Source organism: Octopus bimaculoides, unplaced genomic scaffold (genome assembly GCF_046866305.1).
Source record: "Octopus bimaculoides isolate indiv1 unplaced genomic scaffold, ASM4686630v1 contig119, whole genome shotgun sequence".
Taxonomy (NCBI): domain Eukaryota; kingdom Metazoa; phylum Mollusca; class Cephalopoda; order Octopoda; family Octopodidae; genus Octopus; species Octopus bimaculoides.
The window spans coordinates 1-104000 of record NW_028315369.1 but is presented as its reverse complement, the minus strand read 5'-3'; the positions used below and the strand labels follow the sequence as shown (position 1 = coordinate 104000).

The 104000-nt window shown below is 36.9% G+C and overlaps 1 protein-coding gene and 2 long non-coding RNA genes across 28 annotated transcripts; 2 read left to right on the top strand and 1 right to left on the bottom strand.

The window, feature by feature from the left end:
• The first annotated feature begins 21545 nt into the window (after positions 1 to 21545).
• LOC149129201 (uncharacterized) lies at positions 21546 to 40619 on the top strand. 2 transcript variants are annotated; one of them, XR_016240295.1, is made up of 2 exons: positions 21546 to 22514; positions 34338 to 40619. It is a non-coding gene; the product is annotated as an uncharacterized LOC149129201 (long non-coding RNA). The 2 variants fall into 2 exon arrangements; XR_016240294.1 differs by lacking the exon at positions 21546 to 22514 and adding an exon at positions 30084 to 31052.
• LOC149129199 (uncharacterized) lies at positions 34997 to 70605 on the bottom strand. 25 transcript variants are annotated; one of them, XR_016240272.1, is made up of 6 exons: positions 70464 to 70605; positions 65535 to 65553; positions 44531 to 44698; positions 39437 to 42187; positions 37894 to 38320; positions 34997 to 37388 (listed from the first exon to the last, which is right to left on the bottom strand). XR_016240272.1 is itself a non-coding variant. In XM_089346726.1 (6 exons), the coding sequence occupies exons 4-6, from the start codon at positions 41135 to 41137 to the stop codon at positions 35095 to 35097; spliced, it is 333 nt and encodes a 110-aa protein (XP_089202852.1). In that variant the 5' UTR covers positions 41138 to 42187; positions 44531 to 44698; positions 65535 to 65553; positions 70464 to 70591; the 3' UTR covers positions 34997 to 35094. The 25 variants fall into 25 exon arrangements, 3 of the variants coding, with proteins under 3 accessions (XP_089202852.1, XP_089202851.1, XP_089202850.1); XM_089346726.1 differs by lacking the exon at positions 37894 to 38320 and having other exon boundaries at positions 34997 to 35327; positions 37295 to 37388; positions 41132 to 42187; positions 70464 to 70591; XR_016240273.1 differs by lacking the exon at positions 65535 to 65553 and having other exon boundaries at positions 70464 to 70598.
• LOC149129200 (uncharacterized) lies at positions 61698 to 64895 on the top strand. The gene is made up of 2 exons (XR_016240296.1): positions 61698 to 61916; positions 64545 to 64895. It is a non-coding gene; the product is annotated as an uncharacterized LOC149129200 (long non-coding RNA).
• Positions 70606 to 104000: the final 33395 nt, after the last annotated feature.

Genomic DNA, 104000 nt, shown 5'->3' with positions numbered 1-104000 from the left:
ACACCAGTTATCAAGCAGTGATGGGAGACAGACACACAGACATGAGGAGACACACACACACATATATATATTCGATGGGCTTCTTTCAGTTTCCATCCACCAAAACCACTCACAAGGCTTTGGTCGGCTTGAGACTATAGCAGAAGACACTTGCTCAAGGTGGCACGCAGTGAGACTGAACCCAGAACCATGTGGTTGGGAAGCAAGCCTCTTACTACACATAATATATGACAAAGATGGTGGGATAGGCTGGAAGTATAAGGTAAGTGATGACGTATGAACGGTCAAGGGGCCTTGCAAGTAAGACAGACATGTGAGCAGAAGGACAACTAGTGCGTATGACTTTTGCTTTCGGGCTTTCGCTTGGGACAGACATGGTGACCCCGCAAGAGTTCAGGGAAATTGGCGTTAGGTTCTGGCCAGAGGTTAGGTCGGTGTATCCTAAGTGGACAGTATAAATGTTGCGAGAGGACCCATGTGACAGATGAACCAAGCTTTTTAGCCCATTTCACACACCTGCTTATACCCACTGATCCACTGACCTGTACGAGTTAAGGCAGCTGGTGTATATATATATATATACAAACATATATGCTGTGTGTAGCATCGTGTGAAAGAGGGAGGCTATTATATATTAAAAAAAACAAACTTTAAGGCGCTGCTCCAGCATGGCCGCAGTCTAATGAATGAAACAAGTAAAAGAAAGAAAGGAACATGAGAAAAAAACCCATACATTTCGTACGTATACCTGCGGCTAAAGACACGCAGCTAGCTTTACTGATTGAGTGTGACAAGGGACGGATTGATGTCTAGCAAGATATATTTAAACGAAGTCTATGAAAAGCATTCGACAATCCAGAATTGACCCACCCTCTCTGATCGAAGTAACCAAGTCTCGAAGGTAAATTCTTCCATTTATTGTGAGATGATGGGGGGGTGGATTGGTTCGCAAAAGTTTTGCTTCGTCTCGACGTTTCCATGGAACCTTTGATTTCTTTGTAGGATGCCAAGAAGATTCCGTCCAGATTCTCTGTTGTCGGCTGAATTCCTGATTGTTGTTTCTAAGTTATTTGGGGATGTAAGAGAGGTGCAATTGTATCCCCTAGACCGTCCCTGGTTTGTGTTCGATAAGCTTGGGTTCATTTCTGTGTATGTTTTTGCTTTATTTTCCTTCAGCAAGGGCTTATCCGATGCCTATTCTACGATGAACTGTGTTTCGTAGTTAATAAACAAATTGCTTTGTCTTTGCCAGCCTTGTAGCGAGTTTGTTTCTTCAGCTTCACAAGTTGTTTGCCACAGTTTAAAGACACTTTCCAAGCGTTGACCATCTCAATGTTTCTTTAATTCGTTGTAGATTTCCTCATCTATGTTCTTCAATTTTTCTTCATTGCTCAACGCTCTAAGCTTAAGCAGTTCTATTTCTGTCTTCATGTTTTCCAAGTGTTAGTTTCTCCCATAATTGTCTTTGTTGGTCCTGTTCGTTTGGAATACGTTTAATTTGGAGTTTATGAGGCAGAATTTAACCAGTGTTCATAAATTTCTGCCTTGTGCTTGTTTTTGATCATGTTCCAGAAAGTAACCTTTCTGGCTTTAAGTTTTTCATTCTATATGTGTATAATGCGGTTTTTAGTTGCTAGTGGAGGGGGATGGGCTTCTATCTTGTGTATCATCTTTAGGTGGATTTTCATTTAAGCAATTATTATGTGGTAAAGAATGAAGAGTGGTGCATAATTTGGACAAATGTTGATTGAGCTGTTGCAGGGATTGTTCTTTCTCTTCTTTTCCTCTTGTGTGGAGCGAGTGAGTTCATCAGTGTTGCTAATCAAAAGTCTCAAATTCGTGTTCATCTCTCTCAGTTCCTTAAGAGTCTCTTCATTCCTTAAGAGTCTCTTCATTCCTTAAGAGTCTCTTAATTCCTTAAGAGTCTCTGCGTCTCAAGAAGATTAAGTTTGTCCAAAGACACCTGGAAAAGGTTTAGTTTTTGAAAGCATTATATTTCGGTTGCCTAGTTCCATGAGAGTTACCTTGTCTGTTGGAATACATTTTTAGATTACTGGCGTGTACAATACATGCTCACACATGTATGTATGTATGTATATATATATATATATATATATATATATATATATATATATATATATACATACATATGTATACATACATATATATACATACATATATATATATATATATATATATATATATATATATATATATATATATATATATATAGGTAAGTGGTAGGTTTGCCTCGATCCTTCAGGGGTAGTCTGAAGCATCCAAGCAACCAGGGGATGTTTAAATCCGGAGGCACTCCTGGGGATCACCTGTATGGGTACCGTCATGGGAAGAGGGCGTCCAGAGGCAGGTAATATGTTGCTTAAACCGTAGTTTATGCATTTACTTGGAGGACAATCAGTAAGTTGTCATAATAGTGTTTGGAGTGTGGATATGTGTATACATATGAGTACGTACATGCACATATATGTTTGTGTGTGTATGCCCATATACATGTTTGTGTGAGTGTGTATGTATGTAGACATTATGAACACAGGAGGTGTTTCTTTCTTTTTTTTATAAATCTCCTTTTACAAAACCACTATATTATAGGGATGTCAAAAAACCGACACCGGCCCCTAAGTGATGGCCTTGAAAAATTCTGTTTTAGTCGAATGAATCGAATCCAGCACTTATTTTGGTCTGCTTTGCTGAACTGCTAGGTTATAGGAGCATAAACACCAACACCAGTTATCAAGCAGTGATGGGAGACAGACACACAGACATGAGGAGACACACACACATATATATTCGATGGGCTTCTTTCAGTTTCCATCCACCAAAACCACTCACAAGGCTTTGGTCGGCTTGAGACTATAGCAGAAGACACTTGCTCAAGGTGGCACGCAGTGAGACTGAACCCAGAACCATGTGGTTGGGAAGCAAGCCTCTTACTACACATAATATATGACAAAGATGGTGGGATAGGCTGGAAGTATAAGGTAAGTGATGACGTATGAACGGTCAAGGGGCCTTGCAAGTAAGACAGACATGTGAGCAGAAGGACAACTAGTGCGTATGACTTTTGCTTTCGGGCTTTCGCTTGGGACAGACATGGTGACCCCGCAAGAGTTCAGGGAAATTGGCGTTAGGTTCTGGCCAGAGGTTAGGTCGGTGTATCCTAAGTGGACAGTATAAATGTTGCGAGAGGACCCATGTGACAGATGAACCAAGCTTTTTAGCCCATTTCACACACCTGCTTATACCCACTGATCCACTGACTTGTACGAGTTAAGGCAGCTGGTGTATATATATATATACAAACATATATGCTGTGTGTAGCATCGTGTGAAAGAGGGAGGCTATTATATATTAAAAAAAAACAACTTTAAGGCGCTGCTCCAGCATGGCCGCAGTCTAATGAATGAAACAAGTAAAAGAAAGAAAGGAACATGAGAAAAAAACCCATACATTTCGTACGTATACCTGCGGCTAAAGACACGCAGCTAGCTTTACTGATTGAGTGTGACAAGGGACGGATTGATGTCTAGCAAGATATATTTAAACGAAGTCTATGAAAAGCATTCGACAATCCAGAATCGACCCACCCTCTCTGATCGAAGTAACCAAGTCTCGAAGGTAAATTCTTCCATTTATTGTGAGATGATGGGGGGGTGGATTGGTTCGCAAAAGTTTTGCTTCGTCTCGACGTTTCCATGGAACCTTTGATTTCTTTGTAGGATGCCAAGAAGATTCCGTCCAGATTCTCTGTTGTCGGCTGAATTCCTGATTGTTGTTTCTAAGTTATTTGGGGATGTAAGAGAGGTGCAATTGTATCCCCTAGACCATCCCTGGTTTGTTTTCGATAAGCTTGGGTTCATTTCTGTGTATGTTTTTGGTTTATTTTCCTTCAGCAAGGGCTTATCCGATGCCTATTCTACGATGAACTGTGTTTCGTAGTTAATAAACAAATTGCTTTGTCTTTGCCAGCCTTGTAGCGAGTTTGTTTCTTCAGCTTCACAAGTTGTTTGCCACAGTTTAAAGACACTTTCCAAGCGTTGACCATCTCAATGTTTCTTTAATTCGTTGTAGATTTCCTCATCTATGTTCTTCAATTTTTCTTCATTGCTCAGCGCTCTAAGCTTAAGCAGTTCTATTTCTGTCTTCATGTTTTCCAAGTGTTAGTTTCTCCCATAATTGTCTTTGTTGGTCCTGTTCGTTTGGAATACGTTTAATTTGGAGTTTATGAGGCAGAATTTAACCAGTGTTCATAAATTTCTGCCTTGTGCTTGTTTTTGATCATGTTCCAGAAAGTAACCTTTCTGGCTTTAAGTTTTTCATTCTATATGTGTATAATGCGGTTTTTAGTTGCTAGTGGAGGGGGATGGGCTTCTATCTTGTGTATCATCTTTAGGTGGATTTTCATTTAAGCAATTATTATGTGGTAAAGAATGAAGAGTGGTGCATAATTTGGACAAATGTTGATTGAGCTGTTGCAGGGATTGTTCTTTCTCTTCTTTTCCTCTTCTTTTCCTCTTGTGTGGAGCGAGTGAGTTCATCAGTGTTGCTAATCAAAAGTCTCAAATTCGTGTTCATCTCTCTCAGTTCCTTAAGAGTCTCTTCATTCCTTAAGAGTCTCTTCATTCCTTAAGAGTCTCTTAATTCCTTAAGAGTCTCTGCGTCTCAAGAAGATTAAGTTTGTCCAAAGACACCTGGAAAAGGTTTAGTTTTTGAAAGCATTATATTTCGGTTGCCTAGTTCCATGAGAGTTACCTTGTCTGTTGGAATACATTTTTAGATTACTGGCGTGTACAATACATGCTCACACATGTATGTATGTATGTATATATATATATATATATATATATATATATATATATATATACATACATATGTATACATACATATATATACATACATATATATATATATATATATATATATATATATATATATATATATATAGGTAAGTGGTAGGTTTGCCTCGATCCTTCAGGGGTAGTCTGAAGCATCCAAGCAACCAGGGGATGTTTAAATCCGGAGGCACTCCTGGGGATCACCTGTATGGGTACCGTCATGGGAAGAGGGCGTCCAGAGGCAGGTAATATGTTGCTTAAACCGTAGTTTATGCATTTACTTGGAGGACAATCAGTAAGTTGTCATAATAGTGTTTGGAGTGTGGATATGTGTATACATATGAGTACGTACATGCACATATATGTTTGTGTGTGTATGCCCATATACATGTTTGTGTGAGTGTGTATGTATGTAGACATTATGAACACAGGAGGTGTTTCTTTCTTTTTTTTATAAATCTCCTTTTACAAAACCACTATATTATAGGGATGTCAAAAAACCGACACCGGCCCCTAAGTGATGGCCTTGAAAAATTCTGTTTTAGTCGAATGAATCGAATCCAGCACTTATTTTGGTCTGCTTTGCTGAACTGCTAGGTTATAGGAGCATAAACACCAACACCAGTTATCAAGCAGTGATGGGAGACAGACACACAGACATGAGGAGACACACACACATATATATTCGATGGGCTTCTTTCAGTTTCCATCCACCAAAACCACTCACAAGGCTTTGGTCGGCTTGAGACTATAGCAGAAGACACTTGCTCAAGGTGGCACGCAGTGAGACTGAACCCAGAACCATGTGGTTGGGAAGCAAGCCTCTTACTACACATAATATATGACAAAGATGGTGGGATAGGCTGGAAGTATAAGGTAAGTGATGACGTATGAACGGTCAAGGGGCCTTGCAAGTAAGACAGACATGTGAGCAGAAGGACAACTAGTGCGTATGACTTTTGCTTTCGGGCTTTCGCTTGGGACAGACATGGTGACCCCGCAAGAGTTCAGGGAAATTGGCGTTAGGTTCTGGCCAGAGGTTAGGTCGGTGTATCCTAAGTGGACAGTATAAATGTTGCGAGAGGACCCATGTGACAGATGAACCAAGCTTTTTAGCCCATTTCACACACCTGCTTATACCCACTGATCCACTGACTTGTACGAGTTAAGGCAGCTGGTGTATATATATATATACAAACATATATGCTGTGTGTAGCATCGTGTGAAAGAGGGAGGCTATTATATATTAAAAAAAAAAAACTTTAAGGCGCTGCTCCAGCATGGCCGCAGTCTAATGAATGAAACAAGTAAAAGAAAGAAAGGAACATGAGAAAAAAACCCATACATTTCGTACGTATACCTGCGGCTAAAGACACGCAGCTAGCTTTACTGATTGAGTGTGACAAGGGACGGATTGATGTCTAGCAAGATATATTTAAACGAAGTCTATGAAAAGCATTCGACAATCCAGAATCGACCCACCCTCTCTGATCGAAGTAACCAAGTCTCGAAGGTAAATTCTTCCATTTATTGTGAGATGATGGGGGGGTGGATTGGTTCGCAAAAGTTTTGCTTCGTCTCGACGTTTCCATGGAACCTTTGATTTCTTTGTAGGATGCCAAGAAGATTCCGTCCAGATTCTCTGTTGTCGGCTGAATTCCTGATTGTTGTTTCTAAGTTATTTGGGGATGTAAGAGAGGTGCAATTGTATCCCCTAGACCGTCCCTGGTTTGTTTTCGATAAGCTTGGGTTCATTTCTGTGTATGTTTTTGGTTTATTTTCCTTCAGCAAGGGCTTATCCGATGCCTATTCTACGATGAACTGTGTTTCGTAGTTAATAAACAAATTGCTTTGTCTTTGCCAGCCTTGTAGCGAGTTTGTTTCTTCAGCTTCACAAGTTGTTTGCCACAGTTTAAAGACACTTTCCAAGCGTTGACCATCTCAATGTTTCTTTAATTCGTTGTAGATTTCCTCATCTATGTTCTTCAATTTTTCTTCATTGCTCAGCGCTCTAAGCTTAAGCAGTTCTATTTCTGTCTTCATGTTTTCCAAGTGTTAGTTTCTCCCATAATTGTCTTTGTTGGTCCTGTTCGTTTGGAATACGTTTAATTTGGAGTTTATGAGGCAGAATTTAACCAGTGTTCATAAATTTCTGCCTTGTGCTTGTTTTTGATCATGTTCCAGAAAGTAACCTTTCTGGCTTTAAGTTTTTCATTCTATATGTGTATAATGCGGTTTTTAGTTGCTAGTGGAGGGGGATGGGCTTCTATCTTGTGTATCATCTTTAGGTGGATTTTCATTTAAGCAATTATTATGTGGTAAAGAATGAAGAGTGGTGCATAATTTGGACAAATGTTGATTGAGCTGTTGCAGGGATTGTTCTTTCTCTTCTTTTCCTCTTGTGTGGAGCGAGTGAGTTCATCAGTGTTGCTAATCAAAAGTCTCAAATTCGTGTTCATCTCTCTCAGTTCCTTAAGAGTCTCTTCATTCCTTAAGAGTCTCTTAATTCCTTAAGAGTCTCTGCGTCTCAAGAAGATTAAGTTTGTCCAAAGACACCTGGAAAAGGTTTAGTTTTTGAAAGCATTATATTTCGGTTGCCTAGTTCCATGAGAGTTACCTTGTCTGTTGGAATACATTTTTAGATTACTGGCGTGTACAATACATGCTCACACATGTATGTATGTATGTATATATATATATATATATATAAGATTTTTAAACTTTTAAATTTTCATATTCAAAAGAGACAGAGACTTCAAATTCGATATATCGATTTATTCACCACTCTATGTTAACATTTCTGTGCCAAACTTATCCAGTGACTGGTCCATTGGATTTAGACGTTTGGCACTTCTTCAGGAGTGGTTACCTTTCGAATAAAACACGAAAAAACACATACATAACTATTATTGGGTCTTTAGGACATCGTTAGCTTTCGTGTTTGTTATTATAGGGGAGATAACTCCTTAATTTTCTATTTTTATTGCTCTCGCTAACAATAGGGCATTTAATAATGAAGCTAATTTCTATAATGCAGCACTAAATAAGGCAGGATATAAAGAAAGGGTCTCCTATATTGAAAATGGTAGCAAAGGAATTGAAACAACTGACAACAACAACAACAACAACAATAATAATAATAATAATAATAATAATAATAATAATAATAATAATAATAGGAATAAACACAAAGTAAATAAACTAAATAAATCAAAGTACCCTCATAAAAACAACATAGGTAACTTAAAATTCTTTAAAAGCAATATTAATAACCATGAGGATAATAATAAGGATAATAAAATCTGGCTCATAATCCCATTTGGGAGAAATATCAAGAGTAATCTGATAGCTAAGTTTAGAGAAGTGATAGGTAGACACTTCCCAAGGAGCTCACACTATGGTAAGATTATCAACACACATATAATCAGATTTGGATTTTCAAATACTAGGAACATAGCACAGATAATAGCAGCACATAACATTAAAATACTTGAGTCTAGGGAAACAGGTATGAATGAGAATTTGAATAATAATATAAATGGCAGTAATAATAATAATAATAATAATAATAATAATAATAGTGAGAATGATAACAATGATGGTAATAATAATAATAATAATAATGATAATAATGGTGATAATGATAGCAGTAGTAATAATAATAATAATAATAATAATGGAGGTTCATTTATTAATAATAGGAGTAAGAGCATAATCACAGTAAAAGAGGTAAACCCTAGGAGAATAAAATTTGAAGGACCTAATGCGAAAGTCAAAAATATAATATATCAATGCAAAGTAAAGACTCAAACAGATACCATGGCATACTTGGGGTGCACTTCAGGACAGGTATGCCGTAGAATTTCTAACCATTTCTCATGCTTTAGAGATAGGAAGAAAATGGCTAGCACTAGTCTTAGCAAATACATCTGGGGTCTTAAGGAAAGTAATAAACAGTATTCATTAGAATGGTCTATAATAGCTAGATCAATGCCATATGAGAGAGGAAGAAAGTATTGTTCGCTCTGTACGGTGGAACTGTACCACATACTCTTCTCTAAGGATAAATTGATTAATAAAGTAAAGAATAATGCTCTGAAATGTACGCATATCATAAGAGGTACATTTCGTTGGTATAAATGATCTCAAGATGTGATGAAGTACAGCATGATGTCTCATGTATGTGCAATTATGCATATATGGATGAGTGCATAAAAGAGAGTGTGTGTGTGTGTGGGTGTGTGTATATATATGTATGTATGTATATATGTATATATATATATATATATATATATGTGTATATATATCTGTGTGTGTATATGTATGTATGTATATATATATATGTGTGTGCGTATATGTGTGTGTGCATGTGTATGTATATATGTATGTGTGTTGTATTTGTATGTATGTGTGTATATATGTATGGGTATATATATGTGTGTATATGTATGTATATATATATATATATATATATATATATATATATATATGTGTATATATATGTATGTATGTGTGTGTGCATGTGTATGTATGCATATATATACGGGTAATATAGTATAGTAAAGAGAAATAAACAAAATAATTAATCTAGTGGAAATCCACAGGAGAGCAATAAAAATAGAAAATTAAGGAGTTATCTCCCCTATAATAACAAACACGAAAGCTAACGATGTCCTAAAGACCTAATAATAGTTATGTATGTGTTTTTTCGTGTTTTATTCGAAAGGTAACCACTCCTGAAGAAGTGCCAAACGTCTAAATCCAATGGACCAGTCACTGGATAAGTTTGGCACAGAAATGTTAACATAGAGTGGTGAATAAATCGATATATCGAATTTGAAGTCTCTGTCTCTTTTGAATATGAAAATTTAAAAGTTTAAAAATCTTATGATATAAATATAAACTGTGAGAACGACCCTTAAGGAATCTAATTAATGATCTCCTAAGGTAAGTTCTTATGCTATATTGGTAACGGTTGCTACATCCTCGGAAAAAAATTATTATATATATATATATATATATATATATATATACATACATATGTATACATACATATATATACATACATATATATATATATATATATATATATATATATATATATATATAGGTAAGTGGTAGGTTTGCCTCGATCCTTCAGGGGTAGTCTGAAGCATCCAAGCAACCAGGGGATGTTTAAATCCGGAGGCACTCCTGGGGATCACCTGTATGGGTACCGTCATGGGAAGAGGGCGTCCAGAGGCAGGTAATATGTTGCTTAAACCGTAGTTTATGCATTTACTTGGAGGACAATCAGTAAGTTGTCATAATAGTGTTTGGAGTGTGGATATGTGTATACATATGAGTACGTACATGCACATATATGTTTGTGTGTGTATGCCCATATACATGTTTGTGTGAGTGTGTATGTATGTAGACATTATGAACACAGGAGGTGTTTCTTTCTTTTTTTTATAAATCTCCTTTTACAAAACCACTATATTATAGGGATGTCAAAAAACCGACACCGGCCCCTAAGTGATGGCCTTGAAAAATTCTGTTTTAGTCGAATGAATCGAATCCAGCACTTATTTTGGTCTGCTTTGCTGAACTGCTAGGTTATAGGAGCATAAACACCAACACCAGTTATCAAGCAGTGATGGGAGACAGACACACAGACATGAGGAGACACACACACATATATATTCGATGGGCTTCTTTCAGTTTCCATCCACCAAAACCACTCACAAGGCTTTGGTCGGCTTGAGACTATAGCAGAAGACACTTGCTCAAGGTGGCACGCAGTGAGACTGAACCCAGAACCATGTGGTTGGGAAGCAAGCCTCTTACTACACATAATATATGACAAAGATGGTGGGATAGGCTGGAAGTATAAGGTAAGTGATGACGTATGAACGGTCAAGGGGCCTTGCAAGTAAGACAGACATGTGAGCAGAAGGACAACTAGTGCGTATGACTTTTGCTTTCGGGCTTTCGCTTGGGACAGACATGGTGACCCCGCAAGAGTTCAGGGAAATTGGCGTTAGGTTCTGGCCAGAGGTTAGGTCGGTGTATCCTAAGTGGACAGTATAAATGTTGCGAGAGGACCCATGTGACAGATGAACCAAGCTTTTTAGCCCATTTCACACACCTGCTTATACCCACTGATCCACTGACTTGTACGAGTTAAGGCAGCTGGTGTATACAAACATATATGCTGTGTGTAGCATCGTGTGAAAGAGGGAGGCTAGTATATATTATATAAAAAAAACTTTAAGGCGCTGCTCCAGCATCGCCGCAGTCTAATGAATGAAACAAGTAAAAGAAAGAAAGGAACATGAGAAAAAAAACCCCATACATTTCGTACATATACCTGCGGCTAAAGACACGCAGCTAGCTATACTGATTGTGTGTGACAAGGGACGGATTGATGTCTAGCAAGATATATTTAAACGAAGTCTATGAAAAGCATTCGACAATCCAGAATCGACCCACCCTCTCCGATCGAAGTAACCAAGTCTCGGAGGTAAATTTTTCCATTTATTGTGAGATGATGGGGGGTGGATTGGTTCGCAAAAGTTTTGCTTCGTCTCGACGTTTCCATGGAACCTTTGATTTCTTTGTAGGATGCCAAGAAGATTCCGTCCAGATTCTCTGTTGTCGGCTGAATTCCTGATTGTTGTTTCTAAGTTATTTGGGGATGTAAGAGAGGTGCAATTGTATCCCCTTGTCCGTCCCTGGTTTGTTTTCGATAAGCTTGGGTTCATTTCTGTGTATGTTTTTGGTTTATTTTCCTTCAGCAAGGGCTTATCCGATGCCTATTCTACGATGAACTGTGTTTCGTAGTTAATAAACAAATTGCTTTGTCTTTGCCAGCCTTGTAGCGAGTTTGTTTCTTCAGCTTCACAAGTTGTTTGCCACAGTTTAAAGACACTTTCCAAGCGTTGACCATCTCAATGTTTCTTTAATTCGTTGTAGATTTCCTCATCTATGTTCTTCAATTTTTCTTCATTGCTCAGCGCTCTAAGCTTAAGCAGTTCTATTTCTGTCTTCATGTTTTCCAAGTGTTAGTTTCTCCCATAATTGTCTTTGTTGGTCCTGTTCGTTTGGAATACGTTTAATTTGGAGTTTATGAGGCAGAATTTAACCAGTGTTCATAAATTTCTGCCTTGTGCTTGTTTTTGATCATGTTCCAGAAAGTAACCTTTCTGGCTTTAAGTTTTTCATTCTATATGTGTATAATGCGGTTTTTAGTTGCTAGTGGAGGGGGATGGGCTTCTATCTTGTGTATCATCTTTAGGTGGATTTTCATTTAAGCAATTATTATGTGGTAAAGAATGAAGAGTGGTGCATAATTTGGACAAATGTTGATTGAGCTGTTGCAGGGATTGTTCTTTCTCTTCTTTTCCTCTTGTGTGGAGCGAGTGAGTTCATCAGTGTTGCTAATCAAAAGTCTCAAATTCGTGTTCATCTCTCTCAGTTCCTTAAGAGTCTCTTCATTCCTTAAGAGTCTCTTCGTCTCAAGAAGATTAAGTTTGTCCAAAGACACCTGGAAAAGGTTTAGTTTTTGAAAGCATTATATTTCGGTTGCCTACTTCCATGAGAGTTACCTTGTCTGTTGGAATACATTTTTAGATTACTGGCGTGTACAATACATGCTCACACATGTATGTATGTGTATATATATATATATATATATATATATATATATATATATATATATATATATATATGTATATATATATATAGGTAAGTGGTAGGTTTGCCTCGATCCTTCAGGGGTAGTCTGAAGCATCCAAGCAACCAGGGGATGTTTAAATCCGGAGGCACTCCTGGGGATCACCTGTATGGGTACCGTCATGGGAAGAGGGCGTCCAGAGGCAGGTAATATGTTGCTTAAACCGTAGTTTATGCATTTACTTGGAGGACAATCAGTAAGTTGTCATAATAGTGTTTGGAGTGTGGATATGTGTATACATATGAGTACGTACATGCACATATATGTTTGTGTGTGTATGCCCATATACATGTTTGTGTGAGTGTGTATGTATGTAGACATTATGAACACAGGAGGTGTTTCTTTCATTTTTTTATAAATCTCCTTTTACAAAACCACTACATTATAGGGATGTCAAAAAACCGACACCAGCCCCTAAGTGATGGCCTTGTAAAATTCTGTTTTAGTCGAATGAATCGAATCCAGCACTTATTTTGGTCTGCTTTGCTGAACTGCTAGGTTATAGGAGCATAAACACCAACACCAGTTATCAAGCAGTGATGGGAGACAGACACACAGACATGAGGAGACACACACACACATATATATATTCGATGGGCTTCTTTCAGTTTCCATCCACCAAAACCACTCACAAGGCTTTGGTCGGCTTGAGACTATAGCAGAAGACACTTGCTCAAGGTGGCACGCAGTGAGACTGAACCCAGAACCATGTGGTTGGGAAGCAAGCCTCTTACTACACATAATATATGACAAAGATGGTGGGATAGGCTGGAAGTATAAGGTAAGTGATGACGTATGAACGGTCAAGGGGCCTTGCAAGTAAGACAGACATGTGAGCAGAAGGACAACTAGTGCGTATGACTTTTGCTTTCGGGCTTTCGCTTGGGACAGACATGGTGACCCCGCAAGAGTTCAGGGAAATTGGCGTTAGGTTCTGGCCAGAGGTTAGGTCGGTGTATCCTAAGTGGACAGTATAAATGTTGCGAGAGGACCCATGTGACAGATGAACCAAGCTTTTTAGCCCATTTCACACACCTGCTTATACCCACTGATCCACTGACCTGTACGAGTTAAGGCAGCTGGTGTATATATATATATACAAACATATATGCTGTGTGTAGCATCGTGTGAAAGAGGGAGGCTAGTATATATTATATAAAAAAAACTTTAAGGCGCTGCTCCAGCATGGCCGCAGTCTAATGAATGAAACAAGTAAAAGAAAGAAAGGAACATGAGAAAAAAAAACCCATACATTTCGTACGTATACCTGCAGCTAAAGACACGCAGCTAGCTTTACTGATTGAGTGTGACAAGGGACGGATTGATGTCTAGCAAGATATATTTAAACGAAGTCTATGAAAAGCATTCGACAATCCAGAATCGACCCACCCTCTCTGATCGAAGTAACCAAGTCTCAAAGGTAAATTCTTCCATTTATTGTGAGATGATGGGGGGTGGATTGGTTCGCAAAAGTTTTGCTTCGTCTCGACGTTTCCATGGAACCTTTGATTTCTTTGTAGGATGCCAAGAAGATTCCGTCCAGATTCTCTGTTGTCGGCTGAATTCCTGATTGTTGTTTCTAAGTTATTTGGGGATGTAAGAGAGGTGCAATTGTATCCCCTTGTCCGTCCCTGGTTTGTTTTCGATAAGCTTGGGTTCATTTCTGTGTATGTTTTTGGTTTATTTTCCTTCAGCAAGGGCTTATCCGATGCCTATTCTACGATGAACTGTGTTTCGTAGTTAATAAACAAATTGCTTTGTCTTTGCCAGCCTTGTAGCGAGTTTGTTTCTTCAGCTTCACAAGTTGTTTGCCACAGTTTAAAGACACTTTCCAAGCGTTGACCATCTCAATGTTTCTTTAATTCGTTGTAGATTTCCTCATCTATGTTCTTCAATTTTTCTTCATTGCTCAACGCTCTAAGCTTAAGCAGTTCTATTTCTGTCTTCATGTTTTCCAAGTGTTAGTTTCTCCCATAATTGTCTTTGTTGGTCCTGTTCGTTTGGAATACGTTTAATTTGGAGTTTATGAGGCAGAATTTAACCAGTGTTCATAAATTTCTGCCTTGTGCTTGTTTTTGATCATGTTCCAGAAAGTAACCTTTCTGGCTTTAAGTTTTTCATTCTATATGTGTATAATGCGGTTTTTAGTTGCTAGTGGAGGGGGATGGGCTTCTATCTTGTGTATCATCTTTAGGTGGATTTTCATTTAAGCAATTATTATGTGGTAAAGAATGAAGAGTGGTGCATAATTTGGACAAATGTTGATTGAGCTGTTGCAGGGATTGTTCTTTCTCTTCTTTTCCTCTTGTGTGGAGCGAGTGAGTTCATCAGTGTTGCTAATCAAAAGTCTCAAATTCGTGTTCATCTCTCTCAGTTCCTTAAGAGTCTCTTCATTCCTTAAGAGTCTCTTCATTCCTTAAGAGTCTCTGCGTCTCAAGAAGATTAAGTTTGTCCAAAGACACCTGGAAAAGGTTTAGTTTTTGAAAGCATTATATTTCGGTTGCCTAGTTCCATGAGAGTTACCTTGTCTGTTGGAATACATTTTTAGATTACTGGCGTGTACAATACATGCTCACACATGTATGTATGTATGTATATATATATATATATATATATATATATATACATACATATGTATACATACATATATATACATACATATATATATATATATATATATATATATATATATATATATATGTACTTAAGATCAGACTAGTGCTTCATCATAGATTAGCTACTGTCATCTCAGCCTATGCACCTCAACCTGGGCTACCAGATGGTCTGAAAGACCAATTCTATGACACCCTCTTGCAAACTACCTCGTCGACGAGTGACAGGGACCTTCTCTTTGTGGCTGGAGACTTCAACGGTCATGTCGGACGTCGTGCTGGGGGCTTCCATGGCATACATGGAGGCTATGGCTTCGGTTCCCGCAACGAGGAGGGAACCAGACTGCTGGAGTTCTGTGATGCAACCAATCTTATGGTCTGCAATACCAACTTCAGGAAACCTGCCAGTCACCTAGTCACCTACCGCTCCGGCAGACACTCTAGCCAAATCGACTACATCCTCGCCAGAAATAGGGAAAGAGGGCGGCTTATAAATGCCAAAACCTACCCTGGCGAAGAATGTACCCCACAACATAGATTAGTAGTTAGCGACTTTGGGATCAAGGCAAAATGGGTGCCCAGAATTAGACAGGCTTGGAGAAGAAGGGTGTGGAAGCTTAAAGACCCTGCAAACGGACAGAGACTTAGAGACAAGTTACTTGAAGCATTTAACGAAATAGAAGGGGATATAGCATCATACAACGTGGAAGACAATTGGAGATTTCTGCGGGACAACCTGTTGAAAGCCACCGACCAGATTTGTGGGGGGTGTAAGGTCCCCTCCCAACCCAGAGTAACGTGGTGGTGGAACAAGGAGGTAGACAGGGCTATTAGACAAAAGAAACAAGCTTGGAAGGACTGGAAGAACGGTGGTAGCAGGGAATTGTACCAATGTGCCAGAAGGGAGGCTAGGCGACAGGTTTATTTAGCCAGAGGGGAAGCAGATAAGGAAAGATTTGCCAATGTTCTGCGCCGTGAGGACCAAAGACTCGAGGTATTTCGTGTTGCAAGACAGTGTAGGAGAGAGAATAGTGATGTTGTAGGAGAGAAATATGTTCGCATGGATGATGGTACGCTTGCATTAAATGAGGATGCAAAGAAAGAGGTCTGGAGATGCCACTACGATAGATTGCTTAATAAAGAGAATGAATGGGAGAAAGAGAGCCTGCCTTATGTCGACCCAATAGAGGGACCAGCTATCCGAGTTGATAGTACCAGGGTAGATAAAGCAATTAAGAGTATGAAGACCGGGAAAGCCCCCGGCCCATCAGGAATCACTGCAGAGATGCTCAAAATATCTGGCAGTGTTGGCTATAGCCTAGTCACCCGTATTACGAACCAGGTGATACACGAAGGAGTCATACCCTATGACTGGTGTAGCAGCATCATAGTCAACTGCTACAAAGGTAAAGGGGACTCTTTAGATACAAATAATTACAGAGGCATCAAGCTGTTAGATCAGGTTATGAAAGTTACAGAGAGGGTCATAGCCCAACTAATTAGGGAGCGAATCAATTTAGATGAGATGCAGTTTGGGTTCGTGCCAGGTAAAAGCACTACTGATGCCTTATTTCTAGTGAGACAGTTGCAAGAGAAATACCTAGCTAAGGATAAACCTCTGTACCTGGCTTTCGTTGACATGGAGAAAGCCTTTGACAGGGTCCCCCGATCCCTTATCTGGTGGTCAATGAGGAAACTTGGGATAGAAGAATGGCTAGTGAGAGCTGTGCGAGCCATGTACAGAGATGCTGCCAGTAAGGTGAGGGTTGGAAATGAGTACAGCAATGAATTCCGGGTAGAGGTAGGGGTCCACCAAGGTTCCGTCCTCAGCCCCCTATTATTTACCATAGTCCTCCAGGCAATCACAGAGGAGTTCAAGACAGGTTGCCCCTGGGAGCTCCTCTATGCTGATGACCTTGCCCTAATTGCGGAGTCACTATCAGAACTAGAGAAGTTTCAGGTGTGGAAGCAAGGTCTAGAATTGAAGGGCCTTAGAGTAAACCTAGCTAAAACCAAAATCCTAATAAGTAGGAAGGTAGATAAAACACAAACCCCTTCAGGTAGATGGCCCTGCTCAGTATGTAGAAAAGGAGTAGGTAGTAACTCTATAAGATGTACCCGGTGCAAGCTATGGACACATAAGAGGTGCAGCAACATCAAAGGCAGGTTAACTAGCAAGTTAGTTTTTGTTTGTGGCAGATGTTCAGGTGCAATAAAGACTGCAAACAAACAGGAAACAACTTCTATCTCATTCCAGGGTGAAAAACTAGAGGTAGTCGATAGCTTCCGCTATCTGGGCGACCAAGTTAGTAGTGGGGGTGGGTGCGCTGAAAGTGTAGCTGCTAGAATAAGAATAGCCTGGGCAAAGTTTAGAGAGCTCTTACCCCTGCTGGCGACAAAGGGACTCTCACTCAGAGTAAAAGGCAGACTGTATGACGCATGCGTACGAACAACCATGCTACATGGCAGTGAAACATGGGCTGTAACTGCTGAGGACATACGTAAGCTCGCAAGGAATGAAGCCAGTATGCTCCGTTGGATGTGTAATGTCAATGTGAATACCCGTCAGAGTGTAAATATCTTGAGAGAAAAGCTGAACATTAGAAGCATCAGTTGTGGCGTGCAAGAGAGACGATTGCGCTGGTATGGACATGTGGTGAGAATGGAGGAGGATAGCTGCGTGAAAAAGTGCCACACCCTAACAGTTGAGGGAACCCGTGGAAGAGGTAGGCCCAGGAAGACCTGGGCTGAGGTGGTGAGGCAAGACCTTCGTACATTGGGCCTCACCGAGGCGATGACTACGGACCGAGACCTTTGGAAATGGGCTGTGCGTGAGAAGACCCGGCAAGCCAAGTAAGATCGTTGCCAGTGCCCCTGGACTGGTTCTTGTGCGGGTGGCACATGAGATGCACCATTTTGAGCGTGGCCGTTGCCAGTACCGCCTGACTGGCTCCTGTAGGATTTTCGAGCGAGATCGTTGCCAGTGCCCCTGGACTGGCTTGTGCGGGTGGCACATAAAAGACACCATTTCGAGCGTGGCCGTTTTCGTGCTGGTGACACGTAAAAGCACCCACTACACTCTCTGAGTGGTTGGCGTTAGGAAGGGCATCCAGCTGTAGAAACTCTGCCAAATCAGACTGGAGCCTGGTGTTGCCATCCGGTTTCACCAGTCCTCAGTCAAATCGTCCAACCCATGCTAGCATGGAAAGCGGACGTTAAACGATGATGATGATGATGATGATGATGATATATATATATATATATATATATATATATATATATATATATATATAGGTAAGTGGTAGGTTTGCCTCGATCCTTCAGGGGTAGTCTGAAGCATCCAAGCAACCAGGGGATGTTTAAATCCGGAGGCACTCCTGGGGATCACCTGTATGGGTACCGTCATGGGAAGAGGGCGTCCAGAGGCAGGTAATATGTTGCTTAAACCGTAGTTTATGCATTTACTTGGAGGACAATCAGTAAGTTGTCATAATAGTGTTTGGAGTGTGGATATGTGTATACATATGAGTACGTACATGCACATATATGTTTGTGTGTGTATGCCCATATACATGTTTGTGTGAGTGTGTATGTATGTAGACATTATGAACACAGGAGGTGTTTCTTTCTTTTTTTTATAAATCTCCTTTTACAAAACCACTATATTATAGGGATGTCAAAAAACCGACACCGGCCCCTAAGTGATGGCCTTGAAAAATTCTGTTTTAGTCGAATGAATCGAATCCAGCACTTATTTTGGTCTGCTTTGCTGAACTGCTAGGTTATAGGAGCATAAACACCAACACCAGTTATCAAGCAGTGATGGGAGACAGACACACAAACATGAGGAGACACACACACATATATATTCGATGGGCTTCTTTCAGTTTCCATCCACCAAAACCACTCACAAGGCTTTGGTCGGCTTGAGACTATAGCAGAAGACACTTGCTCAAGGTGGCACGCAGTGAGACTGAACCCAGAACCATGTGGTTGGGAAGCAAGCCTCTTACTACACATAATATATGACAAAGATGGTGGGATAGGCTGGAAGTATAAGGTAAGTGATGACGTATGAACGGTCAAGGGGCCTTGCAAGTAAGACAGACATGTGAGCAGAAGGACAACTAGTGCGTATGACTTTTGCTTTCGGGCTTTCGCTTGGGACAGACATGGTGACCCCGCAAGAGTTCAGGGAAATTGGCGTTAGGTTCTGGCCAGAGGTTAGGTCGGTGTATCCTAAGTGGACAGTATAAATGTTGCGAGAGGACCCATGTGACAGATGAACCAAGCTTTTTAGCCCATTTCACACACCTGCTTATACCCACTGATCCACTGACTTGTACGAGTTAAGGCAGCTGGTGTATATATATATATACAAACATATATGCTGTGTGTAGCATCGTGTGAAAGAGGGAGGCTATTATATATTAAAAAAAACAAACTTTAAGGCGCTGCTCCAGCATGGCCGCAGTCTAATGAATGAAACAAGTAAAAGAAAGAAAGGAACATGAGAAAAAAACCCATACATTTCGTACGTATACCTGCGGCTAAAGACACGCAGCTAGCTTTACTGATTGAGTGTGACAAGGGACGGATTGATGTCTAGCAAGATATATTTAAACGAAGTCTATGAAAAGCATTCGACAATCCAGAATTGACCCACCCTCTCTGATCGAAGTAACCAAGTCTCGAAGGTAAATTCTTCCATTTATTGTGAGATGATGGGGGGGTGGATTGGTTCGCAAAAGTTTTGCTTCGTCTCGACGTTTCCATGGAACCTTTGATTTCTTTGTAGGATGCCAAGAAGATTCCGTCCAGATTCTCTGTTGTCGGCTGAATTCCTGATTGTTGTTTCTAAGTTATTTGGGGATGTAAGAGAGGTGCAATTGTATCCCCTAGACCGTCCCTGGTTTTTTTTCGATAAGCTTGGGTTCATTTCTGTGTATGTTTTTGGTTTATTTTCCTTCAGCAAGGGCTTATCCGATGCCTATTCTACGATGAACTGTGTTTCGTAGTTAATAAACAAATTGCTTTGTCTTTGCCAGCCTTGTAGCGAGTTTGTTTCTTCAGCTTCACAAGTTGTTTGCCACAGTTTAAAGACACTTTCCACGCGTTGACCATCTCAATGTTTCTTTAATTCGTTGTAGATTTCCTCATCTATGTTCTTCAATTTTTCTTCATTGCTCAGCGCTGTAAGCTTAAGCAGTTCTATTTCTGTCTTCATGTTTTCCAAGTGTTAGTTTCTCCCATAATTGTCTTTGTTGGTCCTGTTCGTTTGGAATACGTTTAATTTGGAGTTTATGAGGCAGAATTTAACCAGTGTTCATAAATTTCTGCCTTGTGCTTGTTTTTGATCATGTTCCAGAAAGTAACCTTTCTGGCTTTAAGTTTTTCATTCTATATGTGTATAATGCGGTTTTTAGTTGCTAGTGGAGGGGGATGGGCTTCTATCTTGTGTATCATCTTTAGGTGGATTTTCATTTAAGCAATTATTATGTGGTAAAGAATGAAGAGTGGTGCATAATTTGGACAAATGTTGATTGAGCTGTTGCAGAGATTGTTCTTTCTCTTCTTTTCCTCTTGTGTGGAGCGAGTGAGTTCATCAGTGTTGCTAATCAAAAGTCTCAAATTCGTGTTCATCTCTCTCAGTTCCTTAAGAGTCTCTTCATTCCTTAAGAGTCTCTTCGTCTCAAGAAGATTAAGTTTGTCCAAAGACACCTGGAAAAGGTTTAGTTTTTGAAAGCATTATATTTCGGTTGCCTACTTCCATGAGAGTTACCTTGTCTGTTGGAATACATTTTTAGATTACTGGCGTGTACAATACATGCTCACACATGTATGTATGTGTATATATATATATATATATATATATACATATATATATATATATATATGCATATATATATATGTATATATATATATAGGTAAGTGGTAGGTTTGCCTCGATCCTTCAGGGGTAGTCTGAAGCATCCAAGCAACCAGGGGATGTTTAAATCCGGAGGCACTCCTGGGGATCACCTGTATGGGTACCGTCATGGGAAGAGGGCGTCCAGAGGCAGGTAATATGTTGCTTAAACCGTAGTTTATGCATTTACTTGGAGGACAATCAGTAAGTTGTCATAATAGTGTTTGGAGTGTGGATATGTGTATACATATGAGTACGTACATGCACATATATGTTTGTGTGTGTATGCCCATATACATGTTTGTGTGAGTGTGTATGTATGTAGACATTATGAACACAGGAGGTGTTTCTTTCTTTTTTTTATAAATCTCCTTTTACAAAACCACTACATTATAGGGATGTCAAAAAACCGACACCAGCCCCTAAGTGATGGCCTTGAAAAATTCTGTTTTAGTCGAATGAATCGAATCCAGCACTTATTTTGGTCTGCTTTGCTGAACTGCTAGGTTATAGGAGCATAAACACCAACACCAGTTATCAAGCAGTGATGGGAGACAGACACACAGACATGAGGAGACATACACACATATATATTCGATGGGCTTCTTTCAGTTTCCATCCACCAAAACCACTCACAAGGCTTTGGTCGGCTTGAGACTATAGCAGAAGACACTTGCTCAAGGTGGCACGCAGTGAGACTGAACCCAGAACCATGTGGTTGGGAAGCAAGCCTCTTACTACACATAATATATGACAAAGATGGTGGGATAGGCTGGAAGTATAAGGTAAGTGATGACGTATGAACGGTCAAGGGGCCTTGCAAGTAAGACAGACATGTGAGCAGAAGGACAACTAGTGCGTATGACTTTTGCTTTCGGGCTTTCGCTTGGGACAGACATGGTGACCCCGCAAGAGTTCAGGGAAATTGGCGTTAGGTTCTGGCCAGAGGTTAGGTCGGTGTATCCTAAGTGGACAGTATAAATGTTGCGAGAGGACCCATGTGACAGATGAACCAAGCTTTTTAGCCCATTTCACACACCTGCTTATACCCACTGATCCACTGACCTGTACGAGTTAAGGCAGCTGGTGTATATATATATATACAAACATATATGCTGTGTGTAGCATCGTGTGAAAGAGGGAGGCTAGTATATATTATATAAAAAAAACTTTAAGGCGCTGCTCCAGCATGGCCGCAGTCTAATGAATGAAACAAGTAAAAGAAAGAAAGGAACATGAGAAAAAAAAACCCATACATTTCGTACGTATACCTGCAGCTAAAGACACGCAGCTAGCTTTACTGATTGAGTGTGACAAGGGACGGATTGATGTCTAGCAAGATATATTTAAACGAAGTCTATGAAAAGCATTCGACAATCCAGAATCGACCCACCCTCTCTGATCGAAGTAACCAAGTCTCAAAGGTAAATTCTTCCATTTATTGTGAGATGATGGGGGGTGGATTGGTTCGCAAAAGTTTTGCTTCGTCTCGACGTTTCCATGGAACCTTTGATTTCTTTGTAGGATGCCAAGAAGATTCCGTCCAGATTCTCTGTTGTCGGCTGAATTCCTGATTGTTGTTTCTAAGTTATTTGGGGATGTAAGAGAGGTGCAATTGTATCCCCTTGTCCGTCCCTGGTTTGTTTTCGATAAGCTTGGGTTCATTTCTGTGTATGTTTTTGGTTTATTTTCCTTCAGCAAGGGCTTATCCGATGCCTATTCTACGATGAACTGTGTTTCGTAGTTAATAAACAAATTGCTTTGTCTTTGCCAGCCTTGTAGCGAGTTTGTTTCTTCAGCTTCACAAGTTGTTTGCCACAGTTTAAAGACACTTTCCAAGCGTTGACCATCTCAATGTTTCTTTAATTCGTTGTAGATTTCCTCATCTATGTTCTTCAATTTTTCTTCATTGCTCAACGCTCTAAGCTTAAGCAGTTCTATTTCTGTCTTCATGTTTTCCAAGTGTTAGTTTCTCCCATAATTGTCTTTGTTGGTCCTGTTCGTTTGGAATACGTTTAATTTGGAGTTTATGAGGCAGAATTTAACCAGTGTTCATAAATTTCTGCCTTGTGCTTGTTTTTGATCATGTTCCAGAAAGTAACCTTTCTGGCTTTAAGTTTTTCATTCTATATGTGTATAATGCGGTTTTTAGTTGCTAGTGGAGGGGGATGGGCTTCTATCTTGTGTATCATCTTTAGGTGGATTTTCATTTAAGCAATTATTATGTGGTAAAGAATGAAGAGTGGTGCATAATTTGGACAAATGTTGATTGAGCTGTTGCAGGGATTGTTCTTTCTCTTCTTTTCCTCTTGTGTGGAGCGAGTGAGTTCATCAGTGTTGCTAATCAAAAGTCTCAAATTCGTGTTCATCTCTCTCAGTTCCTTAAGAGTCTCTTCATTCCTTAAGAGTCTCTTCATTCCTTAAGAGTCTCTGCGTCTCAAGAAGATTAAGTTTGTCCAAAGACACCTGGAAAAGGTTTAGTTTTTGAAAGCATTATATTTCGGTTGCCTAGTTCCATGAGAGTTACCTTGTCTGTTGGAATACATTTTTAGATTACTGGCGTGTACAATACATGCTCACACATGTATGTATGTATGTATATATATATATATATATATATATATATATACATACATATGTATACATACATATATATACATACATATATATATATATATATATATATATATATATATATATATATGTACTTAAGATCAGACTAGTGCTTCATCATAGATTAGCTACTGTCATCTCAGCCTATGCACCTCAACCTGGGCTACCAGATGGTCTGAAAGACCAATTCTATGACACCCTCTTGCAAACTACCTCGTCGACGAGTGACAGGGACCTTCTCTTTGTGGCTGGAGACTTCAACGGTCATGTCGGACGTCGTGCTGGGGGCTTCCATGGCATACATGGAGGCTATGGCTTCGGTTCCCGCAACGAGGAGGGAACCAGACTGCTGGAGTTCTGTGATGCAACCAATCTTATGGTCTGCAATACCAACTTCAGGAAACCTGCCAGTCACCTAGTCACCTACCGCTCCGGCAGACACTCTAGCCAAATCGACTACATCCTCGCCAGAAATAGGGAAAGAGGGCGGCTTATAAATGCCAAAACCTACCCTGGCGAAGAATGTACCCCACAACATAGATTAGTAGTTAGCGACTTTGGGATCAAGGCAAAATGGGTGCCCAGAATTAGACAGGCTTGGAGAAGAAGGGTGTGGAAGCTTAAAGACCCTGCAAACGGACAGAGACTTAGAGACAAGTTACTTGAAGCATTTAACGAAATAGAAGGGGATATAGCATCATACAACGTGGAAGACAATTGGAGATTTCTGCGGGACAACCTGTTGAAAGCCACCGACCAGATTTGTGGGGGGTGTAAGGTCCCCTCCCAACCCAGAGTAACGTGGTGGTGGAACAAGGAGGTAGACAGGGCTATTAGACAAAAGAAACAAGCTTGGAAGGACTGGAAGAACGGTGGTAGCAGGGAATTGTACCAATGTGCCAGAAGGGAGGCTAGGCGACAGGTTTATTTAGCCAGAGGGGAAGCAGATAAGGAAAGATTTGCCAATGTTCTGCGCCGTGAGGACCAAAGACTCGAGGTATTTCGTGTTGCAAGACAGTGTAGGAGAGAGAATAGTGATGTTGTAGGAGAGAAATATGTTCGCATGGATGATGGTACGCTTGCATTAAATGAGGATGCAAAGAAAGAGGTCTGGAGATGCCACTACGATAGATTGCTTAATAAAGAGAATGAATGGGAGAAAGAGAGCCTGCCTTATGTCGACCCAATAGAGGGACCAGCTATCCGAGTTGATAGTACCAGGGTAGATAAAGCAATTAAGAGTATGAAGACCGGGAAAGCCCCCGGCCCATCAGGAATCACTGCAGAGATGCTCAAAATATCTGGCAGTGTTGGCTATAGCCTAGTCACCCGTATTACGAACCAGGTGATACACGAAGGAGTCATACCCTATGACTGGTGTAGCAGCATCATAGTCAACTGCTACAAAGGTAAAGGGGACTCTTTAGATACAAATAATTACAGAGGCATCAAGCTGTTAGATCAGGTTATGAAAGTTACAGAGAGGGTCATAGCCCAACTAATTAGGGAGCGAATCAATTTAGATGAGATGCAGTTTGGGTTCGTGCCAGGTAAAAGCACTACTGATGCCTTATTTCTAGTGAGACAGTTGCAAGAGAAATACCTAGCTAAGGATAAACCTCTGTACCTGGCTTTCGTTGACATGGAGAAAGCCTTTGACAGGGTCCCCCGATCCCTTATCTGGTGGTCAATGAGGAAACTTGGGATAGAAGAATGGCTAGTGAGAGCTGTGCGAGCCATGTACAGAGATGCTGCCAGTAAGGTGAGGGTTGGAAATGAGTACAGCAATGAATTCCGGGTAGAGGTAGGGGTCCACCAAGGTTCCGTCCTCAGCCCCCTATTATTTACCATAGTCCTCCAGGCAATCACAGAGGAGTTCAAGACAGGTTGCCCCTGGGAGCTCCTCTATGCTGATGACCTTGCCCTAATTGCGGAGTCACTATCAGAACTAGAGAAGTTTCAGGTGTGGAAGCAAGGTCTAGAATTGAAGGGCCTTAGAGTAAACCTAGCTAAAACCAAAATCCTAATAAGTAGGAAGGTAGATAAAACACAAACCCCTTCAGGTAGATGGCCCTGCTCAGTATGTAGAAAAGGAGTAGGTAGTAACTCTATAAGATGTACCCGGTGCAAGCTATGGACACATAAGAGGTGCAGCAACATCAAAGGCAGGTTAACTAGCAAGTTAGTTTTTGTTTGTGGCAGATGTTCAGGTGCAATAAAGACTGCAAACAAACAGGAAACAACTTCTATCTCATTCCAGGGTGAAAAACTAGAGGTAGTCGATAGCTTCCGCTATCTGGGCGACCAAGTTAGTAGTGGGGGTGGGTGCGCTGAAAGTGTAGCTGCTAGAATAAGAATAGCCTGGGCAAAGTTTAGAGAGCTCTTACCCCTGCTGGCGACAAAGGGACTCTCACTCAGAGTAAAAGGCAGACTGTATGACGCATGCGTACGAACAACCATGCTACATGGCAGTGAAACATGGGCTGTAACTGCTGAGGACATACGTAAGCTCGCAAGGAATGAAGCCAGTATGCTCCGTTGGATGTGTAATGTCAATGTGAATACCCGTCAGAGTGTAAATATCTTGAGAGAAAAGCTGAACATTAGAAGCATCAGTTGTGGCGTGCAAGAGAGACGATTGCGCTGGTATGGACATGTGGTGAGAATGGAGGAGGATAGCTGCGTGAAAAAGTGCCACACCCTAACAGTTGAGGGAACCCGTGGAAGAGGTAGGCCCAGGAAGACCTGGGCTGAGGTGGTGAGGCAAGACCTTCGTACATTGGGCCTCACCGAGGCGATGACTACGGACCGAGACCTTTGGAAATGGGCTGTGCGTGAGAAGACCCGGCAAGCCAAGTAAGATCGTTGCCAGTGCCCCTGGACTGGTTCTTGTGCGGGTGGCACATGAGATGCACCATTTTGAGCGTGGCCGTTGCCAGTACCGCCTGACTGGCTCCTGTAGGATTTTCGAGCGAGATCGTTGCCAGTGCCCCTGGACTGGCTTGTGCGGGTGGCACATAAAAGACACCATTTCGAGCGTGGCCGTTTTCGTGCTGGTGACACGTAAAAGCACCCACTACACTCTCTGAGTGGTTGGCGTTAGGAAGGGCATCCAGCTGTAGAAACTCTGCCAAATCAGACTGGAGCCTGGTGTTGCCATCCGGTTTCACCAGTCCTCAGTCAAATCGTCCAACCCATGCTAGCATGGAAAGCGGACGTTAAACGATGATGATGATGATGATGATGATGATATATATATATATATATATATATATATATATATATATATATATATATATATATATATATAGGTAAGTGGTAGGTTTGCCTCGATCCTTCAGGGGTAGTCTGAAGCATCCAAGCAACCAGGGGATGTTTAAATCCGGAGGCACTCCTGGGGATCACCTGTATGGGTACCGTCATGGGAAGAGGGCGTCCAGAGGCAGGTAATATGTTGCTTAAACCGTAGTTTATGCATTTACTTGGAGGACAATCAGTAAGTTGTCATAATAGTGTTTGGAGTGTGGATATGTGTATACATATGAGTACGTACATGCACATATATGTTTGTGTGTGTATGCCCATATACATGTTTGTGTGAGTGTGTATGTATGTAGACATTATGAACACAGGAGGTGTTTCTTTCTTTTTTTTATAAATCTCCTTTTACAAAACCACTATATTATAGGGATGTCAAAAAACCGACACCGGCCCCTAAGTGATGGCCTTGAAAAATTCTGTTTTAGTCGAATGAATCGAATCCAGCACTTATTTTGGTCTGCTTTGCTGAACTGCTAGGTTATAGGAGCATAAACACCAACACCAGTTATCAAGCAGTGATGGGAGACAGACACACAAACATGAGGAGACACACACACATATATATTCGATGGGCTTCTTTCAGTTTCCATCCACCAAAACCACTCACAAGGCTTTGGTCGGCTTGAGACTATAGCAGAAGACACTTGCTCAAGGTGGCACGCAGTGAGACTGAACCCAGAACCATGTGGTTGGGAAGCAAGCCTCTTACTACACATAATATATGACAAAGATGGTGGGATAGGCTGGAAGTATAAGGTAAGTGATGACGTATGAACGGTCAAGGGGCCTTGCAAGTAAGACAGACATGTGAGCAGAAGGACAACTAGTGCGTATGACTTTTGCTTTCGGGCTTTCGCTTGGGACAGACATGGTGACCCCGCAAGAGTTCAGGGAAATTGGCGTTAGGTTCTGGCCAGAGGTTAGGTCGGTGTATCCTAAGTGGACAGTATAAATGTTGCGAGAGGACCCATGTGACAGATGAACCAAGCTTTTTAGCCCATTTCACACACCTGCTTATACCCACTGATCCACTGACTTGTACGAGTTAAGGCAGCTGGTGTATATATATATATACAAACATATATGCTGTGTGTAGCATCGTGTGAAAGAGGGAGGCTATTATATATTAAAAAAAACAAACTTTAAGGCGCTGCTCCAGCATGGCCGCAGTCTAATGAATGAAACAAGTAAAAGAAAGAAAGGAACATGAGAAAAAAACCCATACATTTCGTACGTATACCTGCGGCTAAAGACACGCAGCTAGCTTTACTGATTGAGTGTGACAAGGGACGGATTGATGTCTAGCAAGATATATTTAAACGAAGTCTATGAAAAGCATTCGACAATCCAGAATTGACCCACCCTCTCTGATCGAAGTAACCAAGTCTCGAAGGTAAATTCTTCCATTTATTGTGAGATGATGGGGGGGTGGATTGGTTCGCAAAAGTTTTGCTTCGTCTCGACGTTTCCATGGAACCTTTGATTTCTTTGTAGGATGCCAAGAAGATTCCGTCCAGATTCTCTGTTGTCGGCTGAATTCCTGATTGTTGTTTCTAAGTTATTTGGGGATGTAAGAGAGGTGCAATTGTATCCCCTAGACCGTCCCTGGTTTTTTTTCGATAAGCTTGGGTTCATTTCTGTGTATGTTTTTGGTTTATTTTCCTTCAGCAAGGGCTTATCCGATGCCTATTCTACGATGAACTGTGTTTCGTAGTTAATAAACAAATTGCTTTGTCTTTGCCAGCCTTGTAGCGAGTTTGTTTCTTCAGCTTCACAAGTTGTTTGCCACAGTTTAAAGACACTTTCCACGCGTTGACCATCTCAATGTTTCTTTAATTCGTTGTAGATTTCCTCATCTATGTTCTTCAATTTTTCTTCATTGCTCAGCGCTGTAAGCTTAAGCAGTTCTATTTCTGTCTTCATGTTTTCCAAGTGTTAGTTTCTCCCATAATTGTCTTTGTTGGTCCTGTTCGTTTGGAATACGTTTAATTTGGAGTTTATGAGGCAGAATTTAACCAGTGTTCATAAATTTCTGCCTTGTGCTTGTTTTTGATCATGTTCCAGAAAGTAACCTTTCTGGCTTTAAGTTTTTCATTCTATATGTGTATAATGCGGTTTTTAGTTGCTAGTGGAGGGGGATGGGCTTCTATCTTGTGTATCATCTTTAGGTGGATTTTCATTTAAGCAATTATTATGTGGTAAAGAATGAAGAGTGGTGCATAATTTGGACAAATGTTGATTGAGCTGTTGCAGAGATTGTTCTTTCTCTTCTTTTCCTCTTGTGTGGAGCGAGTGAGTTCATCAGTGTTGCTAATCAAAAGTCTCAAATTCGTGTTCATCTCTCTCAGTTCCTTAAGAGTCTCTTCATTCCTTAAGAGTCTCTTCGTCTCAAGAAGATTAAGTTTGTCCAAAGACACCTGGAAAAGGTTTAGTTTTTGAAAGCATTATATTTCGGTTGCCTACTTCCATGAGAGTTACCTTGTCTGTTGGAATACATTTTTAGATTACTGGCGTGTACAATACATGCTCACACATGTATGTATGTGTATATATATATATATATATATATATACATATATATATATATATATATGCATATATATATATGTATATATATATATAGGTAAGTGGTAGGTTTGCCTCGATCCTTCAGGGGTAGTCTGAAGCATCCAAGCAACCAGGGGATGTTTAAATCCGGAGGCACTCCTGGGGATCACCTGTATGGGTACCGTCATGGGAAGAGGGCGTCCAGAGGCAGGTAATATGTTGCTTAAACCGTAGTTTATGCATTTACTTGGAGGACAATCAGTAAGTTGTCATAATAGTGTTTGGAGTGTGGATATGTGTATACATATGAGTACGTACATGCACATATATGTTTGTGTGTGTATGCCCATATACATGTTTGTGTGAGTGTGTATGTATGTAGACATTATGAACACAGGAGGTGTTTCTTTCTTTTTTTTATAAATCTCCTTTTACAAAACCACTACATTATAGGGATGTCAAAAAACCGACACCAGCCCCTAAGTGATGGCCTTGAAAAATTCTGTTTTAGTCGAATGAATCGAATCCAGCACTTATTTTGGTCTGCTTTGCTGAACTGCTAGGTTATAGGAGCATAAACACCAACACCAGTTATCAAGCAGTGATGGGAGACAGACACACAGACATGAGGAGACATACACACATATATATTCGATGGGCTTCTTTCAGTTTCCATCCACCAAAACCACTCACAAGGCTTTGGTCGGCTTGAGACTGTAGCAGAAGACACTTGCTCAAGGTGGCACGCAGTGAGACTGAACCCAGAACCATGTGGTTGGGAAGCAAGCCTCTTACTACACATAATATATGACAAAGATGGTGGGATAGGCTGGAAGTATAAGGTAAGTGATGACGTATGAACGGTCAAGGGGCCTTGCAAGTAAGACAGACATGTGAGCAGAAGGACAACTAGTGCGTATGACTTTTGCTTTCGGGCTTTCGCTTGGGACAGACATGGTGACCCCGCAAGAGTTCAGGGAAATTGGCGTTAGGTTCTGGCCAGAGGTTAGGTCGGTGTATCCTAAGTGGACAGTATAAATGTTGCGAGAGGACCCATGTGACAGATGAACCAAGCTTTTTAGCCCATTTCACACACCTGCTTATACCCACTGATCCACTGACTTGTACGAGTTAAGGCAGCTGGTGTATATATATATATACAAACATATATGCTGTGTGTAGCATCGTGTGAAAGAGGGAAACTAGTATATATTATATAAAAAAAACTTTAAGGCGCTGCTCCAGCATGGCCGCAGTCTAATGAATGAAACAAGTAAAAGAAAGAAAGGAACATGAGAAAAAAAACCCCATACATTTCGTACGTATACCTGCGGCTAAAGACACGCAGCTAGCTTTACTGATTGAGTGTGACAAGGGACGGATTGATGTCTAGCAAGATATATTTAAACGAAGTCTATGAAAAGCATTCGACAATCCAGAATCGACCCACCCTCTCTGATCGAAGTAACCAAGTCTCGAAGGTAAATTCTTCCATTTATTGTGAGATGATGGGGGGTGGATTGGTTCGCAAAAGTTTTGCTTCGTCTCGACGTTTCCATGGAACCTTTGATTTCTTTGTAGGATGCCAAGAAGATTCCGTCCAGATTCTCTGTTGTCGGCTGAATTCCTGATTGTTGTTTCTAAGTTATTTGGGGATGTAAGGTCGGTGGAGTTGCCTCCCCTTGTCCGTCTCTGGTTTGTGTTCGATAAGCTTGGGTTCATTTCTGTGTATGTTTTTGGTTTATTTTCCTTCAGCAAGGGCTTATCCGATGCCTATTCTACGATGAACTGTGTTTCGTAGTTAATAAACAAATTGCTTTGTCTTTGCCAGCCTTGTAGCGAGTTTGTTTCTTCAGCTTCACAAGTTGTTTGCCACAGTTTAAAGACACTTTCCAAGCGTTGACCATCTCAATGTTTCTTTAATTCGTTGTAGATTTCCTCATCTATGTTCTTCAATTTTTCTTCATTGCTCAACGCTCTAAGCTTAAGCAGTTCTATTTCTGTCTTCATGTTTTCCAAGTGTTAGTTTCTCCCATAATTGTCTTTGTTGGTCCTGTTCGTTTGGAATACGTTTAATTTGGAGTTTATGAGGCAGAATTTAACCAGTGTTCATAAATTTCTGCCTTGTGCTTGTTTTTGATCATGTTCCAGAAAGTAACCTTTCTGGCTTTAAGTTTTTCATTCTATATGTGTATAATGCGGTTTTTAGTTGCTAGTGGAGGGGGATGGGCTTCTATCTTGTGTATCATCTTTAGGTGGATTTTCATTTAAGCAATTATTATGTGGTAAAGAATGAAGAGTGGTGCATAATTTGGACAAATGTTGATTGAGCTGTTGCAGGGATTGTTCTTTCTCTTCTTTTCCTCTTGTGTGGAGCGAGTGAGTTCATCAGTGTTGCTAATCAAAAGTCTCAAATTCGTGTTCATCTCTCTCAGTTCCTTAAGAGTCTCTTCATTCCTTAAGAGTCTCTTCGTCTCAAGAAGATTAAGTTTGTCCAAAGACACCTGGAAAAGGTTTAGTTTTTGAAAGCATTATATTTCGGTTGCCTACTTCCATGAGAGTTACCTTGTCTGTTGGAATACATTTTTAGATTACTGGCGTGTACAATACATGCTCACACATGTATGTATGTATATATATATATATATATATATATATATATATATATATATATATATATGTATATATATATATAGGTAAGTGGTAGGTTTGCCTCGATCCTTCAGGGGTAGTCTGAAGCATCCAAGCAACCAGGGGATGTTTAAATCCGGAGGCACTCCTGGGGATCACCTGTATGGGTACCGTCATGGGAAGAGGGCGTCCAGAGGCAGGTAATATGTTGCTTAAACCGTAGTTTATGCATTTACTTGGAGGACAATCAGTAAGTTGTCATAATAGTGTTTGGAGTGTGGATATGTGTATACATATGAGTACGTACATGCACATATATGTTTGTGTGTGTATGCCCATATACATGTTTGTGTGAGTGTGTATGTATGTAGACATTATGAACACAGGAGGTGTTTCTTTCTTTTTTTTATAAATCTCCTTTTACAAAACCACTACATTATAGGGATGTCAAAAAACCGACACCGGCCCCTAAGTGATGGCCTTGAAAAATTCTGTTTTAGTCGAATGAATCGAATCCAGCACTTATTTTGGTCTGCTTTGCTGAACTGCTAGGTTATAGGAGCATAAACACCAACACCAGTTATCAAGCAGTGATGGGAGACAGACACACAGACATGAGGAGACACACACACACATATATATATATTCGATGGGCTTCTTTCAGTTTCCATCCACCAAAACCACTCACAAGGCTTTGGTCGGCTTGAGACTATAGCAGAAGACACTTGCTCAAGGTGGCACGCAGTGAGACTGAACCCAGAACCATGTGGTTGGGAAGCAAGCCTCTTACTACACATAATATATGACAAAGATGGTGGGATAGGCTGGAAGTATAAGGTAAGTGATGACGTATGAACGGTCAAGGGGCCTTGCAAGTAAGACGGACATGTGAGCAGAAGGACAACTAGTGCGTATGACTTTTGCTTTCGGGCTTTCGCTTGGGACAGACATGGTGACCCCGCAAGAGTTCAGGGAAATTGGCGTTAGGTTCTGGCCAGAGGTTAGGTCGGTATATCCTAAGTGGACAGTATAAATGTTGCGAGAGGACCCATGTGACAGATGAACCAAGCTTTTTAGCCCATTTCACACACCTGCTGTAAAGCGGTTGGCATTTGGAAGGGCATCCAGCTGTAGAAACCTTGCCAAATCAATTTGAGCGTGGTGCAGCCTCTTAGCTTGCCAGTCCTCAGTCAAACCGTCCATGGGAAGCAGAATTAAATGATGATGCTTTATTCACAATTTTATAGACTTCTCTCTCACGCTTCCCCTCTTTTTCTCTCTTGTTCTTCACTTTTCCCTTCAACCAATCACATGAAGAAGGCATTACAGTCAGACGAAATAACTAAGGAATAAGACTGAGTTAAAAAGAATTCCACGTTTCACTCGCAGCCTCCCTGACTTCAGCCAATCACATGACAGCCTCACGAATGGGCTGAGTAATGGAGGAAGAAGCAGAATTATTATAAGATTGAATTTTCGTTACCAACCCGGCTGAAACTGGCTCTGGCTCCAACTACAAATGTTGTGTTGTTTTCAGAAGTTCTCAATTAAAATCTCCCACCATACCTTAGTCACGTTCTGTTCCTAAAACTGGCTGAATGATAACTGAGTTATTCAACACAGAGCATCTCGAAATAAATGCACCACTGGGAATGATGTATATTGGCTAATACTGGGTTGGGTACACAAGAAAGTTTTAATATAGAGTTGCACGTATTAGTGGATGATCAGTTTGTAATTCTGGATCATTTCCTTGTATCCAGAATAATGTGGCTCCTGGCCTTGCCCGGTTCCATGGTGGTAATGTAAAAAGCATCCTGAACACTATTTATTTATTTACTTATATATTTATTCATTTATTTATTTATGTATTTATTAATTTATATATATATATATTTTATTTATTTATATATATATATATATATATATATATATATATATATTTATTTATATGGTGTGGCTCCTGGCCTTGCCCAGTTGCTCCCAAGATGTCCAGCCGATGCCAGCAGACAAAATGGATGGTAAATGAGGATAGAATTTATCTATTTTGTATTGTTATTTTGTCTTTTTCGGGATTTGTGGTCTTATTGTCTAATCTTTTTTTCTTTTTTGTTTTTTTTTCTTTGTCTTTGCAGCTTTTCCACATAGATGTTGGTATATATAACATTATACATTACATAAATGTGTATGTGCGTGTGTGTGTACAACATGTCCATATACGCATGCATATATACACAGACTGAGAGAAGAAGAAGAGGAGAAGGGGAGTTAGCTGCCTGCTTATATTTGTACTGATGATGTTATTGAAATTACAATAATTATTATTCTTATTAATCTCCCTTCCAACATTCTTGCCTCCTGTTTTCATTTCTTCCTTATTCCTCCTCTTCCTCCCCATCATACCACAACCTCTGACCCCTTGCTGCTTCTCCTTAACCATTTATATACACGCTCGTGCACATAGACATCATCTGCCAAATTTCTTTTCTGCTGTGGTGGCGGCAGTGCTGGTGTTGTCCTTTTCTCTCACTATCAGCTTGGTGTAATAATATTTTTCCTTCATAAATGGTAGCTGACCGCACCATACAGTAAGGTTTTAGCAAAGTTGTATTGGAATAATGGGGCTGGGGAGCGGGACATCTTTAAAAATGTGTGTGTGCATGCGTCTTTCTGTAAAAATATATACAAGTTGGGGGGGCCAAAGGTCATGTGCCAAGATTAAGACTCTAATATCTCTATTGCACATTTCAAAAACAACCCATTTATATTTAATTAGAAAGCAAAACAAATTAGCAAATGTCTGTAGCTTTTATTCTTCGTTGCATTGTTGTGTGAGGAATATCAACTCCCTGTGACAATGTGTGCACGAATTTCTTTGGACTTTTTTTCTTTTTAAAGCCTCTTTCTGACAGAGACATCTCGGTGGTGAGGGGTCCACTTTGCTATGTGTTGGGCACACCGTATTGCATGAACTTCTCGGACAAATTGACCGGCCGTTGTATGCGATGTTGCTTTTGGTTGGAGATGTCCACAACTGTTCTGTTCTGTTTTGTTGCACCATCGCAACCAGACTGAAAAACAAGTCCAATGTGCTCCGGAATTGTCAAAGACGTGTTTCAGTTTTTCTAAAATGGAGTGAAATAAAATAATAATAGTAATAATAATAATAATAATGATTTCTTGTTACTCTTATCAAACTCATTGGGTCCCAGGTTAAGCTAAACTCTCCTTATTCTCCCCACCAAAGTGAGGGAGTTTGTGTGTGCTCAATGTTTTCCCATTAGATAGTCTGGTAGGTCTGTTGTCCCTTCATTTAGTTCCTTAGCCATCATAACTGCCCCCGTTTCTCTCTCTCTCTCTCTCTCTGCCTCTTCAGTATGTATGTGTTGGGGGAGTCTGTAATGTCGTCATGGTTACTGGGTTTTTTTTTCGTTTGTTCGTTTGCTTTTTCACCACCACAGCTTTACTATTAACAATATTTCAGTCGCATTTTTAAATCTGATAATTTCAGGGCAGGAAACTCATGATTGTCACCTCATCCCTCCCTCCCTCCTTATTTCTAATATCTTTCTAAATTCTGTTGCTACAACTACTTTGACGACGACGACCACCACCCACAAGTACTGCTACTACTACTACTACTGTCATGTCTCTGAATCGGCAGAGCGTCAGACAAAAGGTGCTTTATGGGTAGGTAAGTCTGTTTCCCTTGCTAGCTTTGAATCTGTCAAAATACAGGATGGGCCCAAAGTCACACACTGAGACCCCCCCTCTCCCCCATATTTCAAAAACAGCACTTTATGGTTAATTACAACACAAAACTAATTAGGAAATGTCAACATCCTGATTATAAGGGTTCGAAACATTCACCATTTGCAGATTTTTTTATTGTTTGTTGTACAAGGAACAGAATTTCCTGCAGAGATCTTTGCACTGGTTTCTTTGGACTTTTCTTTAGCACAGGTAGGGGAGGGGGCAACCATTGGTATTTGTCCTGCACACTGCATGTTGCATGGACTCTTTGCACTAATCAGGCGCAGGCTGTGTGGTAAAGAAGCTTGCTTTCCAACCACATGGTTCCTGGTTCAGTCCCACTGTGTGGCACTTTAAATAAGTGTCCACTAAGCCTCGGGCCAACCAAAGCCTTGCGAGTGGTTTTGGTTGACAGAAACTGAAAGAAGCCCGTCGTGTGTATATATATATATATATATGTGTGTATGTACATGTGAGTGTATCTGTCTGTCCCTGCCACCATTGTTTGATAGCCGATGGTGTGTTTACGTCCCCCGTAACTTAGCAGTTTGGCAAAAGAGATAGAATAAGTACTAGGCTTAGAAAAAATAATTCCTAGAGTCAATTTGTTCGACTGAGAGGCAGTGCTCCAGCATGGCTGCAGTCATGTGACTGAAACAAACAAAATAATAATGATGATTAATAGTAGTATAAGATGTTATATTTTCGTGTGTGACTTTTGGCCCACCCTGTACCCAGAAATATGACCACCACCACAAAAAATAATAATTTTTTTTGCTATTGAAGTATCGAACGGGGTAGACAACTCTAGATATGTTTTGCTCTTATTTGACCTCCGTGAATTACAGCTTGTTTTTGCCAGATGGTAAGATGCATCTGTATACACACACATGTACATACATGCTGCTGCATACAGATAGAGAGATTTGAGTGCACACGGAATTACATTGTGTGTGCATGGTGCGAGATATATAAATTCTGTGCACACATACTTCATTGCACATGTATATCTCTAGTCTTTAAACATATTTAAAGCTGTGGTCATGCTGGGGCACCACCGTTGCCTGTGCTACACTATTATTTGGAACCTCCTCTGATAGGTGGCATTTGGTCAATGAGAGAGTCTGATCACTGCTGCTCTCACCTGCCGTGAAGTAGTCTCATCTGGAACCCTTGGCAGGAAGAGACCCCGTTTTGTGTGTATATATATAAATCTTGTGTGATCTTAGTTATTGTCTGGTTGCTTGAGGAGGTCAATAACACTGAAACCTATCCAAGGTTGTCCCCCCACTATTGCAATTTATTTTAATTTCTAAACCTTTTTTCTCATTTAATTTACCTTTGTTGGGTTCGTTCTCTTCAAATGAACCTTCATACTTAATTACTTCTTTTCTCGTTATGGATGTAACTTTTAATTGAAATCTCTTGTTTCTCTGTAATAAAAGTCAGTGGTAGTTTTAGCTCTGGGGCAGTGTTCCAACCATGGCCATCTCGTCTTAGAGGGGAATATCTAGCATTTTAATGTATTGTTTTTTTTTTCATTCTTTATTCAAAGCAATTAGAACGGAAGGGTTGATTGGTCACTATATCTAGCGAGGGAGAGGTTAGTAGTTGTGGTGGGAGTAGTGTGAAGCACAGCAGAAGCTGTTGTAACCATTAACAACTTGGATCATTACCATAGTAACTGGTTGTGGTGGTAGTAACAGCAGTTTGGGTTAGTGGATGTCTAAGTGCACCTTAGTAAGTGGTTGATGGAAGGTGACAGCAGAAGCAACTAGTGGTCAAGGGTCCTTTTTCTTCTTCCTCCCATCCACTCCATGCCAATCACTCCCCCCTTCTATCATGTATACATACCTCTTCCTTCTACCTTCATCATTTCAATTTCAACTCTATTTTGAGAGGGAAAAAAAAAAAAAGTATTGACCCTCTCCCACTTACAGTGTTTGTCTTTTTTATTTGACTGGTGGGTCCACCTGCTGTGTGGTCCTGATCCCTTTCGCCTTTGGACAAAAGGATTCTAGCTGTAGTGAATTATTTTGACTATGGCCATGTTGGAGCAAATCAACCCTGGGACTTCTGAAGCCTAGTACTTATTATTCTATTGGTCTCTTGTGAAACTGCTAAGTTATGGGGGACGTAAACACACCAACATTGGTTGTCAAGCGATGGGAAAGTGTCTTCTACTTATAGCCTCAGGCGAATTAAGGCCTGGAGGAAGCCTGTCGTATCTATGTGTATGTTTGTCTCTCCACCATCGCTTGGCAACCAATGTTGGTATGTTTAGCAAAAAGAGACGGTACTAGACTTACAAAGTGTATGTCCTGGGGTCGAATTGGTTTGACTGAGCATGGCTGCAGTCAATTGACTGAAAACAAATAAAAGAATGTCTACATAGTCTTTTTTATCATCGAAAATATGTTTTTCTCGAATAAAAAAAAAAATTTAAAGATGTTTTTTGTTGAATAAATAAAATAAAAACCACAAAAATTATGCAAAGAAGAAGAATCGACTGCAACAGGAAGAAGAAAACACGTCTTAATCCAGAAAATCCCATCGTGGGACGCGCGGAAGGTAATAATGTCAAATCGATAATGTTTATAGTATAACCAATAGGTGAAGAGTAGCTAAAAACAAAAAAAAACGACGCCATTATAAGGCCCCCCCCCTTAAAAATTTTCCCGGGTTTTGACACTTTAGCGACATCAAATCTTCTGGAGAAAATCTGGGGAACCGATGTCGCTAAAGTGTCAAAACTTAGAAAATTTTGACACTTTAGCGACATCGGTTCCCCAGATTTTCTCCAGAAGATTTTCGAGATTTGATGTCGCTAGAGTGTCAAAACCCGGAAAAATTTTTAAAGGGGGGGGGCCTTATAATGGCGTCGTTTTTTTTGTTTTTAGCTACTCCTCACCTATTGGTTATACTATAAACATTATCGATTTGACATTATTACCTTCCGCGCGTCCCACGATGGGATTTTCTGGATTAAGACGTGTTTTCTTCTTCCTGTTGCAGTCGATTCTTCTTCTTTGCATAATTTTTGTGGTTTTTATTTTATTTATTCAACAAAAAACATCTTTAAATGATTTTTTTTTATTCGAGAAAAACATATTTTCGATGATAAAAAAGACTATGTAGACATTCTTTTATTTGTTTTCAGTCAATTGACTGCAGCCATGCTCAGTCAAACCAATTCGACCCCAGGACATACACTTTGTAAGTCTAGTACCGTCTCTTTTTGCTAAACATACCAACATTGGTTGCCAAGCGATGGTGGAGAGACAAACATACACATAGATACGACAGGCTTCCTCCAGGCCTTAAGTCGTTTTTTTTGTTTTTTAAACATACTCCTCCCGTATTTTTCGATTTTCTGGTTATCGGAAAGACACCGGGTTTCCTACACATTTTTTATTATTTTTATTTTTATTTCCAGGTAATTAAATAATATTTTTAATTAAGATAATTAAATAAATATTACATTTTGGAAATGCTTCGCTTAGGGAACAATTGGATCTTGTCGCGTTGGTTTCAAGGGAGGTAACTCTCTGCAATTTCCATTCTGTTTGGTGGTCAAGAGATAAATAAAATAAAACTATATCTACTTTGTGATTTCGAATCCTGGCTTTGTCAGCTTTATTTTTCAAGTTTCTACAACATTTAAGTATGATAATTTAGTGTCTACAATGTCTAGTAATGTATGTGTATATATTATGAATAGCGTAATATATGTGTATATATTATGAATCGAGTAATGTGTGTGTGTATATATTATGAACCTAGTGATCTATGTGTGTGTATATATTATGAATCTAGTAAGGTGTGTGTACATATTATGAATCGAGTAACGTGTGTGCATATATTATGAATCGAGTTATGTATGTATATATTATGAATCTAGTAATGTATGTGTATATATTATGAATCGAATAATGTGTGTATATATTATGAATCAAGTAATGTGTCTGTGTATATATTATGAATCGAGTAATGTATGTATATTATGAACCTAGTAATGTATGTGTATATATTATGAATTGAGTAATGTATATGCTTGTGTGTATATATTATGAATCTAGTAATGTGTGTGTGTGTGTATATATTATGAATCGAGTAATGTATATGCTTGTGTGTATATATTATAAATCTAGTAGTGAGAGTGTGTGTGTATATATTATGAATCTAGTAGTGTATGTATATTATGAATCTAGTAAGGTGTGTGTGTATTATGAATGGAGTAATGTGTGTGTGTATATATTATGAATCGAGTAATGTATGTATGTGTATATATTATGAATCTAGTAATGTGTGTGTGTGTGTGTGTATATATATTATGAATCGAGTAATGTATGTATGTGTATATATTATGAATCTAGTAATGTATGTGCTTGTATGTATATATTATGAATCTAGTAATGTATGTGCTTGTGTGTATATATTATGAATCTATTAATGTATGTGTATATATTTGTCAGCTTTATTTTTCAAGGTCAATAAAACAGTATGAAGCGAAAGTGACATATCGATTACAATTCAATCAACAGAAAATTAGCATGCAAGTGGCTCAGTACTCCGCAGACACGTCTTCTTCACGTAATTTACAAAGAAATACAATGTGACAAGGCCGGTCCCTTTGAATTACAGGTGTAAGTGATTTTTGCCAGGTAAGTGGACTGGGGCACGGTGAAATTAATGTTTAAGTGGCTGTGTATTCCACAGACGTGTTCCCTGTGAACGGTTTTCGTCGAACGAATCAAACTTAATAAATTATCGAAAAGAAAATAAAATGTCTGGTCCTGGGGTTGTAAACAAGTGATGGCGGATACAAATACTGACTGAAACCGGTCAAAGAAATAAGACAGAGAAAGAAATAAAGACCGTAAGGAGTGGATTTGGTAGGCGGAAACTGAAAGAAGCCCGTTGTATATATGTATGTGTGTGTATATGTTTGTGTGTCCGTTTGTCCCCACCTCCCAACATCGCTTGACAACCGATGCTGGTGTGTTTACGTCAACGTAAATTAGCGGTTTCGGCAAAAGAGACCGATAGAATAAGTACCAGACTTACAAAGAGTAAGTCCTGCGGTCGATTTGACCGACTATAAAGGCGGTGCTCCAGCTTGGACGCAGTCAAAAGGACTGAAACAAGGAAAAGAGTAATTTTAACGAGTTCCTACCGCCATTGCTATGACAAACCAACAACAAACACCAGCGCCATCTATCTGTAACGTCTCTATTTTACTCTGGCTTCTCCGAGTTACTTCCCTTTGTTTCTCTGCGATCAGAATCTTTATTTCGCTGGACGAATGTGTTTTAGCTTCTAAGATCCTTCTGGGACCGATTATTAATTAAAAGACGAACATTGAGGGGTCAATGTAATTAACTACCCCCGCCCATGCGTATAATTGAAAGGATTACGAACATTATTATTATTTTTAAAGGCAGAATCGTTAGCACGCCGGAGAAAGTGCTTAACGGTGTTCAGTCCGTCTTTACGTTCTGAGTTCAAATTCCGCCGATGTCGACTGTTCCTTTCAACCTATAAGGGTTAGGGTAATTAAAACGCTAGGGGGTCAACATAATCGACTAGTCCCCTCCCTCAAAATATGTAGGTGTGTTTGTGTGTCTGTGTTTGTCCCCCCACCATCGCTTGACAATCGATGCTGGTGTGTTTACGTCCCCGTAACTTAGTGGTTTCGGCAAAAGAGAATAAGTATTAGGCTTACAAAGAATAAGTCCTGGGGTTGGTTTACTCGACTATAAAGGCGGTGCTCCAGCATGGCCGCAGTCAAATGAGTGAAACAAGCAAAGGGAGCTGGCTGAGTCGTTAGCACGTGTGGGCGAAATGTTTGGCAGCCGTTCGTTTGTCTTTATGTTTCGAGTTCAATTTCCAGAGGCCTCTCGTTCTTTCGGGGGTCGATAAAATAGGTGCCAGTTGACCACTGGAGTCCATGTAACCAACTAGTCCAACATTTTAGGCGTTCTACCCCCACAAGCCACATTCCTAGCGCTCCCCACCCCCATCTAACCATTACAAACATGCATACAATTCGTATAAATTAATTAAAGAAACTGTCCCTGTCAGATGACCGCACAGACCTATTATGGGGCCAACTGACCCCATAATGGTTTCTGTCAAATGATGTAAGATTAAAAGAAAAAATTCCTGAGGTTGATTCATTTGGTTGTAGAATTCTTCAAGGTGGTACTCCAGCATGGCCACGGGCTCGTGCCTAAAACAAGTGAAAGATAAAAGAAATATAGATTTCTAAGTGTCCGGAGATGCCTGTTCGTGGAATTGCAGTCTTACTTTCGGCTAATTACTCTTAATTGATTTAATTAAAATATATGTTCAGTAATTTCCTTAATTAAGATTTAAACAAACATTAAATAATTTAATGAGTAACAATATTATTATTATAGGTTGTGTGTGAGTAAAAGATGGGATGGTCACAACTGGAACGTCTGACTGGATCAGGAGTGACCTGGGGCTAAAGAACGACTACAGCCACTAATACTAACTGCTACGCTGTACATTAGATAATGTAGTTCTAGATACACTATGCCTGAATATAAGGTGGGGTGGTCACGACTGGAACATGTTTAATCGTAGGTCTGCCTGGATCAGGACTGACCTGGGGTGAAATAACAATAATTAATTAAAGAATACAATTAATTAATGAAATGAATCTTTCTGTTTCATCACTGTGTACTTTAAATTAATTAAAATGTTTCCGTTAATTATAATTACAGTAATCTTCACCATTTGGCCTCAGTTCAGTGACCTGGCAACATTTCTAGCACCCTGGACAAAATGCTTGGCTGCAGCCATGCTGGAGCACCACATTCAAAGGTTGAACCATTCAAGTCAAACCTGGCAGTGTTTTATTTTTAAAGTTCAGTTCTTATTCTATCAGTTTTCTTCTGCCAAACCACTAAGTGATGGGGCCATAAACACACCAACACCGGCTGTGAAGTGGTGGCGGAGGACAAACACAGATGCAAAGAGAATCTGGAACTCGACTGAGGAAAGAAAACTCCGAATGACCCATCCTTGATTTCTTTGTATCATCTCTCTGGATGTTTTGCGTTCTTGTCCCTTTTTTGTATTTTACATATATATATATAATAATACAAAGGATATATATGCATGTATACACACATATATGTACATACTCACATTTACATGTGTATAGAGATGCATATCAGGGTACAGGACGTTAGAACAATGAACTACAGACAACGGAACGAACACATAAGAAAACAGAAAGCCACTTGGAATTATTCCTTCGTCAGCTGCCTCTATTCTAACTAGACGTTTCGAAGATATGGAGCCTGGTGTAGCCATCTGGTTTCACCAGTCCTCAGTCAAATCGTCCAACCCATGCTAGCATGGAAAGCGGACGTTAAACGACGATGATGGTGATTCACAAAAAGTATGGGGGTTTAGTTTACAGGTGATTTAAATGATTAGGTACACTAGATAAGTACTGTAACGGATTACTAGGGCTCCAGGGGTTATAGCCGGGACGGTATTTATGGACTCATTGCAGATTTCCAATGCATCGGATACATAACTTTTAAACCGGACACTAAACATTAAGGCAAGGCAAACATTTCAAGACATATACAATATTATTATTACAGGAAGAAATTCAAAATCTATATAAGATACAAATAAGGAAATAATTTTATTCTCAAATGCAGGATAAACGCTCGGCAATAGAGAAAGACTTTGACGTTTCGAGCCTACGCTCTTCAACTAAAATTAAAAAAAAAATATATATATATATATATATATATATATATATACACATACAAACTCCACAGGCTTTTTTCAGTGTCCGTCAACCAAATCCACTCACCAGGCTTTGGTTGGCCGAGGGCTATAGTAGAAGACACTTGCCCAAGGTGGCATGCAGTGGGACTGAACCCAGGACCATGTGGTTGGTCAGCAGGCTAAGTACCACACAGCCACTCCTGCACCTATACATATGTATGTAGTTTATAGATTAGAGACAGGTAGTCTCAACATAGAATACACTTCATAGTGTTCAAGAGATTTCAACTTGAGCAGGAAGAGGAGTAAATGTAAGGAGAAGCACGTTAGACATGTTGGTATACAAAAAATATACACATGTATGCAGATAAAAAGGTCCGACTTACACAGAATATAAATGGTATCAGGAATTAAAGGGGTTGACTAAGAGCTTTGAGAATCCAGCAGTTGTTTGTGGAGGAGGGGCTTGGTGGTCCAAAATAATGATTGTAACTTGATTCCATCATTGGGTAACACCAGCCTCTGTCTTCAGGGAAGAATTTTACATTTGGGGTGTTGACAGAATGCACTGTGCTTTTTTATTAACCACAAGGGGCCACAAAGAGGGGACAAACAAAGTATGTGGGGACATATAACATATGAAAAATGAATTTATACAAATGAGGATGAGACGTCCACCCTGGCCCCACTGCAGGGTGGTTATGTCTTTACAATTAATTTCATCGTTTATTGTCTATTTACAATTATATCCATTTTTTTTTCAAACAATTTTTTTCTCAATAAATTTTTGACTTACCATTTGATTGTCATGTTGTATTTCATCGTATTCTGGGGGGACGAGGTTCATTTTTCTCCTCTGGCCCCAATGGGGTTTACTTCCAATGGAAACGATTCTTCATCTGATGATGATGATGACGACTGAGGAGACAACCCATCAAGGAGTGGGGCGACTCCTTTACTGAAACTGAAAAGAAAAATGAGAAGCAAAAAAAAAAAAAAACCCCCAAAAAGTACTTTTTACAAATAAATAAAAGTGACAGGTGGTGGTGGGAATAAGGGACAGCAGGGGAGACCCTAATATGTCTCCCTTCCCCTGTCTGGAAAAATTTGCCAGAAGAGAAATTCATCATAAGACAATTCATTGTGACCATATTATCTTTTATTTGTTTTGGTTCATTAGACTGTGGCCCTGCTGGAGCAGCGCCTTTAGTTGAACGAAGCGACCCCAGGACTTATTCTTTGTAAGCCTAGTACTTGTTCTATCAGTCTCTTTTGCCGAAACGCTAAGTTACGGGGATGCAAACACACCAGCATCGGTTGTCAAGCGATGGTGGAGGGACAAACAGACACGCATATATATATATATATATATATACATACACAACAGGCTTCATTCAGTTTCCATCAACCAAATCCACTCACAAAGGCTTTGGTCGGCTTAAGGCTATAGCAGAAGACTCATGCCCAAGGTGCCATGCAGTGGGACTGAACCTGGAAGCATGAGGTTGGAAAGCAAGCTTCTTACCACACAGCCACTCCTATATGATATATATATATATATACATCATTTAAGTATGATAATTTAGTTTCTACAACATTCAAGTATGATAATTTAGTGTCTACAATGTTTAGATATGATTACTTTCTATATATTTAGTTTGTACAACATTTAAGTATGATAATTTAGTGTCTACAATGTTTAGATATGATTACATTCTATATATTTAGTTTGTACAACATTTAAGTATGATAATTTAGTGTCTACAATGTTTAAATATGATTACATTCTATATATTTAGTTTGTACAACATTTAAGTATGATAATTTAGTGTCTACAATGTTTAAATATGATTACATTCTATATATTTAGTTTGTACAACATTTAAGTATGATAATTTAGTGTCTACAATGTTTAAATATGATTACATTCTATATATTTAGTTTGTACAACATTCAAGTATGATAATTTAGTGTCTACAATGTTTAAATATGATTACATTCTATATATTTAGTTTCTACAACATTCAAGTATGATAATTTAGTGTTTACAATGTTTAAATATGATTACATTCTATATATTTAGTTTCTACAACATTCAAGTATGATAATTTAGTGTCTACAATGTTTAAATATGATTACATTCTATATATTTAGTTTCTACAACATTCAAGTATGATAATTTAGTGTCTACAATGTTTAAATATGATTACATTCTATATATTTAGTTTCTACAACATTCAAGTATGATAATTTAGTGTCTACAATGTTTAAATATGATTACATTCTATATATTTAGTTTCTACAACATTCAAGTATGATAATTTAGTGTCTACAATGTTTAAATATGATTACATTCTATATATTTAGTTTCTACAACATTCAAGTATGATAATTTAGTGTCTACAATGTTTAAATATGATTACATTCTATATATTTAGTTTCTACAACATTCAAGTATGATAATTTAGTGTCTACAATGTTTAAATATGATTACATTCTATATATTTAGTTTCTACAACATTCAAGTATGATAATTTAGTGTCTACAATGTTTAAATATGATTACATTCTATATATTTAGTTTCTACAACATTCAAGTATGATAATTTAATGTCTACAATGTTTAAATATGATTACATTCTATATATTTAGTTTCTACAACATTCAAGTATGATAATTTAGTGTCTACAATGTTTAAATATGATTACATTCTATATATTTAGTTTCTACAACATTCAAGTATGATAATTTAGTGTCTACAATGTTTAAATATGATTACATTCTATATATTTAGTTTCTACAACATTCAAGTATGATAATTTAGTGTCTACAATGTATAAATATGATTACATTCTATATATTTAGTTTCTACAACATTCAAGTATGATAATTTAGTGTCTACAATGTTTAAATATGATTACATTCTATATATTTAGTTTCTACAACATTCAAGTATGATAATTTAGTGTCTACAATGTTTAAATATGATTACATTCTATATATTAAGTTTGTACAACATTCAAGTATGATAATTTAGTGTCTACAATGTTTAAATATGATTACATTCTATATATTTAGTTTCTACAACATTCAAGTATGATAATTTAGTGTCTACAATGTTTAAATATGATTACATTCTATATATTTAGTTTCTACAACATTCAAGTATGATAATTTAGTGTCTACAATGTTTAAATATGATTACATTCTATATATTTAGTTTCTACAACATTCAAGTATGATAATTTAGTGTCTACAATGTTTAAATATGATTACATTTATTATATTTAGTTTCTACAACATTCAAGTATGATAACTTAGTGTCTACAATGTTTAAATATGATTACATTCTATATATTTAGTTTCTACAACATTCAAGTATGATAATTTAGTGTCTACAATGTTTAAATATGATTACATTCTATATATTTAGTTTCTACAACATTCAAGTATGATAATTTAGTGTCTACAATGTTTAAATATGATTACATTCTATATATTTAGTTTCTACAACATTCAAGTATGATAATTTAGTGTCTACAATGTTTAAATATGATTACATTCTATATATTTAGTTTGTACAACATTCAAGTATGATAATTTAGTGTCTACAATGTTTAAATATGATTACATTCTATATATTTAGTTTCTACAACATTCAAGTATGATAATTTAGTGTCTACAATGTTTAAATATGATTACATTCTATATATTTAGTTTCTACAACATTCAAGTATGATAATTTAGTGTCTACAATGTTTAAATATGATTACATTCTATATATTTAGTTTGTACAACATTCAAGTATGATAATTTAGTGTCTACAATGTTTAAATATGATTACATTCTATATATTAAGTTTGTACAACATTCAAGTATGATAATTTAGTGTCTACAATGTTTAAATATGATTACATTCTATATATTTAGTTTCTACAACATTCAAGTATGATAATTTAGTGTCTACAATGTTTAAATATGATTACATTCTATATATTTAGTTTGTACAACATTCAAGTATGATAATTTAGTGTCTACAATGTTTAAATATGATTACATTCTATATATTTAGTTTCTACAACATTCAAGTATGATAATTTAGTGTTTACAATGTTTAAATATGATTACATTCTATATATTTAGTTTCTACAACATTCAAGTATGATAATTTAGTGTCTACAATGTTTAAATATGATTACATTCTATATATTTAGTTTCTACAACATTCAAGTATGATAATTTAGTGTCTACAATGTTTAAATATGATTACATTCTATATATTTAGTTTCTACAACATTCAAGTATGATAATTTAGTGTCTACAATGTTTAAATATGATTACATTCTATATATTTAGTTTCTACAACATTCAAGTATGATAATTTAGTGTCTACAATGTTTAAATATGATTACATTCTATATATTTAGTTTCTACAACATTCAAGTATGATAATTTAGTGTCTACAATGTTTAAATATGATTACATTCTATATATTTAGTTTCTACAACATTCAAGTATGATAATTTAGTGTCTACAATGTTTAAATATGATTACATTCTATATATTTAGTTTCTACAACATTCAAGTATGATAATTTAGTGTCTACAATGTTTAAATATGATTACATTCTATATATTTAGTTTCTACAACATTCAAGTATGATAATTTAATGTCTACAATGTTTAAATATGATTACATTCTATATATTTAGTTTCTACAACATTCAAGTATGATAATTTAGTGTCTACAATGTTTAAATATGATTACATTCTATATATTTAGTTTGTACAACATTCAAGTATGATAATTTAGTGTCTACAATGTTTAAATATGATTACATTCTATATATTTAGTTTCTACAACATTCAAGTATGATAATTTAGTGTCTACAATGTATAAATATGATTACATTCTATATATTTAGTTTCTACAACATTCAAGTATGATAATTTAGTGTCTACAATGTTTAAATATGATTACATTCTATATATTTAGTTTCTACAACATTCAAGTATGATAATTTAGTGTCTACAATGTTTAAATATGATTACATTCTATATATTAAGTTTGTACAACATTCAAGTATGATAATTTAGTGTCTACAATGTTTAAATATGATTACATTCTATATATTTAGTTTCTACAACATTCAAGTATGATAATTTAGTGTCTACAATGTTTAAATATGATTACATTCTATATATTTAGTTTCTACAACATTCAAGTATGATAATTTAGTGTCTACAATGTTTAAATATGATTACATTCTATATATTTAGTTTCTACAACATTCAAGTATGATAATTTAGTGTCTACAATGTTTAAATATGATTACATTTATTATATTTAGTTTCTACAACATTCAAGTATGATAACTTAGTGTCTACAATGTTTAAATATGATTACATTCTATATATTTAGTTTCTACAACATTCAAGTATGATAATTTAGTGTCTACAATGTTTAAATATGATTACATTCTATATATTTAGTTTCTACAACATTCAAGTATGATAATTTAGTGTCTACAATGTTTAAATATGATTACATTCTATATATTTAGTTTCTACAACATTCAAGTATGATAATTTAGTGTCTACAATGTTTAAATATGATTACATTCTATATATTTAGTTTGTACAACATTCAAGTATGATAATTTAGTGTCTACAATGTTTAAATATGATTACATTCTATATATTTAGTTTCTACAACATTCAAGTATGATAATTTAGTGTCTACAATGTTTAAATATGATTACATTCTATATATTTAGTTTCTACAACATTCAAGTATGATAATTTAGTGTCTACAATGTTTAAATATGATTACATTCTATATATTTAGTTTGTACAACATTCAAGTATGATAATTTAGTGTCTACAATGTTTAAATATGATTACATTCTATATATTAAGTTTGTACAACATTCAAGTATGATAATTTAGTGTCTACAATGTTTAAATATGATTACATTCTATATATTTAGTTTCTACAACATTCAAGTATGATAATTTAGTGTCTACAAAGTTTAAATATGATTACATTCTATATATTTAGTTTCTACAACATTCAAGTATGATAATTTAGTGTCTACAATGTTTAAATATGATTACATTCTATATATTTAGTTTCTACAACATTCAAGTATGATAATTTAGTGTCTACAATGTTTAAATATGATTACATTCTATATATTTAGTTTCTACAACATTCAAGTATGATAATTTAGTGTCTACAATGTTTAAATATGATTACATTCTATATATTTAGTTTGTACAACATTCAAGTATGATAATTTAGTGTCTACAATGTTTAAATATGATTACATTCTATATATTTAGTTTGTACAACATTCAAGTATGATAATTTAGTGTCTACAATGTTTAAATATGATTACATTCTATATATTTAGTTTGTACAACATTCAAGTATGATAATTTAGTGTCTACAATGTTTAAATATGATTACATTCTATATATTTAGTTTGTACAACATTCAAGTATGATAATTTAGTGTCTACAATGTATAAATATGATTACATTCTATATATTTAGTTTCTACAACATTCAAGTATGATAATTTAGTGTCTACAATGTTTAAATATGATTACATTCTATATATTTAGTTTGTACAACATTCAAGTATGATAATTTAGTGTCTACAATGTTTAAATATGATTACATTCTATATATTTAGTTTCTACAACATTCAAGTATGATAATTTAGTGTCTACAATGTTTAAATATGATTACATTCTATATATTTAGTTTGTACAACATTCAAGTATGATAATTTAGTGTCTACAATGTTTAAATATGATTACATTCTATATATTTAGTTTCTACAACATTCAAGTATGATAATTTAGTGTCTACAATGTTTAAATATGATTACATTCTATATATTTAGTTTCTACAACATTCAAGTATGATAATTTAGTGTCTACAATGTTTAAATATGATTACATTCTATATATTTAGTTTCTACAACATTCAAGTATGATAATTTAGTGTCTACAATGTTTAAATATGATTACATTCTATATATTTAGTTTCTACAACATTCAAGTATGATAATTTAGTGTCTACAATGTTTAAATATGATTACATTCTATATATTTAGTTTCTACAACATTCAAGTATGATAATTTAGTGTCTACAATGTTTAAATATGATTACATTCTATATATTTAGTTTCTACAACATTCAAGTATGATAATTTAGTGTCTACAATGTTTAAATATGATTACATTCTATATATTTAGTTTCTACAACATTCAAGTATGATAATTTAGTGTCTACAATGTTTAAATATGATTACATTCTATATATTTAGTTTCTACAACATTCAAGTATGATAATTTAGTGTCTACAATGTTTAAATATGATTACATTCTATATATTTAGTTTCTACAACATTCAAGTATGATAATTTAGTGTCTACAATGTTTAAATATGATTACATTCTATATATTTAGTTTCTACAACATTCAAGTATGATAATTTAGTGTCTACAATGTTTAAATATGATTACATTCTATATATTTAGTTTCTACAACATTCAAGTATGATAATTTAGTGTCTACAATGTTTAAATATGATTACATTCTATATATTTAGTTTCTACAACATTCAAGTATGATAATTTAGTGTCTACAATGTTTAAATATGATTACATTCTATATATTTAGTTTGTACAACATTCAAGTATGATAATTTAGTGTCTACAATGTTTAAATATGATTACATTCTATATATTTAGTTTCTACAACATTCAAGTATGATAATTTAGTGTCTACAATGTTTAAATATGATTACATTCTATATATTTAGTTTCTACAACATTCAAGTATGATAATTTAGTGTCTACAATGTTTAAATATGATTACATTCTATATATTTAGTTTCTACAACATTCAAGTATGATAATTTAGTGTCTACAATGTTTAAATATGATTACATTCTATATATTTAGTTTCTACAACATTCAAGTATGATAATTTAGTGTCTACAATGTTTAAATATGATTACATTCTATATATTTAGTTTCTACAACATTCAAGTATGATAATTTAGTGTCTACAATGTTTAAATATGATTACATTCTATATATTTAGTTTTACAACATTCAAGTATGATAATTTAGTGTCTACAATGTTTAAATATGATTACATTCTATATATTTAGTTTGTACAACATTCAAGTATGATAATTTAGTGTCTACAATGTTTAAATATGATTACATTCTATATATTTAGTTTCTACAACATTCAAGTATGATAATTTAGTGTCTACAATGTTTAAATATGATTACATTCTATATATTTAGTTTGTACAACATTCAAGTATGATAATTTAGTGTCTACAATGTTTAAATATGATTACATTCTATATATTTAGTTTCTACAACATTCAAGTATGATAATTTAGTGTCTACAATGTTTAAATATGATTACATTCTATATATTTAGTTTCTACAACATTCAAGTATGATAATTTAGTGTCTACAATGTTTAAATATGATTACATTCTATATATTTAGTTTCTACAACATTCAAGTATGATAATTTAGTGTCTACAATGTTTAAATATGATTACATTCTATATATTTAGTTTCTACAACATTCAAGTATGATAATTTAGTGTCTACAATGTTTAAATATGATTACATTCTATATATTTAGTTTCTACAACATTCAAGTATGATAATTTAGTGTCTACAATGTTTAAATATGATTACATTCTATATATTTAGTTTCTACAACATTCAAGTATGATAATTTAGTGTCTACAATGTTTAAATATGATTACATTCTATATATTTAGTTTCTACAACATTCAAGTATGATAATTTAGTGTCTACAATGTTTAAATATGATTACATTCTATATATTTAGTTTGTACAACATTCAAGTATGATAATTTAGTGTCTACAATGTTTAAATATGATTACATTCTATATATTTAGTTTCTACAACATTCAAGTATGATAATTTAGTGTCTACAATGTTTAAATATGATTACATTCTATATATTTAGTTTCTACAACATTCAAGTATGATAATTTAGTGTCTACAATGTTTAAATATGATTACATTCTATATATTTAGTTTCTACAACATTCAAGTATGATAATTTAGTGTCTACAATGTATAAATATGATTACATTCTATATATTTAGTTTCTACAACATTCAAGTATGATAATTTAGTGTCTACAATGTTTAAATATGATTACATTCTATATATTTAGTTTCTACAACATTCAAGTATGATAATTTAGTGTCTACAATGTTTAAATATGATTACATTCTATATATTTAGTTTTCTACAACATTCAAGTATGATAATTTAGTGTCTACAATGTTTAAATATGATTACATTCTATATATTTAGTTTCTACAACATTCAAGTATGATAATTTAGTGTCTACAATGTTTAAATATGATTACATTCTATATATTTAGTTTCTACAACATTCAAGTATGATAATTTAGTGTCTACAATGTTTAAATATGATTACATTCTATATATTTAGTTTCTACAACATTCAAGTATGATAATTTAGTGTCTACAATGTTTAAATATGATTACATTCTATATATTTAGTTTCTACAACATTCAAGTATGATAATTTAGTGTCTACAATGTTTAAATATGATTACATTCTATATATTTAGTTTCTACAACATTCAAGTATGATAATTTAGTGTCTACAATGTTTAAATATGATTACATTTATATATTTAGTTTCTACAACATTCAAGTATGATAATTTAGTGTCTACAATGTTTAAATATGATTACATTCTATATATTTAGTTTCTACAACATTCAAGTATGATAATTTAGTGTCTACAATGTTTAAATATGATTACATTCTATATATTTAGTTTCTACAACATTCAAGTATGATAATTTAGTGTCTACAATGTTTAAATATGATTACATTCTATATATTTAGTTCGTACAACATTCAAGTATGATAATTTAGTGTCTACAATGTTTAAATATGATTACATTCTATATATTTAGTTTTTACAACATTCAAGTATGATAATTTAGTGTCTACAATGTTTAAATATGATTACATTCTATATATTTAGTTTCTACAACATTCAAGTATGATAATTTAGTGTCTACAATGTTTAAATATGATTACATTCTATATATTTAGTTTCTACAACATTCAAGTATGATAATTTAGTGTCTACAATGTTTAAATATGATTACATTCTATATATTTAGTTTCTACAACATTCAAGTATGATAATTTAGTGTCTACAATGTTTAAATATGATTACATTCTATATATTTAGTTTCTACAACATTCAAGTATGATAATTTAGTGTCTACAATGTTTAAATATGATTACATTCTATATATTTAGTTTGTACAACATTCAAGTATGATAATTTAGTGTCTACAATGTTTAAATATGATTACATTCTATATATTTAGTTTCTACAACATTCAAGTATGATAATGTAGTGTCTACAATGTTTAAATATGATTACATTCTATATATTTAGTTTCTACAACATTCAAGTATGATAATTTAGTGTCTACAATGTTTAAATATGATTACATTCTATATATTTAGTTTCTACAACATTCAAGTACGATAATTTAGTGTCTACAATGTTTAAATATGATTACATTCTATATATTTAGTTTCTACAACATTCAAGTATGATAATTTAGTGTCTACAATGTTTAAATATGATTACATTCTATATATTTAGTTTCTACAACATTCAAGTATGATAATTTAGTGTCTACAATGTTTAAATATGATTACATTCTATATATTTAGTTCGTACAACATTCAAGTATGATAATTTAGTGTCTACAATGTTTAAATATGATTACATTCTATATATTTAGTTTTTACAACATTCAAGTATGATAATTTAGTGTCTACAATGTTTAAATATGATTACATTCTATATATTTAGTTTCTACAACATTCAAGTATGATAATTTAGTGTCTACAATGTTTAAATATGATTACATTCTATATATTTAGTTTGTACAACATTCAAGTATGATAATTTAGTGTCTACAATGTTTAAATATGATTACATTCTATATATTTAGTTTGTACAACATTCAAGTATGATAATTTAGTGTCTACAATGTTTAAATATGATTACATTCTATATATTTAGTTTCTACAACATTCAAGTATGATAATTTAGTGTCTACAATGTTTAAATATGATTACATTCTATATATTTAGTTTCTACAACATTCAAGTATGATAATTTAGTGTCTACAATGTTTAAATATGATTACATTCTATATATTTAGTTTGTACAACATTCAAGTATGATAATTTAGTGTCTACAATGTTTAAATATGATTACATTCTATATATTTAGTTTCTACAACATTCAAGTATGATAATTTAGTGTCTACAATGTTTAAATATGATTACATTCTATATATTTAGTTTCTACAACATTCAAGTATGATAATTTAGTGTCTACAATGTTTAAATATGATTACATTCTATATATTTAGTTTCTACAACATTCAAGTATGATAATTTAGTGTCTACAATGTTTAAATATGATTACATTCTATATATTTAGTTTCTACAACATTCAAGTATGATAATTTAGTGTCTACAATGTTTAAATATGATTACATTCTATATATTTAGTTTCTACAACATTCAAGTATGATAATTTAGTGTCTACAATGTTTAAATATGATTACATTCTATATATTTAGTTTGTACAACATTCAAGTATGATAATTTAGTGTCTACAATGTTTAAATATGATTACATTCTATATATTTAGTTTCTACAACATTCAAGTATGATAATTTAGTGTCTACAATGTTTAAATATGATTACATTCTATATATTTAGTTTGTACAACATTCAAGTATGATAATTTAGTGTCTACAATGTTTAAATATGATTACATTCTATATATTTAGTTTCTACAACATTCAAGTATGATAATTTAGTGTCTACAATGTTTAAATATGATTACATTCTATATATTTAGTTTGTACAACATTCAAGTATGATAATTTAGTGTCTACAATGTTTAAATATGATTACATTCTATATATTTAGTTTCTACAACATTCAAGTATGATAATTTAGTGTCTACAATGTTTAAATATGATTACATTCTATATATTTAGTTTCTACAACATTCAAGTACGATAATTTAGTGTCTACAATGTTTAAATATGATTACATTCTATATATTTAGTTTCTACAACATTCAAGTATGATAATTTAGTGTCTACAATGTTTAAATATGATTACATTCTATATATTTAGTTTCTACAACATTCAAGTATGATAATTTAGTGTCTACAATGTTTAAATATGATTACATTCTATATATTTAGTTTCTACAACATTCAAGTATGATAATTTAGTGTCTACAATGTTTAAATATGATTACATTCTATATATTTAGTTCGTACAACATTCAAGTATGATAATTTAGTGTGTACAATGTTTAAATATGATTACATTCTATATATTTAGTTTTTACAACATTCAAGTATGATAATTTAGTGTCTACAATGTTTAAATATGATTACATTCTATATATTTAGTTTCTACAACATTCAAGTATGATAATTTAGTGTCTACAATGTTTAAATATGATTACATTCTATATATTTAGTTTCTACAACATTCAAGTATGATAATTTAGTGTCTACAATGTTTAAATATGATTACATTCTATATATTTAGTTTCTACAACATTCAAGTATGATAATTTAGTGTCTACAATGTTTAAATATGATTACATTCTATATATTTAGTTTCTACAACATTCAAGTATGATAATTTAGTGTCTACAATGTTTAAATATGATTACATTCTATATATTTAGTTTGTACAACATTCAAGTATGATAATTTAGTGTCTACAATGTTTAAATATGATTACATTCTATATATTTAGTTTCTACAACATTCAAGTATGATAATGTAGTGTCTACAATGTTTAAATATGATTACATTCTATATATTTAGTTTCTACAACATTCAAGTATGATAATTTAGTGTCTACAATGTTTAAATATGATTACATTCTATATATTTAGTCTCTACAACATTCAAGTACGATAATTTAGTGTCTACAATGTTTAAATATGATTACATTCTATATATTTAGTTTCTACAACATTCAAGTATGATAATTTAGTGTCTACAATGTTTAAATATGATTACATTCTATATATTTAGTTTCTACAACATTCAAGTATGATAATTTAGTGTCTACAATGTTTAAATATGATTACATTCTATATATTTAGTTTCTACAACATTCAAGTATGATAATTTAGTGTCTACAATGTTTAAATATGATTACATTCTATATATTTAGTTCGTACAACATTCAAGTATGATAATTTAGTGTCTACAATGTTTAAATATGATTACATTCTATATATTTAGTTTTTACAACATTCAAGTATGATAATTTAGTGTCTACAATGTTTAAATATGATTACATTCTATATATTTAGTTTCTACAACATTCAAGTATGATAATTTAGTGTCTACAATGTTTAAATATGATTACATTCTATATATTTAGTTTGTACAACATTCAAGTATGATAATTTAGTGTCTACAATGTTTAAATATGATTACATTCTATATATTTAGTTTGTACAACATTCAAGTATGATAATTTAGTGTCTACAATGTTTAAATATGATTACATTCTATATATTTAGTTTCTACAACATTCAAGTATGATAATTTAGTGTCTACAATGTTTAAATATGATTACATTCTATATATTTAGTTTCTACAACATTCAAGTATGATAATTTAGTGTCTACAATGTTTAAATATGATTACATTCTATATATTTAGTTTGTACAACATTCAAGTATGATAATTTAGTGTCTACAATGTTTAAATATGATTACATTCTATATATTTAGTTTCTACAACATTCAAGTATGATAATTTAGTGTCTACAATGTTTAAATATGATTACATTCTATATATTTAGTTTCTACAACATTCAAGTATGATAATTTAGTGTCTACAATGTTTAAATATGATTACATTCTATATATTTAGTTTCTACAACATTCAAGTATGATAATTTAGTGTCTACAATGTTTAAATATGATTACATTCTATATATTTAGTTTCTACAACATTCAAGTATGATAATTTAGTGTCTACAATGTTTAAATATGATTACATTCTATATATTTAGTTTCTACAACATTCAAGTATGATAATTTAGTGTCTACAATGTTTAAATATGATTACATTCTATATATTTAGTTTCTACAACATTCAAGTATGATAATTTAGTGTCTACAATGTTTAAATATGATTACATTCTATATATTTAGTTTCTACAACATTCAAGTATGATAATTTAGTGTCTACAATGTTTAAATATGATTACATTCTATATATTTAGTTTCTACAACATTCAAGTATGATAATTTAGTGTCTACAATGTTTAAATATGATTACATTCTATATATTTAGTTTCTACAACATTCAAGTATGATAATTTAGTGTCTACAATGTTTAAATATGATTACATTCTATATATTTAGTTTCTACAACATTCAAGTATGATAATTTAGTTTCTACAACATTCAAGTATGATAATTTAGTGTCTACAATGTTTAAATATGATTACATTCTATATATTTAGTTTGTACAACATTCAAGTATGATAATTTAGTGTCTACAATGTTTAAATATGATTACATTCTATATATTTAGTTTCTACAACATTCAAGTATGATAATTTAGTGTCTACAATGTTTAAATATGATTACATTCTATATATTTAGTTTCTACAACATTCAAGTATGATAATTTAGTGTCTACAATGTTTAAATATGATTACATTCTATATATTTAGTTTCTACAACATTCAAGTATGATAATTTAGTGTCTACAATGTTTAAATATGATTACATTCTATATATTTAGTTTCTACAACATTCAAGTATGATAATTTAGTGTCTACAATGTTTAAATATGATTACATTCTATATATTTAGTTTCTACAACATTCAAGTATGATAATTTAGTGTCTACAATGTTTAAATATGATTACATTCTATATATTTAGTTTGTACAACATTCAAGTATGATAATTTAGTGTCTACAATGTTTAAATATGATTACATTCTATATATTTAGTTTGTACAACATTCAAGTATGATAATTTAGTGTCTACAATGTTTAAATATGATTACATTCTATATATTTAGTTTCTACAACATTCAAGTATGATAATTTAGTGTCTACAATGTTTAAATATGATTACATTCTATATATTTAGTTTCTACAACATTCAAGTATGATAATTTAGTGTCTACAATGTTTAAATATGATTACATTCTATATATTTAGTTTCTACAACATTCAAGTATGATAATTTAGTGTCTACAATGTTTAAATATGATTACATTCTATATATTTAGTTTCTACAACATTCAAGTATGATAATTTAGTGTCTACAATGTTTAAATATGATTACATTCCATATATTTAGTTTCTACAACATTCAAGTATGATAATTTAGTGTCTACAATGTTTAAATATGATTACATTCTATATATTTAGTTTCTACAACATTCAAGTATGATAATTTAGTGTCTACAATGTTTAAATATGATTACATTCTATATATTTAGTTTCTACAACATTCAAGTATGATAATTTAGTGTCTACAATGTTTAAATATGATTACATTCTATATATTTAGTTTCTACAACATTCAAGTATGATAATTTAGTGTCTACAATGTTTAAATATGATTACATTCTATATATTTAGTTTCTACAACATTCAAGTATGATAATTTAGTGTCTACAATGTTTAAATATGATTACATTCTATATATTTAGTTTGTACAACATTCAAGTATGATAATTTAGTGTCTACAATGTTTAAATATGATTACATTCTATATATTTAGTTTCTACAACATTCAAGTATGATAATTTAGTGTCTACAATGTTTAAATATGATTACATTCTATATATTTAGTTTCTACAACATTCAAGTATGATAATTTAGTGTCTACAATGTTTAAATATGATTACATTCTATATATTTAGTTTCTACAACATTCAAGTATGATAATTTAGTGTCTACAATGTTTAAATATGATTACATTCTATATATTTAGTTTCTACAACATTCAAGTATGATAATTTAGTGTCTACAATGTTTAAATATGATTACATTCTATATATTTAGTTTCTACAACATTCAAGTATGATAATTTAGTGTCTACAATGTTTAAATATGATTACATTCTATATATTTAGTTTCTACAACATTCAAGTATGATAATTTAGTGTCTACAATGTTTAAATATGATTACATTCTATATATTTAGTTTCTACAATATTTAAGTATGATAATTTAGTGTCTACAATGTCTAAATATGATTACATTCTATATATTTAGTTTCTACAACATTTAAGTATGATAATTTAGTGTCTACAATGTCTAGTAATGTATGTGTATATATTATGAATCAAGTAGTAATGTGTGTATATTATGAACCTAGTGATCTATGTATGTGTATATATTATGAATCGAGTAATGTGTGTGTATATATTATGAATCAAGTAATGTTTGTATGTGTATATATTATGAATCGAGTAATGTATGTGTATATGTTATGAATCGAGTAATGTATGTGTATATATTATGAATAGCGTAATATATGTGTATATATTATGAATCGAGTAATGTGTGTGTGTATATATTATGAGTCAAGTAGTGTGTGTGTATATATTATGAGTCAAGTAATGTGTGTGTATATATTATGAATTGAGTAATGTATGTATGTGTATATATTATGAATCGAGTAAGCTGTGTGTATATATTATGAATCGAGTAATGTGTGTGTATATATTATGAATCGAGTAATGTGTGTGTATATATTATGAATCAAGTAATGTTTGTATGTGTATATATTATGAATCGAGTAATGTATGTGTATATGTTATGAATCGAGTAATGTATGTGTATATATTATGAATAGCGTAATATATGTGTATATATTATGAATCGAGTAATGTGTGTGTGTATATATTATGAGTCAAGTAGTGTGTGTGTATATATTATGAGTCAAGTAATGTGTGTGTATATATTATGAATCGAGTAATGTGTGTGTATATATTATGAATCGAGTAATGTGTGTGCTTGTGTGTATATATTATGAATCAAGTAGTAATGTGTGTATATTATGAACCTAGTGATCTATGTGTGTGTATATATTATGAATCGAGTAATGTATGTGTATATATTATGAATCGAATAATGTGTGTGTATATATTATGAATCAAGTAATGTGTGTGTGTATATATTATGAATCTAGTAATGTGTGTGTGTATATATTATGAATCGAGTAATGTGTGTGTGTGTATATATTATGAATCTAGTAAGGTGTGTGTATATATTATGAATGTAGTAATGTGTGTGTGTGTATATATTATGAATGTAGTAATGTGTGTGTGTGTATATATAATGAATCTAGTAGTGTATGTATATTATGAATCTAGTAAGGTGTGTGTGTATTATGAATGGAGTAATGTATGTATGTGTATATATTATGAATCGAGTAATGTGTGTGTGTATATATTATGAATCTAGTAATGTGTGTGTACATATTATGAATCGAGTAATGTATGTATGTGTATATATTATGAATCGAGTAATGTATGTGCTTGTATGTATATATTATGAATCTAGTAAGGTGTGTGCATATATTATGAATCGAGTTATGTATGTGCTTGTGTGTATATATTATGAATCGAGTAATGTATGTATGTGTATATATTATCAATCTAGTAAGGTGTGTGTACATATTATGAATCGAGTAACGTGTGTGCATATATTATGAATCGAGTTATGTATGTATATATTATGAATCTAGTAATGTATGTGCTTGTGTGTATATATTATGAATCCAGTAATGTATGTGTATATATTTGTCAGCTTTATTTTTCAAGGTCAATAAAACAGTATGAAGCGAAAGTGACATATCGATTACAATTCAATCAACAGAAAATTAGCATGCAAGTGGCTCAGTACTCCGCAGACACGTCTTCTTCACGTAATTTACAAAGAAATACAATGTGACAAGGCCGGTCCCTTTGAATTACAGGTGTAAGTGATTTTTGCCAGGTAAGTGGACTGGGGCACGGTGAAATTAATGTTTAAGTGGCTGTGCATTCCACAGACGTGTTCCCTGTGAACGGTTTTCGTCGAACGAATCAAACTTAATAAATTATCGAAAAGAAAAGAAAATGTCTGGTCCTGGGGTTGTAAACAAGTGATGGCGGATACAAATACTGACTGAAACCGGTCAAAGAAATAAGACAGAGAAAGAAATAAAGACCGTAAGGAGTGGATTTGGTAGGCGGAAACTGAAAGAAGCCCGTTGTATATATGTATGTGTGTGTATATGTTTGTGTGTCTGTTTGTCCCCACCTCCCAACATCGCTTGACAACCGATGCTGGTGTGTTTACGTCAACGTAAATTAGCGGTTTCGGCAAAAGAGACCGATAGAATAAGTACCAGGCTTACAAAGAGTAAGTCCTGCGGTCGATTTGACCGACTATAAAGGCGGTGCTCCAGCTTGGACGCAGTCAAAAGACTGAAACAAGGAAAAGAGTAATTTTAACGAGTTCCTACCGCCATCTTCACCGCCATTGCTATGACAAACCAACAACAAACACCAGCGCCATCTATCTGTAACGTCTCTATTTTACTCTGGCTTCTCCGAGTTACTTCCCTTTGTTTCTCTGCGATCAGAATCTTTATTTCGCTGGACGAATGTGTTTTAGCTTCTAAGATCCTTCTGGGACCGATTATTAATTAAAAGACGAACATTGAGGGGTCAATGTAATTAACTACCCCCGCCCATGCGTATAATTGAAAGGATTACGAACATTATTATTATTTTTAAAGGCAGAATCGTTAGCACGCCGGAGAAAGTGCTTAACGGTGTTCAGTCCGTCTTTACGTTCTGAGTTCAAATTCCGCCGATGTCGACTGTTCCTTTCAACCTATAAGGGTTAGGGTAATTAAAACGCTAGGGGGTCAACATAATCGACTAGTCCCCTCCCTCAAAATATGTAGGTGTGTTTGTGTGTCTGTGTTTGTCCCCCCACCATCGCTTGACAATCGATGCTGGTGTGTTTACGTCCCCGTAACTTAGTGGTTTCGGCAAAAGAGAATAAGTATTAGGCTTACAAATCTCTCTATCTGTATGCAGCAGCATGTATGTATATGTGTGTGTATACAGATGCATCTTACCATCTGGCAAAAACAAGCTGTAATTCACGGAGGTCAAATAAGAGCAAAACATATCTAGAGTTGTCTACCCCGTTCGATACTTCAATAGCAAAAAAAATTATTATTTTTTGTGGTGGTGGTCATATTTCTGGGTACAGGGTGGGCCAAAAGTCACACACGAAAATATAACATCTTATACTACTATTAATCATCATTATTATTTTGTGTAACATTGAAACACTGTTGGTCGATTATTGTTTTATTTGTTTCAGTCGCATGACTGCAGCCATGCTGGAGCACTGCCTCTCAGTCGAACAAATTGACTCTAGGAATTATTTTTTCTAAGCCTAGTACTTATTCTATCTCTTTTGCCAAACTGCTAAGTTACGGGGGACGTAAACACACCATCGGCTATCAAACAATGGTGGCAGGGACAGACAGATACACTCACATGTACATACACACATATATATATATATATACACACGACGGGCTTCTTTCAGTTTCTGTCAACCAAATCCACTCGCAAGGCTTTGGTTGGCCCGAGGCTTAGTGGACACTTATTTAAAGTGCCACACAGTGGGACTGAACCAGGAACCATGTGGTTGGAAAGCAAGCTTCTTTACCACACAGCCTGTGCCTGATTAGTGCAAAGAGTCCATGCAACATGCAGTGTGCAGGACAAATACCAATGGTTGCCCCCTCCCCTACCTGTGCTAAAGAAAAGTGCAAAGATGTCTGCAGGAAATTCTGTTCCTTGTACAACAAACAATAAAAAAATCTGCAAATGGTGAATGTTTCGAACCCTTGTAATCAGGATGTTGACATTTCCTAATTAGTTTTGTGTTGTAATTAACCATAAAGTGCTGTTTTTGAAATATGGGGGAGAGGGGGGTCTCAGTGTGTGACTTTGGGCCCATCCTGTATTTTGACAGATTCAAAGCTAGCAAGGGAAACAGACTTACCTACCCATAAAGCACCTTTTGTCTGACGCTCTGCCGATTCAGAGACATGACAGTAGTAGTAGTAGTAGCAGTACTTGTGGGTGGTGGTCGTCGTCGTCAAAGTAGTTGTAGCAACAGAATTTAGAAAGATATTAGAAATAAGGAGGGAGGGAGGGATGAGGTGACAATCATGAGTTTCCTGCCCTGAAATTATCAGATTTAAAAATGCGACTGAAATATTGTTAATAGTAAAGCTGTGGTGGTGAAAAAACAAACGAAAAAAAAAAAACAGTAACCATGACGACATTACAGACTCCCCCAACACATACATACTGAAGAGGCAGAGAGAGAGAGAGAGAGAGAGAAACGGGGGCAGTTATGATGGCTAAGGAACTAAATGAAGGGACAACAGACCTACCAGACTATCTAATGGGAAAACATTGAGCACACACAAACTCCCTCACTTTGGTGGGGAGAATAAGGAGAGTTTAGCTTAACCTGGGGCCCAATGAGTTTGATAAGAGTAACAAGAAATCATTATTATTATTATTTTATTTCACTCCATTTTAGAAAAACTGAAACACGTCTTTGACAATTCCGGAGCACATTGGACTTGTTTTTCAGTCTGGTTGCGATGGTGCAACAAAACAGAACAGAACAGTTGTGGACATCTCCAACCAAAAGCATCGTGAGAAAAAGCAACATCGCATACAACGGCCGGTCAATTTGTCCGAGAAGTTCATGCAATACGGTGTGCCCAACACATAGCAAAGTGGACCCCTCACCACCGAGATGTCTCTGTCAGAAAGAGGCTTTAAAAAGAAAAAAAGTCCAAAGAAATTCGTGCACACATTGTCACAGGGAGTTGATATTCCTCACACAACAATGCAACGAAGAATAAAAGCTACAGACATTTGCTAATTTGTTTTGCTTTCTAATTAAATATAAATGGGTTGTTTTTGAAATGTGCAATAGAGATATTAGTCTTAATCTTGGCACATGACCTTTGGCCCCCCCCCCCTCAACTTGTATATATTTTTACAGAAAGACGCATGCACACACACATTTTTAAAGATGTCCCGCTCCCCAGCCCCATTATTCCAATACAACTTTGCTAAAACCTTACTGTATGGTGCGGTCAGCTACCATTTATGAAGGAAAAATATTATTACACCAAGCTGATAGTGAGAGAAAAGGACAACACCAGCACTGCCGCCACCACAGCAGAAAAGAAATTTGGCAGATGACGTCTATGTGCACGAGCGTGTCTATAAATGGTTAAGGAGAAGCAGCAAGGGGTCAGAGGTTGTGGTATGATGGGGAGGAAGAGGAGGAATAAGGAAGAAATGAAAACAGGAGGCAAGAATGTTGGAAGGGAGATTAATAAGAATAATAATTATTGTAATTTCAATAACATCATCAGTACAAATATAAGCAGGCAGCTAACTCCCCTTCTCCTCTTCTTCTTCTCTCAGTCTGTGTATATATGCATGCGTATATGGACATGTTGTACACACACACGCACATACACATTTATGTAATGTATAATGTTATATATACCAACATCTATGTGGAAAAGCTGCAAAGACAAAGAAAAAAAAAAAAAAAAAAAAAGATTAGACAATAAAACCACAAATCCCGAAAAAGACAAAATAACAATACAAAATAGATAAATTCTATCCTCATTTACCATCCATTTTGTCTGCTGGCATCGGCTGGACATCTTGGGAGCAACTGGGCAAGGCCAGGAGCCACACCATATAAATAAATATATATATATATATATATATATATAAATAAATAAATAAAAAATATATATATATAAATTAATAAATACATAAATAAATAAATGAATAAATATATAAGTAAATAAATAAATAGTGTTCAGGATGCTTTTTACATTACCACCATGGAACCGGGCAAGGCCAGGAGCCACATTATTCTGGATACAAGGAAATGATCCAGAATTACAAACTGATCATCCACTAATATGTGCAACTCTATATTAAAACTTTCTTGTGTACCCAACCCAGTATTAGCCAATATACATCATTCCCAGTGGTGCATTTATTTCGAGATGCTCTGTGTTGAATAACTCAGTTATCATTCAGCCAGTTTTAGGAACAGAACGTGACTAAGGTATGGTGGGAGATTTTAATTGAGAACTTCTAAAAACAACACAACATTTGTAGTTTCAGCCGGGTTGGTAACGGAAATTCAATCTTATAATAATTCTGCTTCTTCCTCCGTTACTCAGCCCATTCGTGAGGCTGTCATGTGATTGGCTGAAGTCAGGGAGGCTGGGAGTGAAACGTGGAATTCTTTTTAACTCAGTCTTATTCCCTAGTTATTTCGTCTGACTGTAATGCCTTCTTCATGTGATTGGTTGAAGGGAAAAGTGAACAAAAAAGAGGGGAAGCGTGAGAGAGAAGTCTATAAAATTGTGAATAAAGCATCATCATTTAATTCTGCTTCCCATGGACGGTTTGACTGAGGACTGGCAAGCTAAGAGGCTGCACCACGCTCAAATTGATTTGGCAAGGTTTCTACAGCTGGATGCCCTTCCAAATGCCAACCGCTTTACAGCAGGTGTGTGAAATGGACTAAAAAGCTTGGTTCATCTGTCACATGGGTCCTCTCGCAACATTTATACTGTCCACTTAGGATACACCGACCTAACCTCTGGCCAGAACCTAACGCCAATTTCCCTGAACTCTTGCGGGGTCACCATGTCTGTCCCAAGCGAAAGCCCGAAAGCAAAAGTCATACGCACTAGTTGTCCTTCTGCTCACATGTCTGTCTTACTTGCAAGGCCCCTTGACCGTTCGTACGTCATCACTTACCTTATACTTCCAGCCTATCCCACCATCTTTGTCATATATTATGTGTAGTAAGAGGCTTGCTTCCCAACCACATGGTTCTGGGTTCAGTCTCACTGCGTGCCACCTTGAGCAAGTGTCTTCTGCTCTAGTCTCAAGCCGACCAAAGCCTTGTGAGTGGTTTTGGTGGATGGAAACTGAAAGAAGCCCATCGAATATATATGTGTGTGTGTGTCTCCTCATGTCTGTGTGTCTGTCTCCCATCACTGCTTGATAACTGGTGTTGGTGTTTATGCTCCTATAACCTAGCAGTTCAGCAAAGCAGACCAAAATAAGTGCTGGATTCGATTCATTCGACTAAAACAGAATTTTTCAAGGCCATCACTTAGGGGCCGGTGTCGGTTTTTTGACATCCCTATAATGTAGTGGTTTTGTAAAAGGAGATTTATAAAAAAAAGAAAGAAACACCTCCTGTGTTCATAATGTCTACATACATACACACTCACACAAACATGTATATGGGCATACACACACAAACATATATGTGCATGTACGTACTCATATGTATACACATATCCACACTCCAAACACTATTATGACAACTTACTGATTGTCCTCCAAGTAAATGCATAAACTACAGTTTAAGCAACATATTACCTGCCTCTGGACGGCCTCTTCCCATGACGGTACCCATACAGGTGATCCCCAGGAGTGCCTCCGGATTTAAACATCCCCTGGTTGCTTGGATGCTTCAGACTACCCCTGAAGGATCGAGGCAAACCTACCACTTACCTATATATATATATACATATATATATATATATATACATATATATATATATATATATATATATATATATATATATATACACATACATACCTCTGTACCTGGCTTTCGTTGACATGGAGAAAGCCTTTGACAGGGTCCCCCGATCCCTTATCTGGTGGTCAATGAGGAAACTTGGGATAGAAGAATGGCTAGTGAGAGCTGTGCGAGCCATGTACAGAGATGCGGCCAGTAAGGTGAGGGTTGGAAATGAGTACAGCAATGAATTCCGGGTAGAGGTAGGGGTCCACCAAGGTTCCGTCCTCAGCCCCCTATTATTTACCATAGTCCTCCAGGCAATCACAGAGGAGTTCAAGACAGGTTGCCCCTGGGAGCTCCTCTATGCTGATGACCTTGCCCTAATTGCGGAGTCACTATCAGAACTAGAGGAGAAGTTTCAGGTGTGGAAGCAAGGTCTAGAATTGAAGGGCCTTAGAGTCAACCTAGCTAAAACCAAAATCCTAATAAGTAGGAAGGTAGATAAAACACAAACCCCTTCAGGTAGATGGCCCTGCTCAGTATGTAGAAAAGGAGTAGGTAGTAACTCTATAAGATGTACCCGGTGCAAGCTATGGACACATAAGAGGTGCAGCAACATCAAAGGCAGGTTAACTAGCAAGTTAGTTTTTGTTTGTGGCAGATGTTCAGGTGCAATAAAGACTGCAAACAAACAGGAAACAACTTCTATCTCATTCCAGGGTGAAAAACTAGAGGTAGTCGATAGCTTCCGCTATCTGGGCGACCAAGTTAGTAGTGGGGGTGGGTGCGCTGAAAGTGTAGCTGCTAGAATAAGAATAGCCTGGGCAAAGTTTAGAGAGCTCTTACCCCTGCTGGCGACAAAGGGACTCTCACTCAGAGTAAAAGGCAGACTGTATGACGCATGCGTACGAACAACCATGCTACATGGCAGTGAAACATGGGCTGTAACTGCTGAGGACATACGTAAGCTCGCAAGGAATGAAGCCAGTATGCTCCGTTGGATGTGTAATGTCAATGTGAATACCCGTCAGAGTGTAAGTATCTTGAGAGAAAAGCTGAACATTAGAAGCATCAGTTGTGGCGTGCAAGAGAGACGATTGCGCTGGTATGGACATGTGGTGAGAATGGAGGAGGATAGCTGCGTGAAAAAGTGCCACACCCTAACAGTTGAGGGAACCCGTGGAAGAGGTAGGCCCAGGAAGACCTGGGCTGAGGTGGTGAGGCAAGACCTTCGTACATTGGGCCTCACCGAGGCGATGACTACGGACCGAGACCTTTGGAAATGGGCTGTGCGTGAGAAGACCCGGCAAGCCAAGTAAGATCGTTGCCAGTGCCCCTGGACTGGTTCTTGTGCGGGTGGCACATGAGATGCACCATTTTGAGCGTGGCCGTTGCCAGTACCGCCTGACTGGCTCCTGTAGGATTTTCGAGCGAGATCGTTGCCAGTGCCCCTGGACTGGCTTGTGCGGGTGGCACATAAAAGACACCATTTCGAGCGTGGCCGTTTTCGTGCGGGTGACACGTAAAAGCACCCACTACACTCTCTGAGTGGTTGGCGTTAGGAAGGGCATCCAGCTGTAGAAACTCTGCCAAATCAGACTGGAGCCTGGTGTTGCCATCCGGTTTCACCAGTCCTCAGTCAAATCGTCCAACCCATGCTAGCATGGAAAGCGGACGTTAAACGATGATGATGATGATGATGATGATACATACATGTGTGAGCATGTATTGTACACGCCAGTAATCTAAAAATGTATTCCAACAGACAAGGTAACTCTCATGGAAGTAGGCAACCGAAATATAATGCTTTCAAAAACTAAACCTTTTCCAGATGTCTTTGGACAAACTTAATCTTCTTGAGACGAAGAGACTCTTAAGGAATGAAGAGACTCTTAAGGAACTGAGAGAGATGAACACGAATTTGAGACTTTTGATTAGCAACACTGATGAACTCACTCGCTCCACACAAGAGGAAAAGAAGAGGAAAAGAAGAGAAAGAACAATCCCTGCAACAGCTCAATCATCATTTGTCCAAATTATGCACCACTCTTCATTCTTTACCACATAATAATTGCTTAACTGAAAATCCACCTGAAGATGATACACAAGATAGAAGCCCATCCCCCTCCACTATCAATTAAAAACCGCATTATACACATATAGAATGAAAAACTTAAAGCCAGAAAGGTTACTTTCTGGAACATCATCAAAAACAAGCACAAGGCAGAAATTTATGAACACTGGTTAAATTCTGCCTCATAAACTCCAAATTAAACGTATTCCAAACGAACAGGACCAACAAAGACAATTATGGGAGAAACTAACACTTGGAAAACATGAAGACAGAAATAGAACTGCTTAAGCTTAGAGCGCTGAGCAATGAAGAAAAATTGAAGAACATAGATGAGGAAATCTACAACGAATTAAAGAAACATTGAGATGGTCAACGCTTGGAAAGTGTCTTTAAACTGTGGCAAACAACTTGTGAAGCTGAAGAAACAAACTCGCTACAAGGCTGGCAAAGACAAAGCAATTTGTTTATTAACTACGAAACACAGTTCATCGTAGAATAGGCATCGGATAAGCCCTTGCTGAAGGAAAATAAAGCAAAAACATACACAGAAATGAACCCAGGCTTATCGAACACAAACCAGAGACGGACAAGGGGAGGCAACTCCACCGACCTTACATCCCCAAATAACTTAGAAACAACAATCAGGAATTCAGCCGACAACAGAGAATCTGGACGGAATCTTCTTGGCATCCTACAAAGAAATCAAAGGTTCCATGGAAACGTCGAGACGAAGCAAAACTTTTGCGAACCAATCCACCCCCCATCATCTCACAATAAATGGAAGAATTTACCTTCGAGACTTGGTTACTTCGATCAGAGAGGGTGGGTCGATTCTGGATTGTCGAATGCTTTTCATAGACTTCGTTTAAATATATCTTGCTAGACATCAATCCGTCCCTTGTCACACTCAATCAGTAAAGCTAGCTGCGTGTCTTTAGCCGCAGGTATACGTACGAAATGTATGGGGTTTTTTTTGTCATGTTCCTTTCTTTCTTTTACTTGTTTCATTCATTAGACTGCGGCCATGCTGGAGCAGCGCCTTAAAGTTTTTTTTATATAATATATACTAGCCTCCCTCTTTCACACGATGCTACACACAGCATATATGTTTGTATATATATATATATATACACCAGCTGCCTTAACTCGTACAAGTCAGTGGATCAGTGGGTATAAGCAGGTGTGTGAAATGGGCTAAAAAGCTTGGTTCATCTGTCACATGGGTCCTCTCGCAACATTTATACTGTCCACTTAGGATACACCGACCTAACCTCTGGCCAGAACCTAACGCCAATTTCCCTGAACTCTTGCGGGGTCACCATGTCTGTCCCAAGCGAAAGCCCGAAAGCAAAAGTCATACGCACTAGTTGTCCTTCTGCTCACATGTCTGTCTTACTTGCAAGGCTCCTTGACCGTTCATACGTCATCACTTACCTTATACTTCCAGCCTATCCCACCATCTTTGTCATATATTATGTGTAGTAAGAGGCTTGCTTCCCAACCACATGGTTCTGGGTTCAGTCTCACTGCGTGCCACCTTGAGCAAGTGTCTTCTGCTATAGTCTCAAGCCGACCAAAGCCTTGTGAGTGGTTTTGGTGGATGGAAACTGAAAGAAGCCCATCGAATATATATGTGTGTGTGTCTCCTCATGTCTGTGTGTCTGTCTCCCATCACTGCTTGATAACTGGTGTTGGTGTTTATGCTCCTATAACCTAGCAGTTCAGCAAAGCAGACCAAAATAAGTGCTGGATTCGATTCATTCGACTAAAACAGAATTTTTCAAGGCCATCACTTAGGGGCCGGTGTCGGTTTTTTGACATCCCTATAATGTAGTGGTTTTGTAAAAGGAGATTTATAAAAAAAAGAAAGAAACACCTCCTGTGTTCATAATGTCTACATACATACACACTCACACAAACATGTATATGGGCATACACACACAAACATATATGTGCATGTTCGTACTCATATGTATACACATATCCACACTCCAAACACTATTATGACAACTTACTGATTGTCCTCCAAGTAAATGCATAAACTACGGTTTAAGCAACATATTACCTGCCTCTGGACGCCCTCTTCCCATGACGGTACCCATACAGGTGATCCCCAGGAGTGCCTCCGGATTTAAACATCCCCTGGTTGCTTGGATGCTTCAGACTACCCCTGAAGGATCGAGGCAAACCTACCACTTACCTATATATATATATATATATATATATATATATATATGTATGTATATATATGTATGTATACATATGTATGTATATATATATATATATATATATATATATATATATATATATATATATATACATACATACATACATGTGTGAGCATGTATTGTACACGCCAGTAATCTAAAAATGTATTCCAACAGACAAGGTAACTCTCATGGAACTAGGCAACCGAAATATAATGCTTTCAAAAACTAAACCTTTTCCAGGTGTCTTTGGACAAACTTAATCTTCTTGAGACGCAGAGACTCTTAAGGAATGAAGAGACTCTTAAGGAATGAAGAGACTCTTAAGGAACTGAGAGAGATGAACACGAATTTGAGACTTTTGATTAGCAACACTGATGAACTCACTCGCTCCACACAAGAGGAAAAGAAGAGGAAAAGAAGAGAAAGAACAATCCCTGCAACAGCTCAATCAACATTTGTCCAAATTATGCACCACTCTTCATTCTTTACATAATAATTGCTTAACTGAAAATCCACCTAAAGATGATACACAAGATAGAAGCCCATCTCCCTCCACTAGCAACTAAAAACCGCATTATACACATATAGAATGAAAAACTTAAAGCCAGAAAGGTTACTTTCTGGAACATGATCAAAAACAAGCACAAGGCAGAAATTTATGAACACTGGTTAAATTCTGCCTCATAAACTCCAAATTAAACGTATTCCAAACGAACAGGACCAACAAAGACAATTATGGGAGAAACTAACACTTGGAAAACATGAAGACAGAAATAGAACTGCTTAAGCTTAGAGCGCTGAGCAATGAAGAAAAATTGAAGAACATAGATGAGGAAATCTACAACGAATTAAAGAAACATTGAGATGGTCAACGCTTGGAAAGTGTCTTTAAACCGTGGCAAACAACTTGTGAAGCTGAAGAAACAAACTCGCTACAAGGCTGGCAAAGACAAAGCAATTTGTTTATTAACTACGAAACACAGTTCATCGTAGAATAGGCATCGGATAAGCCCTTGCTGAAGGAAAATAAACCAAAAACATACACAGAAATGAACCCAGGCTTATCGAACACAAACCAGAGACGGACAAGGGGAGGCAACTCCACCGACCTTACATCCCCAAATAACTTAAAAACAACAATCAGGAATTCAGCCGACAACAGAGAATCTGGACGGAATCTTCTTGGCATCCTACAAAGAAATCAAAGGTTCCATGGAAACGTCGAGACGAAGCAAAACTTTTGCGAACCAATCCACCCCCCATCATCTCACAATAAATGGAAGAATTTACCTTCGAGACTTGGTTACTTCGATCAGAGAGGGTGGGTCGATTCTGGATTGTCGAATGCTTTTCATAGACTTCGTTTAAATATATCTTGCTAGACATCAATCCGTCCCTTGTCACACTCAATCAGTAAAGCTAGCTGCGTGTCTTTAGCCGCAGGTATACGTACGAAATGTATGGGGTTTTTTTTCTCATGTTCCTTTCTTTCTTTTACTTGTTTCATTCATTAGACTGCGGCCATGCTGGAGCAGCGCCTTAAAGTTTTTTTTATATAATATATACTAGCCTCCCTCTTTCACACGATGCTACACACAGCATATATGTTTGTATATATATATATATATACACCAGCTGCCTTAACTCGTACAAGTCAGTGGATCAGTGGGTATAAGCAGGTGTGTGAAATGGGCTAAAAAGCTTGGTTCATCTGTCACATGGGTCCTCTCGCAACATTTATACTGTCCACTTAGGATACACCGACCTAACCTCTGGCCAGAACCTAACGCCAATTTCCCTGAACTCTTGCGGGGTCACCATGTCTGTCCCAAGCGAAAGCCCGAAAGCAAAAGTCATACGCACTAGTTGTCCTTCTGCTCACATGTCTGTCTTACTTGCAAGGCCCCTTGACCGTTCATACGTCATCACTTACCTTATACTTCCAGCCTATCCCACCATCTTTGTCATATATTATGTGTAGTAAGAGGCTTGCTTCCCAACCACATGGTTCTGGGTTCAGTCTCACTGCGTGCCACCTTGAGCAAGTGTCTTCTGCTCTAGTCTCAAGCCGACCAAAGCCTTGTGAGTGGTTTTGGTGGATGGAAACTGAAAGAAGCCCATCGAATATATATGTGTGTGTGTATGTGTGTGTGTGTGTCTCCTCATGTCTGTGTGTCTGTCTCCCATCACTGCTTGATAACTGGTGTTGGTGTTTATGCTCCTATAACCTAGCAGTTCAGCAAAGCAGACCAAAATAAGTGCTGGATTCGATTCATTCGACTAAAACAGAATTTTTCAAGGCCATCACTTAGGGGCCGGTGTCGGTTTTTTGACATCCCTATAATGTAGTGGTTTTGTAAAAGGAGATTTATAAAAAAAAGAAAGAAACACCTCCTGTGTTCATAATGTCTACATACATACACACTCACACAAACATGTATATGGGCATACACACACAAACATATATGTGCATGTACGTACTCATATGTATACACATATCCACACTCCAAACACTATTATGACAACTTACTGATTGTCCTCCAAGTAAATGCATAAACTACAGTTTAAGCAACATATTACCTGCCTCTGGACGGCCTCTTCCCATGACGGTACCCATACAGGTGATCCCCAGGAGTGCCTCCGGATTTAAACATCCCCTGGTTGCTTGGATGCTTCAGACTACCCCTGAAGGATCGAGGCAAACCTACCACTTACCTATATATATATATACATATATATATATATATATACATATATATATATATATATATATATATATATATATATATATATATATATATATATACACATACATACATGTGTGAGCATGTATTGTACACGCCAGTAATCTAAAAATGTATTCCAACAGACAAGGTAACTCTCATGGAAGTAGGCAACCGAAATATAATGCTTTCAAAAACTAAACCTTTTCCAGATGTCTTTGGACAAACTTAATCTTCTTGAGACGAAGAGACTCTTAAGGAATGAAGAGACTCTTAAGGAACTGAGAGAGATGAACACGAATTTGAGACTTTTGATTAGCAACACTGATGAACTCACTCGCTCCACACAAGAGGAAAAGAAGAGGAAAAGAAGAGAAAGAACAATCCCTGCAACAGCTCAATCAACATTTGTCCAAATTATGCACCACTCTTCATTCTTTACCACATAATAATTGCTTAACTGAAAATCCACCTGAAGATGATACACAAGATAGAAGCCCATCCCCCTCCACTATCAATTAAAAACCGCATTATACACATATAGAATGAAAAACTTAAAGCCAGAAAGGTTACTTTCTGGAACATCATCAAAAACAAGCACAAGGCAGAAATTTATGAACACTGGTTAAATTCTGCCTCATAAACTCCAAATTAAACGTATTCCAAACGAACAGGACCAACAAAGACAATTATGGGAGAAACTAACACTTGGAAAACATGAAGACAGAAATAGAACTGCTTAAGCTTAGAGCGCTGAGCAATGAAGAAAAATTGAAGAACATAGATGAGGAAATCTACAACGAATTAAAGAAACATTGAGATGGTCAACGCTTGGAAAGTGTCTTTAAACCGTGGCAAACAACTTGTGAAGCTGAAGAAACAAACTCGCTACAAGGCTGGCAAAGACAAAGCAATTTGTTTATTAACTACGAAACACAGTTCATCGTAGAATAGGCATCGGATAAGCCCTTGCTGAAGGAAAATAAAGCAAAAACATACACAGAAATGAACCCAGGCTTATCGAACACAAACCAGAGACGGACAAGGGGAGGCAACTCCACCGACCTTACATCATCAAATAACTTAGAAACAACAATCAGGAATTCAGCCGACAACAGAGAATCTGGACGGAATCTTCTTGGCATCCTACAAAGAAATCAAAGGTTCCATGGAAACGTCGAGACGAAGCAAAACTTTTGCGAACCAATCCACCCCCCATCATCTCACAATAAATGGAAGAATTTACCTTCGAGACTTGGTTACTTCGATCAGAGAGGGTGGGTCGATTCTGGATTGTCGAATGCTTTTCATAGACTTCGTTTAAATATATCTTGCTAGACATCAATCCGTCCCTTGTCACACTCAATCAGTAAAGCTAGCTGCGTGTCTTTAGCCGCAGGTATACGTACGAAATGTATGGGGTTTTTTTTGTCATGTTCCTTTCTTTCTTTTACTTGTTTCATTCATTAGACTGCGGCCATGCTGGAGCAGCGCCTTAAAGTTTTTTTTATATAATATATACTAGCCTCCCTCTTTCACACGATGCTACACACAGCATATATGTTTGTATATATATATATATATACACCAGCTGCCTTAACTCGTACAAGTCAGTGGATCAGTGGGTATAAGCAGGTGTGTGAAATGGGCTAAAAAGCTTGGTTCATCTGTCACATGGGTCCTCTCGCAACATTTATACTGTCCACTTAGGATACACCGACCTAACCTCTGGCCAGAACCTAACGCCAATTTCCCTGAACTCTTGCGGGGTCACCATGTCTGTCCCAAGCGAAAGCCCGAAAGCAAAAGTCATACGCACTAGTTGTCCTTCTGCTCACATGTCTGTCTTACTTGCAAGGCCCCTTGACCGTTCATACGTCATCACTTACCTTATACTTCCAGCCTATCCCACCATCTTTGTCATATATTATGTGTAGTAAGAGGCTTGCTTCCCAACCACATGGTTCTGGGTTCAGTCTCACTGCGTGCCACCTTGAGCAAGTGTCTTCTGCTCTAGTCTCAAGCCGACCAAAGCCTTGTGAGTGGTTTTGGTGGATGGAAACTGAAAGAAGCCCATCGAATATATATGTGTGTGTGTATGTGTGTGTGTGTGTCTCCTCATGTCTGTGTGTCTGTCTCCCATCACTGCTTGATAACTGGTGTTGGTGTTTATGCTCCTATAACCTAGCAGTTCAGCAAAGCAGACCAAAATAAGTGCTGGATTCGATTCATTCGACTAAAACAGAATTTTTCAAGGCCATCACTTAGGGGCCGGTGTCGGTTTTTTGACATCCCTATAATGTAGTGGTTTTGTAAAAGGAGATTTATAAAAAAAAGAAAGAAACACCTCCTGTGTTCATAATGTCTACATACATACACACTCACACAAACATGTATATGGGCATACACACACAAACATATATGTGCATGTACGTACTCATATGTATACACATATCCACACTCCAAACACTATTATGACAACTTACTGATTGTCCTCCAAGTAAATGCATAAACTACAGTTTAAGCAACATATTACCTGCCTCTGGACGGCCTCTTCCCATGACGGTACCCATACAGGTGATCCCCAGGAGTGCCTCCGGATTTAAACATCCCCTGGTTGCTTGGATGCTTCAGACTACCCCTGAAGGATCGAGGCAAACCTACCACTTACCTATATATATATATATACATATATATATATATATATACATATATATATATATATATATATATATATATATATATATATATATATACATACACATACATACATGTGTGAGCATGTATTGTACACGCCAGTAATCTAAAAATGTATTCCAACAGACAAGGTAACTCTCATGGAAGTAGGCAACCGAAATATAATGCTTTCAAAAACTAAACCTTTTCCAGATGTCTTTGGACAAACTTAATCTTCTTGAGACGAAGAGACTCTTAAGGAATGAAGAGACTCTTAAGGAACTGAGAGAGATGAACACGAATTTGAGACTTTTGATTAGCAACACTGATGAACTCACTCGCTCCACACAAGAGGAAAAGAAGAGGAAAAGAAGAGAAAGAACAATCCCTGCAACAGCTCAATCAACATTTGTCCAAATTATGCACCACTCTTCATTCTTTACCACATAATAATTGCTTAACTGAAAATCCACCTGAAGATGATACACAAGATAGAAGCCCATCCCCCTCCACTATCAATTAAAAACCGCATTATTCACATATAGAATGAAAAACTTAAAGCCAGAAAGGTTACTTTCTGGAACATCATCAAAAACAAGCACAAGGCAGAAATTTATGAACACTGGTTAAATTCTGCCTCATAAACTCCAAATTAAACGTATTCCAAACGAACAGGACCAACAAAGACAATTATGGGAGAAACTAACACTTGGAAAACATGAAGACAGAAATAGAACTGCTTAAGCTTAGAGCGCTGAGCAATGAAGAAAAATTGAAGAACATAGATGAGGAAATCTACAACGAATTAAAGAAACATTGAGATGGTCAACGCTTGGAAAGTGTCTTTAAACTGTGGCAAACAACTTGTGAAGCTGAAGAAACAAACTCGCTACAAGGCTGGCAAAGACAAAGCAATTTGTTTATTAACTACGAAACACAGTTCATCGTAGAATAGGCATCGGATAAGCCCTTGCTGAAGGAAAATAAAGCAAAAACATACACAGAAATGAACCCAGGCTTATCGAACACAAACCAGAGACGGACAAGGGGAGGCAACTCCTCCGACCTTACATCATCAAATAACTTAGAAACAACAATCAGGAATTCAGCCGACAACAGAGAATCTGGACGGAATCTTCTTGGCATCCTACAAAGAAATCAAAGGTTCCATGGAAACGTCGAGACGAAGCAAAACTTTTGCGAACCAATCCACCCCCCATCATCTCACAATAAATGGAAGAATTTACCTTCGAGACTTGGTTACTTCGATCAGAGAGGGTGGGTCGATTCTGGATTGTCGAATGCTTTTCATAGACTTCGTTTAAATATATCTTGCTAGACATCAATCCGTCCCTTGTCACACTCAATCAGTAAAGCTAGCTGCGTGTCTTTAGCCGCAGGTATACGTACGAAATGTATGGGGTTTTTTTTGTCATGTTCCTTTCTTTCTTTTACTTGTTTCATTCATTAGACTGCGGCCATGCTGGAGCAGCGCCTTAAAGTTTTTTTTATATAATATATACTAGCCTCCCTCTTTCACACGATGCTACACACAGCATATATGTTTGTATATATATATATATATACACCAGCTGCCTTAACTCGTACAAGTCAGTGGATCAGTGGGTATAAGCAGGTGTGTGAAATGGGCTAAAAAGCTTGGTTCATCTGTCACATGGGTCCTCTCGCAACATTTATACTGTCCACTTAGGATACACCGACCTAACCTCTGGCCAGAACCTAACGCCAATTTCCCTGAACTCTTGCGGGGTCACCATGTCTGTCCCAAGCGAAAGCCCGAAAGCAAAAGTCATACGCACTAGTTGTCCTTCTGCTCACATGTCTGTCTTACTTGCAAGGCCCCTTGACCGTTCATACGTCATCACTTACCTTATACTTCCAGCCTATCCCACCATCTTTGTCATATATTATGTGTAGTAAGAGGCTTGCTTCCCAACCACATGGTTCTGGGTTCAGTCTCACTGCGTGCCACCTTGAGCAAGTGTCTTCTGCTCTAGTCTCAAGCCGACCAAAGCCTTGTGAGTGGTTTTGGTGGATGGAAACTGAAAGAAGCCCATCGAATATATATGTGTGTGTGTATGTGTGTGTGTGTGTCCTCATGTCTGTGTGTCTGTCTCCCATCACTGCTTGATAACTGGTGTTGGTGTTTATGCTCCTATAACCTAGCAGTTCAGCAAAGCAGACCAAAATAAGTGCTGGATTCGATTCATTCGACTAAAACAGAATTTTTCAAGGCCATCACTTAGGGGCCGGTGTCGGTTTTTTGACATCCCTATAATGTAGTGGTTTTGTAAAAGGAGATTTATAAAAAAAAGAAAGAAACACCTCCTGTGTTCATAATGTCTACATACATACACACTCACACAAACATGTATATGGGCATACACACACAAACATATATGTGCATGTACGTACTCATATGTATACACATATCCACACTCCAAACACTATTATGACAACTTACTGATTGTCCTCCAAGTAAATGCATAAACTACAGTTTAAGCAACATATTACCTGCCTCTGGACGGCCTCTTCCCATGACGGTACCCATACAGGTGATCCCCAGGAGTGCCTCCGGATTTAAACATCCCCTGGTTGCTTGGATGCTTCAGACTACCCCTGAAGGATCGAGGCAAACCTACCACTTACCTATATATATATATACATATATATATATATATATACATATATATATATATATATATATATATATATATATATATATATATATACATACACATACATACATGTGTGAGCATGTATTGTACACGCCAGTAATCTAAAAATGTATTCCAACAGACAAGGTAACTCTCATGGAAGTAGGCAACCGAAATATAATGCTTTCAAAAACTAAACCTTTTCCAGATGTCTTTGGACAAACTTAATCTTCTTGAGACGAAGAGACTCTTAAGGAATGAAGAGACTCTTAAGGAACTGAGAGAGATGAACACGAATTTGAGACTTTTGATTAGCAACACTGATGAACTCACTCGCTCCACACAAGAGGAAAAGAAGAGGAAAAGAAGAGAAAGAACAATCCCTGCAACAGCTCAATCAACATTTGTCCAAATTATGCACCACTCTTCATTCTTTACCACATAATAATTGCTTAACTGAAAATCCACCTGAAGATGATACACAAGATAGAAGCCCATCCCCCTCCACTATCAATTAAAAACCGCATTATTCACATATAGAATGAAAAACTTAAAGCCAGAAAGGTTACTTTCTGGAACATCATCAAAAACAAGCACAAGGCAGAAATTTATGAACACTGGTTAAATTCTGCCTCATAAACTCCAAATTAAACGTATTCCAAACGAACAGGACCAACAAAGACAATTATGGGAGAAACTAACACTTGGAAAACATGAAGACAGAAATAGAACTGCTTAAGCTTAGAGCGCTGAGCAATGAAGAAAAATTGAAGAACATAGATGAGGAAATCTACAACGAATTAAAGAAACATTGAGATGGTCAACGCTTGGAAAGTGTCTTTAAACTGTGGCAAACAACTTGTGAAGCTGAAGAAACAAACTCGCTACAAGGCTGGCAAAGACAAAGCAATTTGTTTATTAACTACGAAACACAGTTCATCGTAGAATAGGCATCGGATAAGCCCTTGCTGAAGGAAAATAAAGCAAAAACATACACAGAAATGAACCCAGGCTTATCGAACACAAACCAGAGACGGACAAGGGGAGGCAACTCCACCGACCTTACATCATCAAATAACTTAGAAACAACAATCAGGAATTCAGCCGACAACAGAGAATCTGGACGGAATCTTCTTGGCATCCTACAAAGAAATCAAAGGTTCCATGGAAACGTCGAGACGAAGCAAAACTTTTGCGAACCAATCCACCCCCCATCATCTCACAATAAATGGAAGAATTTACCTTCGAGACTTGGTTACTTCGATCAGAGAGGGTGGGTCGATTCTGGATTGTCGAATGCTTTTCATAGACTTCGTTTAAATATATCTTGCTAGACATCAATCCGTCCCTTGTCACACTCAATCAGTAAAGCTAGCTGCGTGTCTTTAGCCGCAGGTATACGTACGAAATGTATGGGGTTTTTTTTCTCATGTTCCTTTCTTTCTTTTACTTGTTTCATTCATTAGACTGCGGCCATGCTGGAGCAGCGCCTTAAAGTTTTTTTTATATAATATATACTAGCCTCCCTCTTTCACACGATGCTACACACAGCATATATGTTTGTATATATATATATACACCAGCTGCCTTAACTCGTACAAGTCAGTGGATCAGTGGGTATAAGCAGGTGTGTGAAATGGGCTAAAAAGCTTGGTTCATCTGTCACATGGGTCCTCTCGCAACATTTATACTGTCCACTTAGGATACACCGACCTAACCTCTGGCCAGAACCTAACGCCAATTTCCCTGAACTCTTGCGGGGTCACCATGTCTGTCCCAAGCGAAAGCCCGAAAGCAAAAGTCATACGCACTAGTTGTCCTTCTGCTCACATGTCTGTCTTACTTGCAAGGCCCCTTGACCGTTCATACGTCATCACTTACCTTATACTTCCAGCCTATCCCACCATCTTTGTCATATATTATGTGTAGTAAGAGGCTTGCTTCCCAACCACATGGTTCTGGGTTCAGTCTCACTGCGTGCCACCTTGAGCAAGTGTCTTCTGCTCTAGTCTCAAGCCGACCAAAGCCTTGTGAGTGGTTTTGGTGGATGGAAACTGAAAGAAGCCCATCGAATATATATGTGTGTGTGTATGTGTGTGTGTGTCTCCTCATGTCTGTGTGTCTGTCTCCCATCACTGCTTGATAACTGGTGTTGGTGTTTATGCTCCTATAACCTAGCAGTTCAGCAAAGCAGACCAAAATAAGTGCTGGATTCGATTCATTCGACTAAAACAGAATTTTTCAAGGCCATCACTTAGGGGCCGGTGTCGGTTTTTTGACATCCCTATAATGTAGTGGTTTTGTAAAAGGAGATTTATAAAAAAAAGAAAGAAACACCTCCTGTGTTCATAATGTCTACATACATACACACTCACACAAACATGTATATGGGCATACACACACAAACATATATGTGCATGTACGTACTCATATGTATACACATATCCACACTCCAAACACTATTATGACAACTTACTGATTGTCCTCCAAGTAAATGCATAAACTACAGTTTAAGCAACATATTACCTGCCTCTGGACGGCCTCTTCCCATGACGGTACCCATACAGGTGATCCCCAGGAGTGCCTCCGGATTTAAACATCCCCTGGTTGCTTGGATGCTTCAGACTACCCCTGAAGGATCGAGGCAAACCTACCACTTACCTATATATATATATATACATATATATATATATATATATATATATACATATATATATATATATATATATATATATATATATATATATACATATATATATATATATATATATATATATATATATATACATATATATATATATATATATATATATATATATATATATATATACACACATATATATATATATATATATATATATATATATATATACACATACATACATGTGTGAGCATGTATTGTACACGCCAGTAATCTAAAAATGTATTCCAACAGACAAGGTAACTCTCATGGAAGTAGGCAACCGAAATATAATGCTTTCAAAAACTAAACCTTTTCCAGATGTCTTTGGACAAACTTAATCTTCTTGAGACGAAGAGACTCTTAAGGAATGAAGAGACTCTTAAGGAACTGAGAGAGATGAACACGAATTTGAGACTTTTGATTAGCAACACTGATGAACTCACTCGCTCCACACAAGAGGAAAAGAAGAGGAAAAGAAGAGAAAGAACAATCCCTGCAACAGCTCAATCAACATTTGTCCAAATTATGCACCACTCTTCATTCTTTACCACATAATAATTGCTTAACTGAAAATCCACCTGAAGATGATACACAAGATAGAAGCCCATCCCCCTCCACTATCAATTAAAAACCGCATTATACACATATAGAATGAAAAACTTAAAGCCAGAAAGGTTACTTTCTGGAACATCATCAAAAACAAGCACAAGGCAGAAATTTATGAACACTGGTTAAATTCTGCCTCATAAACTCCAAATTAAACGTATTCCAAACGAACAGGACCAACAAAGACAATTATGGGAGAAACTAACACTTGGAAAACATGAAGACAGAAATAGAACTGCTTAAGCTTAGAGCGCTGAGCAATGAAGAAAAATTGAAGAACATAGATGAGGAAATCTACAACGAATTAAAGAAACATTGAGATGGTCAACGCTTGGAAAGTGTCTTTAAACTGTGGCAAACAACTTGTGAAGCTGAAGAAACAAACTCGCTACAAGGCTGGCAAAGACAAAGCAATTTGTTTATTAACTACGAAACACAGTTCATCGTAGAATAGGCATCGGATAAGCCCTTGCTGAAGGAAAATAAAGCAAAAACATACACAGAAATGAACCCAGGCTTATCGAACACAAACCAGAGACGGACAAGGGGAGGCAACTCCACCGACCTTACATCATCAAATAACTTAGAAACAACAATCAGGAATTCAGCCGACAACAGAGAATCTGGACGGAATCTTCTTGGCATCCTACAAAGAAATCAAAGGTTCCATGGAAACGTCGAGACGAAGCAAAACTTTTGCGAACCAATCCACCCCCCATCATCTCACAATAAATGGAAGAATTTACCTTCGAGACTTGGTTACTTCGATCAGAGAGGGTGGGTCGATTCTGGATTGTCGAATGCTTTTCATAGACTTCGTTTAAATATATCTTGCTAGACATCAATCCGTCCCTTGTCACACTCAATCAGTAAAGCTAGCTGCGTGTCTTTAGCCGCAGGTATACGTACGAAATGTATGGGGTTTTTTTTGTCATGTTCCTTTCTTTCTTTTACTTGTTTCATTCATTAGACTGCGGCCATGCTGGAGCAGCGCCTTAAAGTTTTTTTTATATAATATATACTAGCCTCCCTCTTTCACACGATGCTACACACAGCATATATGTTTGTATATATATATATATATACACCAGCTGCCTTAACTCGTACAAGTCAGTGGATCAGTGGGTATAAGCAGGTGTGTGAAATGGGCTAAAAAGCTTGGTTCATCTGTCACATGGGTCCTCTCGCAACATTTATACTGTCCACTTAGGATACACCGACCTAACCTCTGGCCAGAACCTAACGCCAATTTCCCTGAACTCTTGCGGGGTCACCATGTCTGTCCCAAGCGAAAGCCCGAAAGCAAAAGTCATACGCACTAGTTGTCCTTCTGCTCACATGTCTGTCTTACTTGCAAGGCCCCTTGACCGTTCATACGTCATCACTTACCTTATACTTCCAGCCTATCCCACCATCTTTGTCATATATTATGTGTAGTAAGAGGCTTGCTTCCCAACCACATGGTTCTGGGTTCAGTCTCACTGCGTGCCACCTTGAGCAAGTGTCTTCTGCTCTAGTCTCAAGCCGACCAAAGCCTTGTGAGTGGTTTTGGTGGATGGAAACTGAAAGAAGCCCATCGAATATATATGTGTGTGTGTATGTGTGTGTGTGTGTCCTCATGTCTGTGTGTCTGTCTCCCATCACTGCTTGATAACTGGTGTTGGTGTTTATGCTCCTATAACCTAGCAGTTCAGCAAAGCAGACCAAAATAAGTGCTGGATTCGATTCATTCGACTAAAACAGAATTTTTCAAGGCCATCACTTAGGGGCCGGTGTCGGTTTTTTGACATCCCTATAATGTAGTGGTTTTGTAAAAGGAGATTTATAAAAAAAAGAAAGAAACACCTCCTGTGTTCATAATGTCTACATACATACACACTCACACAAACATGTATATGGGCATACACACACAAACATATATGTGCATGTACGTACTCATATGTATACACATATCCACACTCCAAACACTATTATGACAACTTACTGATTGTCCTCCAAGTAAATGCATAAACTACAGTTTAAGCAACATATTACCTGCCTCTGGACGGCCTCTTCCCATGACGGTACCCATACAGGTGATCCCCAGGAGTGCCTCCGGATTTAAACATCCCCTGGTTGCTTGGATGCTTCAGACTACCCCTGAAGGATCGAGGCAAACCTACCACTTACCTATATATATATATACATATATATATATATATATACATATATATATATATATATATATATATATATATATATATATATATATACATACACATACATACATGTGTGAGCATGTATTGTACACGCCAGTAATCTAAAAATGTATTCCAACAGACAAGGTAACTCTCATGGAAGTAGGCAACCGAAATATAATGCTTTCAAAAACTAAACCTTTTCCAGATGTCTTTGGACAAACTTAATCTTCTTGAGACGAAGAGACTCTTAAGGAATGAAGAGACTCTTAAGGAACTGAGAGAGATGAACACGAATTTGAGACTTTTGATTAGCAACACTGATGAACTCACTCGCTCCACACAAGAGGAAAAGAAGAGGAAAAGAAGAGAAAGAACAATCCCTGCAACAGCTCAATCAACATTTGTCCAAATTATGCACCACTCTTCATTCTTTACCACATAATAATTGCTTAACTGAAAATCCACCTGAAGATGATACACAAGATAGAAGCCCATCCCCCTCCACTATCAATTAAAAACCGCATTATTCACATATAGAATGAAAAACTTAAAGCCAGAAAGGTTACTTTCTGGAACATCATCAAAAACAAGCACAAGGCAGAAATTTATGAACACTGGTTAAATTCTGCCTCATAAACTCCAAATTAAACGTATTCCAAACGAACAGGACCAACAAAGACAATTATGGGAGAAACTAACACTTGGAAAACATGAAGACAGAAATAGAACTGCTTAAGCTTAGAGCGCTGAGCAATGAAGAAAAATTGAAGAACATAGATGAGGAAATCTACAACGAATTAAAGAAACATTGAGATGGTCAACGCTTGGAAAGTGTCTTTAAACTGTGGCAAACAACTTGTGAAGCTGAAGAAACAAACTCGCTACAAGGCTGGCAAAGACAAAGCAATTTGTTTATTAACTACGAAACACAGTTCATCGTAGAATAGGCATCGGATAAGCCCTTGCTGAAGGAAAATAAAGCAAAAACATACACAGAAATGAACCCAGGCTTATCGAACACAAACCAGAGACGGACAAGGGGAGGCAACTCCACCGACCTTACATCATCAAATAACTTAGAAACAACAATCAGGAATTCAGCCGACAACAGAGAATCTGGACGGAATCTTCTTGGCATCCTACAAAGAAATCAAAGGTTCCATGGAAACGTCGAGACGAAGCAAAACTTTTGCGAACCAATCCACCCCCCATCATCTCACAATAAATGGAAGAATTTACCTTCGAGACTTGGTTACTTCGATCAGAGAGGGTGGGTCGATTCTGGATTGTCGAATGCTTTTCATAGACTTCGTTTAAATATATCTTGCTAGACATCAATCCGTCCCTTGTCACACTCAATCAGTAAAGCTAGCTGCGTGTCTTTAGCCGCAGGTATACGTACGAAATGTATGGGGTTTTTTTTCTCATGTTCCTTTCTTTCTTTTACTTGTTTCATTCATTAGACTGCGGCCATGCTGGAGCAGCGCCTTAAAGTTTTTTTTATATAATATATACTAGCCTCCCTCTTTCACACGATGCTACACACAGCATATATGTTTGTATATATATATATATATACACCAGCTGCCTTAACTCGTACAAGTCAGTGGATCAGTGGGTATAAGCAGGTGTGTGAAATGGGCTAAAAAGCTTGGTTCATCTGTCACATGGGTCCTCTCGCAACATTTATACTGTCCACTTAGGATACACCGACCTAACCTCTGGCCAGAACCTAACGCCAATTTCCCTGAACTCTTGCGGGGTCACCATGTCTGTCCCAAGCGAAAGCCCGAAAGCAAAAGTCATACGCACTAGTTGTCCTTCTGCTCACATGTCTGTCTTACTTGCAAGGCCCCTTGACCGTTCATACGTCATCACTTACCTTATACTTCCAGCCTATCCCACCATCTTTGTCATATATTATGTGTAGTAAGAGGCTTGCTTCCCAACCACATGGTTCTGGGTTCAGTCTCACTGCGTGCCACCTTGAGCAAGTGTCTTCTGCTCTAGTCTCAAGCCGACCAAAGCCTTGTGAGTGGTTTTGGTGGATGGAAACTGAAAGAAGCCCATCGAATATATATGTGTGTGTGTATGTGTGTGTGTGTGTCCTCATGTCTGTGTGTCTGTCTCCCATCACTGCTTGATAACTGGTGTTGGTGTTTATGCTCCTATAACCTAGCAGTTCAGCAAAGCAGACCAAAATAAGTGCTGGATTCGATTCATTCGACTAAAACAGAATTTTTCAAGGCCATCACTTAGGGGCCGGTGTCGGTTTTTTGACATCCCTATAATGTAGTGGTTTTGTAAAAGGAGATTTATAAAAAAAAGAAAGAAACACCTCCTGTGTTCATAATGTCTACATACATACACACTCACACAAACATGTATATGGGCATACACACACAAACATATATGTGCATGTACGTACTCATATGTATACACATATCCACACTCCAAACACTATTATGACAACTTACTGATTGTCCTCCAAGTAAATGCATAAACTACAGTTTAAGCAACATATTACCTGCCTCTGGACGGCCTCTTCCCATGACGGTACCCATACAGGTGATCCCCAGGAGTGCCTCCGGATTTAAACATCCCCTGGTTGCTTGGATGCTTCAGACTACCCCTGAAGGATCGAGGCAAACCTACCACTTACCTATATATATATATACATATATATATATATATATACATATATATATATATATATATATATATATATATATATATATATATATACATACACATACATACATGTGTGAGCATGTATTGTACACGCCAGTAATCTAAAAATGTATTCCAACAGACAAGGTAACTCTCATGGAAGTAGGCAACCGAAATATAATGCTTTCAAAAACTAAACCTTTTCCAGATGTCTTTGGACAAACTTAATCTTCTTGAGACGAAGAGACTCTTAAGGAATGAAGAGACTCTTAAGGAACTGAGAGAGATGAACACGAATTTGAGACTTTTGATTAGCAACACTGATGAACTCACTCGCTCCACACAAGAGGAAAAGAAGAGGAAAAGAAGAGAAAGAACAATCCCTGCAACAGCTCAATCAACATTTGTCCAAATTATGCACCACTCTTCATTCTTTACCACATAATAATTGCTTAACTGAAAATCCACCTGAAGATGATACACAAGATAGAAGCCCATCCCCCTCCACTATCAATTAAAAACCGCATTATTCACATATAGAATGAAAAACTTAAAGCCAGAAAGGTTACTTTCTGGAACATCATCAAAAACAAGCACAAGGCAGAAATTTATGAACACTGGTTAAATTCTGCCTCATAAACTCCAAATTAAACGTATTCCAAACGAACAGGACCAACAAAGACAATTATGGGAGAAACTAACACTTGGAAAACATGAAGACAGAAATAGAACTGCTTAAGCTTAGAGCGCTGAGCAATGAAGAAAAATTGAAGAACATAGATGAGGAAATCTACAACGAATTAAAGAAACATTGAGATGGTCAACGCTTGGAAAGTGTCTTTAAACTGTGGCAAACAACTTGTGAAGCTGAAGAAACAAACTCGCTACAAGGCTGGCAAAGACAAAGCAATTTGTTTATTAACTACGAAACACAGTTCATCGTAGAATAGGCATCGGATAAGCCCTTGCTGAAGGAAAATAAAGCAAAAACATACACAGAAATGAACCCAGGCTTATCGAACACAAACCAGAGACGGACAAGGGGAGGCAACTCCACCGACCTTACATCATCAAATAACTTAGAAACAACAATCAGGAATTCAGCCGACAACAGAGAATCTGGACGGAATCTTCTTGGCATCCTACAAAGAAATCAAAGGTTCCATGGAAACGTCGAGACGAAGCAAAACTTTTGCGAACCAATCCACCCCCCATCATCTCACAATAAATGGAAGAATTTACCTTCGAGACTTGGTTACTTCGATCAGAGAGGGTGGGTCGATTCTGGATTGTCGAATGCTTTTCATAGACTTCGTTTAAATATATCTTGCTAGACATCAATCCGTCCCTTGTCACACTCAATCAGTAAAGCTAGCTGCGTGTCTTTAGCCGCAGGTATACGTACGAAATGTATGGGGTTTTTTTTCTCATGTTCCTTTCTTTCTTTTACTTGTTTCATTCATTAGACTGCGGCCATGCTGGAGCAGCGCCTTAAAGTTTTTTTTATATAATATATACTAGCCTCCCTCTTTCACACGATGCTACACACAGCATATATGTTTGTATATATATATATATATACACCAGCTGCCTTAACTCGTACAAGTCAGTGGATCAGTGGGTATAAGCAGGTGTGTGAAATGGGCTAAAAAGCTTGGTTCATCTGTCACATGGGTCCTCTCGCAACATTTATACTGTCCACTTAGGATACACCGACCTAACCTCTGGCCAGAACCTAACGCCAATTTCCCTGAACTCTTGCGGGGTCACCATGTCTGTCCCAAGCGAAAGCCCGAAAGCAAAAGTCATACGCACTAGTTGTCCTTCTGCTCACATGTCTGTCTTACTTGCAAGGCCCCTTGACCGTTCATACGTCATCACTTACCTTATACTTCCAGCCTATCCCACCATCTTTGTCATATATTATGTGTAGTAAGAGGCTTGCTTCCCAACCACATGGTTCTGGGTTCAGTCTCACTGCGTGCCACCTTGAGCAAGTGTCTTCTGCTATAGTCTCAAGCCGACCAAAGCCTTGTGAGTGGTTTTGGTGGATGGAAACTGAAAGAAGCCCATCGAATATATATATGTGTGTGTGTGTCTCCTCATGTCTGTGTGTCTGTCTCCCATCACTGCTTGATAACTGGTGTTGGTGTTTATGCTCCTATAACCTAGCAGTTCAGCAAAGCAGACCAAAATAAGTGCTGGATTCGATTCATTCGACTAAAACAGAATTTTTCAAGGCCATCACTTAGGGGCCGGTGTCGGTTTTTTGACATCCCTATAATGTAGTGGTTTTGTAAAAGGAGATTTATAAAAAAAAGAAAGAAACACCTCCTGTGTTCATAATGTCTACATACATACACACTCACACAAACATGTATATGGGCATACACACACAAACATATATGTGCATGTACGTACTCATATGTATACACATATCCACACTCCAAACACTATTATGACAACTTACTGATTGTCCTCCAAGTAAATGCATAAACTACAGTTTAAGCAACATATTACCTGCCTCTGGACGGCCTCTTCCCATGACGGTACCCATACAGGTGATCCCCAGGAGTGCCTCCGGATTTAAACATCCCCTGGTTGCTTGGATGCTTCAGACTACCCCTGAAGGATCGAGGCAAACCTACCACTTACCTATATATATATATACATATATATATATATATATATACATATATATATATATATATATATATATATATATATATATATATATATATATATATACATACACATACATACATGTGTGAGCATGTATTGTACACGCCAGTAATCTAAAAATGTATTCCAACAGACAAGGTAACTCTCATGGAAGTAGGCAACCGAAATATAATGCTTTCAAAAACTAAACCTTTTCCAGATGTCTTTGGACAAACTTAATCTTCTTGAGACGAAGAGACTCTTAAGGAATGAAGAGACTCTTAAGGAACTGAGAGAGATGAACACGAATTTGAGACTTTTGATTAGCAACACTGATGAACTCACTCGCTCCACACAAGAGGAAAAGAAGAGGAAAAGAAGAGAAAGAACAATCCCTGCAACAGCTCAATCAACATTTGTCCAAATTATGCACCACTCTTCATTCTTTACCACATAATAATTGCTTAACTGAAAATCCACCTGAAGATGATACACAAGATAGAAGCCCATCCCCCTCCACTATCAATTAAAAACCGCATTATTCACATATAGAATGAAAAACTTAAAGCCAGAAAGGTTACTTTCTGGAACATCATCAAAAACAAGCACAAGGCAGAAATTTATGAACACTGGTTAAATTCTGCCTCATAAACTCCAAATTAAACGTATTCCAAACGAACAGGACCAACAAAGACAATTATGGGAGAAACTAACACTTGGAAAACATGAAGACAGAAATAGAACTGCTTAAGCTTAGAGCGCTGAGCAATGAAGAAAAATTGAAGAACATAGATGAGGAAATCTACAACGAATTAAAGAAACATTGAGATGGTCAACGCTTGGAAAGTGTCTTTAAACTGTGGCAAACAACTTGTGAAGCTGAAGAAACAAACTCGCTACAAGGCTGGCAAAGACAAAGCAATTTGTTTATTAACTACGAAACACAGTTCATCGTAGAATAGGCATCGGATAAGCCCTTGCTGAAGGAAAATAAAGCAAAAACATACACAGAAATGAACCCAGGCTTATCGAACACAAACCAGAGACGGACAAGGGGAGGCAACTCCACCGACCTTACATCCCCAAATAACTTAAAAACAACAATCAGGAATTCAGCCGACAACAGAGAATCTGGACGGAATCTTCTTGGCATCCTACAAAGAAATCAAAGGTTCCATGGAAACGTCGAGACGAAGCAAAACTTTTGCGAACCAATCCACCCCCCATCATCTCACAATAAATGGAAGAATTTACCTTCGAGACTTGGTTACTTCGATCAGAGAGGGTGGGTCGATTCTGGATTGTCGAATGCTTTTCATAGACTTCGTTTAAATATATCTTGCTAGACATCAATCCGTCCCTTGTCACACTCAATCAGTAAAGCTAGCTGCGTGTCTTTAGCCGCAGGTATACGTACGAAATGTATGGGGTTTTTTTTCTCATGTTCCTTTCTTTCTTTTACTTGTTTCATTCATTAGACTGCGGCCATGCTGGAGCAGCGCCTTAAAGTTTTTTTTAAATAATATATACTAGCCTCCCTCTTTCACACGATGCTACACACAGCATATATGTTTGTATATATATATATACACCAGCTGCCTTAACTCGTACAAGTCAGTGGATCAGTGGGTATAAGCAGGTGTGTGAAATGGGCTAAAAAGCTTGGTTCATCTGTCACATGGGTCCTCTCGCAACATTTATACTGTCCACTTAGGATACACCGACCTAACCTCTGGCCAGAACCTAACGCCAATTTCCCTGAACTCTTGCGGGGTCACCATGTCTGTCCCAAGCGAAAGCCCGAAAGCAAAAGTCATACGCACTAGTTGTCCTTCTGCTCACATGTCTGTCTTACTTGCAAGGCCCCTTGACCGTTCATACGTCATCACTTACCTTATACTTCCAGCCTATCCCACCATCTTTGTCATATATTATGTGTAGTAAGAGGCTTGCTTCCCAACCACATGGTTCTGGGTTCAGTCTCACTGCGTGCCACCTTGAGCAAGTGTCTTCTGCTATAGTCTCAAGCCGACCAAAGCCTTGTGAGTGGTTTTGGTGGATGGAAACTGAAAGAAGCCCATCGAATATATATGTGTGTGTGTCTCCTCATGTCTGTGTGTCTGTCTCCCATCACTGCTTGATAACTGGTGTTGGTGTTTATGCTCCTATAACCTAGCAGTTCAGCAAAGCAGACCAAAATAAGTGCTGGATTCGATTCATTCGACTAAAACAGAATTTTTCAAGGCCATCACTTAGGGGCCGGTGTCGGTTTTTTGACATCCCTATAATGTAGTGGTTTTGTAAAAGGAGATTTATAAAAAAAAGAAAGAAACACCTCCTGTGTTCATAATGTCTACATACATACACACTCACACAAACATGTATATGGGCATACACACACAAACATATATGTGCATGTTCGTACTCATATGTATACACATATCCACACTCCAAACACTATTATGACAACTTACTGATTGTCCTCCAAGTAAATGCATAAACTACGGTTTAAGCAACATATTACCTGCCTCTGGACGCCCTCTTCCCATGACGGTACCCATACAGGTGATCCCCAGGAGTGCCTCCGGATTTAAACATCCCCTGGTTGCTTGGATGCTTCAGACTACCCCTGAAGGATCGAGGCAAACCTACCACTTACCTATATATATATATATATATATATATATATATATATATGTATGTATATATATGTATGTATACATATGTATGTATATATATATATATATATATATATATATATATATATATATATATATATATATATACATACATACATACATGTGTGAGCATGTATTGTACACGCCAGTAATCTAAAAATGTATTCCAACAGACAAGGTAACTCTCATGGAACTAGGCAACCGAAATATAATGCTTTCAAAAACTAAACCTTTTCCAGGTGTCTTTGGACAAACTTAATCTTTTTGAGACGCAGAGACTCTTAAGGAATGAAGAGACTCTTAAGGAATGAAGAGACTCTTAAGGAACTGAGAGAGATGAACACGAATTTGAGACTTTTGATTAGCAACACTGATGAACTCACTCGCTCCACACAAGAGGAAAAGAAGAGGAAAAGAAGAGAAAGAACAATCCCTGCAACAGCTCAATCAACATTTGTCCAAATTATGCACCACTCTTCATTCTTTACATAATAATTGCTTAACTGAAAATCCACCTAAAGATGATACACAAGATAGAAGCCCATCTCCCTCCACTAGCAACTAAAAACCGCATTATACACATATAGAATGAAAAACTTAAAGCCAGAAAGGTTACTTTCTGGAACATGATCAAAAACAAGCACAAGGCAGAAATTTATGAACACTGGTTAAATTCTGCCTCATAAACTCCAAATTAAACGTATTCCAAACGAACAGGACCAACAAAGACAATTATGGGAGAAACTAACACTTGGAAAACATGAAGACAGAAATAGAACTGCTTAAGCTTAGAGCGCTGAGCAATGAAGAAAAATTGAAGAACATAGATGAGGAAATCTACAACGAATTAAAGAAACATTGAGATGGTCAACGCTTGGAAAGTGTCTTTAAACTGTGGCAAACAACTTGTGAAGCTGAAGAAACAAACTCGCTACAAGGCTGGCAAAGACAAAGCAATTTGTTTATTAACTACGAAACACAGTTCATCGTAGAATAGGCATCGGATAAGCCCTTGCTGAAGGAAAATAAAGCAAAAACATACACAGAAATGAACCCAGGCTTATCGAACACAAACCAGAGACGGACAAGGGGAGGCAACTCCACCGACCTTACATCCCCAAATAACTTAAAAACAACAATCAGGAATTCAGCCGACAACAGAGAATCTGGACGGAATCTTCTTGGCATCCTACAAAGAAATCAAAGGTTCCATGGAAACGTCGAGACGAAGCAAAACTTTTGCGAACCAATCCACCCCCGATCATCTCACAATAAATGGAAGAATTTACCTTCGAGACTTGGTTACTTCGATCAGAGAGGGTGGGTCGATTCTGGATTGTCGAATGCTTTTCATAGACTTCGTTTAAATATATCTTGCTAGACATCAATCCGTCCCTTGTCACACTCAATCAGTAAAGCTAGCTGCGTGTCTTTAGCCGCAGGTATACGTACGAAATGTATGGGGTTTTTTTTCTCATGTTCCTTTCTTTCTTTTACTTGTTTCATTCATTAGACTGCGGCCATGCTGGAGCAGCGCCTTAAAGTTTTTTTTATATAATATATACTAGCCTCCCTCTTTCACACGATGCTACACACAGCATATATGTTTGTATATATATATATATATACACCAGCTGCCTTAACTCGTACAAGTCAGTGGATCAGTGGGTATAAGCAGGTGTGTGAAATGGGCTAAAAAGCTTGGTTCATCTGTCACATGGGTCCTCTCGCAACATTTATACTGTCCACTTAGGATACACCGACCTAACCTCTGGCCAGAACCTAACGCCAATTTCCCTGAACTCTTGCGGGGTCACCATGTCTGTCCCAAGCGAAAGCCCGAAAGCAAAAGTCATACGCACTAGTTGTCCTTCTGCTCACATGTCTGTCTTACTTGCAAGGCCCCTTGACCGTTCATACGTCATCACTTACCTTATACTTCCAGCCTATCCCACCATCTTTGTCATATATTATGTGTAGTAAGAGGCTTGCTTCCCAACCACATGGTTCTGGGTTCAGTCTCACTGCGTGCCACCTTGAGCAAGTGTCTTCTGCTCTAGTCTCAAGCCGACCAAAGCCTTGTGAGTGGTTTTGGTGGATGGAAACTGAAAGAAGCCCATCGAATATATATGTGTGTGTGTATGTGTGTGTGTGTCTCCTCATGTCTGTGTGTCTGTCTCCCATCACTGCTTGATAACTGGTGTTGGTGTTTATGCTCCTATAACCTAGCAGTTCAGCAAAGCAGACCAAAATAAGTGCTGGATTCGATTCATTCGACTAAAACAGAATTTTTCAAGGCCATCACTTAGGGGCTGGTGTCGGTTTTTTGACATCCCTATAATGTAGTGGTTTTGTAAAAGGAGATTTATAAAAAAAAGAAAGAAACACCTCCTGTGTTCATAATGTCTACATACATACACACTCACACAAACATGTATATGGGCATACACACACAAACATATATGTGCATGTACGTACTCATATGTATACACATATCCACACTCCAAACACTATTATGACAACTTACTGATTGTCCTATCTATATACATATATAAATAATGCTATATTTACCTAATATTGAGGTTTCATTCTTTTGTTGTCACTTTATTATTATCATTGTATATATATATATATATATATATATATATATATATATATATATATATATATATATATAGGATCTTTTTTAAAACGGGGGCCACATTTTTCATTAATGTTTTACGTAGTGTTTTTGGTACCGAAAGACTTTCAAACTTCGTATACTTATCTATTTTATATTATAGAACAGAAAAATATTTTTGTATTCGAATTTATTTCATGTAAAAAATTGTCTTATTTCGATAATTTCAGCCAATCACTGACGTCCATTCAGCCGATATACATTAAGTGCCGACTACATAAACAAACGATTCTTCGTTTTATTTGCTTTTTTCGTTTTAAATTTGCTTTAACCCTAACCCTAACCCTAACCCGGATCTTTTTTAAAACGGGGGCCACATTTTTCATTAACGAGACACTTTGAAACTTGGAACACTGGTAGAATGTGTCATATAAAACATCTTTTTCTCTTAGTCTTCTTTAAAAAAAAAAGAAATCCATAAATTATTCCATGTTAAAGTTGTCGTATTTCTGTAATTTCAACCAATCACTGACGTCCATTCAGCCGATATACATTAAGCGCCGACTACATAAACAAACGATTCTGAAACAATTAACCCTAACTCTAACCCTAACCCTAACCCTAACCCACCAATTTGCATGTACACAGATGATTACGCGATATAAGTATATGTGTGTGCCCCCCTCTCTCTCTCTCTGTATATATATATATATATATATATATATGAACGTTATATATACATTCACGTTAAATATACAGATACTTAAATCGTCAAATATATTTACATATTTCTACAAAATGATATATCTAAAGTTTGATGATAAAAGTACGTTAAAAAAAAAATTGTGCTCCTAACGAGTTTCGACCTCAGAATCTCTGTCTAACTTCAATGTTGATCTTCAAGGTCGTCCCCACTCAAATCTATTTAGTCGAAAGTATACGTATATGTATATACACACACGTGCATGAAATATATCTCTATATACGTAAATGGTCAACTGTCATGTTTACATATATATATGTAGATATAATATATTTAAAGATTCACAGTAGAAAGACACAAAAAAATTGTGCCCCGAGTGAGTTTCGAAGTCACAACCTCCGCAAAACTTCCGTCTTGTGGTTTGAAACACAAGGAAGGTACTGTCGTTAACGTATCGAGTGTACATAGCTAAGTGCATAGCTAATTTTACAGAGTGCTTTGCGACCCGTAACATCCACTTAGCCATGTACTCTCGATACGTCGACCACATTAACCTCGTCGTGAAATGTAATAATAATACAGATACACATACAGATACGAACACTCCCCTAAATGAGGAACAGGTGATGACAGCTATACAACACATGGCTGACCCTATCCATATCAGCAGTAGAACGGCTACCGTAGACTACCGCTCTAAACACCCCAGTAACAGTTACCCGTCCTAGATACTGAGCTCTGGAGAGAAAATACAAGAATTGACGGAACTGTTCAACCCTGTCTACTCCACTCACACTACTCTAAACCTGTGGCTGATCCACGGGTAACCCGTAGTGACTCTGCGATGTCAAGTACTGCCAAGGTCAACATCCTTGTAGCAGCCTTAGTTGGTGTAATGAGGAAAGTATCGCCACTATGCCAACCTCAACAACGACAACAACACATCCAGCACCATATATTCCGAATGCAACGTTCCGGATACACACAGCATTATAGAATCAGGGTGTACAATGGAGCGAAAACAAAATTCGAACGCATCCTAAGAGATGCTGAAAACGGTATATGGCCCCTGTACCGCAACAAGTTCTGGAATAGGTTAGAGGGGGAGGCCAACAAAAGAAATAAGAACGATACTTGGTATGATAACAAGAAGTTTCACAGTGTAATGTTTGTTGATGCTACACCTAAGAACGTATTAAGTAAGGCATTCAAGAAAATCCTGCACAAAACTGGCCTTAAGATCAAAGTTGTAGTAAAGACTGGTAGGACTATCAAATCTGTATTATGTAGATCATATCCGTTTGATAGAATCATCTGTCAAAATAATTGTGCAGTATGTCCTACAAACCCACACGTGAACTGCAAAACCAAGAACACTGTATACCAGATCAAGTGCCAATAAGGAGCTTGCGCGACTAACCCAGGGTCATACATTGATGAGACTTCTAGGAGTATCAATGATAGGTTCAAAGAACACCTGGACAACTGCATTGACAAGAAACCAAACTCCATCTTCTACCAGCATGCTGTAGACTGCCACAAGGGCTCGTTAGGGAGACTTAATTTAAATATCTTATCCACACATCCCACTGATGCAATGCTGAGACAAGTCACTGAAGCTGTCTGTATACAGGAATACAAACCCTCTCTCAACCGTAAATGCGAATGGGGTAACATCCAGATTCCACTCGGGAGTACACCTCTATAATCACCCTCCTCTCTCTTTTACATGTGGAATTCCATTCCCTACATACATGTTGAGATGCATAATACATACATATATGTAGATATATATAACCGTATGAGCGTATATAGTTTGATATGTATGTACGTATGTGCAGATGCATATGTGTGTGCACGTGTGTGTATGTGTTGCGCGTTGTGTATATGACTATGTGCGTATGAACATGTGTAGATATGAGTATGTGTAGATACATCTATGTGTGGCATGTTTATGTGTGTTAAAAAAAAGGTTTTAATAAAATAACAATATTAAAAAAATGCATGTTTGAATTTAACCGTTATCCTTGTATTAGTGTCATATATATTTGTATATATGTATGTGTATGTGTATATATGTATAGGTGTAGTGATGGATAAGCGTATATGTGTGTATACTTTAAGATTATACGTATATTTGTGAGTGCGTGTGAGTGACAATATGATTGTGTGTACTTGTATATACGTATACGCAAGGTTATATATGTGCATATAAGCAAGGTTATATATGTGCATATAAGCAAGGTTATATATGTGCATATAAGCAAGGTTATATATGTGCATATATGCATACATTTGTTGTATCCATTCAAGAAAAGAACCAATTTTCAAGAACTCATCGATGAAAATCCACTATCACATATAGAAAAATTAATAATATATATATACATATCTTTTCTCTTTTACTTGTTTCAATCATATCACTGCGGCCATGCTGGAGCACCACCTTTAGCTGAGCACAATGACCCCAGGACTTATTCTATCGGTCTCTTTTGCCAAACCACTAAGTTACGGGGACGTAAACACACCGGCATCGGTTGTCCAGCAATGCTAGGGGCACAAACACAAACATAAACACACATATATATATATATATATAGATAGATAGATACGACGGGCTTCTTTCAGTTTCCGTCTACCAAATCGACTCACAAGGCTTTGGTCGGCCCGAGTCTATAGTTGAAGTCACTTGCCCAAGGTACTATGCAGTGGGACTAAACCCACAACCATATGGTTGGTAAGCAAGCTACTTACCACACAGCCACCCCTTCGCCCATTCACATAGCCACCCCGGCACCATATATATGTTTCTTTATGTTTCTTTATATTTTTAAGTTTATTTTCATTATTATTCGAATTCTTCATTCTTTTGGGTTTTATATACTTCTAATTACCATTTACATACATTTACATATATACACACATCCTTTTATCTTCTAGACAAGTGGTATAGACAAATAGAATAAAAAATCTCTCTACTTAAATTGTAATTATCCCATGGATGACCAGTAACTCCAGGGATATCATATTTCAAGTTTAATGGAGCCTGACACTATCTGTCAGACACACCTCATGTATGTCTGTCTATTCATACATACATACATACATATCTACATACATACCCACACACTCATTTATTCATACATACATGCATTCATACATACATATATATGTATATATATATATATATATATATATATATATATATATATATATACATACATACATACATATGTACATACATACATATATATATATATACATACATATGTATATATATATATGTATAGATGTATGTACGAGTGGATTTGGTAGACGGAAACTGAAAGAAGCCCGTCGTATATATCTATGTATGTGTGTATGAGTGTCTGTGTTTGTCCCCCAAACATCACATAACAACCGATGCTGGTGTGTTTATGTCCCCGTAACTTAGCGGTTCGGCAAAAAGAGACGGATAGAATAAGTACTAGGCTTCCAAAGAATAAATCCTGGGGTCGATTTGCTCGACTAAAAGTGGTGTTACAGCATGGCCACAGTCAAAAGACTGAAACAAGTAAAAGAGTAAAAGAGTATACATGTATATATATATATATATATATATATATATGTATATATGTATATATATATATATATATATATATATATATATATATATATATACTGGTTCTTGTGCGGGTGGCACATGAGATGCACCATTTTGAGCGTGGCCGTTGCCAGTACCGCCTGACTGGCTCCTGTAGGATTTTCGAGCGAGATCGTTGCCAGTGCCCCTGGACTGGCTTGTGCGGGTGGCACATAAAAGACACCATTTCGAGCGTGGCCGTTTTCGTGCGGGTGACACGTAAAAGCACCCACTACACTCTCTGAGTGGTTGGCGTTAGGAAGGGCATCCAGCTGTAGAAACTCTGCCAAATCAGACTGGAGCCTGGTGTTGCCATCCGGTTTCACCGGTCCTCAGTCAAATCGTCCAACCCATGCTAGCATGGAAAGCGGACGTTAAACGATGATGATGATGATGATGATATATATACAGAATCCTTTCTCTCTTGTTTTTATTTTACATTTCCAATTTATATATATATATATATATATATCATCATCGTCGTCGTTTAACGTCCGCTTTCCATGCTAGCATGGGTTGGACAATTTGACTGAGGACTGGTGAAACCAGATGGCTACACCAGGTTCCAATCTGATTTGGCAGAGTTTCTACAGCTGGATGCCCTTCCTAACGCCAACCACTCAGAGAGTGTAGTGGGTGTTTTTTACTTGCCACCGGCCCGAAGGCCAGTCATGCTGTACTGGCAACGGCCATGCTCAAAATGGTGTATTTTATGTGCCACCCGCACAAGAGCCAGTCCAGGGGCACTGGCAACGATCTCGCTCGAAAGTCCTTACATATGCCGCAGGCACAAGTGCCAGAAAGGCGACGCTGGGCACAGGTGCCATCACAATTTCGCTTTCGCTTGCCCCAATAAGTCTTCGCAAGCTGAGTTTTGTGTCTAATGAAGGAGACGACATTGGCATGGGTGCCAATCATCGAATTTTACTCGATTTCGATTTCACTTGCCTCAACCGGTCTTCGCAAGTGGAGTTTAGCGTCCAATTCAACTCGATTTCAATTTCACTTGCCTCAACAGGTCTTCGCAAGTGGAGTTTAGTGTCCAATGAAGGAAGGTACGCATAAGTGGACTGGCTGAGGCCTTAGATTTAGGTCTCACTTGGTTTGCCGAGTCTTCTCGCGCACAGCATATTTCCAAAGGTCTCAGTCAGAAGTCATCCCTCGGTGAGGCCCAATGTTCGAAGGTCGTGCCTCACCACCTCATCCCAGGTCTTCCTGGGCCTACCTCTTCCCTCCTATTCTAGTAGGGGATGAGGCATGATCGCACAAAACATTCACCTTAGCCCTCATCCCTGTCTTTCACTGCTAAACCCAACATTAAACCATGATCAACACTCGCAATAAACCTTCATCTTCAGTACTGATCCTGTTTAATCTCTACCCTCCCCATCGCCACAAAGCCTAACCCCTAGTTCAAACTTTGATCTCTTACCTAACTATTCTCTCTAAAAACCGTTCACAAATCCCCAAGCTAACCCTAATATAGTCTAAAGTCTGAACCCCAATCCTAACAACAAACCCTCAACAAAATAAGAAAAACAGCAAATACTCAACAAAATAAGAAAAACTACTTACCTTTGGCAATTTGCCAACTATAACAGAAAACATGATATGCAAACAACGAGCAAAATATCAACCAACAACATTTGAACGTCAGATTTTTTTTTTAAGTCAGATTATTATTTTTTTTTTTAAAGTCAAATTTTTTATTTTTAAAGTCAGATTGTTTTTTTTTTTTAAATTCAGATTATTATTTTTTTTTTTTTAACCCTTTCGTTACTAACCCGGCCGTAGCCGGCCGAGCATACCCATTGTTATTTAAATGTATATTTGAACCCAAATCTCGTTAATACAGTCGTTAAAACACCTGATTTCACTTTGCAAACAGTTGAGTTATTGTCTCCCACATTGTTTGGCCTGATATTTGAACTCAGTGAATTTTGGAAGATTTCTTTCCACATTTTTTGCGGCGTTGATTTTTTTCAACTTTGAAGATGGAGAGGAGTTTCATGCTATCAAGCAGTGATTCCGAATTTGAAGGTTTTTCAACAGAAGATATGGAGATATCGAAGAAAAGAATGAATGAGCTACAAAAGCACGTGGTGAACGATAAGGAATCGGATATTTCTGGATCCGAAACCGAAATCAGCGATTCTGAAAGCGGCGACGGTGACAGCGAGGATGATTTTACACCAGAATGGAGTAAAAATTAAAAGAAACGTTTTTATTAACAATTTTTGTGAGGAAACAGGGTCTAGCCATAGTCTTTCTCAGGAAGCGAAACCTTTAGACTTCCTTTTCATGCTTGTTTCAACTGATTACTGCGGAAACAAACCGTTACGAAGAATGTAAACAAACCGGGGAAAAAAAGATAGCTTGCGGTTTCCTGCAACTGTAGATGAAATACGGGCATTTTTTGCCATAAATATTATCATGGATATTAGACAGTTACCCAGAATAACAAATTACTGGAGCGATCAGGAACCTTTTGGCGATGAATATATTTCCAGTATTATGAACGAGTACGATTCGTGAAGCTGATCCAATATATACATGTGAGAGACACTAGCAGTACCCCCCCCCCCCAGTACGTGGAGAACTGTGAGACAAAACTTATGCAATAGAATTGATTAAGAACCCTTTCTTTAATTATGTTCCAAATATCACATTAATATGTTGATAAATAAAAAAGTTACAGGTGTTTAATGAGACTAGTCTAAATTCATGATTATTTTAGAATTTAATTGAAACTCATGAGGGGTGTATTTTGGCCAGAAATATAGTAACGAAAGGGTTAAAGTCAAATTATTATTTTTTTTTTAAGTCAGATTGTTTTTTTTTTTTGTTTCTTATGTCGAATCATGAAATAGAAAAACTACTTACCTTTGGCAATTTGCCAACTATAACAGAAAACATGATATACAAACAACGAGCAAAATATCAACCAACAACATTTGAACGTCAGATTTTTTTGATTTTTTTAATGTGTTGAATCATGAAATACACTTGTTTACTAAATACAGTTGTCCTTGTATTCACACAGTATTCCTTATCGAAACTTATCAACCACATAAGGTTCTTACCACATTGTCTTAGAATGAAATTACTATATACAGGGGGACCCAAAAGTAGGTTCGCAGTTCTTCAACAATCTCTTTTGCATTCATATATTAACAGTTTAGATCTTAATTATAAAACAATATGAAACCATTATTCTATGCCAATTTAGTTAATTGTAAGGTAGAAGGCATGTAAATAGCACCTTTTGAGCGGGATCGTTACCAGCGTCGCCTTCCTGGCATCTGTGCCTGCGACACACGTGAAAGTGCATTGCATCCACAAGTCATCAAGCTAATCATTATCATGCGAAACGAAGTTGATGTTTTTATTTATAATAGAAACAAATTAATTATTGCAATGAAAATAAGAAATACAGTTAATGTGTATGTGTAACCATCATCATCATTTAACATTCGTTTTTCAGGCTGTCATGGGTTGGACTATTTCACATGATCTGAGACAAATTACTACACTTAGCTCTAATGTGTGTTTTGACATGGTTTCTCTATGTCTGAGAAACAGTTTCGGTAACACTGACACGAGTAAAATTACCAAGTA

Coding starts and splice junctions, on each gene's coding strand:
- LOC149129199 (XM_089346724.1), bottom strand. Junction 35,328..37,294: donor AGAGAACGAACCCAACAAAG/GTAAATTAAATG, acceptor ACTCCATTTTAG/AAAAACTGAAACACGTCTTT.